At 41.3% G+C, this 144,179-nt stretch overlaps 3 protein-coding genes and 1 long non-coding RNA gene across 9 annotated transcripts in view; 1 reads left to right on the top strand and 3 right to left on the bottom strand.

Annotated features, from left to right (window-relative positions):
- PWP2 (PWP2 small subunit processome component) overlaps positions 1-5,791 on the bottom strand; it is a 15,029-nt gene extending 9,238 nt beyond the window's left edge. Inside the window, exons 1-10 of the mRNA XM_015630285.2 lie at positions 5,698-5,791; positions 5,478-5,590; positions 4,771-4,865; positions 4,317-4,416; positions 3,686-3,829; positions 3,272-3,407; positions 2,606-2,826; positions 1,996-2,139; positions 1,195-1,265; positions 372-508 (exon numbers count right to left, since the gene is read on the bottom strand). Coding sequence (XP_015485771.1) covers positions 372-508; positions 1,195-1,265; positions 1,996-2,139; positions 2,606-2,826; positions 3,272-3,407; positions 3,686-3,829; positions 4,317-4,416; positions 4,771-4,865; positions 5,478-5,590; positions 5,698-5,715 — 1,179 coding nt within the window. The 5' untranslated portion in view covers positions 5,716-5,791. The remainder of the gene's footprint in view (positions 1-371; positions 509-1,194; positions 1,266-1,995; positions 2,140-2,605; positions 2,827-3,271; positions 3,408-3,685; positions 3,830-4,316; positions 4,417-4,770; positions 4,866-5,477; positions 5,591-5,697) is intronic.
- A 1,920-nt stretch (positions 5,792-7,711) lies between these two features.
- Positions 7,712-45,555, bottom strand: TRAPPC10 (trafficking protein particle complex 10). Its single transcript, XM_015630270.3, has 23 exons — positions 45,365-45,555; positions 35,966-36,047; positions 35,140-35,275; positions 33,858-34,054; positions 32,307-32,502; positions 31,092-31,203; positions 29,858-30,105; positions 27,967-28,113; positions 26,021-26,135; positions 25,444-25,520; positions 23,524-23,615; positions 22,238-22,378; positions 21,307-21,419; positions 19,777-20,291; positions 17,233-17,374; positions 15,858-16,016; positions 14,962-15,191; positions 14,085-14,185; positions 13,611-13,737; positions 12,741-12,911; positions 11,194-11,371; positions 10,600-10,794; positions 7,712-9,771 (listed from the first exon to the last, which is right to left on the bottom strand). Exons 1-23 carry the CDS (start codon positions 45,441-45,443, stop codon positions 9,533-9,535), a joined length of 3,792 nt encoding a protein of 1,263 aa, XP_015485756.1. The 5' UTR covers positions 45,444-45,555; the 3' UTR covers positions 7,712-9,532.
- A 47-nt stretch (positions 45,556-45,602) lies between these two features.
- Positions 45,603-46,630, top strand: LOC107206101. Its single transcript, XR_001522270.2, has 2 exons — positions 45,603-46,205; positions 46,316-46,630. It is a non-coding gene; the product is annotated as an uncharacterized LOC107206101 (long non-coding RNA).
- Positions 46,631-60,117: 13,487 nt separating this feature from the next.
- Positions 60,118-129,620, bottom strand: AGPAT3 (1-acylglycerol-3-phosphate O-acyltransferase 3). 6 transcript variants are annotated; one of them, XM_015638838.3, is made up of 10 exons: positions 129,352-129,620; positions 108,812-108,932; positions 78,610-78,836; positions 74,157-74,326; positions 73,807-73,968; positions 72,209-72,362; positions 71,689-71,791; positions 69,237-69,312; positions 66,924-67,122; positions 60,118-66,281 (listed from the first exon to the last, which is right to left on the bottom strand). In XM_015638838.3, exons 3-10 carry the CDS (start codon positions 78,785-78,787, stop codon positions 66,193-66,195), a joined length of 1,131 nt encoding a protein of 376 aa, XP_015494324.1. In that variant the 5' UTR covers positions 78,788-78,836; positions 108,812-108,932; positions 129,352-129,620; the 3' UTR covers positions 60,118-66,192. The 6 variants fall into 6 exon arrangements, with proteins under 6 accessions (XP_015494324.1, XP_015494340.1, XP_015494332.1 ...); XM_015638854.3 differs by having other exon boundaries at positions 129,362-129,620; XM_015638846.3 differs by lacking the exon at positions 129,352-129,620 and adding an exon at positions 116,175-116,275.
- Positions 129,621-144,179: the final 14,559 nt, after the last annotated feature.

Below are 144,179 nucleotides of genomic sequence, written 5' to 3'. Positions count from 1 at the left end.
AAAAACAATTATTAAAAGGGCAAGAAGTTGGGCAGCTGAAGTTCGTTTATCCCAAAATATCATGGAACCATAAATAAATTAACACATAATGAATTAAATATTTTTATATTTATGGTGACTGGACCTATAATAATTTAAATACTATCTGCTTGAAAGAGTAAGAGCAATTTGCAGACACAAGTAATAACAAAGCAAAATATATACACTCTAGAGACAAAAATCAAAACATTTAAGGGAAGGATAAAAATTTGACTTTATAGTAAGAAAAATATGTACCGATTACAGTATTAGAGCTTTCTACATAAAATGGCAAGTCAAGCTACTTATGACATTATTAAAAGCTCATATTCCAGCAATATTGCCTCACTTACTTTGCCATCCTCCCCTCCAGTTACTATGTACTGTCCATCTGGAGAATATGCCAAGGAAACCATGCTGTTGAAATGGCCCTGCTGCTTCAGCACGTAGGACTCACTCTGCCATTCCCACACCAAGAGCTGACCCAGACCTGTAAGCACAGCAGGATTAACCACAATGACCTCCAAATGCAAGCCACAAAACACACAGTGGCAAGCAATATTAAAAAAAACAACAAAGGCTGATGCAGACAGGTTGAATTCTGCATCTTTCATTCCTAATAAGAGATTTTTCCTTTTATAACTTCAAGGCAGTTTCCATAAAAATTTCCTCCATGAGCTGGTACTTGGAATAATGTTTTTAATACTACAACAGCAATGTTTTCAAACAGTTGAGAAATGAGCTGGTAAGAAAAGCAGGGCTGCACATAAGAGCAAAATTTTGGGTTTCATGCAAACAACTATGGACAGGGTGGGAATGCTGGAACATCCAGGTAGGTTTGTAAAATGCCAATGGGCTACACGTGGAAGAGGAAGAGGGAACAGTCCAAAATGAAAGCAAAAATTAACTACAGGGCACCTGGGCTCACCCAAACTCTGGTAGAGCTTTCCTATATAAAAGATGTCTTTTTTACTGTATCAGCAAAATGCTTTCTTGAATCATCAGAATCCTGTGAGATTCTTTAGTGATATTTGCTTTACTATACCGAGACACTACAGACATGAAACTAACAATTATTTAACACTTGGAGTCAAAACTAGCAAGAGGGATTTGGGCCTCATGCCCACCACATTCCCTGCTTTTCCCATGCATACAGACTAAAAAGAACTGACAAACCTGAACATCCAAAAGCAATCCAGTCACCAGTGCAGTTGATAGAAATAGAAGCTATCCTTTGGTCTGAAATACTGAAGTAAGAGAATTAACCAATAAACAAACTTGTGTGATAAAACTTCAAGTCTAATATTTATTAATAAATAAATAGCTGTCAAGCAAGTTGTTGGATTGTTGTACTGAACTTCTGTACCACTGTAACATCAAAACCCACAAAGTTCATTCCTTTGTTCTACTCCAAACCATCAAACATTCCTTATTCAGAATGAAGGCAGAGTATCTGCATCCCAAAGATGTACTTGCCAACAGAGAGTAAAACTCCTCAAGTTTAAGAAAATAAAATTGGGTTTTTTTGTACATGGAAATTGTTTAGCTGCCATCCTACAGCTATGAAAAAGAATCTGATTTGATTTCTCAACTCAGACACAACTTACAGATAATTTTACATATGCATAACTTTCCAGTTAATATTTTCTACAAAGAAACTGAAAATTTTAAAATGGACAGAGTTAAAGAAGTCGAGAGCCAACAATCAGGAACTTGAGTAGTCTCCTTATTCAGACCTCATGTTTCCAAAATAAGGAGTGAAATTATATGGTATTTATTACATAAATTTATGATTCTGCGTTTCCAAAAATTACAGTATTAAATAGATAGTCTTAAGATTTTTGTGCTCTTTTTATTCATCCTTCACTGCTTAACATGATGTGTTCTGAATCAAACAAACATGAAACTGCCACAAAAGAACCTATTCCCTTCCCCCACAAAAACCAAACCAAATATATTGACAACCCCACACCTCACCTCAAGGAGTGGATCAGATTAAAATCTGGAAGCTCGTGGAGGTGAAAGATTCCAGAGGCAAAACCAGTGACTAAAAGGTGTGTTTTCTTGTGATAGGCTGCAGCTGTCACATTATTAAAATCTCCCTCTTTATTGAAAAAATACCTGGCACCCAAGAAACAAGAAAAAAGGTGATTGTTAAAGAACAGCATGTTATGGAGCTGCATCTCCAAGCAGCTCACCGAAGAGCTGATGAGCCGCCTTTATGTCATCTCCTGAAGTCAACCAACCCCTTCCAGCAAGAAATCAAAGCCTCAAGACTTGGGGTACTGTAATAAAGATCCCATTTACACATTCTGAGTTCCAAACAACAGCTCATCACAGGCTATTTTTCTTATATTGTTAAAATTACACTTGTTACTCTGAAGGTGAAAGCTAGTGCCCATCATATAATCAAGGTAAGACAGAGAGGAGTTCTACCAGAACTACTTAAAATGGGATCTGCAGTTAATTTCTAAATCCTGGGTAGTTTTATACTTCTTTGAATAAGTTATAACAGATGAGAAAAAAAAAGCCCAGTACAATAAATCGCCATTACATCTTTGATTTTTGATAACTGGAAACCACTTACTTTGCAACACGTGAATATTTAACTTTATTTCTAGTTTCTTGTTCACTTGGATCAGCTTTCCCATGAATTTCTTCACCCTTTGGCTCTTCAAGTAGTTCCTCATCGTCTTCTGCTGCCTTCTTTTCCTTTGCTGCATCTTTAGGGGGCATGGGCTTCAAACCATCCAGCTCAGTGTCACACTGCCACACACACAGAGCTGCATCCTGGCTAATTGTGTACAGCTAGAACACAAACACACCAATTATTCCTGTCCAATACCCATGCTCTGAGCTCTGCAAAAATATGAATATGGACCTGCAGAAGGGTTAGAAAGTGTGCATTCTGTTCTCAGGATATAATTCAAGATGCTTTAAACTGGGAGTTTTACTTGTCATGAACTGGTGATTTATTTTGCCTGCCCTCAGAAAAATTTTGCAAGGACCAAAAGTAACTTCATTACCAACCAGCAATACAGCTAAGATAAATCATTTTTTCATATTTAAAGCCCTAATGCTTTGGGGAAGCAAATTTAAACACATAATTATGGCAGAGCAATCAAGAGACACTTTTAAATTCTGAGATATTGTCAAAATAGTCACCTAAAGATAAGATTTTGTTTCCACTACTTTAATATTTAATATTAAAATTAAATATTGAAATTCAAGCGTGTTGTGTGATTATACATACATCTAGGCTATTCTCTTCAAAAAAGCAGGCAACTATGACATCCTTATGGCCTCCAAGAGAATAGTAAATCAAGTTTTCCCATCGTTCTGCTCCAAACACCCACGTGGACATGTCCTTGCTCCCCACTGCAAAGCATCTGCAAAAGAAAAGGCAATTCCAACTGAACACTGCACTGCAAAACTCTTCACTGGGTGGTGAATGTTCTGGGCTCAAATCCAGCAGTCACCACTTTATTTTATAAACAACAGAGTTGTAATCTGAGGGTGGCTTTCTGGTCTGACTAATTATATTTTTTTAATTAAAGACAGAATTTTTAAAGCTAATGTAATACTTCAGAGGAAAGAAAATGGGACCACAATGTGCATTCGAATATCTACATTTGCAGCCAGACAGTGCTTCAGTTTAACAACTCACTTGGAATCATCAGTCCAGTCAATACAAGTTGTTTCATCATATGGGCCATAGTAGGTTTTGTCCAGAACAAAGGCATTAAATTCTCTTTTCTTCCCAGGAGCATGGTACAGGTAAGCAAGGTTGTCTTTTGTAACCACAAATTTCCTGGCATAAAGTGGGGAAAAAGACATAATTGCACACAAATCTGATAAAGCAAGCAACTGTTCAGTACAGACTGCAATACAATGAAACAATACAATAATAAAAAGGTTCCTGTGCTACTGAAACAATAAGAATGGATTGCTTTTGAACATTAAGTATTTTCAGACTGATATTATCTCCCATTTCAGCATTATTAAAGAGAAAACCTTCAGTAAAAATCACAGAAGCTGAATAATGAAATTTTTATTCTCCAAGCCTCAAAATAGAAGGAAAAGTTCAAACATTCAAACAAGGATGTTCTGTTTCCAAGGCTTTGCTTTCCTTCTTTTCTTCCCCTCTCAATTTTACAAAGTGACCCTGATCAGCTCAAAATCTCCCCTGACTCATGAATAAGAAACATTCCCAAATTGGTTAGGATGGCTTCACAATCACAACTAGTTTATGGGGCAATTCCTGATGTTTAATTCTAAAGCATGCAGTCTTTACTTACTTGCCATCAGGGGAAAAGCTGACACTGTGAACTGGCTTGTGAAAATAAAACTGATGTATCACACATTTCCCAATCAAACTCACAAGCAAGGCAGCTCCCTCTGTAAGGACAGAAAAAAAGGATCATGAGAATAATTGAGTTCCCAAAGAAATCATAACCCTAGCAAACCTTCTTTTCTTAAAGAGGGGGGGGAATTTTCAAGACAGGGTGCTGAATATTATTAAAGTAAAAAAATACGATTCAAATTATGAGATACTATCCAAATTCTGTAAACAAGTTATTTTAAAGTTATGTAAATAAAGATAACTTCCACAAAAATTCTAAGGTAATTTTTATAGCGGACTACTTCTAATTTTGTGTTAAGGTTGAATACCTAACAATAAAGATTTCCTCCTCTCAAGGCTGCGTTTTTACCCAATTATTTTACAAAATAAATGTCTCTTTGTGCAGGTACCTTCATCAATCAGAATGGCAAGGCTTCCATCTGGAGAGAGCCCCACACACACAATATTGAGCCTTGTAGCCAACGGCAACGTCTCACACTTGTTACTGCAATGAAAACACACAACAGTAAAATGGGAACAGGAATGCAGGAAGAACATCTTCGGTGTCGGTGGAATGTGCTTTGATACCTTTGTTAAGACCACAGACACAATTTGGACTTAAACCCCCCCCAGTTTTGTTTAGCTGCCACAATGCCATGAACACCAGAGCTGGACTCGATGATCCTTCCAGCCCGGGATGATCTGTAATTCCACATAAGAGACAGGCTCCTGACTGGGATACGGGCACAGGGAGCATCAATCACAACTCTGGCACACAGGACAGGCTGATGATGCTCCACGTTTTGTTATACACAAGAACCATACAACTAAATCAAACAAATCCATTTCTTCCCTTTTCCTTTTTTTCCCCCCTCTGAAATACACCTTTACGTAACTCCTCTGCTGTTCTCCACATGACTGTACCCACACAACACCTGACAGCTATTCCACTAGGCAGGCTTCTACCTTTTAATGCTAAAGCAGACGCTTTCCAGGATATTTTGGCAGGCCGAGCATCCCGGAGAGCCCCATGGGTCGGGCTCCAAAACCTCCTCAGAGCTTTATTCCCCCCGAAACCCCCGCGCCGGCAGCGCCAGGCCCTTCCCCGCTCTCTCACTTCTTGAGGTCGAAGAGGGAGATCCTGTTGCCGACGGGGCTGAGCAGGGAGTTGCCATCGCGGGTGAAGCTGAGGTTGCCGCGGCGGTACACGGTGCCCAGCAGGCCGGAGAACTGCGGGGGCAGGAAGGGGCAGGGTTAGAAGGGCTGGGGAGATGGGGAGAGGGGGAGATGATGAGGAGATGATGGGGAGATGGGATCGGGGCTGCCGCCCGGCTCACCCGGTACGCGAAGCGCATGGCGGCCACACGTGGGGAGCGCGGCCGCGGAACTGCGGCGCTGAGGGGCGGGCGCTGGGCCGGGAGCCGCACATGCGCCGGGAACAGGGCAGGAGGGAGGGGAGGAAGAAGGGGAGGAAGGAGGGGAGGAAGGAAGGGAGCGGAGCGGTTCCTGCGGGCTGTCAATCCCGGGCGGTGGCACCGCTCTCTGTCCCCTTCCCCATCCTCGGGCCCGCCGCCGCCGCTCCCGGGCCTCCCCAGCAGCCGCCACCAGCCAGGGGAGCTGTGGTTCTTTTCAGTGAATATATTGCGGTATTTATACTTTTTAGTAAATGCCTTGGGGTGACTGCGGGAGCTGGGCCTGTTTAGTCTGGAGAAGAGAGGGCTGGGAGATCTCATCAATCCATATAAATATGTCGCAGGCAGGTGTCAGAGGATGGTGCCAGACTCTTCAGTGGTGCCCAGCACCAGGATGAGGAGCAATGGCCGTAAAATGAAACACAAGGAGTTTCAACTGAACATGAGGAAGAATGTCTTTAGAGAAAGAGCTCTGGAACATCTGCCCAGGGAGCGTGTGGAGTCTCCCTCTCTGGGGACATTCCAAACCCCCCTGGGTGTGTTCCTGTGTCACTGCTCTGGGTGACCCTGCCTGGGCAGGGGGTTGGACTGGGTGATCTCCAGAGGTCCCTCCAACCCCGAATATCCTGTGATTCTGCAATTAGAGTGGAACAACACCAAATGCCCAGCCTATAGATGTGGGAGGTTTACTTTAAAGCAGTTTAATGGCAGTGGAAAGGATGATGGTAGCCAGTTTGATTCTTTTCAGTAAAAATGTAAAAATATCACGAAGAAAATACATAAGGAAAAGAAAGAAAAGGAAGGAATGGGTAAGAGTAGATAGTGGAAACATAATACCACCTTTGGATCTAGTGGTGACACTTGAGTGTTGTCATTTTGACATTCCTTGCTTAGAGATGGTCACAGTCTCCATGCTTTGGGAATGGGGCCCCACAGAACGAAATTTCCTCAGGTTATGTACATTCAGGTCAGCATTGGAACGCCCAGATCCCTCCCCAGGAAGGGAATTCTTCATGTCTGATGCAAGACTGGGGCATGCACCACCTGCTGAGGGAGACTTCCAAAAGGTGTCACGGCTGCTTTGGGGTCCTTGGTGGTCTCAATCCCCATCTCTTAGTCTTGCCTGCTCCATGACCCCACTTGTGCACCTGCACTGGGGGCTGTGTGACCACCATGGACCTGAAGAGCAAAACTGGCACCAGAAAGATGCTGCCCTACCTTTGTATTCCCATTTGAACAGCTATTAGTGTTTGAGGCTTAGAAATTCATGAAATCCTTACTGTCGATGCTTTTCAGCTGGGTCCTTGGATAATCACTCACAGGTGTTAGTGTTGCAAAATGTGGAATATGTCAAAAATAACTTAAGTCAGGATGTTCTTTGACGGTTCTATCTTTCTATTCTTCCTAATCAGCAAGGAAGGAGAATTAATCAGCAGTACAGAGAGCAGTGTCCTTTAGTTATGGATATCCTGGAACTAGCGAGCTTCAAGGATGCAGTAAATCAAGATATGAATGTATGTCTCATACATAAGTTGCTAACTTGGCAAAAGACTCAGGTTCAGGTATCCTAAAACTGAACTATCTCCATTAGACCCTTCCCTGGAGGATGCACAGAAATCAGCTGGAATTACACAACTTGTGTGGAAATGATTAACCATTCATAATAGAGGGGCTGTACCTGAGAGGTTGCCAACACTGAATTTCTGTGTATAAGTAACAGCAGGAAAAGTCTGGAGGGATGTGCTGGATTTGTGGAATACTGTGGTACCTCCAGGCTTGTGCAGCTCTGAAATAAATAAATAATCAGTGTCTCCCTCGAGTGTGTAATTGCACCCCAGGTAATGAATCTGATTTTTGCAGACAAAAGCAGCTTTGGTTAAAGCAGATGAAACAATCACTCCTCCAGACCAAAGACAACTCACAGCAGTGGAGAAACTGATTTCTTTTTAAAACATGTATATTTAGAACTGTAACGCTTACAATTTCATTAAACAATCTTAGTACAATGTGTTTAATCTAACAGTATATTACAGAACAATGTGAAAAATGATTTAATAGCAAACCATGAAAATGGAATTAATAATACCTGCAGTGTCAAAGTCACTAACTTGTTACCTTTTCCAGTCAAAGAATCCCAGCAGTCATTCACACTAAATGATGCTTTGGGTTTTATCCAGAATCAAATGGTATGATTTCCACAGAGAAAGGGCATTCCTTCACAGAAAGAAGATGCATAATAAGAACATTTTCAGCTAGCAGGTCTACTTTATACATCTATTTAGAATTTTAAAATTAAAAATAAAATTAAAAATGTTTAGACCAGTGCAGGGTGCCTATTAATTTTTCAACTTATTTGTGGTTCTTTTTGGAAAGAGGGTTTGTTTTTTATTTCCCTTTTGTAATTTAGCAGAAGAAAAGAAAATAACAACAATGGATTTGTCTAATGAGCAGCTCCTCACTTTAGTTTTGGTGACAAGTGTTTGATGTGGGACTGTTTCCTCTGTGGAGTCTGTTGACAATGCATCATTATAGATCTGCAAGTAGAAAAGATCATTCTCACATTAAATGCACAAGTTTCAATATCAGAAGCAGGACATCAGAAGAAGTTGTAATTTTTCCAGTCACAGGTGAATTTGCAACATTCACAAAAATTACACTTTTTTTTTTTTTACATTTTTTGTATTTACATTTCAGATATAAATAATGAAATTCTTTAAGTTACATGTTTTAACTTTGCTTCACGATTATTCTACATCTGCAAGCTTTCCTGTATCAAACCAACCTCCTTCTTTCATCATGAATGCACAAGTCTGGCCTCTAATCAGTAATAATTACACTAAGCCTTTATGATGAAAGGTTGACTGTTCAAGTATCACATCATATTGATATTTTTGCCCCAACTTAAAAATTGGGGCAGCAAACCAAGCCACTTGGAAATGGTAATAAAAGAAATTAATCTGGGAACTCAATAAGCCAAATAATTTATTATTAAATTCTATCAATATCTTTCTTTGGTAAGAAATATGCAAGAGGATAACCCAAAGCCCACCCCCAAAAAAAAAAAAAATCATATAATATGTGACATCACAGTGTCTACTCTGTGAAGGAGAAAGCCTCAGAAAATTAAGGAATTTTGTTCAGTTAAGATTGTTTATAGCAGTAGCTCTTCCATGCATCTAAATATGCAAATGATGGAAGTTTAATATAAAATTGCAATGGCAGGAATTAACAATGATCAAACAAACAAACAAAACCAAACCAGAAAAGCAACTGTTACACCAGTGAATGTGTTGTTGTATGCTCTGTTATGTTTCTGGCACATGTGTAGAAAAGCCTGTAAATTATTACATAAAAATTCAAGATTTGGATAATTATATCATCCAACTCTACATTCTAAAATATGTAGGAAGCATGAAACAAATCTCTCAGCTGCCTGACAAAAATAAAGAAGTGGTCCAAAGATTTGGATTTTTTGCTTTTTGTTGCCCTGTGTTGGTTGTTGTGATGCAGGGATGTGACTGCAGGGAGAAAACCCAATAGCTGACACAAAACATACTAAAGTGGCAATATAAACTAGCTGACACAAGCCTCACTGTACATTTAAATTGATACAATTGTCTGGTGCTTCCATGGCCAGTACACGCCGAGTGCCACAGGTCTCCTTGGAGTTAATGTTGCAACAAAGACTGAGCAGGTCATTATCCCATAAAGTGCTTTCATATCCAGTTCCTAACGGGTTCCTGGTCTCCACTCCGAGCTGTCACGTGACATTGACCTCCAGAACGTGGTCATCCTTGCTGGGAATGACAAGGATTTGCATCCCTGTGCTGCTGTTGAAGACCTGGCCCGGGGAGAAAGGCTGGAGCCGGGGCATGGGCAGACCCTTGTGCTCCCCGCTGGCTGTGGAATGCAGGCTCCCCCTGCTCCTGATGCTGCTGCTGTCAGCCTGCTCATCCACATTCTTGTCCACAGACAGGTTATCGTTTTCAATCCAGCTATCTGTTTGCAAACAAAACAAAAAAAATTGTTTTATTCTACCAATTAACTCTAAAAAGTCATTTCAGAGCTCTGACAGTCAGCTTAACTCATGTTCACAGTTATTGATCATCTCTGCTGAGGTAAGCCTGTGCACACTTTTGGCCAGCACCAGAAGTAACAGAGTGTATTATACTGTTTTGAAAGGAAAATTTCAGTAGCATGACCTCACATCTGTCACAAGCTAGAGGGATGCACACTGGCAGTTCCATTGACAAAAGCTATGTTGCTCCTGTGAGTGAATTCTCACTCCAGCTCTGGGACTACTCATCAGTACACATAAACACTGCCTAGCTGTGGTAATTTAAACTCTGCATCTAATCTAATGCCCCAATTTTTTTTATTCTTTTATTTTTATTATTTTTTGTTCTTTTATTTCACATTCAATCCCTTGAAAACTGGGAAAAAATTTCTAAGCTAATGAAGACACACACAATTTAAAGAAAATGGAACTGCAGGATTAGAGGAGTTATCAAACAGTTTTCACTTGATTATTAAATCCAGTGACAATTGATTTGCATATTAATCTTTAAAGGAAATGTAAGAGAACAATGCATTTATTATTCCTCCTCAGAGATTCAGGTGGCAACCCAGATTGAAAGTTCCCATGAGAGCAAGTTTCAATTTAGGACTGTGAGTGAAGGTAGCAGAGGCACCTATGAGTACCTGGTCCATTTATGACCAAGTCCATGTATTGTCAGTGTATTTTTTGCTTTGCTTTTCTCTTTACACAAGAATACAGGAAAAGCAGAGTCATTTCTGTAAGTAGCCACGTGGTCAAAATGGCCTTACCAGCATCAAGCTGCATGGAGTGAGCAGAATGGTGAGGGAGGTATTTAAACAATCTGACATCAGGGAAAGGCAGGTACCCAGCAAACAGCGGCATCACTTCCATGTGGACTTTGTGAGTTGCTCGAGGTGCTACAGGCATAGAAATCACTCCAGAGCTTTTCCCACAGACTGCCCAGTTACTACTGTTGTCAACAACTGCAAGAACAAAGAGAAAACACTATAAAGATCTATTGTGAAAAATGGAGAACCCTCCATTTTTAGTTTTAGCGCACTTTGAAAATCTGCATTTTAGCAACATCAAAAAGCTTTTATGTGTGAAGAGTTGTGGAAGGTAAGAAAACAGCCCTGCACTGAAGGGACCATAGTTGGGCCTCAAGCCTGTATCTATCCAGTCTGAAGAACATTTCTATTCCACTGGAAGGTGGATTAATGAGGAGAAAATAAAATATTCCCAGTCTAGCAAAATGAAAACTGCTTTACTAAGCAGCTGTACCCACAAAAAAGGAATTTATGCCATAGCAAGTCTGGCAGATGTCATCGTCAAGAAAAAATTAGGGGGAAATTTATCAAAATGCTTAGGAAAAGTACTCTTACCTTCATACATAAGTTTTGTTGTGCAATATCCATCTGATTCTGTTAATGCTTCATCTCTGTCAACCTCAGAGAGCTCAACAAGCCGGGTGATGGACACCTCTAAGGAGCAGAGTGAGCCTGTTTTACAGTACTCTGCATCCAAGGGTGGGAAGATTTCAGTTTTCACATGGTACAATGTCTGTCAGGAAGAAAACCGTGCTGTTATCAAGGAAAAGGGGTGTTTTATTTGTGTTTAAACTGAACTGGACAATGGGTACAGTAACAACTTTACACAAAACAGACACAGCCTGTTAAATCTTCGTAATGCAAGAATCAATAAGTAATGTTCACTTCATTATTGTGCTCAGTTTAAGTAAATCAAAGAACATGGGATCCTGGAATGCTGTGCAATACTAGCAACTTTAAAGATCACCAGGTTCCAACCCACCTGCCATGGGCAGGGACACCTTCCACTAGATCAAATCAAATTTGATTCAATCTATTTCTGAAACCAGCAGGGAAAATATATTTTTTTCCTTAACTTCTGGACTTTAATATGGCATTTCAATGCTCCTACTAAATAGAGCAGTGAATCTTACCATTTAAACAGTTTTTATCAGTTTCTAAGCTCTGCCCTTTAGAGACCCATCACTCAGATTCTGAGTAATAAAGAACTACTTCATCCCACTTTCCTGTCATAGTCTCTGGAATAACAGTGACCACATCAAATAACTGATTTTTAATTCCTGCAAAATTCAGTTTCTACCAGAAAACCCCCACTGTTTCACAAAGTCTTTAAAAACTCCAGAAAGATGCTGATAAAGGTGCCAAAAATGCTTGTTGCATGCCAGTAGGCAAACAAACACCTGAAATGTTGATCAATGCCAGTTTGCAACAAGCAGGATGAAAACACTGAAAAGGATTTAAACAAAAGGATTTGAAAAACAAAGAGTATTCTCATGATGCTTTTTACCCAAGTATAACAAAGGGTAACACTGAGTTTAGAGATGAGATTAAATCATGTTGATAAAACTTCCTATTAAAGGAATTCTACCTAGCCTATGAGCTTCCTAGCTGATCAAAGGAATAAAAAGTTTGTCCATAAAGGGCAAGAAGAAACATTTCAGATAATGGCCTAGAAAACCCTAAATATTTCATTAGAGGAGCTCATCTCAAGCATTGCAAAAAACTACTCAATGCTTTCAATAGCAAAGATATTTTGTAAATTGCAATTTGCTTTGGAGAGCACAATCTTAAGCCAGTAGGGAAAAAGCAGCTAGCTCAGTGAGCTGCAGACAATCTCCAGCTGCACCAGGAAGGTGAAAACAGAAAAAAAAGGAACACAATTAAGCACAAGTGTCATGGCCCCCACCACATTTCCGTGGCAAGGATATAATTCCACTGCATCACAATCAGGCTGCAGTTCTGTCACTCACAAACTGACTTTCCAGTGATTCTAAGCAGGTATTAACCTCATGATATAAACAGAATTTTTCTAATATATTTATTTTTTTTAGGAAACCATATTCAGTTACAGTATGCTACCCTATACTTGGAAGAGTACTTACAAAAAAATTTTCCACTTGGAATTCATAAGTGAACGGCTTCAAGGTAAGAGACTGTTCTTCAGAGGTAGCTGGACAAAAGCTGACTGAAAACAGGCACTGCAAGGAGAGAGGAAGCTCTTTTGTCCACTTCAATTCCCATACAAAGAATATTGATTGCTTACTGTACATGACCTGAAAGAGAATGTTTGGAGTGTTAGCTGCTTCCTTCCTCTGAGCAAGAAGGGAAAATGCACACAAGCATGTTTGTCTGTTCTGACATTGGTACAGTTTATTGAAACAAACTCAATAAATCATTAGGAAATATGCAACAAAATGACTAAAAGTGAATCTTTTTCACAATACATATATTTTTAAAAGATTTCCATTTCATTGTTAGAATCAAGTGTTTCAAAAGGAAACATTTCACAATCAGTGAAGTGCAATTCTATATTTGAAAACATTTTAATCAAAAGTCAAATTTAATAAAATTACTAATATGTTCTTATGTACTTTTTCCAGGCACCAAGAATGAGCAATTTATAATGTTCAGACAAGGCTGAAAGAAACTTCAGGGCTCCCCAGAGAACTTGTGGATGCCCTGTCCCTGTTCAAGTGTTCAAGGAAGTGTTCAAGGCCAGGTTGGATGGAGCTCTGAGCATCCTGGTCTAGTGGAAAGTCTCCTGCCAGGAAAGGGGATTGGAACTTGATCATCTTCAAATTCCCTTCCAACCCAAACCATTCTGTGATTCTAAGGTAAAAAACTGTTCTGCAACTGAACTGGTTTACATCTGTATTTAATAGGAAAACTGTCTCTACCTGATTATTTTTCCTAAAACCCAATGAAAAAACTGTAAGATGAAAAAATCTAATAAACCAGCAAGTGAATTTTACCTGTTGAGATGCAGGGTTGAGAGGTACCAGCTGCAAATCTGTACACTCAGCAGAATTTTTTAGGCTGTAATCTGAAAGCTGGAAACAGAGTTCTGACAAATTCTGCACGCAGACTTGCACATATTTCCTGAAAAACAACACAGTTTTTTCAATGAAAACTGAACAGTTACATTGGAAGAGTTCATGTCCATAAAACAAGGCTCTAAAACATCCTCTTTCATATTAAACAAAACCAAAGAACTACACAGAAACAGGATAACTGGGTTAATCCTGTGGTCTTATTTCCAAAACCACAAATTTGTTTTATTGTCATGAAAGAACACAAGAGGAAATGCACAAGCTTCCAGGGGGAAGATAGTAGAAGCCCAACTTATGTATTTTAAAAAAATAGGCTGCTATAAATATGAGTTATGAAACCCCAGCTCCATACTTTGTAAGAAGAAAGAAACAATTAATAAATAATGAGTACATTACCGTTTGCCAGCTGACAACAAGGAATGCTTGGCATTAAAGGGTATGCAGAATGTTAATGCAATAATAGTGGAGTAAATCGACCAAGGACAATCAATGGTCACCTAGAGGAAAAAGGGAACACAGTTCTTATTTGCAATTGTCTTTGGCACAATGATTTTGCTTTTCTTCTCCTTTCTAAGAGAAACTTTTCTTATCAGGTGTCTATATCTTGTGCATCCAGGAGGGGAAGAAATAAAAAATTTTAAAAAATCAGTATGCAAAAACTAATCTGAAAAACTACAGGTTTTTGTTTGCCTGTGAGTGGGATATGAAATCTCCAAGCATCTTTTCCTCTAAGAACTGACATACCCAGTCCTAAAGAGTATAAATGAAGGAAGGGGAATAGAAGTAAGAAAAGATGAAAGGACACCAATGGCATCTTAATACAAAAGCAAAGGCCAGTATCAAATAAACTTCTATAAGATCTATTATTTAAATGCCTTTATAATAATTTAATATGTTAAATACAAGCTAAAAATATTTTTAAATGCATTTAATGTATATTTGTTTTAATTTGAAGCAGTGCATTTGACTTCATCTTTCTCATGAATCAGAAACTGGAATTAAAGACACAGGTATCCTCCATGCTTTATAAACTGTGGTAAAACACTAAAAGTTAGATTATTAGCCAAGGGAACAGCTGACAACTTATTAACCATAGTGTATATTTCTGCTTATATTTACAATTTCTTTACATTTTAACATTCAGTATGATTTTTGCATATATGTCTTTTGAAGAAAAATAAGTTCCAAGCAAGCAAGTTCCCCCTCACCACCACTTCTATTTTGTGATGTGTTCAAATACATTTCATAATAAAAAAGTTAAGCTACATCTTACTTTTTGGTCAACAGTAGCCATGCAGTTGTCCTGTTTCTGCTTCTCTTTGTTTTTTCTGTGATTTTCTTTATTTGTAGTGTTTTCTTTCTCCACTGCAGGTTCTGTGGCTGATGGCAAATACATGACTTCTAGTTCAAATTCAATCACATGATAAGCAGGAGCCACTGGCAAGCTGATGCTTGTGATCTTCTCAGAAGACTGAATCCTTAATGATGACTCTGAGATCTTTTCTACAGATGTGCAGAATGGGGGAAAAAAAAAATCATAGAAAAATATGTGGTGCCATATCCACTTCCCAGCAATGTTTGCAAAAACAGCAGCAAGAATCCATGTTTAAAAACTCCAGAGTAACCTCTTCAAACCAGCTATAATCTGCACATGTTAAATATTTAACTTCCCAGGAGTAATGCTCTATCCTTCTTTAACTGCAGGAAGGTAATCACCACATTCCATGTAATAAAAAGGTTCCTTCTAATGTTCAGGAAAGAACTGAGAGGGCAATTTAACAACAAACTTCAAACCAGCTAAAGAGCTACTTCAGCCCATCACATGACACTTATTCAAGTTTTTATAAAGTGAAAACCTTGTAAAAATTAAGTCTCATAATTTCAATTCAAGCAACCCTGGACACAAACACACGCAGCAGTTTCACATGCCTTCTGGATTTCATCAATGGAAGTAAAATTGTCCAGCTATGTTTGTCCAAATTCATACTACTACTTTGAGGGTGAAAATTTAGGACCTTTCTTGCACTGAAGTACTCAGTTGCAAATTGTTCTTAATAATGACTATTGACAAACAGTGCCAGTGTTCTTAATACCGTAAGTACAGGTTGCTTCAGGATGACTGAACTTGTCAGCCTTTTAAAGAGTATTCATTTTCAGCTCCTGGCTTACCCCTGGTGTTGGAATAGATGACAGCCTTGCTCTCAGGGTGGTACAGGATGGGCATGGCATCCGCGTTGCTGAGCTGCAGAGTGTCCCCACTCTTCATGGTGTAGTGACCAGTGGTCACTGTGAACTTCACCTTCTGGGGAATGCCAGCCAAAAGGCTTTCTGAAGGACAGAGCAGGAATTGTTAACAGATTCCAGCACATGGTTACAATGCAGTAAAGCTTGTTAGCACACAGTTGGTCACACACTGGGGTAACTTACAAGTGTGGGGTTTTTCTGTTATGGGACACATTAAACCCAGCTGAGATACAACTTGTGGGGAAAGCACTTGTTTCAACCTGAGAGCCCAAGCCCACTCCATCTTGGATGGCTTAAATGAGCTTTCTCTCTAGCACAGATTTCAGTGAAATACAATAACCCCAAATAATTTACTAAGCTTTTCAAGTTCTCCAGGTTGCAGACAGCTCTGTATTTTCACACGTGCAATTCCAGTCATACCCATGTGCTGCATTTACACAATCAGCTCAACAAGAATGACAGTGTGCACACAGAATCACAGCTATCAGTTTCACAGGGGTCCCTAATTTGATTTATGCCCAACATGCCTGTCCTTCCTTTGCTACACACTGCAACCTGGAATGCCAGCACAAAATTCATATTAACTCCTCAGCTGCCACACTCAATAGCCTGAAAACAAATCACTATTAACTTCCATTTATACACTCTAATAAGTGTTCAGCTGCCCCTGAAACCAGTGGATGCATTTGATACTCATTTTTAGTAAGTTCTTACAATCCTCTCTAGTAAAGAATCCCATTTCTTACTTATTTATTGTAAATATCAAAGGGACTCTAGCATTAAGTGAGGAGGAGTTTCTTCACAGCTAGGGGGAATACACATTGTAATGGGCTGCCCAGGGGGATGATCACTGTCCCTGGAGGTGTTTGAAGGGAAGACTGGATGTGGCACTCAGTGCCATGGTGTGGGTGACAAGGTGGTGTTTGGTCATAGGTTGGACTCAATCCCAGACGTCTTTTCCAGCCTAATTGACCCTGTGATCACAACCAATAAGGAGCTTGCTCAATTACAAATGTAAATATTCACTTCCAATCAGTGTGGCAGCTCAAATCACACCTGGTATTTCAGTGACACTACATGTTCAAATCAAAGTTCAAAAGTGACACTATGTGTCCAGAGCCAAGCACTGGACTCAGTTGTTCATCACTGGCAGGACATTATGATGGATAATTTGAAAAGCAAGGCAGTATTTCAGACTCACAATGCAGAGTAAGGCAAACTGAGTAATACTGAAGCCATGAAACACACAGGAGCACAAGAGGAATCATCAAAGCAGCTTCAGCACAGCCACTGCACCTACCAGTCATGGGCTCCACTTTGAGCTGGGGCTCCTGGGAGTACACATCGTACTGCACGATGGGGTAGATGTGAAGAAGGACAAACTGCACCTTTCCCACTGAAGTGCACAGCTGCCTGAGAGTGTATGTCCCAGGTTCTTTGGCCTGGGAAGAAAAACATTTGAATGGTTGTTTTTTAAGAAAATACTTCTAGAACAAGCCCTCTACTAAAGAACAGCATGTTTCCATCTCATTCTTATCATGTACTTTGGGTTTGTAAATTAAAACTGCTGATTTCAGAAAACTCCGTTTTCTGAGTAAATGACACGATTTGCACAAAGGAGCACCTTTTGCCCCATTAAGATAGAAGCTCTAGAGTGCTGTCTGATTCAAGAGAAAACCTTATAATTAACAAGTACTAATAATCAAGATAACTAAAGTAGTAGCTATACTGTCAGTTTGTTATTCTGGGGTGTGTTTAGCCTTGTTTGTTGTTTGATTTCCCCCTAAAGTGCAACATCTATGAAAAAACATTATTAACTACCTAAACAATACCTGTGCTTATTTGGCTAATTCATAAAAACAGCTATAAAATCCTGCAGCATTTATACAAGGCACAGCTTTCAGCTCCAGCTATTGATTTCACACACTCCCCACCACACATCCTGAGTCAATGTTTACAAGAAAGTAACACATACATATTTAATTTCCAACTCTTCCCATACCCTGAGTAATGTGATTCTGGATGTTTCTCGATAAGATTAAAAACAAAAGCAAATCTGTAACACCTTCTAATATATTTACTCTTGATTCTATTTGGTCTTAGGGACTGCTATGTAATGGGAAGTGTTTTCTTTTCTTCATGTGCTATTTTCCAAGTGTAATACATAAATACCAATGCTGGGTATAATTAAGTAAGTCTCCAACTTCTGGAGAAAAGCTGTACCAACTCAACAGTCAACCATCATGTAGTTCTTTACATGGCAAATCCAGACTGAAATTCAGTATTATTCATTCTGACATTAAAGTCACTACATTTTAGCCCTAAAAAACAGAAAAGGATGAGTCAAGTAATATGTAATATACACATACTTTAAATCTTAACCAGGGATGGGAATATTGCTCTAAAGAATTTAGACAATGCTTTCTGATCTCTTTTAAAGCCTGGAAAAAATTGGAAGATTGCTGTCAGCATAAATAATGCTAATCATCAGTGTAAGGTCTACAGAAAGGATCATACTCCCTCTGGGTCACAGAAGCACAGTCATTCCTCTTCCTGCACAAGTGGTGCAATTAAGCATTACTTTAAGGAAATTCAGAAAATGAGCTGTCAGCAGATTCTATCCTCTGGCCAGCTGTATAATCCAGTAAAGTGACACCATGTATTACTACAATGCTAATGGATTTTTAATAAATATTTTGTAAAACTGCAGCTCAAATCTAGAGCTTTCATTGTTTTATCTAATAATACAGTGCTAAAATTATAAGATGCTCAGATTTTCCATTTAAGGACAGGTAAATCATGCCTTGAACAACTATATTGTGGGATTCACACTGAGAAGTCTTCCCATGCTAAGTTCTTTTCTTGAAAGCAAGGTTGGAAAAGCAGCAGAGTTATAGAAGTAAGGCTGTTTATCCTCCAGTGGCCACCAGATTCACAGCAGAACCAGGGAAATGCAAAGCAGAGCTATATCTAGCTTTCCATCCAACTCTTCTCCTGGAGTGTCCAATTGCATCCTGATCCCACTCACCCCAAACACCAGCTCAGTGCAGTCCCTAACAGCTTTCTTCTAGTAATGCTCCTTCATCTGAAACCCAGTTTTACATACATGTGAATTCATTTTACATAACAGGGCATTTCCAGCCACCTAGGCCTCTGGTCCAAGTCTCATTAACCTGTCCCAATCCTTTGAAAGGATGAGAAACCTCAGAAATTAGGTCAGTAGGTAGTTCAAATGACTGTATTGCCATTACACAGACGAAAAGAACTAGTAACTAATATCTAAGTAAGTTAGATGATGACTAATGGGGACAATTTTAATTCTAACATCTTCTAAATTCAAATACTGTGGCTGATTTCAACTGCTTCCAGGGAGGTTTACTACATCCCTCAAGTGAAAAATTATTCTACCACCCTCTGCAGAGAAGAAAAGGCTGTCAACCAAATTTAACCACACAATCACTTACTGAAGGGCTAGAAGAAGAATTCAAAGCTTTTAGACGTTATTCTGAATGACCTCAACAGCACAGGCAGACTTCATGAGCAGTACATTATATTGCATATGAATTTAGCAGTTTAATTTTTGGCAGCAATAGTCAAGATGTTTAAAATAAGTTTAGGAAGGCTGACTCAAATGATTTTAAGTAGGAGAGTTATGTTTTAGCATAAACACAACAGCATCCTTTCAAGGCAGATGATGGTGTAGAACAAGAAAAAGCTGCCAGGGGAATGGATGATCCAAGTGTAACAGGAAGCAATACAGGCACCACTCACCAGCACAATACTCAGCCACTATTTCTAATTTTTCTGTCACAAGTGCTACAGTCACCCAGCTACAAAAACATACCTGAATATTGAACGTTATTTTATTGTCCCCTGGTTCCAGAGTCAAGTTGTTGCACTTCAACACGTGAGCCCCATCTTCCAAAGTGACCCCTGAGGGCACATCCAGGGAGCTGCTGCTCTCCTGCCTCCGCAGCAGCATGTGTGCGTTTTTGCAGATGATTCCTGCCGTGTTCAGGGAGTTGTCCGAGGGGCTCCTCTCGTACATTTCACACAGCTCCAGTGCTGGCAGGTTGTTTCTCGACAAAGGCAAGCCTGTAATTTCACTGGGGAAGCTGATGACACCGTTAGAAGTTTTGTGCTTGGTGAGCCACTCGGCTGTTTTCCTGTAGCTGTTCTTCTCAATGTTGAAGTGAACGTGGATGGCAACCTGGTCCACCTGGACAGGGATGGGCATTTGGCTTAGCAAAGTCAACTCGATGGACAACTTTCCACCCACGTGGACAACAGCATTTGGAGGGTCAAAATGCAGAGTTTTCAGCTGGGCAAAGGAGTGCATAGGCAATATAACCTTTTGACCTGGAAAGATAAAAACAGGGATTATATTATTTTCCAGTGCTGCTGAAGATGAGCAAAATTTTTCTCTTAAAAATTCAATCCCTAGAATTAAATGGATCAACAACTCTTCAATAAAGCATCATTTCACAACGAATCAATGCTTTCCAATTTTTTATCTTGCATGAGAGTTAGAAGATGCTGAGATGTTCTCCAACAGTTACTTATACTACAATTTCCATTTTCAGGCTATTAGAAACAACTGAATTAAGAGAGATTGTCCAAGCAGAAGCTGAACATTTCATTACTACAGAACTCAGTAGCATTAACTGATCAACTTCCCAGAGCTTGTACTAGTTTAAGAAACCAATAATCAGGCTGGTGCCTTGAGCCAGCAGCTCTGCTATGCAAGGGGTTTTCATTCTCTTTCTGCATTCCAAAAACAACCCTAAGGCAGTACCTAAAATTAATTAAGAATCAAGTCTGAAATAACATATTACTTATGGTACATCTAATCATTAATAAAAAAATTCTGAATAAAAATAAGTATTCTTCAGATCTACAGGAAATATTCCATATGAATTTGAATTATGATGAATATCTGACAAGAAGATGTTACTGAAGCAGCATGAAGAATAAAGAGAGGAAATGGGATGGACAAAATAATAAGCTGCAAGTGGATGGACACAGATCTAACATCAAAATCCAGGATGTACTATCACAGAGCTGCCACTTGCATGCCAGCACTGAGAGATAAAGATAGGTTAGGAACTGAAAAAACCCAACACACAATAAATTATGGCCTGTTAAAGCAAATAAACATAACTGAAAGAGAACACTTTGCACTATTCAGAATGAAAATGTTAATTACCCCCTCATCTTTGACTATTCTTAATTAGTATAGATTTATAAATGTTTTAGAAAACAAAAGTTCAGAAATTATATACAAAATAATAAACCCAACCAGAAAATGGCTCCCCACCTAGCTTTAGGGAACAACCAGATTTAGAGTACCTTAAGTTTTAAGACCCAGACATACCTTGGTTCTCTGCATGCTGATTGGTAAAATCCAGTATTTCTTGGCAAAATCTTTTGCGTTCCTCTTCTGTTAAGTGATTATCACCAGCTAAAAGGCTGCTCGTTTGGAGATAACTAATGAAGTTAAGGAAACAGGAAGTAGAAGGCCACAACAATTAGAAATTTGAAAAAAAAACATTCAAATATTGCTTTTCTGATCATTAGAGACAAGACCTGCTGTTATCATCACTGCACTTTTCTAGAAAAGAAAAGATGGAAGATTCACCATCATCTGAGATTATTGCAGAATCTCAATACTTCTGTAGCAGACCAACTGAAACTATGATCCATTGTTAACCAGTGCAATCCTGACTCATCTAAAAAGATGCATGAGCACAAAAAAATCATTATTTGTGTATTTGTGTGCAAGACACAGTATCTTGCATCACACTGGCCAACATTTTGCATTAAATAATCTTCAGTATTCTATTTTATTCCAATTTACTTGGCTGAGAATCTGCCAGCTGTTACAGCATCACTTACCATAACTAAGTTGTAAGACTTTCTTTAAATTTTTAAGTGCTGGGAATATAAATGATCACTTGAATATTTAGCTAAGAATGCAATATTTCTGGCTCAGATTCCTTATGAGCACTTGCACTGAAGCAGAAAAATTTAAGAATCTTTAAAAGTGATGTGGGAATTTGCAAAGGAGGATGACATTTAGAATGTGTGTCTTGTTCTAAAAGCACATGAACCAACAAAAAATCAGCACAACAGAACAACCCCCAAAATACAGTCTATGGTATCAAATAACTCAGGTGTCTCAGCTTAGACTCAGCATGTCTGACAGTCTCTACTGTTAAATAAAAGTTAGAGATATGTCAGAAAAATAATCCCAAGCATCATTTCCTCCTGTCTTAATTGTTCTGGCTCTGCCTGTTAGAGGATACTTTTCAATCTGCCCAAGCTGCTTCTGACACTCAGCCAGCTGCTTCCTCGTGTGTGTGACCAGCAGTGCCCAGCCCTCAGCAAGGTAGGTTTTCAGTGCTCCTTGAAGATACACCTCTGCCTTCTGGGGACCTTTCTTCCTCCTTGGAAAATGAAAAAATGAGCACAGAACAATGTAAGAACCTTTGCAGCCATGAAAACTCTTTACATCTTTTCTCAAGGTGCTGGTGGGGGAGGAACACTGCAAGGAAACAGAGGACAAACTGCAGTGAACCATTTTAACTTTCTGGTCACATATCAATATATGTGCTTTCCTTTACTGCAATTCACTTAAGCAAGTAGAACTGCAGTTAATGTCATTATTCCATGTCAATGAAAGGCTCCATATGCAGATCTGTCCCAAGTCAGAGCAAATGAGGTGAAGGAACCTCCCACAAATGAAACAAAAGCCACCTAAAGCTTCTGACAGTTAGCTAAAAATTTGCTTACTCAAAAATTTTGAAGCAGAAGAATACTTCAGTGAAAATTTTATCACCACACAGCAGTTCCATGGCAGTCTTTAAACATAACATTACTCCCTCTGGTGAAAATTTAAGTTAATTTAGGAGAATCTGTTGCAATGTGGAGATCAGACTGCTTAAGTGAGTATTGGTGGGAAGCATGCCCCAATATATTTTCCAAAATAAACCACTTATGACTCCCAAATTTTTCTAAATAAGAAAAAATGACACAGAAAAATGCAGGAGGTTTTCTCAGAGGATTTGAACAGCAGAGATAAAACAAAAAAATATATTTGGAAATCAGGAATAAAATCACTGTTTCACAGGAGGTGAAACAACCACTTTGCAATGATAACCTCAAATATGAAATGGATTACTCTCCAAAAACGTGTTTTCTGGCTTTTTTTAGATAGATGCAGTCTATTATTTGTAGCTCAGGTAACAAATGCATTCACTATAGCCTGCTTCCTAAGGAGGCTTCTGACTTATTTCAAAGTTTACTGTTATCTTTCAGATCCTTTTCTCCCTAGAAGAAAGCATCAAGCTAAAGAACATAGGACAGTTAAAGGTAAGAGTACAAAATCATGAGGTGAGAATTAATATTTGATAAAAGAGATTGCTAGTTTTCTTTTTTTTTTTTTTCCTGAAATACAGCCTGAAACAGGGTTTATTTAAGTTTTCAAAAATACTTTTTAAAATTCCAGTTTAATGACAGCATATCTTCCTCAGGGATAATATTCAAACTTTTCAAAGGCAATGCATTTAAGACATTTTAAAGAGTCATTTACATATAAAACTCTGCCAAGTCCTTTCCCACAAGCTTGGCTGAGCGAATTCTTCCAATATTTGTGTACATTTCAATGGTGGCATGGGACAGATCCTGTTTAAAAGAAAAGAAAAGAAACCATTATAAGCTTTATGTATTTTTGGCAGCTGTATGGTTATTTCACACAAACTCATAGCCAGTGATTAAGTTACTGTAATAAAATGCCCAGAATGAGTCACATTTGCCCTGAGCACAAAATACACAGCAGTTTGTAACAGGTCACCTTCACTCCTCCTGCAGCTGGTCATATCCCATATCTGTGAATGCTAAGTTATAATCAGAATAATTATTTTCACAAGAGTGCCTTAAAAGAATTTTGCTTGCATTCCCAAATTAAAGTTTATCCCTCATCTTTAAGCTTAATCTCCAGTGCAGCCACAGTGTCCAAGTGTCACCTTCTTCCCCTTGCTCACCTTCCTCCCCTTGCCCTAAGTTTTAATAACAGCAGCAAACATAAATTAGCAGTTACAACACACACACTGTGTTCAACCACCCAATTTCTTTCCAAAGTCCATAATAATCTCTGGCCAGATGTGTAAATGTATAAAAAACACATCACATCGTGACAGGATAAAGGAGAATGGCTTCAAACTGAGAAGATTTTATTTTTTATAAATGCAAATAAATTATCTTAGGTGTGTCTGTAAGTTTAAACTAATTCTATGTTCTTGTCCACTGAATACAAGAATTAATATGAGTATACATAAAATGTATATATTTACATGACAGCTACACAGAAAACCATCTTTTAGAGTGTATCTGATACTGAATTTCCACTGCATAAAAGTGCAGTCATAAATAAAAAGAGAAATGGAAATTCCTCTGGCAAACACTACAGATCCCACTTAGTTTCTTAAATTTAGGAAGTCACTGCTAAGCTTAGCAGAGATCTTCAGGTGCAATTTGGAACTGAATAGTAGGAGAAGGTGGCAACTCTGAAGATTTTAATTCTGATCCAGTTACACAGCTAGTCCTATAAATAAATGAAGAACAAAAGTGAAACCCAGTATCTTCAGACAAAATGTTTAGAGTTTTTTTCCTTTTGATAAAACTCTGTAAAATTGAATATCACTGTTGTCATGTTTCAAGAAAAGTATTCAATTTTTCTTCAGGTTTTTTCCAGAAAATCATATTGGCCATATGTAAATATGAGAAATTTTAAAGGAAAACTATTTAAGGGAAAAAAGTTTTAAAAAAACTAACAAAAACTGTCAAACCAAGCCCTCAAAAAATCTTGCGACAGTCAAGAGTTTTTTGTTTTATTTAACAATTTTCTATTTGAAAAACTAAACCAGCAAAACAAAAAAACCTGAAATCATTACAATGGCTCCTCAGCAGGGGAGCTGTCAGGAAATAAACATGCACAATATTAGAATCCTCACTGTGTATCAATCTATGCCAAATACAAACCTGCTATCCACAGATGTCCCACAGTTTATATATTAAAAAAAATCAACAGTATAACTTTAATCATGCAATACCCATTGCAAAATTCAAGCCCAAGCCATTTAAAGGGAAGCTGAATTCACACATCAATATTCTTCTGGGAAAGAATCAGTTAATTCTGAATTTGGGATAGCAGAAGGTGACAGCCATGACATTGGCTTTTTTAATATCTAAGTATACATACCCACAGATAATAACCTCCAGCTCATAACTGTAAATATTAAAGTTAACACAAATGTTTGAAACTTGGGGCCCCTACAGCCTGTTAAACAAATCAGCCTTGCACTCAGTGTGCAAGAAATAACCTTTGAGACCAAAATATGGAAATACAGATTTATGTTCTCAATGTATCTTCTCAGGTTTGAAAACTTTGGCCCTATGTAATCCACAGTATAAACACACAAAACTATTATAAATAAGCAAAAGTCATACTTACTAAGTAGTGTTTTTCAAAAGCTTCTACAGATGATAAGGCCTCTTTGAGTTTCTTGTAAGGGCTCTGTGATGCATTGGCTTTGGAAAAAAGCAGGACAAGAGGTGTCACTTACAAACACATTCCGAGAACAGCATCCCTCCATGCCCCATCCCTGCTTTTTCTCCAGTAGAAAGTGGAGAGAAAACTAGAAACTAATATCACTTTGTAGTTCCTGGTGCAGGTTATCCATTTGCACACAATCAGGTATCCTCCATTTGTTTTTCCAGTAATTTTATTTTAAATACTTGTCTGAAAGCATTAAGACCTTAATTCAAATCCAGTGTTGTTCAAGACCATTCATCTAAATGCTGGGAAGTGGAGTACCAATGGAAAAACTTACACTTGCAGCAGTAAGGAGATGCATTAATAATTAGAAAAACTAAACTGGCATTAAAAGAACTTTTAAGAGATAAAGTTCTATCAATGTGTTTGTGTATATGTAGGGATACTTGAAAATTCTTCTTACTGATGTACTTCTGTGCTCTGCATTTCAGACAATGTCAGCTATTGGGAGGAACTGCACTGTTCCTGGAAATACCTGTTTCAGGGCGCTCTGCTCCCAGCCCTGCTAACAGATCCACAGTCCTGTTAAGGTCTTCTGAATTGGGTCCCTTCTCTGACACAAGTCCACACAGGTAACCCAGAGATTTCAACTACAAGAGAAGCCAGATGCTTGCTTTTAATAGGCTATAAAATCAATATAAAACTCCTCTTGCTCTATTACATCATTCCATTTTCATTGCTTTCATATTATGCTGCTTACAGGATCCTAAAATTAACTGTTATTCTCCCAATATAAAGTAATTTGTTAAGGAACTAAATTGCATATAAGTTACTGACTTGAATATTGGAACATGCCTACACACACAGATCCTTACATGCACAACACCTAATCTGAGTAAATCCTTCTGGTTTTCATCACAAACACCAACAAAGCTTGAGATGTTCAGCAGTTATGACCAAAGATTATTTCTAATAGCTGTGTCTGTATTTTTGAAAACTGCATAATCAAGAAAAGCAGGCAAGTCTGCAGTACAGGGATTAGGTAGCTTGCAAATTCACCTGAAGTATTGTACTTAGGAGAAAACCTTCCTGAAAGAGATTAGCACAGCTAACAGCATTAATACAGTTAACTACCATAAAACCCCTTCTAGACAGCAGTTGGTGGCTCAAGATGCAGAATTCTGTCTTAAAGAAGCTCTTATCTATTGGCCATTTGGCTCATTTACTTAGAAAACTCAATCAACTACTGATTAAGCCTGCAATGGAATACAGGTCTCAGCTTGTCACATATGAAATGGGGATGAATATTAACCTTTTTTTTTTAATTTATTTTAAACCCCTCTTAATTTTGTCACTAGTTGCTAAATTTCTTCATTCAGTCAGTTCCACCTTACTGTCACTCATTATCCTGAAATTCTTCCCTTTACCCATTGTGTTAGAAAAATGATGGAAGGGAAGAACATTACCATCTTACATTGTAACTTATCTTCCATAGAAACTTCTAAGGAGCATAGGAAGAATCTGATGCACCAATTGCCATTTTAAACAATTCTTTGCTTCCTTTATTCTGATCTCCACCTCCCTCTTTTTCATCTTAGCAATAACTCTTCAAGGTGAAATTTCATTTCCCTGCTTTTGTAATAAAACAAGGACCTCAAAGGCTCAATTACAGGATTATTAAGTCTACTGAAAAATGAGCAAACTATGATTAAAATAAATAGCAAATATTCTACAGGCTATGCAAACAAAAAGGTGAGTCTTCAAAAGATGTTGGTCTTCAAAAACATCCACACACACCACAGGAGACTATTTCAGTAGTTTCTGGAGTTTACCTTCTTTCTAAAATGTTTTTCAACTGTGGAAAGCAGTAACAACCTCAAACATCACATCTTTCATAGGAAAAGAGTAAGAACTTGAAAGTTAGGGAAGCAGTTTAACCAAACTGAAAAGTTCACTTTAGAACATTTATGGTAAAGGCTGGTAACTGACAAATTGGAAATTATTTGTCTTTTTCACAGGACACCAAGGGTAATGCCCTCAGTGAAGGCAGGGGCCCAGTACTGCTGCACCAACATGCTGGAGAAATAGTGAGCTGTGTAAACAGACTGCTGTAATCTCCATTTTTAATGGTAAATGCATCCAAATCTGGGCATTTTTTCTGCTGTATCTGAAATTCACATGCTCTCCTGCTCAGCCAATGTGGACTGAGCTCATTCTAGAGTTTAATCAAACTAGTGATTAATTATCAAATGATGAGGAATGGAGGGAACAGAAAAAGAGAACAAACCCTTGTAATTCCCAGACTTCAAATGACAAAGGAAAAAATGAATATAAACATGGATGTCTCATCTAGACTAGATTCAGGAGAATGTACAGAATCCAGTATTATATTCTACAATAAAAAAGACAAAATCTGTTCCAGGGAAACAAATATTCTATTTCAACATTGTAATACCACCACCCCACACATCATTCACTCACCTTCTCCGTGGCATAACTCCACAGGCCAACTGTGTGGGAAATATTTGCATCTATTTGAGCCCTATCACAGCAGCCCTCTATTCTCTGCAAGACTTCCAAGCAACTCAAAAACACCCAGCAATCCAAAGCTCCAGGAGGAACTGAGACCTGGAGATGAACAGGTAAAATTAACTGGGAAATAAAACATTTTCAGATGAGAAAATACTTCAGCAAATGTACTGTATACAGCAAAACCTCTTAGAAGAGTTTACTCGCAGAATACACAAAGCACAGCCCAACTCTTGCTGCCTACTGAATAATTTATATATATTAGTTCACAAAACATATTAACTAGATTTGATACATTCATCAAGATGCAAGAGAAGGAAAGGAAGACTAATAGGTCTTGGAAAAATTCCAAAAATCTGAAAACTCAGCTTAAGGAAAACAGAGTTAGGAAAAAATTTCTGTAAATAGACTGCTACTTTCCTAAGGAGACATCAGTTCTAATTGAGACTGAAATGGAAGTATAGTGAAGTGTTAAAAACCTGGAAGAAACAAATTAGTCTCAAAGATTCCTTCACAAAAATAAGCTTATTCATCAAAGGATAAAACATCTGTCATGGACAATTAATTAAAAAATGGAGATGGAAACAAACAAAAAAATACAAAAAGAGAAGGACAGAGAAAGACAAGAGAGTCTGATACTAGAATCTTTTCAAGAATTAAGATAAAGATGAGCATAACTAAATACACGGAATATAGACACAATAATGGTGTTTCAAAATCCTGTTCATAACCCATGCAAAAATGTTCCTTTTAGAAAGACCATAAAAGTCCTGAAACCTATAAAAAACTAGATAACTAATGGGATAGAAAAGTCCAAAGTATGAGCACAATGAACTTGGAGAAATAATAAAGATCTGAATTCTGAAAGAATTTTCAGGAATACAAGGATCCTAAGAACAGAGTAGTTTAGATTTCTGCTGTGTGTTCAGTGGCCATGTTAAGAGGTTTGCCTGCATTAAGAAAAAGGATCACAACAGGGGGAAGTACAGGCTATGCACAATTAAGTGTCACTGTCTCACAGTCAGGACACTGCATTCAGTTTGGACCACCACAGCAAGAGAGGAGCAGCAGAAATGAGACAGTGCAGAGGAAAACTCCAAATAGTGGGTGCAGCAAAAGGGGAACTGAAGGAAAGGCCTTCAGAGATCTAGAAGACTGCATTTTGGAAATTAAAAACAAAACAAAAGAAAAAACACCACAAAATGCACACACAAATCATACTATCTGTGGGAATTACACATTAGTTTGAGAACACATGAAGGTGTTCAGCAAAGCATCTGAAGCAGATTTGCAGTTTTTAAATGCAGATGAACAGATGGAACTTACTACCACGATGTCAGACAGACAAAAGTTAGCAGCTGCTGTTATAATGGCACAGATAAAACTAACAGAGCACCCATGGGATGAGGACATGGGTAAGACACAAAGTGATATTCAGAAATAATCTCTTCTTTTTGTTACAGAGGATTAACCTGCATAACAGCATAATAACCACTTATTTCCTTCAATACAACACTGCTATAGATTTAAATTAGGGGAACTACAGTTCAACAGATTGGTAATAAATCCATGAAAAAGCCAGGCAAATAACTACCAGTTTAGAGAATAACCTTCTAGGTGAAAACTAAAACAATTTAACTAAACAGATTTGGTTCCCAGATGTGATGTCTCCAAATTTCTTGCCAAAGACATCCTCATGATGACACAATCATGTGCAGCACAATTGTTATTAAAGCATCATTTTGGTAACTCCCAGCCAGTGCTTATTGAATGCTGGTCAGCAACAGCTAAATTTGAAACATCTCATTAGATTTACATAGTGGAATAGATGACACTGACTCACTTCCAGCAGCTTGAGTTCCTGCACACAGTTGTGAAGAAGCTCCAGTGCTCGCTGGGAAACCTCCCATGGCCTCTGCAGGAAGATTAACAACGTGCACTGCCGAGAGAACAGGTAACTGCGCAGGTCCAGCAGCGTCGCCTCTTGGTTCTGAATCAGCTCTCTCTTCTCCATGTCTATTGGTTTCCGCAGAATTAAGCCATTCCAACTTCTCACTGGCTGGCAAAAAAACGTCAGCCAGTTTGCACCATCTAAATAAACAAAGTTAATATCCAAGAATCAACCACTGCTTTCTAGGAAAGCCTCTTCATCCTCCCTCCAGAGATCTGAGCTGCCTTAGTCCTTCCCAAGTTTATCACATGGATAAATGACTTAACTTCAAAAAGCAAACCACAAAACCACCAGAATTTCCCCAGCAAGCTAAGATAACTGAATTTCACATTCAATTTCCACAGGCATTTTGTCTTAATTCTATGTTTGTTATCAGTATAGTGACAACCTGTCTGTAGTTTATTTATTAGCAATTAAGCCTACCTGAAGTTCAAAACAAACAAGCTTTATCTGCTTAAGTATTTCTTACTCAGCAATCAAGGATGTGCCCCCACTTCCAGGTATTTCACTGGGTTCAGCACAAATCTGTTTCACTGCAATTACTCCTGCACTGTATTTTCACCAGATTCATAAAACATAGCTCATTAAAGCTGTTATATAACAGCATGTGCTTTAGCTCATAAAAACAGTTTAAAGCTATTTGATACTTCTTGCACAGTAATTTTTCTTGAAAATGAAGTTAAATCTTCTGTAGTGCAGATTAAGCACCTATTTCTACTAAGTTTTGGAGTGATTACCAAACATCTTGTGTAATTTGAGGCAACACTGAATGCACTTTTCCAGAAAGCTCTTTAGTGAAAAACCTAGCAGTCAGCTATAAAAACAGCAGCTGTATCTCAGCCAGATCAATACTTGTGTCATTTCACAGCTCAGGGTTCTGGTTGTAACAATCATCCCATTAGAGCAAAACACAGGTTTTCATTAAAAATTGCTTCTAAGACTCAGAGACAAGAAACAAAATTTTGATAATACTGTAACTGATGGACAATTGTGTTTGCACACAACATAAAACAAGAGCACAAACTGCCTGGTGCAGCCTCCCTGTGACTGCCCAAAGCACAGGACTGCTCAGCACAGTGCAGGGATCCCTGCACTCAACATTTAGTTCACATTTTCAGACACTTACCACCAGCCCCAAAGTTGACAACATATTGAGAGAACAAGGCATCCAGCTCATCATACTGCACCAGGGCATCCTCAAACTGCTGCAGCATCTCAAAGACAAAGGCCAGCTCTTCCTTTTGGCACACAAGCAATACAGGAAACATTATTTGTTATTATTTTGTAATTATTGACATTATTCATGTCTGGTATTACAGCCTATTACAGTATTATCCCCATCCATCCACAGAGCTATTTTTTTTTTTAATTTTAATTTCACACATAAATAAAAACCTGCCATTGGAGCAGATTTCTTCCCAACCCAGGGAGGTTCACAAAAAGAAATTTTGTACAGCTCTGCCAGTAAATTTTGATGTGTGTCCAGATCCTGATTCACTACAAGATATTGGTCATAAATCTATTAAAAGTTTGAATTTAAATAAATAAAATAATAAATGCTGAAGACTCATCTCCCATAATAGTATTCATGATTTCCTCTCAGTTTACACCATGAAGGCATCAGTTGCAGCACATCATAAAAGGGTTTTTTGTACACAAAACCAAACTGCTAAGTAGAAAAGGCCTCAAAATTAGATATATCCTATGCAAAAGACAGCACATGCAGTCAAAGGAGACATGAGGATGTGGTAGAGATCAGCACTGTACAGGGACAAGAAAATTCCAAAGGAATTGAGACTTTGATTTTATCAAACAAGGGGTTCTTGCTTTTCTTTAAATCAGCTAAAACAGAATTGTATTTATAACTACATAAAAAATAGAATTCATGGCACTCTCTATATGGATTACTTCAAAAGAGACACTTTTCTAAACATCACTTCCACAAATACTAAGAACAATCTGAACAAAGAAAACAGCCACATTCATATTAAATACCAATTGTGAGTTAGAGTGTGTATGCACAGTAATGGGACATTTACCCCAAATCCAAGATCAACTACTAAAACACTTTTTAGATGCAATTTGTTTGCTCCAATTGAGCTTCATAAAACTTTGACAAGCCTGAAGAGATTCTGCTTTTTTAACACTGGGAAACTGTATTACTGCATTAACTTATTAAAAGGTAACTCAAACCTGCTTTTAAACCAGTCTCCATAATTCCTGCCTCAACCCTCAAAGAATGATCAAAACATTAAAAGTACCAGAAATCCAACTACAACAAAAAAGCATCATTTTTAAAACTAGGACTCAAGTATTTTCTTCAATATCAAGAGACTCTTACCTGGACCATGAAGTACTCGCAGAAGCTCCATCCTGGCTCAGTCCTTTTCTCTCTCAGAGTTCTCATGTCATCTTCAAACTTGCCTAAGTTTTTGGTAAAGGACATGAGAAGCAATGTCCTGAGTTTGGTCAGGAAGGCATTCCAAGATTCCTGAGAACGGGAAGAGTCTTTCAAAGGGTCAGAAAGTACCACACATCTGTAAAGAGATTGATAAAACTGAATTTGAGGAGGAAAACATATAATTCACATATAAATGCCCAGTTGAATACTGTGCATTCCTGACAAATCCAGAGTGAACAATATTTAGTTTTTCTTCCACATTAATCAGAGGAAAAAAAAACCAAGGTTGAGGGTTATGTTTGTTTGTTTGGAGGCAGCTATGTTGGGGTTTTGGGTTGGTGGTTTTTTTTTGGCTGGGGCTTGGTAGCTTTTAAAAAACTTTTTCACATGATATAGTTTATGAGAAGAGTTAAGTGTTTTAGCCAGAATGAGTACTCTAAATCTTTTTTTTTTTTTTTTTTTGGAAGAAAATAATGGATACATTATTCTAACTACTTAAATATAAGTAATGCTGTAGAAAATCCTAGAAATTAGCCTAGAAAAAGAAAGTCTGCCTAGCAATACAAATCAGCAGAACAGCAAATATAGCTACTCCTGGTAAAGATTATAAAAAATACAAATCAGGATCTACTAGATCCTGATTAGATATCTGTATCAATATATCTATCTATATAGAAACATATATTTATCTCACTTGAAATAATCATCCATAATATATTCTTGAAATATCTCAATCTGGTTTTACACATCCTATTTGCTAAAACTCCCCCTGCTTTTCTCAGAAAATAAACAGATCCCACTGATTCACAAATAAATCGACTTTTTCAGAGCATCTTCCTTACACAGTTTTTCTATCACAATTTATTAACATCCAGAAAATTAATGATATCTCCAAAGACAGGAAGGTCTCTCATCCACATAAAACACTATTTCTGGTTAGAAACCCCTGTTTTGTTGGCTTTAATGAAAGTGAAAACAGTTTCATACATTCATTACTATTTCCTTAGAATAAAAACATCTGAAGAAACTAGACTCATGTCAATTGTTTCAGAGTGGAAAGGTGATTAAGTGACCAGCAAAGAGTACAATGGCAAAAAATCAGCCCTACTTCATATTCCCTACTAACATCACTCCCAATACCTGTAACTCTGGTAAGATTTTTCATGCTTCTAAGCAAACAAAAAACCCTGAAGGTCTAAAAGCTGATTATCATCACACTGTTCCCCTTAAACCTCTCTTAGCCAGGAGGAGATATTCAAAAACTATTTGAAACACATTTCAAAGCTGCCACAAAACCCAGGAAGAACTGAAAATAAAATTTCTCCCTTTATTCTTTGTACCAGCCTCCTTCTAAGCACAGATCTTACTGAGCCACCAGTCTGAATGCTGGATATCAAGGGAAGTCTTTAAATGTCTTGCATATGGAGATGAATTTATAAATCAGCACACCAGTCAAAAGATGAAAATGTTTGCAAGCCCAGGAATGCTCACCTGTCACTTTGCTTGTTACAGAAGTCATTCCTTATTTTATCTACGATAGAGGTTCGGGGAAGGATATTGGTTTTGTTCTTTTTCTTGGCATCACTCTCAACCACCACAATCAGCCAGTCCACTGAGCTGTGAGCTTTGAGAACGTTCTGCCACTTGGTGATGTCATCCTTGACTGTGGTTTTGTACACTTCCGTGTCCTGGGATGAGAAGTGTGAATCATCAAATCAAACAAACATTCTGAACAATTTCAAAAGGCAAGTTTTGTTCCAAAAGAAGGCAAACAGAAAGACATATCAAATGGAATTAGTGACAGTAAGTTCACTTACTGAAAAAAATTAAATGAGGTAAAGCATAGTGAAACTCTAATCTTTTAATTTAATTGATTTCCAGTATTTTGGTTAACAGCAAATATAGTATTTGGTACATTATCATTCTTTAGATGACTGAAATTAAAATTTTTAAACATCATTTAAGATCTTTATTTTACACCTTCTAGAGCTTTACAATAAAAACATGTTTGAAATTACAAAGCCAAACTCTTTTATTTTCACATAGTAACAGAAGTGTGATATTTGCACCTTCTGTACTGCTCAAATCTCAACCTGTTTAAAAGCTTTTTCATAAATATATATTTTTTTAAAAAACCAGAAGCATTGTTTGGAATTATTTTGCTTCTGGGTTGATGTTACACAAATATATTCAGATAATTCTTAAGGCTGTTCTTTTTGACTGGTCACAGATCAGATGTCGCCTGTGTCCTTCAAGTGGATAATTAATTCACAACAGAGGCAAACCAAAAGGCAGTGAACTGGAGATAAACAGGATTAAGACATTCCAAATCTTGCCCAGTTAAACTGCTGACATCCACCAGTACCTGACATACAGAGAAGATGGAACTAAAGGGAAAAGAGCATAACTTTAGATTTGAGTGCAACAACAGATCATAACTGAACTAGCCTGGCCACATTTCTGTGTTACGAAGAAAGTGCCTTGTGCCACTCCAGTATCACTGTAAGATCCTGAGCCTTTTTGTGACAAAGTACTGGAAACAGGTTATTCAAATGCCTGTCCTCTTAGTGTCAAGTAACATTACAAAGATACTACTTTTGGAATGAAGTGCTCAAGGTAAGTTTTGTTTCCAGCAACATATCAGGTATGCATGCTTATGCAACACAGACTTAATTGCTTTGACTTTCTGTTTGTGCTGTCTGTTATTTTCACTTGCTTTCCATGCTTATGTGAACAATTTATTTTTAAAATTTGAGTTTTTCTGAGTACTTACACAACATTCTGTCCAATAAATATGAAGGAAGGGAAAAGTCAAAAGGGCTTTATTCCCCTCTTTGGGTAGTAGCTCCTCTTTAAACTGCACAAAGTTGGATTCCAGGTGAATCATCTTCGGAGCACGGCCATAAGACCTACAGAGTTTAAAAACTGAAATTAGTGGACAGAACAGAAAAATGAACATGTGTTGTGGGGAAGAGAAATAAATTGAAATACTCTGGCACTGGAAACCCATAAACTACACTCACTGCAGTTTGTATAAAGTCAACTAAATTTTGGTATTGCTTGAAATAAGATAAAAGCTCCTTTTTGAAGAACAGAAGCTAGAAGCTCTTCCGCTTTCTTCCAGTAAAAGATTTTCTGTATCTCTAGGACAAGTAGAAAACACCAAATAGGAGAATTCCCCAAATATTTTTTTCAAAAAAAAATCACAAAACAGTGCCATACCAAGATTTCTGAAGGGAAGTACATCTAACTCCATGTGAGGTCTACCTATATTCTCACTGAGAAGAAAACATATCACTTTCTGAACACAGCTGCCAAAGTACATCAAAGCACACCAAGACAAATCTGCAAACCACAAAATCAAGAGGAGGAACACAGCATTACTATAATTTTTCTTCAGGCAAAGTTGAAGGGTTGAAAAGATCATCCTGAAGTGCACAACATTCACTTTGATTATCTAGTTTCTCCAATTTCTTCAAATCAGTTCCTCTGTTCGACTCAATTTACGGTAAAAGCTCCTCAGAACACAACAAATACATATTTACTCAAGTCAAAAAATGGACATTGAGACAGTATCACAGAATATAATGTAAGTTTACCTCCTCCATTCCATGGGTTCTCTAGGAAGCTGCTGAGAAAGTGTAGGATACAAGGAAGTAAATAAATTCTGATCTCCAGCACCTAAAAATGAAAGGCATTCATATATTAGCATGTGCAAATTATAGAATATATGTTAATATGCTATTCTACTAATGGTCTGCTTTTATTAAGAACATTTAATTTTGTCTACTATGTGGAAACTGGAGTCCAGCATAGAACTAGATTTTTTTAAATCACTCACAAGACTTAATACAACACTTTTAAGCAGGCACATAATACATACACTGTTACAAACTTCCTATTGTGATTTTCCACACAGCAACATAATCCATATACCAAAAAGAGTATTATAAAGCTGGTCCAACTCCAAAAACAAGACAAGCAGCTCCTTAGCTGGAGTCTTTGGTTAAAAAAATGAAATAAAATAAAATTTAAAAATACTCCAGAATTTAGACTTCCCAAACCAGAAGACTGGGTAGAGAGTGGTTCCTATCCTTCTGTAGCTGGTCCTACCCCAAGAAAATTTGGTTTAGCACGTTTTGTGCTTTACTGGACATCATTCCTCTCTCCTCTTTATCTGGGGCTGTTAATACAAAAACACAAGAATACAACCCTGCTCTTGAAGTCTTCAGAAATATGAGGTCTTTTAACACAATGCAGGTCCCAAACACCTACATTAAATACAACACCATTGCCAGAGCTCCTTCTACACAAGTTGGGGCAAAATGGAGTGTTTAGCACATGAAAAAAATATATTACCAGTAACCCTTCAACAACAATTCTTAAATTCTCTTAGGTACAAGGAGCCTATGACAAGGACAAAACATTAACTAAGATTTTAACAGCCTTGTACACAATTCTGCTATTTCCTGGTGGTTTTCCTTTTCACAATCATTCTGCACACCAGAAAGGGAAGCTCTTCTCACCTTCCTGTGGAACTGGAAGCTGCAGCTGAAGAAGTATCTGACATTCTTTCTTCTCCCTCCCACCCCCCAATCTCACAGCTAGACACAAAACCAGGCATTGCCTCCTGCTTCCTTTATCCTTCTTTAGTTCATCTTAGAAATCCTTTTCTAGTTCACTCTCTTTTCCCCAATTTTATCATATATATTATTATTTGCACATACAGTATTTTGATGACCAGCACTAGCACAATACTGTCACCACACAATAAAGTATATTAAAAAATTAAAGTTTACAAGTCTGATTAAGTGCAAGAACAAGCAAAAACAGCTCTTTTGATGCCTGACCACATTAGCTATTATTCAACAATGCAATTTCATAAAACAGCTAAAAGCCAAAACAAAAACAATTAATACTTTAGCCCTATTTCTCCATAAAAGTACTTTATGCTTGATCCTTCACCTTCATCCCATCTGAATTAAGTGTACCATACCAAATGCTATTTAAGACCACAAACAAATGCCCTGAATAAATACTGAAACAAGTGTTAGTCATATTGTTAATGCTGTTTTATACCAAGTTACACCTCTGTGAGCCAAACCAAGAAGAGTCTATTGATTTGCAACTCATTACTGCCCACAGAGAGTGAAACATGGCTTAGTAACTTAGCATCAGCACAATGACCATATCAAAATGAGAGTCTGTGAGCTCAAAGTCTGCTGGAAAGAACAAGCCACATATTTTATCTCTGTAGCATAGCAATGTATTTTTCCTGCACCTCAAAATTCAATGATTGCCACAAAAATATTCCAGGATTCAACATTTTAAGTAAAAAGGACTGCTACTGAATACAGAGGAACTAAAGGATAATGTGTAAGCACCCTGCTATTCCAGACAGACACATCACATTATCAGCTTAAAACGGGTATATTCATTTTAAAACCAGTCAGCTTTTCCTCCTGCATTGGTTTTGAGGGCATATCAAATACACATAAGAATGTGTTTTATGATCAAGGCAACACAGCCCCCTAGGATTAGAAGAAAAGTGATAACAGACCTTCAATGTGAAATACATTGGCTGTCTTTGAACGCAGACCAAAGCTGCTACCATGTATTTCCAACACCCAAAGGGCTGCAACATTTCATGTTCTGCTCAACTGGACCCTGTATCTACTGTAATCAGCATGTTTGAGCTGATCAAGCCAAGAACACTAAAAGTGAAGTTATCAGCAGGCAACACCAGCACAGCACTGACACAGGACCAACCCTGAGACCAGTAAGTACATCAAGGAATTGTAAGGGTTGTCAGCCTGGAAATATGCACAATAAATTGTGAACTGGGTGCTGCTAGGCTGCAGGGAGGGAGGGGAGCACCTCACAGCAAGCAGACGAGCACGACCTGTACAAATAAGAGAACATAAAGTCCCAAAAGATCACTATTTCTGGAGTGGTGTTGAGCAAGTTTCCTACGACACAGCAGACCTCAAGCATGGCAGAAGTCTCATTCTCTATATATATGATGCCTCAGTAGTTGGTGTACCTATGATCTACTTTCCAAAATATTAAAAAAAAAAAAAAGGAAAAAAATAAGATGGAGAATAAAAAATAAATAAAGGAGAAAAAACAAACAACACCACTACAGGAATTTTTGCTTGTATCTGACCAAATTCTATGAATTTGAAATGAAACATTCCAAAACCCCAAGTAACCCTGGAATTCAAACTTAGGAGTAAACCCAAAACATCTGCACAAAAGTCTGAGAATTGCTTCAAAGATTTTGTTGTAGGAGTTTTTGTATTTTTTTGAGCGTTGGTGAGGAGATTGTTTTGTTTGAGGTGTTTTGGAAAAACAAAAACAAACACAATAAAAAAGGAAAAAAAAAAAAGAAAGATGACGACTCAACCGTATCACAGCAAATTCAATTCAGTGGATTGGTCTCAACACTAACACCCAACCCAAACTATTCTGTGGCTGTCAGTAATGAGGCCAGAGAGTAAATGATTATCAGCCGCAACTTGAAAAGGACAAGAAAGGATGTGGATATAGGAAGGAAAAGTAATTCTGGAATGCTATCATAATTAAAATCAAGAAGCCATCTAGAGAAGGGTTTTCATCTTTCAGAACCAAAAGCAAATAAGACCTAAACATCCCATAAAGATGATAACTAGGGAGTAACAGTAGAGTCTGATAAGCTCTAGGAGCACCTACCTCAGCCTTTAAACCATGTATGTCTGAATTAATCTGCTCCCCATCCAGATGTCAACAGACAGCCCACAAATACAGAAAGAACTCAATAGCTACCCCATGACACTCAGTGATACCACACCAAGTACAGAGTGCTTCTGCACATGAAGTACTAACACACAACAACTGAAAGCAGTAATGTTCAAGTGATACACGTTAAAAAGAAATACCCCAGGAGAAAGACAAGATCAAAGCACTTGTTTCCTTTCTTTCCACATGACAAAGTTCAAAGGGTAGGGCCTTTGGTACTTATCTAAACACTTCACGTGCTGTGGGTGGAGAATGGAAGGAGAGCAGCCCTGAGGAGAAGGAATTGGGGGTGCTGGTGGAAGAAAAGCTCAACATGGCCAGGCCATGTGCCCTCACAGCTCCTAAAGCCAAACATGTCCCAGGCTGCATGCAAGGCACCAAGGGCAGCAGGAGAGGGGGGGATTCTGCCCCTCTGCCCTGCCCAGGTGAGACCCCACCTCCAGCCCTGGGGTCCTCAACATGAGAACAACATCAACCAGTTGGAATGGGACCAGAAGAGGGACACAAAGATGCTCAGAGTGCTGGGCACCTCTGCTATGGAGAGGAGCTGAGAGCTGGGGTTGTTCAGCCTGGAGAAGAGACCTTAGAGCCCCTTCCAGTGCCTGCAGTTGCTCCGAGAGAGCTGGAGATGGACTTTGTACAAGGGTCTGGAGAGACAGAACAAGGGACAATGTCTTTAAGCTGAAAAAGGGTAGATTTAAACATCAGGAAGAAATTCTTCCCTGTGAGTGTGCTGAGGCCCTGTCACAGGGTGCCCAGGGAAGCTGTGGCTGCCCCATCCCTGGAAGTGGTCAAGGTCAGGTTGGATGTGGAGGGTGTCCCTGCCTGTGTCAGGGGTTTGGAACTGGACAATCTCTAAAGTCTTTTCCAATGCAAAGAGTTCTGTGATTCTTTCCTCCTTGTCCTTCTTACTGACATTCTGGTAGATCAAATCAGTGCAGTCTTCCTCCCTTCCCTCTTTCCCTATCTAGGACACTTGTTCTACTCTAAATTTGTACAGGAACAATGAAAACCAGAATGACCATCTAACCAGGACTTCCAAGGGGAACATGTACTCTTTGTAGCAGCTATCTAATACCAAAGAACCATAAAACATTGACATTTTTTAGGTTCATGCCTGTCTAAAACCACTAAAATCCCCAATAATCTATTTTTTCCTAACAATTTCCAAACTTATTAGATGCTTAGAGGCTTTGTCACCGTAGCATCTAAATATACCACAGTGATTTTTTTTTCCTCTAGAGGAAATTATCCTAACCCACTAACTACACAGGCAGTTTAAAACAAAAACTCCTCAGGTCAGATGACTAAAGAAGACAAATATTTTCCTTTGATACCAGTGACAAGCCCAGTCAACTGAGATAAAAGGCTTTGAATACCTTTAAAAGAAGGCAGGGCCAAGACTACAATTCAGTGTAGTTTTGTTTGGGTTTTATCCTGAAGTATCACTCACAGCTAACCTTTCTGACACCACTTATTTTTCTACTAGTAAGAAGTTCTACTGTGAATATTTTTTTCTTAAATCACCAGCCTGTAAGAAGTGGATCTACCTGAAGTTTTGGTGAGGTTTTTATATTTACATCTTTTAAAAGTCCTCCTCTCACCCAACTCGAATTCATATTCAAAAGAGGCCGAAAAACCAAAACACAACACAGCTAAATTGCTATGTAAAAACTGTAACTGATTCACTAGAAGTCCTTTTAGCAAAACTTTAATGCTGCACTTCTAAATCTGTAAAACAGCTTAACACTAACGAGTATATGCCACTTCTTCTCTTGACATATGTAATCGAATATTTAAACACAGAATAATGTATCAAGTACACAACAGTGATGACTTACAATGCAGGGAGCACTTCTGGTTGAGAACAGGGAAAATGCATTTATAGGATATAGTTGTTAAATGGTCTCACTAGCAGCAAATCATTCTAATCACTTGGGCTACATCCCGCTTCTTGCTGGCACATTTTTTTATTACATCTATCTACTAGTAACAGAAGAACTTTTGAATCAAACTCCTCTAGTCCCAGAATAATATTCTTAAGCCCCTCTAGTCTCAGAACAATATTCTTAACTGCAAGTATTTGTTTTCACCAGAAAAAGATGCAAAATTCCTCCCCACCCCTTACTTTTATTAACCTTTCTGTTCCTGCTGTAGATAATTGGAAACATTTTCTATTCTTGGGCCCACAAAGCTTTTGCTGATGGTTTTTCTGTTGCTGTATCACGGAACATTCTGAACATGGACCAGATAAAAATGATGCATGCCATTCTCTCCAAAGATTATATAAAGTCCATTGTGATAAAACAGATTATTGACAGTGAGAGCAAACATGCAAACACACATTATAAACAGACAGTAGACAATATAAACAGATACTACGAGCCGATAATGGAATATTCCACAACTGCATGAAGATAATTACAAAAGAACAGCTTGTTAGGAAAGCTCTGAAAAAACTATTAATTACTTCATTTAGCAGAATTGCCTTTTGTCTTCAACCTCCTCTTCATATGGATAGAACTAATAATTTGAGTGTAAATCAGCTACATAGGGATAACTTCTTTGGCTGATCTATATGCCCAACAACAATACATTTAAGCTCCAAAGACTTTCTCAAAGTTTCAAACAGAATTCCTGAGAAGGAAACATTGTTTGGATTTCCTAGGAAATCAATCTGCACTGGTTTAGAGATTTTGTAAAGTCAACATCGTACAGAAACTACCCGAGTTCAAGATGTTCAATGCAAACACTCAATTTGCCTCTGCAAAAAAAAAAACCAAAAATTAATGATGCTAAAAATAACCCTTTTACAGCAGTGAGAAAGCTGTAAGATGACTCAAAACACTTTGTAAGCTTACCAGGTCTGGTAGCAATGCAAGTAAATTGCTACAAACTTGAAGTGAGAGTTCACAAAGTAAGGTGCCAAAGAGAGCAGAACCACAGCTGGGCAGGGAAACTCCCCAGTGACTTCGCAATCTAGTAAGTCTGACAGTGTAAAAAATATGGCTCAAATTAATTAGGAATTGAGTCATCATGGCACTCAGTCCTACATGACAAGAGTGATTTAACACTCGGGGGTGCTGCCATACTGAAAAAAGGGGAAACACAAAAAGGAACGGCAACTTTTTGTGAATATACTACTTTTGCCACATTTGGAAAATATGGTTGTCTGTATGCCTAGAGAAAGGGTCTCCAGAAAGTTTCATGCCTTGCTGAATTCTCTGAACTAAAAACTCTCTGTTAAAACTACAGGTGTTTCCAGTGATGCAAGCACAATAAAAACACGGCTAATTCACCTATGCACAGCTTCTGAGGGCAAAATAATCAAGTTACAGCACAAACATGAAAAAAGAACTGACAAAAAATGCAAATGCAACTGGCATGTCTAAGACATGTGGAACCTGCCATTTTTTTCCACAGGCCAAAGCCTGTACATAGAGTGCTGAATTCAGGGTTGTGCCAACACAGCAAATAACTACGGTTACAATACAGACTAACTTGTAGATTTAAAAGCATAACTCTCTTTACCAAAGCATTCCTTCCAGAGCACTGACAAATTTATTTCAAGTAGGTAAAAACATTTGTTTACAAAACAACTCAGGTATGCACAATGTTGAAAAGAAGTTTCACTATGAACAAAACTCCCTCTTCAGTTCTCTTTTATTAAGAACAAACCCTATAAGTTAACAGGAGTTATTTCATGATGCAAAAGTTTACCTGACAGAGATTAATCTAAATCTTGTAGCAAAAGGAAATACTAATGTTCTGAAAAGCACCCTCACTTAACCTTCACTCTTGCTTGGTGTAATCAGAATTCAGCCATCCCTTCAGAGGTCTGCTTTTCCCCCACGTGCACCTCCTGGGTGGGACACTTATCCCAGACAGTTCCAACTGCCTGAAACTGGAACCACAGACAAGATAAACTGTGTTTGTTGAGCAGCTTCTAATACCATGGCTTTTAATGTGTTTTGCAGCAAACCAACACCAAGTCCATCCTTTCCCTAGAAGGCCAAGCCTCACCTCTCCATAAATCTCTGGAATATAATGCTTAGAGGAGCTTTCCTTCAAGAAAGTCATTATTGGTGAATGCCCTTATTTGAAATATTGCAGTCTCTAAGTACTCCACATCTCTGAACAGAGAAGAAAGGAAACTAAAGCAATTACAGTAAAATGTATTCCCCATTGAAATCAAACATTTTGATTTAAAGTGTAGCAAGTCACCCTTACTACATTCACCAGAGAGGTAATCTCTGAGCACTTTTGCTGAGTTAATTTTAACTCTTGAATTAGGCTGTCTCAGACCAAGCCACTCTAGTCCATACCAGTAAAGATACTACTGCTGTGCTTGTCCAGAGCACTAGAAATGATTCCCTCAGTCCAGGAGTGAGGCATACAACTGACACGTAATGCTCACCTCTTATCTCATCTTTAAGTCTGCTGCTACCATACTGGATGGGGATAAAAACAAAACATTTTACAATCATAATGTATGCTCACTCACTATGCAAAATTAATACTGTTTTCAGTATCAGACAACTGGGCTTGATTGAAATCTGGTTAAATTTTGTCTTAGGAATTTTGAAAATTCCCCTGTACAGAGACCACAGTTATTTTCAGCATCTACTAATAAAAAGTCCAAGGATTTACCCTGAGGTAAAACTTTGTGTACTTCAACGGACTAAAATGTTACTTATTCAAATCACACAGGAACTGAGAAGACTGGCCTGCACCACCAAGTCCCCCTGCTGCACACATGGAGACTCTCCAATTCTGAATACACATAAAGCCAGAAAATCTAAAAAACCAGCCCCCACAGCCTGAACAGTAGCATTAACACCATAAACTATATCCTCCAGATATTTCTGATATGCATATTTTTTTAAAATGTGCATTTTTCACACATTTCTTTAAATCTAAAGTGAAATGGATTTCAAAATTCTTTAAATAAGTGAGAAGATTCAGTACAGATCCTGCTCACTTCAGCTTATGAACTGCATTCAAAAAAAGGAAAAAAAGTTTGAGACAGAAAAAAGGACATTTATAAAACAGCTGAGAAAATATATACACGCAGAGCTCAACAATTATACAGCTACAAGGTAACAGTTGGATACTTTCTCTTAGTAAGGTCTAAGACCTTAATCACCAATAAATGCTGACTCCATAAGACGACACAGAACTGTGAAACAAGTTTCTATTTCACAGGCACATAAAGCATTCCCAGTGTTCTGGTGATAAAGTGCAAATATGTATTTTGTAACATCATCAGTAGAGATACTTCTGGTGGAGATACTACTGGCCTGACTCAGACCAGCCACTGGCTGCCTTTTGTTAAAAAGAAAAAGCAGAATTCTGTACGCTGATCTCATTCACTTTACCTTTTTATTGACAGCATTATGGATTAGTTAGAATAAAAAAGACTATTCCAGTTGGAAGGAACCTACCAGGATCATCTGGTCCAGCTACATGACCACTTCAGGGCTGACAAAGAGTTACAGCATGTTAAGGGCACTGTCCAAGTATCTTTTAAGACACGGCCAGACTTGGGACAGACAGACACCTCTCTAAGGAGCCTCTTCCATTCTCCCGTTAAAGAAATGCTTCCTAATGCCCAGCCTAGTCCACGTGCTTGTTTTAAGCGAACTTTGAGTGCATCCCTCTATACCTGTAAGAGCAGGGGGGCTCACGTTTTACATCAGGACCACCTGCCTGTCTCTGATACCTGAAAGGACTAATTCATCGCTGGAAGCACGAGATCCCGTTTTGGTTAACTAAACTGTCTCAGGGATGGAACCAAAGCACAGCAGTTAAAGATTAAATGATAATGTCAGTGGGAATGCATCAGTGGGATCGCCGCAGAGGATGCCTCCTCGCAACTTCTCTTAGCACCAGCAGAGCCACACAAAGCTCGCTGGCAGGAAGTTTGGGATTCACGATTTATTCTCGTATTTTATCCTCTTCCCCTAAACACCTCTGAGCACGACATTCGGCTTGTTATTTACTACAGAAACACCCCCAAGTTTGCCCACTGCCATTAGAAAGGGGGGGGGGAGCAGTGAAGAGGCAAATCCCGCCATCAGATCCCCTTTGCAGACGCCCTGTCCCCACCCGGAGCTGCGGGAGCCCCCCAGAACCAGCCACCCCCTCCTGCCTCGCCCCGGGCCCGCAGGGGCACCGGCCGGACCCCCAGCCCGAAGAGCAGCGGCGGCGAGGACACTCACAGGTCACGATGGGCTTGTTCTCCATGGTGTAAATCACGGGGGGCTTCTCCCTGCCCTCCTCCTCCTCGGCGGGGTCCATGAGCGGGCGGGGTCGTCAGCCCCGGCTCCCCCGCCCGCCCGGCGCCATGGGAACACCGCCGGGGGCTGGGACGGGACAGGCCGGGCCGGGCCGGGCCGGGCCGGGGGTGGTGCTGCCGCTGCCGCCCCCCCCCCCACCTCCCCCCACCCCCTTCCCCGCGTCCCCGCAGCGCCGCTCCGGAGGGGAAGGCGGGCGGGAGAGGCTCATCCGCTTCCTGGATCACCGGGCAGGCATTACCGCTTCCGGGGAGCGCCGCCGCCGGGCCACCCGGAAAAGGGGGAATGCGGCGGGCGATGAAGGGAAGCGCGGCCCGGCACCGGAGGGAGCTCCCGGCATGCGGGGACCCGGGGCGGGGCTGCCCCTGAGGGAGGGCCCGAGGCGCCCGAGGGTCGGAGCACCCCGGGCCGCCCTGGTCGGTGACGGCCGGCGTGAACGGGGTCAGTCACGGAATGGTCGGGGTTGGAGTGACCGGAGGAGATCACTCGGTCCATCCCCCTGCCCACACAAGGTCACCCAGAGCAGGTGACACGAGGATGCGTCCAGGTAGCTCTGAAATGTCTCCAGAGAGGGAGACTCCACACCCTCCCTGTGCAGCTCTTCCAGAGCTCTGCCACCCTCAATGGAAAGAATTCCTCCTTGTGTAGGGGTGAAACTTCTCGTGTTTTAGTTTATGCCCTTTGCTCCTTGTCCTGTCGCTGTACACCACCGAAGAGGCTGGCACCATCCTCTTGACACCCTCCTGGGAGATGTTTATTTGTATGGGTGAGATCCTTTCTCAGCCTTCTCTAGACTAAACAGGCCCTGCTCCCGCAGGCTCTTCTCATAAAAGAGATGCTCTTTATTAAAATGAATCTTATTTAAATTCATTGCAGGAGTTCTGTGAGGCATTGGTGGACTTCATGGGTAGCTGCCCGATGTGTCATTCCCATGGCTGTTCCTGGCTAGTTCAGTGGGAGTCAGAGCATTAGGGATCTATTTTCCACTGACTACAAATATATAAGTAAATATAACCCTTGAAGTTTAATGATTTATAATGTAGGGTTTTAAATGGATAGAGATAATAACACCCCATTACACTTCTGTTGAGTCTAATTAGTGGTATTAGATCCATAAAATTGACCCTTGTTTTACTTTGCACTGAGATGCTATTCCTTTCTTTTAAATAAATCTCCTGTTCACCTTGGTCATCTGCAGTTTATTCAGAATCAATGCCAAACTTAGAGGGTTTGCATTTACTGTCTCAAATAAAAGTGAGTAAGATCTAGAAGGGCATATTGAAAGTAGCCTGCCATAAGGGGTAAAAATTGGAAAACACTGCATACATGTGTAAAGCCAAATGTAACCTCAGGTAGGACTATAAGTAATCTGTGAATTAATCCCAACTCTATTGCAGAGTGGCATTGTGCTCAGGTGGTTTGGGTGTGCAGATATTTACAGAAGTCAATTTGTTTAGAATTTTCTTTCAGTAAAACCTTAACCCTATTTTCTGGACTTAAAATGTTGATTCAAAAATACTTACAGCCTCCTTGTAGCATATTTCATTCCTTAATACTGCTGAATACTCCCAGTTTTATCTCTACCATTTTACTGTGGGGGTTATTGGTTGTTTCCTATTTGAATAATTTCACCAACACATGCACAGAAATTTGCTTTCACCTTGGTTGTAACAAAGCTTGTTTCCTTGGCAGTCAGACTTTAAGAATTTTATATAGCACAATAAATTGCTTTACCTGATTTTCAGGTTTAGGTGAGCAGCTGGACATGAACATTTTTTAATGCTGTGAGAGTCAAGATATATCATGGTACAATTTTATTTTAAAAATGTCAGCACTTAAACCTGTTTTACAGTGTAAGTGTTAAGTGTATGGCAAAAATTATTTACTGAAACAGAAAATAAAAAACCCTCTTTATGCACTTATAAAAAATTAGAAATTCCTCGCAGTAACCTCCAAAGTAACTAATTTTGTGCATCTGTCAAATGGTCCTGAACAGCACAGGTAGGGAAACAGGTACACCCAAGTCAAATGTATTTATCCTCTTTTCTCAGAGATTAGAGCTAAGGCAAATAAATTCACTGGGATTAACATTTTAATCACTATAGAATTTGATAAACAATTCAATTTCCTTTAGTTTTTATGTTGCAGTGTACCTGTTTCTATTAAAAACAAACATAAAAAACATTTCCAAAAACAACCAACAAAAAGATAACCCCTGTCCTAGCCCCGCTTGCTGTTTTTGATAGCAAGTGAAGCAAATACATCTCCATTTCTGGCTTTTTCCTAAACCATCTTCTCCCTCCCAAAAAACAAGACAGACTTATTATTATAGACAAGAAGACTAAAGAAAACAACTTTTCATTGTGTCTCAGGTGTTTAATTGCCAAAAATATTTGAAAGTCATTTTGATAGGGAAGTGAGATTGACTGGTCTCTGATGGGAAAAGTAGATCTTTTATAGCACACTGCACAGAGAAAAAAATCAAGCATTTGGAAACTGAGACTTTGACAGTGTTGTGCTTTTACCTTGCATTTTGAAATTAATAGATGAAATGTTCCTTCTGGGGAAAATGTCGTAAAGGGAAAAAGGGACCACTTGAAGGACAACTGGAATTTTGCTTTTCCTCTTTTACACCAACTAAAAAAAATCTCTGTCTCTACTAGAAATCATTACATATCTTAAATGAATATTAATTTTGTATCCACAAAACATAATCATTACAGACACCAGGGCACTGTGGTGCTACAGTTCACTCCAATTTTTCAACCTCACATGCATGGCAAGATGGAATTTAATTCTTGCCTATCAGTCTGTCTCTTTAGCCAAACAATTACTCTTCACCATTTCAGATTGCTGGGTGTCAGGTACCTAAAACTTTTCTGTTGCCACATTTGCATGGCAGAATTGTGCCTGCACTTTGATTGAGGAGTCAGTAAGAGAGAAGGAGCTGAATTTGAGGTAGTTCATGGCCAGGCAGAGTGCTTACATGTATCAGCATTATCATTTCTATTCCAGCCACAGGCTTAGTGCCCAAGTAGGTCACCTCTGGGATGGATCTTGACTTTGAGGCACAGTATAAAGGAGCAGATTAATCTAGGAGGCGTCTGTATGACTGGATGGAAAGACTGCATGTATATTACTAAACCAGAAAGAGTTTCCTGGTTTCCAAGTCTGTGCATCTCATTTTCCTGTGCATTTCAGGTCAGTGTGGACAGAAGGGCACAGCAGCCTTTCTTTCCATCCCTATTTCACAGCCTGGCTTCTGCACAGAGCAGAGGTGTGCTGATGGAGCAGGGCCATAGCACACACCATCAACACTCGGGTGGGTGTTCACAGGAACAGGGCTCTAGCAGGAAAAACAACCTCAGAAAAATAGACTCTCTCCCAAAATAAGGCACATAAACTCATTATATTTCCACCCAGACCCTGCACATCACATTTGGTTTAACTACACTTCATTAACTGTTTCATTAGCAGTAGCTGGTGTCTCTTCCAACTTTCACTTTGTGCACGCTGACTGTGCAGCCTCACCACTTCTCCCTCAGTTCATAGCTTCTCTCTGCAATAGGATTTGTAAGTTATCATACAGAATTCAAAATTTTCTCCTGTCAAAATTTTGCACAGGATGTGCAAATTTTTCTTGTCAAAATTTGCACTATGATGTTTCTTCTTACTGATGAGTTAGAGATTTGTACACCCAACTGCCAGCAGGCAGTCCCATCAGTACTACCTGGCTGGGTTTGGGTTAGGCCAGCTTCATGGGCAGTTTCTGTGGCTTTTGGGAACTCTCCATCCTAGAGGAGGAATGAAGTCTGACTTGAAAGGTGAGAGTTGTTTCAGAGAAAGAAACTGGTTTCAGAGGTGCTGTTTGTGTATATTGTGTGGTGGTTAATGTAAAACAAGGGTTAAATTTCTCATTGTCCTGTTCTATCATATTTTGTGTGCACAAACCCAGTGGCACAGGTGTCAGGCAAACAGAGAAAGTCAGCATATCCCATATCCCTTTTTCTGCTCCTGAATTTCCATTTCCTTTTTTTTCCCCTTGTTCCTCTTCTGTTACGGGTTTGTTTAAATGATGTGCTCTGCAAGGCAGGACAAGGTATTTCATTGTAAAATATTTGGCACTCTTAACTTGATCAAAATAAAACATTGCTGTACCCTTAAGAACCATATCACAGAGATTAATGAGCTCAGTAACTGCAAGAGAAGCAGCAGTTTTCTGAGGTTTTCTGAGGAACTCAATCCCATGTCTCAGGTCTCCCAAAGAGCAAGAAGGTTAATTAAATCCTGGCTCTTCGTTGTAACATTAAATCCTAAAATATCATGTCAGCCTTCAGGTCTCTACTGGGAGAACTCTTGGTGAATTTCTTTCAAATATTTAAGCAGCAGGAAAATGAAAGGAAAGCACTTAAAGTGAATCCCTAATTGCCTTATGTTTTGATGCAGTGTCCATTACAGGGGAAAACCCACATTTGAAAATATTCCTGCTGAGTTTGAAAATTATGACAACCATCCTATTTTGGGGAAGCAGAGAGAGAAAAGATAAACAGAAAGAATGGTGTTGATGAAAGGAAATGATTACCAGCAGGCAAGGTTTTGATAGGAGGAAAGTAAAATTCTTATGCCAGGTTTCTGTCAGGATGAAGACAAAACCAGCAGTGTCTACAGGACAATTTGATTCCCCCTCTCCACTGTTATCTAAGATAACCAGGGCCCAGGGGTATCATGGTAGATCCTAGGATCCCAGGATTTGCTAGCAATAACTGTCATGAATTTCTTGTATCCTCTCAATCATGTAAAATCCAAGTAAAGATTTACCATGAAAAATCTTATCTTTATATTCTCCATATCTGACCACACTCTAACATTTCTGCTGGATGTAGTGGGTTGAGCCTGGCCTGCAGCCACACAAACACTCACTCTCCCATCCCCAGCAAGACAGGGGGAGAAAAGAAGAAAAACAGAAGTGGGAATGTGTTGTCCTGAAAATTCAGCTTCTGAGCTTGCTGACATGGTTTTCTAAAGACTTTCCCAGGACAGTAACTGTAAATATAGATATGTGTACATTCTTTCTGTTACACATCTTGTGATGGGCATTTCTCATGGCCAGTGCAGTGAGAAAGTGTTATCCTGACCATCCAATCCCTGGCCATGGTCACAAGCCTATAAATCCTGGGAGGAAAAATAAACTCTGCTCTTTCTTGCACCACACCTCAACCTGTGTCCGTGTGATCTATTCATCTTCAGTGGCAACAGGAATGCACATGGGTTGAGATAAAAACAGTTTATTAGGTGAAGGAAAGAGAGAGAAATGAAGCAAAGGAAATCATTCAGCCCATTCCACATGCAGAACAGCCATTCTCCAAACAGAAACCACCATGGAAGCCAGAAATGTCCCTTTCTCTGTCCCAGTTTTTACTGGTGACCGTGAGCTTTTGGCATTGTATTGTACATAAGGAAAAGCCCTTTGGCCAGGGGGCCAGCCCTTTGGGGTCAGCTGGCCCAGCAAAGTCCCCTCACAATCTCTTGCCTATCCCAGCCTACTTGCTAGAGGAGAAGAGTGTCCAGTTCTACTTGTTTTTACAATAACCTCATTTAACAGATTGGGTTGGTTTCCCTGCAATGACTTAGTGTAGGATCATGCCAGAGATATTAATGAAATAACATCCAGACTTTGACATATTGTTACCCACTACTTAAAACTGAGCCTGTAGATGGACAATCCTGGGTGAAATGGTAGGAGAGAGCTTATACATGTGCTTTTTTACCAAAGTTTTAGGTTCTGTCTGACCTGAAATGATTACAGAAGAGAATGATTACAGAAGAGAAATTTTATGGGGAAGATGAATGTTTGAATGTTCAACAGAAGCAAGTTTTGGAATGAAAAACTGAAGGAATTTCTAGAGAAAGAGTCCCTTTTCAGGCTTTCACCTGTGGAGAAAGTTCAAACAAACTTTTCCAATAAGGTTGAAGGATAAATCCTTACTTGTAGGGATTTTTCTTTGATACTTTTGGTAATTAATATTTATGGAGAAATGGATATTGGAGTCCATGGGCTTCCACTGAGTTGACCATCACTCCATACAGTGTTTGGGATTAAAAATAAAACAACATAATAACTATAACTAAGTTTTACAGAATTGGTGAAGGAAACTTTATCCCAAAGGAAGAATTATTGACGGAGTCAGGGGAGAAGCAAAAGCCTAGTTTTATGTTTTCACTTTGATTTGTGGCAGCAGTCAGAAAACTGTCACCAAAAAGCACAGAAAGTTTAACTGAGGGAATTCTGTTTTTAATTAACTAATTTCATGAAATCACAGCCACCTGCAGAAACAGAAAAAAAAAAGCTAGATTTTTATATTTGGGAAAATAATTTTATAAGATTGTAAATTCCTTTTTTTTTAAATGAGTACTTTAAAAGCCACCTTGTCTTTTTTGAATTAGTATGTCAGCCACAAATCATTAGTGGTACATAATAACCAGAATGTTGGCTTTTTATTTCATATTGTTGGGAATGAATCATTGACAGAAATACATTTAGTAGCAACAAAACCAGAATGGGAAACCTATTTCCATAGAAGCTCTATTCCAGAGCATTTTCCTTCCATTCATAGATTTCTGGAGCAGAATCTGCTGTGTTTTGTGAACTGTTCCCCATCACCGGAGTTAGAAAAATATGAGAATGTAGAGAAGGTGACAGTAACTGTGGTAGGGCTGCTGCATGTCTCTGTTCTGAATCCCCTAAAAGACCACAGGACAAACCAGAGGGACAAAGTTGAAATGTGGGACCAAAGAACTTCTAGAAGGGTCAGGAAAAACAAACAGCCTGAAGAAAGGGAGAGAAAAAGAGAGAAATCATAGAAATGCTTATTTTGAATCCTCTTTATAGCACAGAAAATATTTAATAAAACAGTCTACAGAAATACAGGTCAGCATGTGAGGGCAGAGCAGCTGGAGCAAGGAGGAGATGCTCCCTGGCCTGGAAGGGAGAATCAGTACCTTGCTATTTGTCCAGCATAATCTCCACAATCTTTTCAACATCAGTCTCTGCCATCTGGGACTCCTTTCCTGGTGCTGCCTCTCTTCTAGCACCCCTTGAGACAGACTTTCCTCCTCCTCCAAACAGTTTGCTTTGACTAGTTCTCTAAAATCCTACTCATCCAGGGAGGATGCCACAAAAAGGCAGTGTGTTTGAGTTATCAGAGGCAGCTCCAACTTGCAGACATGAGAAAGGCATTTGGACTCAGATCTAGTGCTGAGTGTGTTACAAGCATGCCAACCCACCTCAGCAAAGAGGAATGAGTTCAGAGTGTGAGATTTTGAGTAGGAAAGTATAAACATCATTACCAGGATGTTAATGTTACACATCTAATGATGCCAGCAACTGCTCTTGCTCCCCCTGTACCACATGAACCACATTAAAGAAAGAAGAGGGAAAAGCAGACATGACAGCCCTTATTCCAAGCTAATTCTGAAGACCAGAGGAATTCAATCTGAAGCTGAGCTACCACTGCCCTTGCTTCCTTTTCTTCTCTCCCTACACATCATTTAGATCCATTTCCCAAGTCACTCAAACATATTTAGTAACTTACTATCAATAGTGCAGTGATCTTGGAGCCTTTCACAGCTCCCTGAAATCCAAACAACTTTTCAACCAGTATGGGCAGAAATAAGGTCAGGTGCCAGCAGGCAGAGAAGGCCCTCAAGCCCCAGGAGTTCCTGCAGCTCTGGGCTATGTTCAGGATAGACCCAAGCTGCAAAACAGAAACATTTCAGCTGCCAGCAGGGAGACACAGGGCTAATTAGCAGGTCTTGAACAGCAAGATTCAAACTGAGAGCATCCAGCACTCCCCCTGGTTTTTCATGGATGCTACTTCTCTGTATCACCTGTCTCTGTTCCCTAAGCACTCACCTTTTCCCTGCTATCCAGCCCTGCTGAGCAAGGAGCTGTAGCAGTGTCATGAGAACATCAGCTCAAACTGTGTGAAAATGGAAATCAATTCTCCTGACTCATGAAAGAGGTTTGTGTCAGGAGTTTCATTCTCATTTATGCCACAAGTATGAGTGGCAGACAGCCCAAGGCAGAGTCCCAGGACAGTCACACCTCCACATAATTCTGAACTTCCTCTTTAGACTGGAGACCTTAGAAGAAAAGGCTTGTTTGTCTGGAAAATTACCCTATCCTGAGAGGAGCTAGAGGCACAGAAAGATACACATTTGAACACTGGCTGTTCTTTGGAAAAGGGGGAGGTAAAGGGACCACCCCCATGGGATGTTTCAATGCACAATTCAAGTGCAGAGGCTTTGGTACCACCACCAGCAACGTGATTTCATCACCAGACACAGGAAACCTGTCATGGCCTGCCATGAGGGCCTGCAGAGAGCACAATGTTTAATTTAATCTGTGTAGAGCCAGAGAGCTCCCTGCTTCCAGTTTACAAGGTAATTCACTGTTCTTTTATCAGCTATACTCTGCAGTCTGTACCTGGACTCTCTCAGCTGTGGACTGACAACCCTTTCCTCCAGAATATATTAATTTCTATTTATTTTTATTTACTACACGATTAGAAACATAGATGTGTGGTCACTTTAAAAACCACATTACAGAAAATATTATTAAAATACACCTTTACTAACTAATTATGCTTTTGTGCAAACACATAATAGTACTTCTGGGTTGTTACTTCATTTATCACCTTTGTTAGGAGTAGCTTCTGAAGAGTAAGAGTTCTGAAGAGTTGGTAAGAATGAGACCATAAAATTTCTAATTCAATTTTCTAGACAATAAGGATCTATTCTAAGGATCTTCTAAGGATGATTGTTTAATCTCTGCCTATCACACCAGCCTGAGAAAGAGCTCACACATGTCCAAGGGATAATGTAAAACTGTTGGGAATAAGAAAGAAGGGAATCTTAGAGTTACAGCATTATTTAAATACTCCTCTCTGCATTTATCAAGGGAAAGCTCAATTCCAAATTAGAATGTGAAATTATTAGTTGTTAAATTAAAATGCATTATTAATTAGAAATTAGATTCCCTTGCAAGCTTATCTTGAGCTGGTCCTCCCTGGGTGGCAAAAGTGAAGTACTACAATAATGAAATCTAAAGAAGAGGCCCAGGAAGCCATTCATAATAAGCATAGAAGTAAATATTCTGTTAAGAAGTCTCACCTTCAGAATCCTTTTTTTAATTTTTGTATCCTGCCATGACAGCAGCACCCTCTCAGAAGGTTAAATTGATGGGGTATGTGTGATTTCATGGAGAGGGAGGAGGGCTAAACAACCAGAGACTCAGCAGTAGAGTAAGTTTTGAGATCATAAAGACATCCAGGCCACAAAGGCTATTTCCACCACAGGTTTCTATTCCAGGCTTTGATCCTATTAGACTCCAGTGCTCTTAGTAATAAAGCTACTGAGACAGCTGTAAAACAAAATATATCACTGATGGGAGAGAAAGGACAATGAAATCTCTCATCAGTTCTTGCTTTGACCACCACTGCCCCCCAGATAATACAGCAGCAAATATTTCAAACAGATGATGCTGCTTAGATCCAGGTCCTGTAGCAGCACTGCAAACAACCCTTCACTCCTGTTAGTCCTTTTCAGCTGTGCCTGAAGACACAAAGGTACTGAGAGCCTTGCCCTGAGCACCAAACTGAAGAGAAGTAAAACTGAGCTTGAACCCTCCTCCATGAGCGGTTGAGAAATGAGGTTTCCTCTTGCAAGTGGAACAACAAAAATCTGATATTTAATTTTTGTAAAGGTGCTATATAGTTATGATGTTTTGTTTTGTATCTTGAGTGGGACTGAGTACTGTTTTGTCACAGGCTGCACAGCAGGTGCAAGGCCCTTTATCCTTCTGCTGGGTGGAATAGCAAATCTCCTTGTCTGAGGGAGACAGAAGGGAAAATCTGTGTGTACTGGTGGTTTGGGTGACACTTCTGAACCTGTGCTGAAATCTCTGAGAAGCCCAAGGGAATTAAACACTGACTTCCATCAGACTGAAAAGGAAGTCATGTGCCTAATCCTATTAGTGCCTGTAAAATTCCCAGACCTAACATTAGCTCCAGAGGTTACTCCACCGAGAGATCCCTTTGAGATTAGGCAAAAACCCTCATATTGCTTCCATGCAATTTGTTCTCTTTAACCATGTTATTGCTTTGGAGTTAACAGCAATAATTTATGTTCCATTATGTGCAGTACTTAATTTAGATAGGCCAGCTGCCTTCCTGCATTGCTGCCAGCAAAAGAGTACACACTCTCAGGAAATAACAAATTTGCAGGTTTCCCTTGCCTGCCCTTTTTAATCTGACTGGAGTTCTGGGCCAGGGGTGCTGGGGGGATGTGGTTTCTTTGTTCCCATCTAGCAGGGAACTAGTTTTCCTCCCCAAAAGCGCAGAGTTCCAGTCTGCAGCACAGGGTTGTGTCTTGTCCACAGCTCACAGCTGAAGAATATTCAAAAGCCTTTTCATAAAAACATGTATTGCAGTTTGAGGTCTTTTTCATCCTTTAAATTAATCTGGAAAGAAATATGGGGTTTGCCAGGTAAACTCTTTTATGGTGTTCTGTTAGAGAGTCTTGCTCTGAACCTACCTGCTGGCAGGAAGAGGAAACAGTGCATCCTTCTGGCAGATTATGCCATTATAATCCAAATAAATGCTCTATACTGAAAACTTTAAAATCCTTAATAAATTAAATTTTTAAAAATCAGAATTTTGCCATAAAACTTAAAAAACAAATCTAAATGATGGGAATCACACAATCGTGTGCTGAGCGGATCATGAGAAGAAGAAAGTAGCAAAACAGGAAAGAGTTTTGCTTGCTCATTCAGCATTGATTGTATTTTCCCTATACCTCAGTTTTGTGCAATTGCTTAAAGTAAAGCCTTTCACAGCTGGGAGAAAGCCCAGTTGTGCCTAAAAAGAAGTCATCCCTGTTTGGTCAAACATGACACTTGCAGCAATTGTGTGAAGAGAGGAGTAACCTCAGGGAGAAGGATTTTCCCCCAGTGAGCCTCAGGGGATTAGCTCAGCTCTGTGGCAGAGTGGACCCTACTTTTATCACCTACAAAGCAGCTTTGCTACACAGAGGCAAAGGACAGCAGTCTCCTACCTATGACAAGGTGCTCTGAGCTGATAGGAAGCAAACAGGAATTAGCATTTTCCTGAAAATACCTGTGGAATTCATATTTCACTGCAGCAAAGGTGGAAGGATATTTGTATGTGTTCCTAAACTATTGGTTTCCCTCTTCTAATGATCTTCCTTATAAATGGAGAAACCACTAGCACTTAACTACTTTTAACTTCATTGGATAAGTGGAAAAATAAGAGATGTCACAACTAGGCCAGCGCTGAATTTGGCTTTTTCAAGTGTTGCCCGACATCAGCAAGATGAAAAACAAAGGCAGTTCACACCACAAGGCACAACAAAGTAAAAACAGCAGTGCTCAGTGTATCCCACGTGCTGGCTCTGCATTGAGGCAGTGACCGCAGATGGCACAGGGGCACCTGCTTTTGGCACCCTGCTTTTGGCACTCTGACTTCTAGCAAATGCCTTGGTAAACTATGTGCTTTGTCTTTCCTGCAGAGAGCAGAAATGCCTGCTCCAGGCTTGTCAGCTCAGGTGTCACAGTTCCAGTTCTAGCCCCAGCACCTCATCATAGCAGTGCTGTCCTTTTGGAACAAACCTTTATCACAGCAGAGCATAATGATGTTGGCAGTACAGGGGACTTCTATATGTGCATGTATCTCATGTAATGTATTGATATCATAAATATTTTTGTGGGTGACCCATAACCCCTAGCAGGAGAAAAGGCTCAGTGAAGATCAGTGAGGGTGATGCGTATGGGGAATGAATAATGGAATCATAGAATTTTAAGAAGTTGGAATGGACCTTAAAGTTCATCACCTGATGATGAACCTCCCATTAGACCAGGTTCTTCAAGACCTTATCCAACCTTGCTTTGAACATTGCCAGGATGGGGTGTCTACAACCTTCCTGTGCAACCTGTGCCAGGGCCTCACCACCTTCATAGTAAAGAATTCCTTCCTGTCTAACCTAAATTTCCCCTCTTTCAGTTTGTACCCATCACTCCTTGTCCTGTCACTACAGCTCCTGACAGAGCCCTTCTCCAGCTTCCCTGTAGCCTCCTCAGACTCTGGAAGGGGCTCTGAGGTCACCACAGAACCTTCTCTTCTTCAGGCTGAACAGCCACAACTTTCCCAACCTGTCCTTGTGGAGGTGCTCCAGTCCTCCCTGTCAACTTTGTGTCACTTCTCTGGACTTCACCCAACAATTCCACATCTTTATGTTTGTGACAGGAGAACCGGACACAGCACTGCAGGTGGGGTCTCACCAGAGCAGAACAGAGGTGGGAGGATCTCCTCCTTGGACCTGCCAGCCATGTTCCTTTTGATGGAGGCCAGGACAGGGTTGGTTTCTGGGCTGTGAGGGCTCACTGCCAGTTCAGGTTGAGTTTTTCATCAGCTATCACCCCCAAGTCTTTCTCTGCAGGGCTGCTCCCAATCCCTTCCCTGCCCAACCCCTAGGTGTGTCTGGGATTGCCCCAAGGGAGATGCAGGACCTTGGACTTCGCTTTGTTGAACTCCATTATGTTCACACCAGCCCCACCTCTCAGGCCTGCCAAGGTCCCTTGCTGTGGGGCGTGACAGACCACAGCTGTGGCACTGCCAGCTGACTTCAGCTCTGCACAGCAGGGACCAGGGGTGGCCTTTGGTTCACATCAACAGCTGAGTGCATCAACTGGTGGTCTAAATATGACCCCAAGGGGAATTAAATATTATCCCTTCCATGTGTGGGATGGCTAAAAGAACCTGGGCAGAGAGCACTGGACTCTGACTTATAATATAGGATGTGATGAAATCCGGGAGAGCCTTTCATTAACCCATACCACAGCTAGGAACCTTGTATCCACCTACAAAATCCTGTTACACAAAGTTCAGTTTCACAGAGGCACTCTGTCAAGCCTCTCAGGAACAGATTCCAGTTTTAGAAGCATGTAGAAAGTGTATCAGCCTATTCCTCACCCCAAAAGCCTCTGCCCAACACAGCAGCACTCAGAGGGTGGCACATCTGAGCCATGAACTTGCTCCCAGTGCGGCAGCTGATTGTATCTGGTGTTGAGAACACAGCATTGCTTTCATGGAATTCCAGGCTGTTTTCCCAAACATGTTAATGCAGTGTTGGAAGAAAAAGAGTGGAATTAGTAAGATGAAAGTACATACAGAAAATGCCACCACCACAAGCAGCCTCCAACGGTGTTTGCAACTTAAAGAGAGGTTGTGTAAGAAGCTCCCACAGCCTAAAGGTCACTGTGATGTGGACTGCTTAGCACAGAAACAAACCACCTAACAACATTCCCTTTGCCTTCATCCATGCAGCAAATGTGTTCTTCCATTTCCACAGCTCTCTTACACAGTCCTGGCTGTCAAACACTGCAGTGACACACTGCCCCATTGACCTCCCCTTGCCCATAAACCCCACTCCTGACTGCTTCTTACAGGTGTAGTTGTGATATCTGACACTGGTTGGTTCCACATCAAAATCATCGTCCTCTAAAAATGAATTATGGATCTAAGGAGATCCAGCAGAGGCACTGAGGTAAGAAAAGCTGTTATTTGTGAGGACTCAAATGTAACACAAAGTTTTTGCTTGCATACTCTTAAAATGGAAGCCCATCCTCTCCACAAAAAATAGGTCCAGGTCCTCCCACACAGTGACACATGACACCACTCACCTGTCATTTGAAGGCAGCTCAGCCCAACCTAGACTATTCAAAGGGGAACAGATCAAGGAAGAGAAAACCTGCAGGAGAAGCCAAGAACCCAGAGCTTGTAGGGTAGCAAAAAGATGACCCAGGAATGTGATATTATGACACAAATATCATTTGCTAATGGATCACATAGGCAAAAGAAGAGCTGATGGCCCAGAGGACAGACCATGTGTAAAGGTACAGCATATGATGTTGGTGTACACAGGAGGAAGTGCTTTGTTTTCTAGTGAAAAATAAAAACTTAAAAGATATCAGATTTGACAAATCTGTTTAATCTACAGTATCTCTGTGTACAGCCACTCTACCCTGCTGCAGTCTCAACTTATTATACAGCTTTGGGGTTACTTTGGAGAATTCTTCAGGAAAGGAAGATACCTCCCTCCCCATTCTGATCTTTCAGAGGAGCCATGCAAAAACTTTATATATTGCTGCTATAAGTACCTCAGTAGTGAACCATCCCTCTGCAGTTCTCAAGGACTGGCTTTGCTGCAGGGAATGCCCATAGGGTTAATTTTGTTCTTGCCTCCCATCCCCACAAAACAATCCATTCATGTTATTGCTGCAGACATGTGGCCCTCACATCAGTCAGTTTGCAGGACTGAGACCAAAAAGCGTAAATGGAAATAAAACCAACCAAAGCAAAATGAAAATAGCCCTTAGTGCATGTTTAGTTACAAACACCAGAGTGGCAAGTAGGAGAAGGATGCAGATCTTGCAGTTCCATTATGGCCTGCTCAATAAACACTGGAAAAAAATCAGATGTTGGGCAGTCACCCTTTTTCATTCAAGCACAATTAAACCCCCTCTATTCCATCACAATATGTACAAAATCACATACAGTTAAATAAACAACTGAAAGCGTGAATGAGATTCTAATATACAGTACTTTCACACAGCCAAAGCTATTTTATTTTACAAGACAAGGCTTTTGCGTTCATCTTTGTTTCTGAAAGCTCAGTAAAAACAGCGTAGACTACTTAAGCAAAATTTAAGAGACAACTTACAAAGTAAAATTTGCATAGCACTGTAAATCTGCGTATTTGTTTGGGCACAGTTCTCTGTAAAAACTACAGTAGGTGACAGGGTTAGGTTTTCTTAATAGCTTCTTATTTTTCACCAGATCCAGACACACTTCTTCTGAACATCATAAAATCAAGTGTACGAAATAACTGTAAAAACGTACAAAAATATATACACATGCACAGTAAATGCATACCCTGTATACAGTTTTATTACTCGTTAGATTTGGCTAATAATGATCATCTGGTGACTTACACTTCCCTCCGAATGGCAGGTTTGCAACACAACAATCAGCTTAAGGAGGGCGAGTTTCCTCGGAGAGAAGGTTTTGATTAAAGCTACAGTACTTGCTGGTGATGTGAGGAGTGAGCGAGGCGCCGGCGGCTGCCGGGCGTTCAGGCGAGTTCAGCGTTCAGATGTCACAAGGGACAGCCCAGACACAGCTGAAGCGAAGGGACACGAAGGGACACAGCCTGGTTCTCTGCACAGATGCACATGCACGGAATAAAGGAGGTACACAGAACCCACTCGTGCCTCGGGGAGTAAAATTTAATTCCTGATTAGGCTCTGCTACCTACTCTTCCTTCCTTTGCAAATTGTATTTTAGTAATTAGTAACTCATTGTGTTTTCCTTAAGAATGCACGCTGGCCAAAATGAAAAAAGTTGTGTAAGACTGAAAATTGGTAGTGGTAGCTCCCACACTAAGGAATACTTCTAATTTAAATTTTAAAAGTATTATTATATTCTGATAGACACTTCAGCAACAAATTTTAAAATACATTTTTCTCCTGGAAAGATAAAATGCTGCTTTTGCTAGTGGTTTTTAGAAATAGACTATCTGCACTCAAGTGGTCTCAACAATGAATGTGCACAAATAATCCTTCTTCCTTACAATCTCAAAAACTGAATGGTGGCTGGTAACTACAGGTGTAACATTTTAAGAAATACAGGCAGCTTTCTAAAAGCCTAGAGAGGCCAAGGATCAGAAAAACATGTTTGTCTTAGATGCCAATCCCATGTCTTCCCAATTCTGAAGTATGAAATATTTTCATGACTTTTTCTGGTGGCTAACACACTTGGCACAGACCCTGTAACGCCGACTTCCAGAATGTTCTCACTCCAAACCACAGCAGGTAAATAACACACAACAGCCTGCAAGCATCTTGCTGCAGAGACAGATAAACCAGCCTTAAAGACAAACATGTCAGAATGAGAGCCCCCACCTGAAACAAGCCCTTAAGAGGAATTCTGACCCAAACTACATGAACATGGCAAGGGTTATTTTGTAAGTTGTCACAGGGGCATCTCACATCCACATTACAGTCAGAGCTTGCCTCTCACATAGTTGTCTCTGCTTTGCAAAGCTCCTGGTGATGACTCAGTTTTCTCAGAGCAACAATTTGGTCAGTGTTCCTGCTCCTCCCAGCGATGCACCTTGCAGTGTTCCTTCTCCCTCACAGCTCCCAGCACGGCTGTCACCTGCTTCAAATCCCAGCTTCAGTCAGCACCAGCAGCTCTGGAGCCACCAGTTATGATCAGAAGGTTCAAGCAGCTGTGATACACTGGGTGGGAGTACAAATTCAGCATTCCCATTGCAGGGATGAGCTTCTTTGTGTGGGCACACAGGAGAACTTGCAGCTTTCATCTGCTGGGGATCAGAACTTTCACACCAGGGGACAGAAGCACTTAGCATCCAGGAGATGCTGTAAGCTATCCTGCTGCATCCCATCTTTAAAGGAGATCAAGGTATGGATTCTTCACTTTGATCTGTGTTGGCCTCCAGCATCTGCATAAAACACTTTAGTGAGGTTTCTTCAAAAGGTACATGAAGCAAAACCAGGTCTTGGGGTAGTCCCAAGACAGAAACAGTACTTTCAGCAAATATCTGATGGACAGTGACTCCCTTGCTTTCTCATTATTCCAGGTCTTAATAAAAATCTTGTCCCAACTCCCTTTCACCAGAGGGACCTGTTGCCAGATAGGGAGGGCCTGTGTGAATAGGCCTGGGAAGGTCTTCTCTTCCCTGCTAGAAGTTTTGCTTTGAAGCAGCAAAGTTGCATTATCATATAGCAGAAACACAACCCTGTCACTTCAGACCTAGAGCTGTCAACCAGCGCCAAAATTCAGGAAGACAAAACCCCAGCCACGAGAGACAACTGCTGTAGGACTGGTTGAACTGGAAAGCTCCGAGTTCCTGCTAAGAGGTTGCAACCAAACCATCTGCAGAAGATACAGGTGAGCAGATATACAGACATGGGTGATGGAGACAAGAGGTACCACGTGGAAGTGAGCAGACACACTCACTTTTCCTGTGAATACCAGGCAATTAGGACACAGGCAGCAGTCAGATTCATTGGTCAGCAATTAAGTGTAGAGCCCTTCGAGATAAGTTAAAGCAGAACAAAGGAACATTGCCCATGCTCTTTGTGCCAGAGACACATTTTGCTCAGTGATGCAAAGTCAATTGCAAGAGCACATTCAGCCCACAATGAGCAAGAGAGAACTGTAATCCTACTGAGCCAAGCCCTTGATACCACATCCTTCTTTAGCATCAGCTCTTTGTGCCTTCCTAACTCAGAGGTGCCACATGGCCAGCAGTCCCCGAGCTATCTCACCAGGTTATCAGATGTAGGTCAATGTGATGCTACTTTGGAACTGCAAATCCCACTTGGAGAGCAGCAACATTGCTGTTGGTGACAATGACAAGTGCTGCCAAGGCCAAGAGCACACATCTGTATCTGTCCATGCTAGTCTGAGAACCATTCCTCTTCAGAGTCAATGCTGAACTCCATGGCAGTCAGCTTGCAAGTCCATACTGGAAAACTCTATGTACTCCAAACAAATAAGCAATAAATGAAAATTCTGAAAGGTGGAGGGAAGAAACACTCCCATAGCTTTAAGTTTATTAAACCTAGCATGGTTGAAAGCAAAAGACGAAAAACATGATATATTTTTGTTTATTATTGCTCTTAAAGGGCTCGGTAGTCAAATATACAAGCTATGCTCTATTAAACCAGAAGAAAATAAGATATAAAATCTATGCTCACTTTTCCAATCCAATCCACTTGCTAATCTTCATTAGTGACATTAACTTCAGCTATTTCCAGTCATTTTAATTTATACATACTCGGTGTACGTGTGCGCGCGTGTGTATAAAAACCCCTATTTGAGAGATAAAATTCAAAATTAAGAGATTTGTGTTGGTTTTGTACTGTTTTGTGCACTGCTGTAGGTTTCAGTTTTTCAAGTGGTTACTGATATGTCTGTTCAGAAGAGCGAAATTTTAAGTATCTGATGATGTATTTATTATATTTTCAAAAAGAAAGCATGACCAATAAGTTATGATAAGAAAATATGAAAAGTTGATTATTCTCCCCTTGATGTACATGCACTAATCCCATGATCCTGAATAGGGAGTTACATGCACTAAGAGGAGAAAAGGATCCTGTAAAGAGAAAGGCTATTAATTCCTTTCTTCTCTAAGCAGCTCCCCTCTTCTCAGCTTTAAGAAGGGATTTATTTTGTGAAATTCTTGTCATGCCCATTAATATACTGCTCAAAATGTAAGTATAAAACATAGTCAATGGTCAGCCTGCTCTGCAAGCCTCTTCTGCTAAGCCAGTACAACTTATATATACTCATTATCATCTTCAGGAAGCAAGTATACAGCATTTGTAACATCTCTCTAGGAAGCAAGAATTATACCCATTACTGAATTACTTAATTAAAAAAAAAGAACAACAAAAAAAAATAACCCCCCCACCACTGTTCTCAGTCCTCTGATTAAAAACAGGGAAAAGCCAGAGTTAATTTTATCAGCATTTGGATGTCTGACTGTATTTGAAGACAAAGTATAAAAACACCCAGCAAGGAAAACAGAGTTATGGCTAGGCTCTGCTCTCCTCAGTTCCCAAAGCATATTTCAAATTCCACTAACATTTGCAACAGATTTGCAGCCCCTCTCTTAGGGAAGTTTTATTGAGGGGACAAAGATGACACACTAACGTTGGGGGTCTGGGTACAAGGATTCAGCGAGGTGGAGTCTAACAGGAGACAGACAGAACTCAGGTCATCCTTCAAATGCTCTTGTTGAAAAGACCACAAATAAAAATCAAGTGCATGACAGAACAAGTGATTAATGACCCCAAGTAAAATATTTTTCTAAGTTACAAAATTGCTCTTCCAGTGTTTGAAAACAGAAAAACCTGTGGGAGAAGAGGTTACATTCCAACAGTCAAGAGCAAATTTGGAAAGAAGGTAAATTATTACTCTCTTATCTTGGTTACTGGAGCAAAGATGAAAACAACAACCAGTGCTTTGATAAAATCTGCTCTTTACAAAAGTGAGATAAATATTCTAGTGGCAGCTGGGTTAAAGATACCGACCCTGAGGGTTAGCTTCTGCCCTCAGCTCAGATCTGCAACTCATTTCACCCACTTCTGCGAGCAGCAAAATGCAGATTGTGACCTTCAGACTTGAACACACAGGTATAGTTACCATCCATTTGCAAATAATTCTCCAGCTATGCATACAGCAGCAACCTACAGAAATCTCTGAATCTCTGAATGTGCGTTCGTAAAAAAAGGAGAGAAAAGGAAGAAAAAGAAAGGAAAAAAAAGAGGCAGGTACAGACATGATTCTGAGCTCTAATTTTCAGTGAAAAAGACCAAAATGTCAACAAGCAAAACTAAAGATACTTAAAATCCCTGAAGAGACCTTATACTCTTTCTAATGCTTTAACAGCACAGTTCACCTTGCAAATAAACTTCACATGAACATCTAAAGCATGTCAAGTCAAAAGAGCAGCACACCCTGTCCTGACACACACAGGGTAAGGTCCTGGCCCCATCTGAATCCATGCTGAAACTCTCATTAGAAGTTCAAGAGATGCCAGCATTCAAAATCTGACTGCTAAAGACCTCTCTTTTTCACATTATTTTGCAAAAGAAGACATTTTGAAAACTATTGTGCTGATTTCTAGTGCTGCCTCCCAGTTTACTGAGAGAGGTTGGCTGAACTGGACTTTGGTAATGAGAGATGCAAACAGAAATAAAAGGAGAATTGAAAAAATTTCCTTCTTTGCAAAACTCTAAATCCCACAGTCAGTGAGAATTAGTGAGTCACTAATTCAAAAAAACCCAAACAGATCCAAAATTATGGAACATGTTTGATGTGAAACAGGGCAAACAGCACTCAAGACTGAAGTAATATTTTGAAATTAAACAGCCTTAAGCAATTAGCAGGAGATAGGATGAGAATTTTATCCTATTGGATCTGCTCTATGGGATGTGCTGATGGATAACATGCTGCTTCCGAACTCCACTATTCCCTCTCCTGCATTACAGAAGTCTTAAGATGTTGCCTGAAAATAAAAAGTGTCAGTGTAACATACAAACAGGATTTCATCTGTAGCCATGACAACACAGCCAAAAACACTCTAACCCAATGAACACCTGTCAATTCATTTAAGGAGGGTGTTTTTTCCTGGCTCATTAGTAAGAGAAGCTGGAAATCAATAAATGTTACATTGGCTTTAGCAAGAGGAAACATTCAATGGCTCCTGTTGTAAAAGTGAGTGTAGTGCTCTTGACAGAAACCAGTGTTTTCAGTCATCTGAAGATACATGTGGCCATGGCCAATGCCCTCTTTTCTCCCCCACCCCAAGTCCCCCAACAAAGCAAGAAAAATTAGTTTCTTCTTCCACCCCACCCCAGATTTTTTCCCACAGCTTGACTACAGGAATCCTTGATCAGGCAGAAGGTTGGTGCATTCTCTTCAGCCGATGCCTCCAACTTCTTCATTCTTGGCTCAAGTTTTATTCATTAATATTAGTCATCAGTTATTAAGAAAAAGATAGTTTCTAAGTGTTTGTTGTTGTTTTTTAACTGAAGTTAATCGGATACCATAGTCTGGTTATATGTGCTGAACTGCAGCCATCAGTTATTCCTTTTTCTTGAATTCCTGGTTGCCATAGCTGGAGCCTTTTTCTATTTCAGTTACTCCTATCAGTCTACGAACTCCAAAGGAAGCTTTAAAATACAACAGAGAAATGAGAGGCACATTAAAACCAGCCCAAACACTTAGGAAGTTACATGTAAACACACAACATGTGAGTTAACCCAATCCCCAAGTCAGCAGTGACCAACAGTGCTCTGTACGAGGCTGCACAGGGATCACAGGTCAAATGACACTCAAAGAGAGGGACAATCTAGATTTTAAAATATAATTACTGCTTCTCTTGGTTAACAGGACATGTAGCATGAACACTGAAGCATATCCTCTCCCTCTACTTCCCCTTCCTTTATTGTTAGGGTTTCCTTGTTGCAGAGGTAGGGGGGTAAATTTGGTGGTATTTATGAATTTTTTGTTTGTGGTGGTGGTTTTGTTTGTGGTTTTTTTTAATTCACAAACAAATTATCCAGTACAAGTATTTTTTCTTCAGGCATCATAACAATGGGCTACAAGACTCACCTGCTACTACTACAGCTTTTGTTTAAGATATGAAGGCAAAATTGCCCAGATTAAAGCTTTTGAAACAATAAAAATGCTGTACAATAGAAAGACTAATGAGTGAGCTCCAAACATTTTCCTGCAAGCCCCATTCTCATTAATTAATACACAGAACTTATTGGAGGTAAAGGCTGGGCTTAGATCTTCTCTGCTTTTATTACCTGCTCCTACAAGTCCCAGGAATGCAAGGATAAGGAGAGGTGATCCACTTGCAAAAACTCCAAAGCCAAATGTGAAGAGAGGAGAGAGGAGAACTGTGGCCCAAAAAAGAAAGTTTAGGAGAGTCCATGGTCTCCTAGGAGGTTTAAACTGCTTGCCAGGAAATACACCTTCCTGATTATACATCTCTTGCAAAGCATCCTGGGGGAAAGAGAAAAGAAAACAGGTTCAGAATGTTTGCACCAAGCAGCCCAAGATTAGTCAGCTCCAGGACAACACCAGGGGCAGTATCTGTGCTACAAACTCATCAAGAGTGCACAGCATCCAATTCCATCTACTGTCACTTATTTGTGCATTTCTGTTGACCATCCAAGTGACCTTTAAGCCTTTTGAAGGCAATTTTAGCACCCTCAAAACAAGAAACCTTATTGTCCTCTCCACTACCAAATACCTTCCTCTTGCCTGTTAATTGCTTAGGAGTTCAGGGCAGCTTCAGGTCAGACACCACTTCAGACACTACCAGCCCTCTAAGCTTTTCCTTCCAGAAAGGTCAGCATGATTCAGCACAGCACAAAAATGCTGTATGGAGAGCCAGGAGGGGAGGTCAAGGCATGAGCTGAGAGCAGAGACAGCACCACACCAGCCTTAATCCCCCCACTGCAACTGAGCCACTGCACCCCAAGCTGAGCCTGCAGAGGTGCAATGCTGGAACACACCACTCAAAGGAACAATGTGTGCCCACCACCTTCCCTCAGTCTGCAAGATGGTTCTTTAAGGTTTCCAAGCCTTTACCAAGGATGGGTCAAATCTCTGGTGCTTCTTGTTTCTATTTCTTATTTTTTTCATTTCCTTTACAAATGGCTGAGAAGTGCAAGGCATTCCTTGGCAGTAACAGCCCTTTGAGAACACATCCTTTGTGCAGGAAGAGGATTCCAGTTACAAAGTCATTGCAATAAATGGAATGAGAGAATTCCAGTTACAAAGTATTGCTAACACTGTATGATCAATATGTATAACACCCATGTCCATAAGCAATACCTCCTTGTCAACATCTCAAAATTAAGTTGAACAGAGGTACAGCCAACATCAGGAGAGATGATAGGAAACGGTGTCACATTGCATCAGGAGAGGGTTAGATTGGACATTAGGGAAAAAAAAGACAACCTTTCATTGCTTTGGAATGAAAGCAATAAGACTGTCCAGGGAACTGGTGAAGTCATCATCCCTGGAAGTGTTCAAAAAATGGATCTGGCACTTGAGGACATGGTTTAGTGGTGAAATGGTGGTGGTGCTGAGCTGATAGTTGGTCCCTACATTCTTAGAAACCTTTTTCAACAGCAAAGATTCTTTGGTTCTATAGACCTGCTAAGGGAAGGCAGGGGTAGGAGATGATGAGCTACTGTTCTTTGTAAGATAACCCCTCTCCTTAACTGAATCAGAGCTCAGATAGTAAAATAAATTAGGTTGAAATAAATATAGTGAAACTCAGAACAATTTGCTGTATCTAGGGGCTGAGCATAAGCCTGGCAATGCTGCAGCACAGGTCATCATAGCTGGGGAAAGCCCAGGATACTTAAACTTTCTGTGCTCTGCTGTCTCCCCACAAAGATAAGCAGCATAGAAATCAAAATACACTTTTCAAGTTCAATAATCCATTACTTAGGGCTGGACAACAATTACAGCTCTCTGCTACTCCCCACAGAAGTGTTAAATCTGTGGTTGAGAAAACAATCATCTAAGGTTAGAAAAAGAAATGACACAAGGGAAAGCTGGGAGCCATCTGAAAGCATGCTGGGCATGTGCTTTATCAGTCCCTGGCAGCAGATCCCAGGGACTGTCTGTCCCATGTCACACACCACTGCAGAAGTATTACCAGGAGGCAGAAGGAAAGTGACAGTGGAAGAAAAATGAAAGCAAAGAACAATTGCAGCTGAAAGCTGGGACCAGCTCTCTCTGACAGACAGTTATCACTCTTCTCGAGTGCCTAAAAACACCCACAGGGAAAATGGAGCTTTTAGAAATGCATGACAGAGATCCAAGTGCTGAAAAATGTAAAAAGACAGTGGATTGCTATTAGTCTTCCACAGCTCAGGCATATCTCTAAATTCCACTGTGCTTCCCGGTAATTTGAGACCTCACTACCCAGCCCTCTGCTGCCAAGGGGCTCCTCTGTCCTGCTCCTTCAAGCATTTTGAGGGATGGCTGCTTAGTTATACATAACATCCTCTCCATTCAGTGCAGGAGTGTGTATTACTCACTGCCTTAATACACTCCCCTGTGCAAGAAAAGACAGGCAAGAAAGCAGAGCTATTTACCTTTTCCTGGTAAAGCTTATGAAGCCAATTTGCAGCTTCCTTTTCATCTTGAGGGATATCTTCCAGAGGAAATCTCCTAGTTTAATAAAGAGATTAAAAAATGGAAAGAAGAAAAACAGAACAAAAAAATAATTAAAGGAAAATCCAGGTATTTTATTTTATCCCTCTGCTAGGGAATATCTTCCACTCACTGAAGGGTGTAAATCACAGACAACACTGTCACTGATGGTAGAGGTCTTCAACACAGAGAACTGGGACTTAAGAATCTGAGGTTTTAGGTTGGGAATTGGGTGCTATTTAAGACAGAAGAAACTGTACAAGCTCCTGTCAGTTTCAGAGCACATCAGTAAAAGATACATTTCCCATTGAAACACTATTCCTCCTTCACCAGATCCACCACTGGCTGATTCCCAGTGAGCTCAGACTGAGGCATTTGGAGCAGGGAAAAGACAAGCAAGCAGAAAACCCAAGGATAATTGTTTGTTACATTTTGGTAGTGAAAACCCTATTTTGGAAGTAATGAGAGAGGCAACTAAACATTTGATTTAGAACCATCTCTAAGGAAAACACCTGCAGTGACTGCACTTGTCCCTCTTTGCAGCCCCTCAGACTGAGGCACACAGTTCTGGAGGTGTGTGACAATTGTGCCCAGTACCAACCCATGACCTGACCTCACTGAAAACAGGTCCCTTGTCAGAGCCACTCTGTAGTGGTGAAGAGCCAAACATCCTCCTGCATTCTTTTATTTTCTGAGACCTTTCCAACCCAGACCCCTCTATGATTCTGTGAATATGTTCTAACACATTTCCAATGATTTTGGCAGCCCGTAAGCCAACTGAACACCAGGTCTGGCAGGTTTACTTACATGAGCTCTAACAAGAGACACTGCTCAATTCATGTAAATAATGCTCAGCAGAAGCTCAGTGAGAAGTCATTTGCTGGAAGCTTTCTGGTGAAGTTGCCATGGCGCTGCTGTCACCACTAGAGGGGACTCACAGCAATAACATTTGGTGATTTCCTGATTATTTCCTCTGAAGTCAGGGGGGATAAAGACTGGATCTACTGCAGAGCTAAGCTGCTTACCTCTGCACAGGTAACTACATCTGCACATACCAAGAACAAGAGCTTATGTGCTTCCCTTCTCTGAGCTACATTAAGTCTGTTGGCACAATAAGGACATGCTCCATTTTCAGCAAAAATATCTGTAAAAATAGTCTCCTTACTCTCACAGCTTCTTCCCCAAAACAGAGAAAAAATGTAGAAAAGCACCTTGAGAATATTCATTCCATCCACAAGCATATTTTAAATCAAAACTATCTAAACACAGCCATTTGTAGGGTACAATAAATAATTTTACCTGGCAACATCATCCTCAACAGAATTTTTTGAACCTGGACCTCTTCTAACACTATTGAAAACTACATTTCTTTCTTCCCATTACCCCTCCAAGAAGTGAAATAAAATTGCATCTCCATGAGCAAAAAAGGATATTTAACTGAAGGCTGCCACAGTTCAGTGTATAATTAATAATTATACAGACGTGCATCCATGCATGTGCCCCTCGGATCCAGCTACATATCCCACGTGCATGTGCCATCAGTGTGGAATTACAGGTGGAACTGCCTGGCCAGCTGTTTTGCTGGCTGCCAAATTGTCTGCTCACTTTCCTCATCAAGAATGTTTGGCAAGTGTAAACAGTGAAAATGAAACCCCTTGCAGGTGAGCAAGTCCACCTCTCCATGGACAGCTCCACAGTAATCTTTTCAGCTGAGAGACTAAAACATTGTAGATATTGCAGCAACACACAGACCCAAAGCCAGGTGGGAAGGGTGTGGGGAGGGAAGGAGAAAGGCTCTATTTTTTTTTTTTAATTTTTAAAAACCAAGCATCAACCTCATCATCAGAATACAACAATGTTTTCCAAAGAGTGGGTGAAGCCCTCAGAGAAATAGAAGCAAACTGTCCAAAGAACTGTGGAAAGAATAACCAGGTCATGTATCAGGTCAAAACATAAAAGGGAAAAGAAGAAATTCAACAGGATTGACCATTTTTATGATCACAAGGAAGCCTTTGAAGCAGGAGGCAGCAAGGAGAAAGCAAGGAAGAGAAGGAGCAGGTGTGCATGCAAATGTGTACGTGCTGCATGGGGTGAGGTGTTAGCAGCTACTCCTTGAGGCAAAGGAACAGTGAGGAATGTGAGCAATGTCCCACCTCATTCATACAATGTCAGAACTTGAGCATTTTTTAATTTTTAATCTGCTGATCAAACCATGTGAGTGAGGGAGAGAAACTGGCATGTAAAAGAGCTGTTTACTCCAAGCGACCACTGGAGCTGAAGGATAAGGAGAAGTTGAGTGGACTACAGGAAAGGAAATTACGCTCTAAAATCTGAATACACTCCAATGTGCCAAAGTATGCTTCATATGGCTCACCTCTATCAGTATATGCTCACCTTACACACATATCTGCTTCATATTTCTTCCCATAAAGAATTCCTAATAAAGATGGGTTCTTGTTTCCTCTGAAATTTAGTGTTACATCATACACTGCTGAAACTGTTAAGAAAAAAAAAAAAAGAAAAAAGAAAACAGGGCTGTTACAGTAGCAGTTCCAACAAGCACCTTCTGGCATCCTTTCTTGAGACAGCAACAGAGCCTTGTGCAAGTCCTGCATTAATGATGTCAGAGTCCCTCACTATTTTGTGTTTACACATCACAGCTATCTGTACCAGCCCCCCCGACACTTGCAGCTCTAAAACACCAGATGACTTGATCAACTAAGCAACATAAAAAGGTTTTTAGTATTTTATAAGATTGGGATCTGACAGTTCTGTGGTAATTTACAAATTACCAGCTGGACACTCTGGATCCTCATTACTGCCAGCTCACTAATTGTAATGAACAGAACAGACTATTCTGTGCTACACAGTGTGCTGAGTAACACATTACAAGTGCTGCAAGGCTTGGCAGTACCTGTTCCCCTGAGACACTGGACAGCAGTGGTGAAACCTTTGGTTCTGGGCAACAGGTGGTATTTCAGTTTAGGCAACCCCTTGGATTCAGCTACTTCCATACTGATGCGGTGCTTGGTCTCTGTGAAACGAGTTCCTTCACAGTACAGCAGAAACTGTGCAAGACAAAAGCAAAAAAAAAAACCCCAAGGATATCTTGAGATATCAAAAGAAAGCCAGCAGTATACTGAAAATTTTTCCAAGAAAAACATACATGTGCACACACTTCAATTGTCTCATCTCTTCACCAAGTATTAGGCATAAGCACTAATCCCCAACTCATTTACCATTACCTTTACATTTAACAACACTCATCCCAAATTTAAGGTGACAAAAAGACAGCCCCAATTGTGGCATTTAGAATGCACAGAAATTAGGAAATTGATTTGCTCAAGTCAATTTTAATCATGATTTCAATTACCAAGCAGGAAGTCTTGATTTAAATAATCAATGCTAACTACATTTTGCACTTATATTTTCTAGTTGTTTTCCCTAGAGACTAGTCCTTGGTTCTCAGTTGTAGAATCATTAAAATGTATAGATCTGAAGCTCAAGTTCAGTCTTGAGATTTTCTAATTGGTAGGATTTTTCTGTTTTTTCTTTTCTTCCCCACACTAATCAGGAAGATGTATTCAATACAATTCATATCTATATAGTCAAGCAATTAAGTAGCTTAAAATACATTCTCCAGATTCTTACTTTTTCTATCTTTGTAATGGTAGAAAATTACAATGCATTCACAATGTTCTGGTTAAGGCTTAATGTTTCACTATTCATTTTAACAAGCTGTACCAGATAATACTGAAAACTCACTTAAAATGCATAAAAAGCCTCTTAATGTTTTATAAGCCAAATAACTGTACATTACATGTGCTGCTATAAAAGCAAAACTGAGAATTTATCAAAACCTTTGCATTCAAAGCTCTAGGAAGTTTAAGGGGTTGATTGCACCACTATGCTGCTGCAGTGAAGTCTAATAGTGTTGCACACAATGAAACAGAGATGTTTTACCCTTGATTTTAAATAATGTTAAAATAGAAAGGAAAAAATGTAACTGCAGAAGCAGATATAAGCTTGCCCATTTGTTCTCAGAGACTTCCTGGGAAACCTGCAATTTCATGGATCAATGGACACAGTAACAGGAACTTTCTATCAAAATCCATGCTCTGTGCTGTCAAATTCACTCGTCCAAAAAAGATTTTTTGTTGATGTGTCTTTTCAGCCTACCTCATAAAATGTTATACAGATGTAGTAATCAAATGTAAGCTTTCTTTTTAAATGGGTAAAAATAAGTTTGGACAGAATCATTAGTGTCACACAGGCCTGATTTTTAAATTATTCTCAAGCTTCTGAACTGTTTCCCAAATGACTTCCCTTACCAAGAGGCAAACAGCAGCTTTCTGCAGCATATCCCAAAAGAGCCCCTGAAACAGAGCATGGCTTTTCCCTGACAACTCTTGGAAGCGAGCACACCTTCTCCTGACACTTAAAGCCACAGGCAGCAGTCTGTCACCATTTCACTTCTAGCAGCCAGTACCAGAGGAGGGACTCAACACTTACCCACATATATTCAGGATAATCAGACAAACGTTTCAATCCCTCAATAACTGTATCTCTGTCCTCTTCCCATTTCCTTTTGCAGAAAACAATCTCGAGGAAGTACCACGTCCAGCCAATTAGGGGCACATATAGCAGCTCTCTCTTAGCAAGAACTTTGGAACTCTTGGAGAAAAAACAAAAGTGACAATCCAAAAATGTCATTTGCTGATTTGTGCAAAGAGGTTAAACACCTTAAATCTAAGATGATGGGAGTTGTATCTGGGATCTTAAATGCAAAGGAACTGTTGATAGATGGGTTTTGAACAGACCTATCAAGCTGCAGAGGAAGGGAAAGCTCACAGCCCACGTACCCCCAGCACTCCAAAGCGCTCCGTCATCGTCCAGCCGCACAGGAAGTCAATCTCAAAGTTGTGGTTCAGGATGATGATGACATGTTCCTTCCCAAAGGTTTTCACCGTGGCCTCGTCTGAGAACAGCGTGCATTCTGTGCCTGACCACCATTCCAGCAGCATTACCAACTCTAGCAAACATGATCAAGTTGGAGAGAGGAGTTAGGGGGACCCCTTACAGAAAGCATTTAGAGTTTCATCCTCAGCCCCATTCACTGCCCAGCCTCTCCTGACTCCCAACACCATCACCTTCCCAAGCAGAAATGAAACAAAAGCTTGGAAGGGTACAAACCAAACCACAAAACCATCCCTAAGCAGTATTTAAGGCACCAGACATATGCATTATAGATAATTCAGAAAGTTTTTAACAGCAACAAGTTTGGGCATTGCATTACAAATGCAAAATTTCACGACCACTGGAAAAAAAGCCCAAAGACTTTTATGCCTGAAAAAAAAAGACAGTGGAGCTGTTGATTGTTCCACTAAATGAGCACAGTTCCTCCCAGGTGGAATACAAATTATGCATAGATGCAGCCTAATGTTTTCACTCCACATGAAACAAGCCTTATGGAGGTAAACAGACCAATAAAGGTCTTTCAAAGGGATGCAGTGACATAGATCTTCTGTGATAGATTTTAATATTACAACACAGTGCTCTAATTGTTCTGCATTATGATCATCAACACAGAGTTAAAAACAGCAGAGAATTGAGCTAATTTATCAAAATACCTGGGCAAATACAGGAATGGTAAATTGTGTCTTTCTTTTACTGCAAAAGAATGATCCCTTTTTCCTCCATTTACTCCAACTTTAAAGTTGGAGTATTTATTCAGCCCTGAACATTTGTTACCCTTTCTTATTTTCCACCTCCCCTTTTTTCATCATAAAACCCCCTTCCACTTAAATTCAGCATGCACTGACTGTAGTTGCTATGGTTAGCTTATTTCCCTCATTTCAGAACATCGAGGCAGATGGAAGGCATTGCTTGCATCATGGGACAACTATAAAAAGTATGAGGATAGTTCATCCTCCCAGTAGGAAGATTTGCTTCCCTGCAAACTGTAGTCATTGGTATTTTCTCATTTCAACGAGATATGGATGAAATAAAAATGTGACTGCACAAATACAGCAGTTAAAAAGAGTCCAACCCTTCCCTCATGACTACACCTGCAGGGTTGCCCCTCTGTTCCCTCTATCAGGCTCTGCCAGGAGGTTTTTCAGGAAGATTCTGTTTTTTTCCAAATACAGCAGCACCTTCCTGCACAAGGGTTTCTGACCAGTGGGATCAGACAAGGTCAGCTATCTGTACTGCTAAACAAGAATTTGGGATCCAGTCTTGCACCATGCTAGAGAGAAGGCAAACACAGTATTTAGGTGAATAATGGGGAAAACCAGTCCTGGTCTGCTGAGGGTACAGAGCTCACCTAGCACTGCTTTTTTCACTCATGACCACTTACCCACAAGGGTTATTCCCCTGTATCACTTCCAGCACTTGCTCATTTGGAAGCAGGACAAATTTGTGCACCTTGCTGGCCAAGAGAGCTTAACCCCAGTCAACTGGAAATACGGCAGAGGAAAGACAGAATTGTTCCTTTACACCAGGCACACGTTTCTATCAGTGCTTCCCAGCTTTGCATGCTTTGTGATCACTTCCTTTTGCTGGTTACCTGGCTCAGTAAAAGGGGAAAGAGGACAGCAAGAGTGTCCTCAGAGCACCTTCCAAGCAGGTGGCCAGGAGAATGGAGCAGTGTACCAAACACATCGTGGTACTCCGCGCAATTTTCCCTTTCCATTGTTCACTGTACCAAGGAGGAACATCTCCAGGACCTGCTACATTTTCTTATAAAAATTATAATAATGTGGTTGTGCTTCCTCTTCAAAATCAGGAAAAAAAAACCTGCAGAGGCCAGTGTGGATGACTTTCTGCAGAACATTTCTTTCACCTTTCTCCCTAAAACAGCGGAGGATTTGCCAGAGTTCATACTGAGAGAGGAGGGCTGACAAGCCAAAGGATTAACACGAGGAAACAGATTGTCCTTTACAAGTGTGCTGACAAATGATGTAATTATAACCAGGAGTGGGCTCATTTCCTTTTTTCTCTGTGTGGGTTACAGCTCCTTTGCGTGGCACTGATCCTGCCAATGCTACAGCAAGAACATCCTTCTGAATAAAGGAATGGGAACACTTGCACTGCCCAGGAGAGTTCCTACAGGGAATAAGCAACAAGCTGGGCTTCCCACACACCAAAGCAGCTGCATTTACAGCCTCACAAGCCCTCCTGAAACAAAGCAAACAAGGGGCACAGCACAGCACATCCCTCAGCTGAAAGTACCAACATTTGAGAGGTTATTTTTGCAACTGGACTAACCCAAACACGCCACACTCTCCAAGGGTGTGATTCATCTGAAAGGAGCTGACGTGGGAGAGCTGCAAGTACAGACTACCTGTCACGAATTTATGGGTTTATGTTGAGGCCAGAGCCTGAGAGACTTCCTTCCCCAAATGCCTGTCAGGAACATTGAATAGAGTCTCTCTCTGTCCCTTTTGGAAGCTGAGCTTTAGGTATTTGAGACGAGATACAGTAAGAACAGAGCCTGGTTTTCAGTACAGAGCCACGTGCAGGATTAGCTGTGTATCCCTCCCTGCACACTGATCCTCTGCCAGCTTCTCTTACAGACCCCCAACCTAAAACCACAAATAGCTTGGAGAGCAAAACGTAGCATCCAGAGCAGAACACCAACTTACAGGTTCCCTGCCAAAAGGCTTCTCCATACTGAAATACATTTCATTATGAATGGCAACACTAGAGCTAGTGCATTTACCCAACTTACCTAAAATGCTATAAATCACAATTGAAGAGCATATTCTCTCAGCTCTTCCATGACAGGCCATCAGCTCTCTGCAATCCCACATAGCATTTACATTAATTTTCAGAGTTTAATTTCCCAATGTGTTAATTTATAACAGGTTATACACTAGGGGTTATCCTACATACAACCCGATTATCTACTCAGATTCTCCAGACCTCTTTGAATAATGGTGTGGGTTATTTCCAGTGTTTAGAGGATATAAGACAGCAGCATTTTTAAAGTGTGATTTTTTTCATGCACAATGCTAACTAGGGGCTGAGCCTAAAGCTTTACAGGAGTAAGCAGATCATATCCTCAGAAAAGTCTAACTATTAATGCAGCAATAGTTTTCAGCATGAGATGATATTCTAGATTACAAAAAGCACAAAGAAATTCTTACAAGCAAATTAAAAAGAAAAACTCCTATGTGTCCCCACTCTTATCCAACCAAAATAATTTTGAAGTTTGTACTAAGCTCTTCTATTATCTTCTATTTTTCCTGACAATTTGCCTGCTAGTCTATTTAATTTTCTCTCTCCTGTGCTTCTCAGTGGGCAGGACAAAAAGGACAGCAAAGGCAGGGACAACAAGCTTAAAAAGAGACTGAAGCAGACACCTCAGAAAGCTTTTGTTGGTGATACTTCACATCGATGATTTACAAAATGTGGGTGCCTGTCAGTGGACTGCTGAACTGAAATTTCAGTGCTCATTCTGGTGACTCATTTACCCAAAGTGGGAGTTGGATGCTGAGCTGAGCACTAAGGTAAATGGCCATGCATGCTGGGAGGGGATAGAGAATGGAAATCGATTAGATGATTCACTGCTGAAACAGGAGGTGACATTTGGGCTAAGGAGCCTTCTAAACACACTAAATATTGTCAGAAATCCAGCCCTCTGTTATGCTCTCTGAGGAAAAGAAGGCAACCAACAGGGAGGAAGTTTTGCAAAGGTCTGAAAGAGGAGAACAAAGAAGCTGCACTCAGTGCAGAGCTGACCCATGGGCAGAAGAACCAAATACTGACAAATTGCTCAAAGAAGACACCCTGGCTTCAGAGATGGGCACTGAAGGGTGCAAGGGGATTCTGAAGTTTGTCACACAGCTCAGCTGCAGAGACATCTACACAAGATACTTGAAGATAGACCTCTCCCTCTGCAGCCCACACAACAAACCTGGGCTCCTACATGACCAGTATTACTCATATGCTCAGTACCTGAGCCAGTGTCCCTCAGCACAGGTGCTGATACTGGCTGAGGATGGCATTGAGATAGAAATACCTCCTATCAGTCCAGAGAAGGCTGAAGGTGCAGAGGAGCTTTACTTCCCACTTTTTTGAATGACAACACACACCAGACCCTTGACTTCTGTATAATTTCCCAGCACTCCAGAAAAAAATAAAGGCTGTTTCGACGTGCTCTGAAAGAATCTGACTTACCATTTCTCTCATCTCTGTGTGCAAACAGATACATGCACATATACATATTTTTTTGGTTAACAAAAGCAACAAGAAGAAAAACCCCTCCCCAGCCCCAGCCCTACCCATCCCCTCCCATCCCAGCATACTCACGGCTCCAAAGGGAATAGGCAAGGCGACAGTTTACTCGGCGATAAAGCTGCTTGTTGATGGGCCAGAGGACCAGCGTGCATAGTTGAATGAAGTTAATGATCAGTCCACTGACAACAAAGACGAACCCAATGAGGAGGTGAACTATGAACTGGGTCTTCAGGAAGGCAATGAAGCCCATGATAACCACTCAGAAGCGTGTGCAAGGGCCGTCACTCAGAATAACTGTCCTGGAAGAGGGAAAAAAGGGAAACCAACAAAGGAAAGAATCAGATGGAGAGTGGAGTTACAAGTTCTGAGATAGGACAAATCAAAAGCTCTGAAACAGTCCAGGCTCATTCATCAAAAGGGACCCAACACAATAAATACTGTGCTCTCCAAGCCTGCCTCATGCAGGTCTTCACACAATAAACTGGTGATGGTTCAAATCCCTGACCAAAATAGGAAGAAATCATTATTTACAATTTACAGCCCACCAGAAAGATTATTGTTTGCTGAAGAGACTCATCTCACACCTCTCTTCAAACAAATACCATGTAATTGGGAGTTAATGGTGTGAGGAAGAGCCCTGTGCACTCACAGTGAGCAGCTGGGCCCTTGTGGGCAAACAGGAGCTGTATCTTTAGGGGTGCTGTCCTGAACTGGAACAGGAGCCTCACCCTGCTCAGAGCAGGGCTGGTCACACACAGCATCAGTCTGGCAAACACCAAGGCATGGAAATGGAAATCAGGTATTCCCACATCCAAAACCCATGCTGGAGCAGGTTTAATAACTTCTCACTTTGTCAAGCCACAGTTCTGTGATCAAATATACCAGTTAGTGTGGGGGAAAATTGTAAAATGCTAAAAAAGCCCTAGGCTATGTAGCAGTACAAACTTGATCTGGAATGGGCATTGGTGTAGAATCTTGATTCCAATGAATTAGCCAGAGCACTTAGCTCTGAGAATGTGCTGTGTTTATACCAGGTGCAGAAAGACTGGCAATGTGTGAACCAGCAGAGCGCCACAGGAGCTTAGACAGCCCTGATCCACCACAAATCCTGTCAGCACAAAGTTAACCCAGCAAACTGTATTTACCAAGCCACCAAACTGAGTTTATTGCAAACCCCACACTATCCAGCACTGGCCTGTTTTACCTGTTGGGTACTGGAAGCCCTGCAAGGCCAGCCAGGGTATTATATATAAAACCACAGCCTTGAGGTCTCATCCCAAAAATAAAAGCTTGACCCTGATTTTCTGCCACAGATTTCTTGCTGATGGTTTTCATGCTCAGCTTCTACAAGTGTGGCAAATGACCAGATCAAGCAGTAGATGGTAACAAATACTTTCGACAAATCAGGCATCCCAAAGTGATGTGGACCTGCTGTCTGAAAATAAAGCCCCTGCCAGCTGTGGGGAACCAAACAATTTTCACTTGCTATCTGCTTACAGTGTGCTGCTATTTATAAAACTCTATAGCAATTTTATTGTGAAAGCTTTTTTTCTTTGTCTCTTCTACCAATCAGGTACAGCCTTTCAAGGCACAGAGTCTCTAGTTTTTGCACAATTAACATCCATTTGCATCATTAGTAACCTACCCACTTCAGAAGCACATTAGAGAGGCAAAAAAAAAAGCCTGGTTGAACACAGCCAGTATTGTGCCTGCCACAGAAAGCAAAGCAAAGCAAGATGAATAGTATTGGAGCTCATGATAAATAATCTAAATTCTCCCAGTGTTTTTCTGTAAGGATGAAAGAAACATTTCTTCCACTAATAAATTACTTTAAGAACAGCTGTTAGGAAGCAGAGACTTCTGTTTGAAAAGGAACAAGTGGAGCCCTCCTTCCTCTTCCCTCCCCAAGAGGCTGCAGTTGTCTCACACAGCCAAAACACCACACCAGTGTTCACACATTGCTGTGTGGGAGGCAGCCGTGGCATCCAGGGACTCCCCAGCACTGGGCTTGTTTGTCTTTTCCACTGGCACACTCTAATAAATACTGCCAGACATCAAGCACCAAGCTCCTCACTCCCAAGACCAGAGGCAGTCTCTTCATCTGGTGTATCTCAAAAGCCAGTTCAAACAAACAAGAAAAGAACAATTCTCTCCACCCCCACAAGCTATTTCTGAAGTTCTTGCTTGCCCTCTGCAGAGCCATGTGCAAGCAGCTTGGCTGATGACTGTGTCCTGTCAAACCATTCAAAGATTGGACTTGAGGATCTTGGAAGCTCTTCCAACATGACTCTACCTGTGACAATCATTAGAGCAGCACTTACAGCCTTTTGCTGCACAGCTTGGCCCCTCTAAGACAGGGGCACAAAGCACACACAAACAGCACAAGGACAAATAGGGATCTCCTCAAATAAAATGGTTTGGCTCCACTTCCACAGGCTCCTGGCTTTGACAGAGTCCGTGGCACTCTGGTATTTGTCCCTTACATTAAGGACATTGATGTTTTACAGACCCCAAAGGACACATCCCTCCTCACATTGCAACAAGATGGTTTCTCATCCAGCTTTGTTAGACATGGAATACAGGATTTATCACTCTTGCACCAGCATCCTGCCCCACATGCTCAGCTTCACAGAATCATTATGGTTGGAAAAGCCCTCCAAGATTAAAATCCAGTCTTTGACCAACCACAACCCTAAATTCACATCCAGTCACTCCTTGAACACCTCCAGGAATGGTAACTCCACCATTTGCCCAGGCAGTTTCAATGCTCAACAACACCTTCCATTAACAAATTCCTCCTGATGTCCAACCAGAGCCTTCCTGGCACAGCTTGAGCCCACTTCCTCTCGTCCTGTTGCTGCTGTCTGATCCTCCCAGTTTCACTGCTGGATACAGAACCTGCCAGTCTCTGCTTTGACAATCCCTCCCTTAAATGTATTTAACTTTTAAGAGAATTAGAAATTAACATTAATCCAGGAATTCTGTAACTTTCTGCATCCCTGCCCAAGTAGGCCAGCCAGGCAACTTAGGGACAGGGCAACAGGAAAAAGGTGGTCAGCAGCTGTTCTGTTGTATCCCATGGTCAGGGTGGAGGGAGGATGTGGAAATCAGTATTTGCTGAAATGAGGAAAAGTACACTTCTTCATCTGACATATGTATTAAAATCAGATTAGTGAAATATCTAGGAAGTAAACATCTGCCCCAGTCTAAGACATCAAGTCTTAGCACTATTAATTTTTTCTTTCTTAAAAAACCTACCCATATCATCTGCATTTTTAAAGACCTGCTGGTAAAATCTTATTTTTGCCCTTGTTTTCCTAAAACACTAACTTCCCAGCATTGACCTTTCACCACAAAACCTTAATTTCCTCCTCTACAACCACACCGAGAACTGTGGGGAATTTCAGCACTTTCCCTGCTTTCACAGGATCAGAGAATGGCTTGGGTTGGAAGAAGCATTAAATGTCACCTACTTCCAACCCCTACACCATGGGCAGGGACACCTACACCAGACCAGGCTGCTCAGAGCCCCATCCAGCCTGGTCTTGATCTTTTATCTGCCATGATGTAAAAGTTCTTAAATCCTTGGCATCCTTCAGGGCTCTCTCCCTCACTTCTTTGTCTCTCAAGAAAAGGACAAGGAGACAAATGCCTTGGTGTGGTGGGCTGACCCTGGCTGGAGGGCTGGTGCCCACCAAGGCTGCTCACCTCCTCACCTGGACAGAGAAAACACAACAAAAGGCTTGTGGGTGAAGGTAAGGACAGGGAGAGATCAGTCACCAATTAATGTCATGGGCAGAACAGACTCAACATGGGGAAATCAGCTCAATTTATTACCAGTCAAAGCAGAGTGTGGTAATGAGGAATAAAACCAGATCTTAAAAAACACTGTCTCCCAACCCCTCCCTTTTTTGTTGGGCTCAACTTCCTGATTTTCTGTATTTCCTCCCACCCAGCAGTGCCTGGGGACAGGGCTGTGGTCAGTCCATTAAGCATCTCTGCTCCTTCTTCGCCAGAGCAAGAACTTGTCACACACTTCCCCTGTTCCAGTCCAGAGTGGAGCCCCTCCCACAGGAGACAGTCCTCCATGAACTTCTCCAATCTGAGTTCTTCACCAGCTGCTCCAACCTGGCTCCTTTCCATGGGGTGAAATCCTTCAGGAACAGGCTGCTCCAGAGTGGGTTCCTTACAGGGTCACAAGTCCTGCCAGCAAACCTGCTCCAGCCTGGCCTTCCCACAGGGTCACAGCCTTCTTCAGGCTCTCAGGTGAGCCCTTCCAGGGGCTGCAGATGGATCTCTGCATCCCCATGGATCTCCATGGGCTGCAGGGGCACAGCTGCCTTGACAGGGTCTGTAGGGGAACCTCCACTCCAGTGCCTGGAGCACCTCCTGCCCTTCCTTCTGCGCTGACCTTGGAATCTCCTGGGCTTCTCCCAGGATTCACACTCCTCTCTCTGGCTACAGCTGCTGCTGTGGAGTTATTTCCCACCTTCCTTCTTCAGTACACTATCCCAGAGGTGGTACCACCATCTCTGATGTGGCCAGTGGGTCTGTCCTGGACTCAAGGACTGAGCTGTGTCTTGAAGCCTCACGTGGATTCTCTGGTTTCCAAAAGATATAATGTGCTTCTCAGTAGAAGTCAGAATATAACCATTCTCCTTTACCCAGCTTTCTACAGTCATGGAAGTCCTAATGATTAAACTTCCTGGAGACTTCTACCTCTGCCAAATGTCATTGGAATGTGTCACCAAGCTCAAAGCCATTAGAAGGGAGAATGACAGAGAAGTGCGGCTTTCATTAGGAAATCAGGTTAAAAAAACCACAAATGCACAACATGCACATTACAGCATTTCATGATGTGCAGCTATTTATGAACAAAATTAAAAATTAAACCATTATTTATTCTATAAGAGAGTGTATTCAGTGTGAGCACCAGATTTTAATTAATTTCTTGCTGCCGTGTGTGTGCAATCCCTCTGAAGTTCATGATGTTTGCATGAATATGAGCATGAAATTAGAAACTGGCCCATTGATCCTAATATTCCAGCCCAGTGAGAATTAATGTGCTTGACAACAACAAAAACTGTGGCAGGCAGTATGTACATCTCTAGACCTTTGCCTTCAGTTTTTCTGAACATGTTTTGCCATCTTCTGCCCTGAACACCTTGTCCCCACCTTGAAATCTGGTATTTTTCCTACTTTTGCTATTTGAGAAATGAGTGGAACTTTTAGATAACTGAATTTTACTTTCCACCACCACATTTTAAAAGAATGCATTTTTCAGATGAAGTTTTCTAAGCCTCTTTGATGTCTATATAATCATGGCAAGCCCTGCCTGTGAGGAAGGGTTAATGGATGTTGCATGTCAGAAGCAGTACATAAAAGACATTTTGTTGCCCATCAAGAGTTTCCTGATGATTTTCCAGAATTCTACAAACACACAAGGAAAATAAAACCTAGTTTTTATTCATAGTGAGATCTACCTGTTTCACAAGCTGCTTCATCAGTATGGGGACAGAAAAAAGCAGCAGAAACCAGGAGCTCAAGAAAATGGCTTTTTCTCAGTATACTTTCTACCCTTACAACCTTTCTGATGACCCAACTCAGACTTCTCTTTCAAGAGCATGAAAATCATCATCTTAAGTGTCTGTTCCTTCACCTCTCCTCTGAGATCAGAAAACTCAAGAATACTCAGCAGCTACCCAAGAGCCAGGGCAGAGGTAGGAAAGGAATGAAAGGTAGGAAAAAAGCTATGAAGGAAAGCTTCCAATGAAGAAGGTATAGGCCCTGCCTACACTTCTTTGTCACATAAATAAAAGTACAGATCCCAATCTGGTTATTTTAGACACCTTCAGAAATACCACAATGCCACAGGGGTAACAGGTTATTTTCCTGGCGATTTCTGGGACATTCCACACAAAAATATGTTGGTCACCTTATGATCAATGCTCAGAAATAATCAGTTACCACTAAGAAATAATTTTTTCTTGCAGAATACACAATACTCTTCTAGCTGAAAGACAGAAGTGCAGTGGCTATCCAGCATTTAAAAGCAAAATGATACATTCATAGCAAACAACCCTGATAACAAGAAAATGTTCAGAAAGACAACAGGTCATTGGACTCCCACTTCCTGCACTGTACCACATCTCTTTCTGGGATGAGGAATTTGGAAAGCTGACCCCCATGATGCAGAAGCCCCACAAAACCAGTGGAGAGAGTATTTACCCAAGGCTTTGCCCCAGACTTTGAAAAAGCATCCCGAGATTCCTGCCCACTCTGCCAATGGCACCACTAAAGCAATCCCCACTCAGGCCTCCTTTATTTTACAGCCACCACTGGCAACCACAGGTGTCTAGGTAGGATGGAAAACAGAGCTTAGATCAACAGCAGTGAGTCAGAGAGAATAAGCAAATAAGGTATAACAACAGTTTTGGTACCCATTTGAACAGTCTGTACCAGGGATTCTCCAGATAAGCTGTAAAAATAGACAGCTACTCAACTGCATCCCACACAGCATTACAAACTGTCTACTACAGACCCAGCCTTTTAAACCTAAGCATGACAGAAAGATTGTCTTAGTTTCTCACACAATAAAGGTCTAATTTCCCTGAACATGCCTCAGTGAGATGCAAGGCTGATTCAGAGTCCGTTAAAAATCCTGCTTGTCATGAATTCTTAAAATTGAAGGGTATGGAAAAGAACATTAAGCTAAACTGAGATCACAGAGTTGTAAGTTTGTTTTTGAGTTGTAAGAACTAGGAATAAGATCTTGAAAAAGAAAAAAATAGTACCATCATGAAATCAGATGAAAACATGAAGTGTTGTCCATCTTGGCCTTGAAACAGCACCACAGACAATTTCCAGAAAAGGTCAAGAATGTAAGATTATCACCACTATCTGAAATATATTCCTTACTTTGGGCTTGATCTAAAGGCATTAAAGCCACAGAAACTTCGACTCAGGTCAATAGGTTTTTAGAGTATCTGTAGAGATTTTTGATAAGACTACCTCCATCAAATAAAAAGCCTTTGGTTTGACTCATCATCCTAATGAGATGCCAGTACTTCAAGGTTAAAGAGAAAACAAAAAGAAAGAAAAAAAGCTGTGCACATGGCTCTGACATTCATGATCCCTTTACAGACATATAGAATTAGACTTACTGAGAAGTTTTTACATTTCCTTCTTATCTTCAGCATACAGGTTGCTCTAAGAAAAAAATACCAAGATAACCAGTTGATTGTTTAACTTGCATTTTGTAGTCAGAAGACTACAGAACATAATAACAAAGCAAAGAAGAGCATTCAAACAACTCAGTGCAACCAGAAAGGAAAAAAACAGCTCTAAATACTACACATCACTGCACAGAGGGGCAGATTTCCCTCTTCCCTGCCCTAAATGCAAATTTACTGACATGACTGAGCCTCCTCAGCAGCTGCAAAGAGCATTGTGCTTATGCCACCACTAGGGATGAAATTGTATTTTCTCTAACTTATTGCTACAATATTACAGCTGAAAACACCAGCAATATTAAAATGGCTGTTTTCCAAATTTAATTTAAACCATTTCCTTGTATCACACTTGGCACAAAGAAAGAGAGAGCAAGTGTGCACAAATTCAATTTCTCCTCAGCATACACCCTCAGTTAACATTGCCTCTATTTGAACAAATGGATTGGATAATCAAAATGAACCCTGGCTTGCTTAGAAATCTGCTGGCTGCAAGACAACCCCCACAAGGAAGCAGAACGCCTTGTCTTTATTGACAAAGAAAATAATGCTATTTTCATAGGGATTTTCTGTTCACAACAGGGAAACTAGAGAGATTCTGTCATGAGTTCCCTGGGTAAAACCAGCTCAGACAACTTCAATGTCATGGCTGAGTCTCACCAAACCAGGCTGACATCACTTTTCCCACAAAACAGCCTCCCAAACTCACAAGACATCACAGGGTTCTGCACTGAGCCTTCCAGGGAAGGCCCCCCACAACTTCAACACTTGGTTGTGCACCCAACTTGTTTTTGTTTCAGGAAAACAATCACTGTCTTATGTTTTAACAAATTTACAATAGCTTCTATTAGAGTATGTCACTTACAACTGCTTGTAGGTGTTTGTGTGCTGCTTCTCCCCTGGATACACACATTTGTCATCCCTCAGTCTGCAGTCTCACGCTTTTGTTTCAGTGTGAGCAACGCAAAAAATAATTTTACTTAGAACCATAATTACAAAACCCTAATTGCATATTAAATTTAGATTAGATAATAATTGTGAATTTGGCAAGTTTGCATCATTTCTCACAGGTTCAGATGGGTTTTGTGGGTATATGCACATTTACACAGACTTGTGAGAGCTCTTGTAGAACTCAGCCTTAACAAACCTTGTCCCAAACTTGAATATTACTGATCACCACTATTTACCCAACTGCATTTGAGCTTGAGTTTTCTTTTATCTGCTTGCTATCAGGGGGAAAAATTAACACCATGGAAGTTTTCTTGTTCTACAAAGCATACAATCACATAATTAGCCCGATTTTGAAAACCAGCGTCAGGCAGACACAGATTACTCCTGGTTTCATCCTTAGTGGAAGGCACAGAGACATGAGCCATCCACCCAGAGCAAGGGGACACAGCAGGCTGGAGCAGCAGAAGATATGCAGGACTGCAATTTCAAAGAAAAAAGAATTAAAACCAAGGGAAAATACCAGCCCACTGCAAGACATTTACACTGAAATGCACGAGCTAGAGCACTGTCATATTCTGTGTATTTTAAGAAATAAATAGGAACAATTATTCAGCTTTGCAAATTCCTCCTGGCTCCAGACAGACAGCTAAGAGTGACTCACTCAGAAATGGTTGTCAAACACCTTCTGCCAGTCTTGTTCCTTCTCTTGGCAACTTTTAACTTCTCCCTGGCCTTTTTTGTTTGCTTGGTGGCAGCTACTCTCCCCACTTTGCCACTCCAGATAAAACTTCCCCAAGGAAGAAGCAGGATGCTAATCCTTGCTAGCTCCTCAGTTCTCTAGTCCTTCCCTCAATGTCATCCTCTCCTTTTTTACACACACCAGCAGCTTCCAGGCCTGTGCAAGAGCCCTGCCTTGTGCCACGGTGGATTTAAGCCCATCCCATCACTGTGCACAGCGCTGCAGGCACTGCCTGCCCACCTGGTGTTCAGTTTGTGTCTCAACCCCAAGTTCTGAAAAAATGTCGAGTTTCCAGCCTGCTTTGAGAGCAAAAGCAGGCCTGGAGAAGCTCTTGGAGAGCTCAGCACACTCCAGCAGGTCCACTGCAGTTCTTTAAAGGACAGGCAAATATTTTCAGTCCTGGTAACTGCTCCTTGGAATCTCCCCCCAAGTGCAATGGCCGAGTGTCCTGCCTGAGTTAAAACTGGGGAGATTATGGGCAGTACTGGGATGCAGTATCTGCCAAGCAGCACTGGGATGCTCCTGCTGTTGGATTCTCCCTTTCTTTCCCCAGCCAGGTTCACTCACCAGTGATAAACAAGAAAAGACATCACAGAATCACAGGATGGTTTGGGTTGGAAGGGACTTTGAAGCTCATCTCATTCCACCCCCTGCCATGGGCAGGGACACTTTCCACCATCCCAGGCTGCTTCAAGCCCCATCCAACCTGGCCTTGGACATTTCCAAGGATGGGGCAGCCACAGCTTCTCTGGGCCACCTGTGCCAGGGCCTCAGCACCCTCACAGGGATGAATTTATTCCTAACATCTCATCTAACCCCACTCTCTTCCAGTTTCAAGTCATTCCCCCATGTTCTGTCACTCCAGTTCCTCTCTGGCTTCTGTGAAGGCCTCTTCAGATCCTGGAGGCCTTTCTGAAGTCTCCACACAACCTTCTCTCCTCTAGGTTGAACAGCCCCAACTCTCTCATCCTGGCTCCATAAGGGAGGTGCTCCAGTCCTATGAACTTTGTGGCCTCCTCTGGACTCACCCCAACTGCTCCACATCCTCCTCATGCCAGGGGCACAGGAGCTCTACACGATATTCCAGCTGAAAATCTTGGCTGGAGAAGCAAGCAGAGCACCTTTGGCAAAGACAGTGTACCCCTTTAACCCTGTACAGGCAGGGAGGGATACCTGGGAGATCCAGGAGCCGGCTGGAGCTCCCTGCACAGCCCAGCAGCTCCTCACACATCATTTAAAGCTGCACTTGCAGTGAACAAAATCACCACCAGCACCACAAATCATTTAAGCAGTTTTGACTGCTCCTTGTGAAAAATAAGCCAACAAATCTCCAATAAGCACAGAGTTTTGCATGCTTCCTACTCTCAAAGTTATACCCAAGGCATGGGAAATCCTTTCCTTAACGCCAACACAGCTTTAGGATGTTACAGATGTAAAACACACCCCCAGAGAAACCTGCTGATTGTCCACTTGCTTGTGCTCTCTGCAGCTAAGCCATGACTGACCAGTTTGTGTTCAGCACCACACTGATGTGGCTTTGAGGTTTATGGAGGGAGCAGGAGGCAATTTATCTCCCTGGAAGGAGCAGGATGCAGGGGATGACCAATTTTAGCCATGTTTAGTGCTCACAGTATGGGTACTCTGGAGGCCTTGCAGATAGAACCAGAGAATGCCCCTCAGCCAAAGGCAGGGCCCACTACTAGGGCAGAAATCCCTGGATTTGAAAAATCACTTTGTTTATATATCAGTATGCACATAGATACAACAACATGCTGAGGGGCCCAGCAATTTCCAGGACAGGAACTGTAGGCCTGAAGGAACTTCATTTTAACCAAGTAGTTATACTGGTATTTGGGAAAAAATGATCTGTAGAAAATCAGCACTGTAATCAGGAAAGGGTGGGAAGTGGAAACCAGGAGAGCACGGATCTGATGATTGAAGAGTAATGAAACAAGGCTGGACTGACCATAATCAATGCTCTTCAGGAATCAGTTCATTATTTATTCCATCCTGCTGCAGTCTGAACACCTATGTAAATGCTACACTGCATCAGCAACCCCACAGATCTCTGATAGTCTGCATTTGGACAGAAGCATTAATGTGTTTGGTTTTTTTACAGGCAATGTGGCAAGAGCATCAAATCTCTTCCCTCCCCACAAAAGTGATTGCTGCCAGTTGAATTTTCTCCTGTTAAGTCAATGTGTAGGCTAACCAATACAGAGTTGTAAGAAAGTTAAAGTGAACATTTTAGACACAATCTTGCAAAAAGGACAGACAGAAGGAAGCAATTCTTCCCAGTTCTCAACTGGAACAGACTCCTGCCCTGAGCTTAACTTCTCCAATGCTAAAAAATGTGACATATATTTGGTTTCTCCACTTTTGTCCCCCATGCAGGTCACTGTAATTTCTGCACCAACACCTTGAATGTTGTGAAACCCTGATCAGGCTGGGTCCTGACACAATTCCCGTGGCTGTGACAGGCCAGGAAGAGCTACAGCCTCCCCCCTCCACTTGACATGAAAGTGGGCAAAACCAACAATAAACTACATACTTGTGAGTCAAAAATACAACCCAGGATTTTAGTTTGATTAAAAACCAAAACAACACAACATACCAGGCACTAAAAAAAACAAAACAAATACTATCTGCTTAAAATGATGAAAGAGGACTGAGACTAAAACTTACAAAGATGCTATTTCAAAGAAACAGTTGGAGCTGTAAGTTACCTCTGCAAGTTCTTCTCATATAGCTGAAAAATGGGCACATTTTTAATTTGGAGAACTCAGGACTTTTGCACCACCTGACTGCAAACCATGTCAATATTTCGCCACCAGGAAATCACATTCTGCATCTAGCAGCTCTATTATTTTCAGCCTTTCCCGTGGAGCAAATGCTGATACTGACATTTTCCCCCTCAAATGTATGCATTTTCCATTTCTCTTGCAAAGAAAGACTTTTTGCCTTAATTACTTCGGCTTCTGATAGAGCTAGCAGGTGTAGTGAGTATTTCCTTCATTTCAACTAGTTCATTCAAAGTTGAAAACCCAACTGGGAGTTGGAAAAAAAAAAGTCTCTTGCAATCTCTGAATAAAAAGCAGGTGGGAGAAAATGAGGTCTCTGAATTTTAAAGCAGCCAGACTTTCCTTGGCACTTAGGCCTTGTTTTCTCCCTTATATTCTGGCTGTGGCTGCTCTTTAGTGAGAAGAATACTATCCAGAGTGGATTTTCACAGTAATTCAATATATTTCCAAAGCCTTTCCTTCTTCCTGAAGTTATTAAGACAGAAAGCTTGACTGCATGGGTGAAAATGCATTTTTATGAATCCAAAAATCTGAAGCTACCACAATTACAACTGGCACCATAAAACAGGATTTAGTCAGATTTATGTCTAGACTCTGATAGTGTCACTTTTTAAGCATTAATTGAACACTGTGGGGAAAACACTAACAAATAGTTCAAGAGTAACATGCTTAGATAATATGCCATCCCTTTGACTCCTCATTTCTAATTTGAGATTAACATCTGCCTTCTATCTGGTAATTGAACCTCTCATGCTCAAAATTCTGAAGTTTAATCTGGTAAAAAAAAGTTTTCTTTGTTAAAAAAGACAAACTCAAAAAAAGACCAATCAAACCAGGCTGAAAAACAACTATTTCAGGGAGAAACCTCAGCATTTCTGTATTTCTTATGCAGGGATTCTCAATTTGACAGCAGATTTGCTGAAGTGCCCTTTCCTGAATCACCTGCTCTGCTTTGTACAAGTCCCAGGTTGCAAAAATTTCAGAGTTTCTCCACCCTCATTGAAGACAGAGTTTCACTGACAGAAAGTGGCCAGAGCAGAGCTATGGAGCAACCAGATGAACTGGAATGTAATAATTTAATTAGACACAGTAAATGAAACTGGAATTTTTCTTTCCCAGGTTGCCCCAATAAACTTTGCAACACCACAAAGCCAATATAAAGAAGTTAAATATTATATAGAAAGGAATCTTTTAGAAAATGTTGCCTGTTTCTAGATGAGTGTATGGTTTCCCCCAAAGACCAGAGTGCACAGCCCCAGGTGTGCCCTGGAGTCACTCCCCTGGATGGAGGAACAATTCCCAAAGTGAGCCTCACAACTGCTGAACAGAAAACCTGACCTGTGGGGCTGCCACTTCCAATATCAGCAGTAAATTAAATCCAAGGAGTGCACAGGCACAGCCAAACCTGCAAAACAGCAGCTTCCCCACACCCCTGTAGAGCAAGGGGCCCAAACCTGATTCACAATTGCTCAGGTGGAAGAGAAAGGGGAAGATAAATGAACTTAGCTTAAGAGCTGAGAAACTGAGGAGTACAGACCATGCTCCCCCCTGAATCCACAACATGAATAATCCATCACTCCACCTTCCACCCAGCACTCTCCACACCTCCATGCCAGAATATTTAGCGTGTTATTTCCTTCCCCTCACTGCATGCAACTACAGGAGTTATTTATACGTCAGAAGAAACCTCCCTGACTTCACTTTTTCCTCTACTTGCTGAATCCACAGAGTAAAATGACAATCTGATGTCCTGACATCAATCTGATGCTAGTTACTATCATGCCACAGAGACATGGCATTGTATTAATAACCATAACCACTATAAGACTTGGATTTAGTCAGACAAGATTACTAATTGCCAGAAAAAAGCTGCATCCATCCACACACAGCTCTGCCCTGTTCCAGTGCAGCTCTGCCCTGTTCATCAGCTTCCTTCCACCAGACCTGATCCCACCAGAGGAACAAAGCAATCTCCAGCTAATCCAAAAATTTCCCAGACATATCAAGAGGGTAGTAAACCTAAAATATCTTTGCTTCATCTCCTTCTCCACGTAAACATCTATTTTCAGAATATTCTATTGTTGATCTCTGGAGAACAAATGATTTGTTTTTAATTCTCCCCTCACCATGGCAATACATGCACCAAGCAGAAAGGTCTCTTTAGTAAAATGCATTTGATGCTATTTCTGAACTCCAGCTACAAAACAGTATCTTAATGGTTTACAAGTTTTATTTCTACAGTAATTTCACGAGAACTCAAGTACCCATAATTTTTTCTGATATTACAAGCCACTTCTCCACTCGTGTTTTCTGCTGAAGAAGTTTTGAACAAGGCTATTATATTTTAAGAGTTATTTCTTTTTTTTCCTGACATTGCATACCATCATTTCTAGATAGTTTTCTCTGCAAAGTTTCTCACTCTCCTCTGTGTTAATGTATTCATTTTTGTCATCCTTTGCTCCCATGTACACAGTTGGTCTCCTCAATCCTTCCCTGGATGACAGTTCCTATGAGAACTTTATGATCTCTGCTACATGTGTCAAAGTTTTGCTTTCACCTTCTGGTTTTATAAATGTATTGGACTGTGTAAAAGCAAAAAGAACACATGTATGACAGAGATCTGAGGGAAGGCATCTTCAAACAACTACAGATAAATATGTATTTCAAACTATAGGACAAACAGGAGAAAGGGAGTGACTCCAGCTGCTGACAGCGTGTTTCCCTGGCACACTCCTAGTGCAGGATGAAAAATCAGCACTTCACACAGACAAGGACAAACCATGGACACCTTCATTGGTTTGAGTCTCTCCAGGCAAAAAAGGGCCATCAAAAGAGAAAACCCACAGGCTTCTTCCAGGTTTATTTCAAAGTCTACCAAACTTCAGATGTTTGCATTTTCAAATGGCCTGTCCCAAGCAGCCACCTCTGGAAAAAGTGACCCATCACTCACTTTTGGACATAAACTAATAAGTTTAAGTCTTTAAAAGAAGACACCAATTTATATTAGTGCCAGTTGTGTTAACAACACAACAACAGTGGTTCAGCACTGCAACAAGCTGAGTGCAACAAGGCCAAGGGACATTTGGACATTTTCACCCTTGGACATTTTCAAAACCCAACTGGACAAAGCCCTGAGCAAACCAACCTGTTTCTGAAATAAGTTTGGCTGAAAGCTGCCTCATACTCAAATCACACCCATGCAACTATTTTCTATGTTGTTTGTTTAGGTTTTTTTTAATGACAAGCCCACAATGACAATCTCCACAGAAAAAGAGATGCTGAAATCTCTCATTTGACCATGTGAAGCCATTCTGAGACCTCTCTCCTTGAAATGTCAGCAGTGGGCTCTACAGGACAGCAGGCATTGCACATGGAGCAATAATAATTTAATCCAAACTGCCCAAGTTTTCACTCCAGTTCCCAGGTGTTTTTTGCAGCCTGCAATGAGCTTTACCTTGTCATGGCTACACTTACAAGCATTTCACCCCTCCTTTAAAACTAACCACATCCCAGCTGCAGTACAGTAACTCAGCCACAGATTCATTTCTAACTCTAACAGCTAAATTTATGATGTGATTTGAAACACATTTGTCCATCTTAAGACAGACCTAAATTTAAGTATTACTTACAACATTTGTTTCACTCCTCTTAATCTCTTTGCTAGCATTAAAATGATGGGTCTCTCTCATGGTGTCTCCCAGATTTCAGAGTACTGAATCACATCTCTCTCACATCACAGTCTGACAACATTTGTTTGCAAAGGGCAGCCAAATCAGCCACGGGGGACCAAGTGCCAGGGGAACTGTGCTGCTGCACATCCTCAGGGGAATGGGAACTCCGGACCAGAGGTCTGTGGCACAGCAACCACTGCATGGAGCTGGATCAGCCAAGTCCCTGAGGCCAGCCTGGTTCGTGTTCAAAAGGAAAAAACAGCCTGTGCAGTGTGGACAGCTGCTCCTCCAGCCTTTATTATCTCATGTTTTATCTAACCTCCAACTCAGACCCATATATAGGAATCTCTGTTTAGTTCTCGGATAACAATTGCTCTGGTTGTAGAGCAGAGCTTAAGTAGCTTAGAGAGCTGTCTGCCAGAGAAAGGAATTTAGAATGTAGTTCCAAAAGCCTGGCTCCTTATGAACTTGGATTTTAGTGCTGACAGTGCTCACATGCATGTAGAGACATGGATAGCAAAGAACACCCAACTTTGTCATAACAGGTTCTTAGCATCCCCCTTCTCCTCTCCCTGGCTGCTTCCATGAAACTTGTAGAATTCCAGTTATTTTGGAGACACTCTCACAGACACTTGCCAGCCAGCCAAGTGTGTCTGGAAACTCCTCCATGAGTTCAAAACATATCACTGAAGAGAGAGACAGATGAATGTATTTGAACAGGACAACACTAAGTTTTATTTCCATAGCAAAGCAGGCTGAAAAATCTGCCAAGCTCAACCTCTTCAGCTCATCACACTTGAACACAGCAATGCTATGTTAGCCCTGATAAATTCATGGTTTAGGCATGTGGACACATGGTCACAAAATTCTTTGGGTAACAAGCTTTTAGATAGTTGAGGTTTCCATATTTTCCACAAGCAGCAGCCACAGCACAGAAACAACCCCCCTGAAACCCACATTGAGAACGCTGCTCAAAGCTCCAACTTCTCTGCAAACTCCTGATTTAGATGAATATACTCTACACTCCTCAAACTGCGTGGTTTGGTGCTACGGGTGTGCTGGGAAGACAGAGGCTGTTTTAATCTCCAGGCACTTATCTCAGAGACAACTACTCAGTCAATGTAGGACACCTATCATCATCTCAGTGCTTCACTTTAAGCTGCCTAAATAAAGCAGCAGAGCACACAGTGCCTTTTACACAAACACGGTGACACTTCAAGCACGGGCTGCTAGATCATGGGCACATTATCCACAGATGACAGAAAACACAAACCCAGCCCTGATGTGACAGGAACAGGACTCAGTGCTCACATTTCACCAGTTTAGTATTTACACTGTGCTTCCCAGAGTGTCAAACCATTCCCATGGCCAGGGGCTTCCCATGGAAACAACCTGTCCCCACTGTCTGTGAATCACCCCAGCACACAGAGACTGGGAACCTCCAGCTTATTGTGGCTGAAATAACAGATAATGCATTCAATCCAAAAACACCATTATGGGAATTGCTAATAAAATCCAAGTGAAGATAGAATTAGAGATCACCTGTTAAACTACTGTTTAAACACTAGAAACAGACAGAGCAAAGCACCATTACAGCCAATAAGCAACAAAAAAAAAATAAATAACTAAGTAAATACATGAGGCTGTGAAGTCATATAGTTCATTAAAACTATACATCTAGCATAGGTCTCCCTTCTCAAAAAAACATTAATTTATTGCAGCCCAAAATGCAACAGTAGCCAAAGTGCTGTGCTCGGAATTATTTTGCTCTTAAACTGCATTAATAAAAATCAAAGCATTCATGGCAAGTTCAGGCATTTGGGCACATCACTCAAGCAACAAGGTTGCTCTAGGAATGAGGTAGAATCACTGTGTCAAATTACCTTCACTTCTAATACAATGTATCCCAATTAATCACACTAAATACATGTTAGTGTTCCAGCTCCTTTGGTGGCCAGAAGCTGAAACAGAAGGCAGTTTTGGCAGTAGGGGAAAAAGAAAGGAAAAGCATTTATTTCAAGTATTTTGTAGCTTGGAAATGGTCAATTAAAACACACACAAAAAAGTACAGAGGATTCTTAAGAGTTTACCCTATATATTAAGTAATGACAAACCTACATAGAGGGATAAATCCATTATTTATGGACTAGGAGATATCTTGACTGGTAAAAAAGGACAATTCTTTTAGGGTCTCATGTTGTGGAGAGAATTTAACCAAACACACACTCTCTGAAGCAGCAACAAGTGAGCAAAGACAAAGAAGAAAATGTGATGTTGATGCTCTTATAATTCCTGTGTATGTTGGTTCTGCACTGTCAGATTGCTGAGTGTATCCTGTGAGGATTCCCACCTGGAATCAGAATGAGCCTGCATCAGGAGATGAGGCTGGGAAATGGGGGAACCCTCTGGATTATTCCCATTACAGCTGCCTGTAACTCTGAGACTGTGGTGGTCCCTCACCCTTTCACCACTGCCCAAGCACCATGTCCAAGAAATACAAATTTATATTGAACAAACTATATTTAGACCAGAAAATGACCAAAATACATCTAGTCCAGCAAGTTAATAAGGGTGCTCCAACCCAGGAAAAGCAAAAGATCTGATGGAATTACAGGGAAAAAAAACAACCCCGAGTTAATCTCTCAATATGCAAAGTTGATTCCCTGCTGAACTGGTGATCTCTGATCTTAATCACCCCAGCTCTGTCTGAGGATATTCTAAGGGAATTGCAGCGGCCAAACTAACATATTTAAGAAGAAAAAGGAAATAATTAGTCTTTCTAGTTACTTCCTACAGGGCAGACTTATGTTAAAAATTAATGAACTAAAATATTTATCAAAGCCAGCTTTCTTCAAGCAACAACAAACTAAGAGTTAAAAATACCCAAACCAACAAAGGCAAAATATACTCTGAGGTACTAGCATTAAGTCTCATCTATATCTAATCAAGAGGTTTGAATGAGCTCTCTTTTCACAAACAAGCAGGTGATGTAATTAATTTTCTCCTGAACCCCGAGGTTGTCAAAGAAGAGGATCTGACCTAATACCAGCTAATTCCTGCTGTGTGCAGAATTGTAATCTCTTCTGCAAACCAGATTTGACCTGGATTCAAGTCAAGAATTTTAAGAGGGAACAAAATAAGGGGAAAAAAAGAATTATAAGAGATGTGTGCATGTTATGCTGCATGCATAATGCACACGAATTTGCATTTGCATCAGTACAAAATGTACCTGCTATCAGATGCACACACCACACCCCAATATTGAGTTAAGACATGAAGAATTAATTAAAAACAACACTGGGTTCATGTACATACTTATCACATGAACTTTCTTTTGTTAAAAACAACATTTAGCAGGACAGCTACAGATGTCCCTAAGCTCTAGAATTCCTGATTTTAACATTAAAACTGTAAAGTCACTTACACATGCCTGTTTTCTTGCACATATTGAGGACTACAGAGACTAGTAATCACATACATTTTAATTTGAGCTGCCACACTGTATAGCTGAGAGTTTACATATCTGTAGAGAATCACTGTCAAGCTTAAATGTAAATAAACTCATTAATATTACAAGTGTGTGCATACAAACACAGAGGATTGTAGGCTTGTAAATAGTGCAGGCATAACTGCCTGGAGGAAATACTTGGCAAAATAAAACCAAGATGATCCTACATAGGTTTTAATTTATTTTCTTTTTAACCACCTTAAAGAACAAACAAACAAACTCATGTGTCATGCTGGAAACTTGTTCTCAGCAATGTCACACCCCTTGGAAAGTTCTCCAGGTACAGCCATATTAATTCTAACTCCAGCAAGCTTTTCCTTTTACAGCTGATGTGTATTTTTCACTAAAACCAGTCAACAGATTGGGTTTCTAAAAGTTGTGGTTTGCTCCAGACAAGGTTCTAAAAAGTTTCAAGGTTTCTTTTGGCTGAAAGCCTTGGACACATGTGGAGACACAGAGAAACAAGGCCAGCCCAGAAATGTAGGGCAGCCCTGTCCTGCTCCTACCCTTCCCAAACCCAGTCTAAACACCCAGGCACATGTGGGCTCCTGGCTTTACTGCTCCCAGCCACCATCCTCCCAGGCCCAGCCCACCCTCAAGGGGTAGAATCTTAATTTTCACCTGCCTGAAGGATCCCTTTTCCATGCTGAAGACATACGTGTCCCATAAACACCCTAATACACAGTGAGTCCGTCAGCCTAATTTCCATGCTGGGACACAGCTGTGAGAACACTAAGAGCACAAAATAGGAGTAAAAGAGCTTTACAAGGGCTTGCAGAAAAAAATGGAAATACACAGTCACCATCTTGCCCAAGTGGCATCCTCAGCCACTGTGCTCTCAACTGAATAAAACACAAAAACTCAAACAGCAACAAAACCGAGTCCTGTAACAAATAACATGGGCACCAGAGCAAATCAGGGAAGACATCTACCCCAGCCATACATTAGTAAGTAGACATCAGCCTTCCAGAGCACTTCAGGAAGGACCACCACTCTCCAGCTCACCCCAAGGAAGCGCTTTAAAGGACAAGCCACCACCAGCACAGTCACGGTACAAAAATCCAACTTACCAATACAAGTAATAGGCTAAAGCCAGGACAATCAGCGTGGCGCAGACTCCAGCTAATAAGCAAAAACCTGACTGGTTTACCAACATCTTCCTAATTTGTTATTGATTAATAAACAAACAAACAAACAAAAAAGGGGGAGAAGAAATGGAACGGCAAAAACGCACGGTGTGAGTCTTGGCTAGGAAAGCGAATCAGTCTTGACATGGAGGAGGGATTATGGTGACAAAAGCACATTGAGGTAAATCTGGAAGTGCTTCAGCTACTAAAACTGCCTGCTCAGCAGCCCGAAAAAACAGCTGGGTGTCCTCTCCACTTTGTGGCTTCGTAAGCCACTGGACTAAAAAAGCCCCTCTTCCCTCAAGAATGAAGGCATGAACGGGGCAGAAGTGGGCTAATATTTCAATCAGGTAATACTGCTCAATAAATATTACAGTCAGGTGGTGTTGCTGACAAACCAAGCTCTAATCCAGTAAGCTCCTTACAGGAAATTACCAGGCTACAATCGACCTCTCGTGGTCCTGCGTGCACTCAGCACGGCCACTTGACACTTTTTGTTTCTGCAGGACCTGACCAAAGATTTTAACAAAATCTAGATTTAAGCACAAAGGAGCCTCCCATCACAGGACCCAACAGATGACAATGGTGTTACCTCTCCCTGCTCCAAAATCAGGGCTTTCAGAAGGCCTGAGCAAGAACAGTGCCATTAGTTTGGTTAACAAAAAGGAGAAACTGGAGCCTGGAAAGGGAAGAAATGAGGTGGCAGCAGCTACACCCTGTGCAGGAACATGGTGCTGATGGGGTGGGTAAAGCTCAGAGCCCCATCCAGATGCTCTGCACCCCAATCTGGACAGTCCAAGTAAAGAGAGACTTGAGGGCACATCCACACAGCTGGACTGAAGAGTGATTCCCATTTATCAACACAGCCATCTATGAAGATGCAGCATAACTCACCTGGTCAGAGTTAGGCCTCTAAAGAAACAAAATCCAAACAACATCTAGCTTAAATACCAAAAATAAAATTTAAGTGGTAGTCACAGGCCCCTGACACTCCCATTTTTTGACTAAACTTTAGCAACAACACTAAAGACAGCAAAGCCCCTCTTAAAACCCTGGGTGTCCTGAAGGTAGAGTCGCATCAAAAGATTTCAATAAAGTTGAAAGAAGCAGCACAAAACCACTTAAGATGCAACAAAATTTTTACATTCAAAGAAACAGACAATCCTTAGAATTATTTAGCCAAAAAGGAAAAAAAAAAAAGGAGGCTGTGAATTTAAAAGTTACAGACAAATAGGAACTTTATCTGATTTAGCAGAGCTGGGTGAAATAAGAATATAAAAAGCTGTCCCAGAGTGTAAAAGCACACACAGGTTAAATATCACATACTCCAGAAAGTTCAGTGAGTAAAGGTGCAGTGGGAAAGCAGGACAGAAGCACCACAGCATTCATAAAATGTAAAGGAAAATTTCAGGTGCTCTCCATGCACCAAGTCAATACATCCTCCTGCCCTCTCATACCCTGCACAAAGTCCAGGTCTGTTGTAAAACCTTTTGCAACCTCACCTGTAGCTCAACCACATTTCTCAAGCAACTCCAAGGTAAAAGTCTTACAACTATCTACATCTTTGTCAGTGCAGGAGACAGCTTGCAACTAAATTCTTTCCTTAGGAATATTCAGTTTCTGTGGGCTCCATACTGATTGTGTTCCCCAATCTCATTTTGAGACTGCTCACACTGCTTCTGTTCTCAGTTGCAGAAATAAGGTTATATTTAATAACATCAAAATAAACCCCAAAGCCCAAGAGACAAACACACACACAGTTCAAAGATGACAGGAGGGTTTCAGACATGCAGAGTCACTAAACTGGCACTTGCAATGTTTTCATAGGTAAAGCTCAATCACCAGTTTCCAGGACTGCTGATCAATACTTCTCCAATGCACAACATTCATTACAGAAAATGCACATAATGGATTATGACTGGGCACAGGACAGCATTGTCATTTTTTAAATGAAAACAAAACCCAAAGTAGCAATTATCAAGAGACCTCATTTGGAAAAAAAAAAAAAATCACAATATTGGAATAACTGCCTATATTTGGAACAAGGTTTACTTGGTATTTCTATCATAAAAGCTATTCTAAAATTATAGTGCTGGTATTCAAACTGCAATTCTATAATACCAGCCCTTACATAACAAACAGAAAAGGAGTTATCTAACAGAAGCCCTATTAGTACAAAATTATTTCAGTAATAGGCCTCTTGCAATGTATAAAATAGATCAATGTTACGTAATTACAAAATGCTGCCAATTTTAGTCTCTGATTATTAAGAAAAAACATCAGTAATGTCTACTCATCTCTAAGACTACATAAAATGCTCCTCTTCACTCCCAGTGGTTGAATTTTCAAGACAAATGGGAATTCATCCTTTGTATTCAGATAAAAATAAACTACAAAAGAAACTTCAGGAGTGTTAAATGCATTTACACACCAAGCTGTGAAACCTAGGGAGCCACCAGCTAGACAGAGTGGGTGAATCTGGAAAATGCTTTGTGGCACAGGCTCATCACTTGTTAAAACAGGGATGCAAAATAAAGGACAAACAAAAGAGTCTCACCTGAGAGATGTTATAGGGAGAATAAAATACTTTGCTTTCTAGATGGAAAAATATGAAGGAAAAAAAAAATAAGCCTCAAACATATGACAGAGAGAGAGCCAGCCAGGAGACATCTGTCTGCATGCAAATGTGCTGTGGCTGAACACGAAGTCTCTGACTGCTGCCACACACCGCATTCGTGCCCGCAAGCCCTGCCCAGGTTCAAAGCTTTCCTTTGAAGTACTGAGCACTAATTGGGAAGAAATGGAAACTCTGTCTTCCAAGAAGTGCTGAGCTGCTTTAAATTTCAGGTATAAAACACAACCTTCTGCAGAAGAGAAGCAGTGTGATTTGCTCTCTGATCCATGCTAATGCAGGATCCCTGGTGCAAGGAACAGGCAGGGGCAGGAAAGCTCCTGGGGCTGTCTGGTGGCAAAGCCAGCACCTCCTGAGAGTCAGGGTGGCCAGGGGCAAAGCCAGCACCTCCTGAGAGCCAGGGTGGCCAGGGGCAAAGCCAGCACCTCCTGAGAGCCAGGGTGGCCAGGGGCAAAGCCAGAACCTCCTGAGAGCCAGGGTGTCCAGGGGCAAAGCCAGCACCTCCTGAGAGCCAGGGTGTCCAGGGGCAAAGCCAGCACCTCCTGAGAGCCAGGGTAGCCAGAGACAAAGCCAGCACCTCCTGAGAGCCAGCTCAGAGACACATGCAGGGCTTGGCACATCCCCTTTGTTCATTTATGCCTCTGCTCCAGAGTTTGCTACCACGAGCTGTACTGCCAGGATGGAAAAGATTAAATAGGATTATTTATTATTTTTATTATTAATCAATAAGTATGATAAACAGGGTAAGGGTAAGCTCTGGTGACACCAGAGCTATCCACATGCTGTGGGAATCACAGCTGCAAGACCAAAGAGAGACAGAAGGAAAGTTTCCCCCTGCCAGTGCCCTGCTATATTAAACCTAAAAAATCCCCAGAAAAGCATTTGCATGATCTCACCTACAAATGTACCTCCAAACCAGGAACTGCTCACAGCTTACCAATGAAGAAAGGCAGCTCTAAAACTGAGAAGCAGAATACATGCCATGCAATTTTGACTTTACAGTCCCCAGTCTTCCTAACAGATCTGTGACAGGTGATAAAGACCAGCCAGCCTCCTGTCACCAGGCTGACACACGGACAAAGACACCTTGTCTATACATTTCTATATAGGAAGACTGCTTTCACCATGAAATTCTCCATGGCTTGAGCCTGAAAGGAGACAGAGGCCACGTGGAGAGTAAGGGAAGACAAAAGTCACCATTCTTCCAAACCCAGATGTTTCAGATCTTCGTCACAGGGGAGACAGAGAAGCAAAAATACTAACACCAAAGGTGGGCATTCTGCTGAGTGACTGTCACTGAGGCACCTTCAGATAAAACCCACTGTTCTGCAGTCAAGAACAAATAATAGGTGAAAAATAGGACCTGAAAATGCAGCAGGTACACAAGCAAACAGTTTCTCAGAAAGTTGAGTGAGCTGACTTGGCAGCCTCAATTACAGTGGGTGGGAGCTGGATCCTGCATGGACACTGCTCATACAGAGCTGGGCATCTGCTGTTCACAGCCCAGAGGGGCAAAAAGGAAGAAAGGAAAAGCTGTACAGCAGGGCAGGGACCCACATGATCCCCTCCCTCCTTTTATGGGACCCAACTTCTGCTCTCTTGGATGTCACCCTGACTGCCATCAGCAGCGTGTTCACTCCTGAATAAGACATTTATTCTTCTTTTGGATTATTTCACTGACAAATATTGCACAAGGCTGTTATCAGCCTGCATCTGTCATCACCCCTGTGGTCAGATCTCTATTTTGCATACACACAAAAGCAGGTATCTTCCTAAAAAGATAGACCAGACTTATCAAGCAGGATGATAACAAAACAAATATATGCTGAACAAAGTTTTGTTGTTCTGTGTTTTCTGTCAAGATCACACCAGCCCCTTCTGGTCTCTGTACCAATACTGGCAGCAGCCACGCACCACACAACCTTTACACCCCCTCACCCAACAATAAAAGCCCCTCAAACCCCCAAAAAAGCCACCATAGAAAGAAAAAAACCCTTCTCCAGTGAAAATTTGAAGATCACATTTTAAACTCAAAGCTGAACTGCATGAGTTTAAGTGTGCACTGTGGTGAAATCTTTATGAATTACAACCAGAATTCTTGACAAATGCAGTAGCCCACAATTAAAAAAAAATAACTTATAAGTGGGAAGGCTGTACATTGTGAAAATTCAGGCTTTTGTTGGCCATTCTGGGTCAGCTGGTCAGCTGGGAAACTAAACAGCAGCCATTCTGTAAACATCCCATCTGTCTTGAAAATCCACATCAGACAAAAACCTGAAAAGAAACATCTACAGCTCTCACCTTTTCTTAAGATCTCCCATCTCCTGGGTGGCTTTGGAATTCTACTGCTAAATAGGCCAGCATATTTAGTTAATTTAGACCATTCTGCATTCTGCAGAGCAGGAGACCCTTCTGTGGTAACACACAGACTCTTTGAAAGATGCTGCCAACAAAGATCCCAAATCCAGGACTGGTCAGCCCTGTCACAATTCAGTTTCCCTTGTTCAGCTTCTTCTGAACAGAGGCCTTTTAATGCAATGTTTGAGAGAGACATGACCTAAATACCATTTTACTGAGGGCTGCAGGAATCCCAGGAATGACTGGCCCACTAGAAATCCACGCTTGCCTTCAGGCAGCAATGTTGCACAAGGGATGCTCCACAGCTGATAGTGAAACTTTGGGAGTTCTCACAGATGCTCTCTTTATCATGGGCTCATGCAAACTGGCTCTGACAGACCCAGACAAAAGGACATTCAAATATTCTGCCAATGTAGGACTTTTTTCAGTCCTACAAGTGCCACAAATCCCGACACTAATCTGACCACAGGAGATCTCTCAGTGATCACAGCCCCAGCCAGGTGGGCAGATGCCTGAGTGGAACCTTCTACATCTCCCTACATTCCTCTGCATTGCTTCCACTTCTGTCAGAGACACAAAAAAACACCAAAGCAGAGGTTGTTTCCTGCTGGAACAGTTACAAAGTCCTAGAAGAAATGCAGAATGTGAAATTTCTGGTATAAAAGTAAAAAGTAGAAAGAGCACCCACTTCTCTTGGAGCTTGCAGCTTCAGAACAGTTTGCAAGTCAAAAACTGCTCCCCATCACTTGAAACATTAAGAAGCTAATTAGAAAAGAGAGGTGTTCACTGTACCAAAGCTTCATATTCAAAAGACCCTATATGCCAAACTGGAATTATGGGTGTCACCACTGCTAGCTTGACACTGCTTTTCAAAAGCTCCTCAGTCAGGCTGAGTAGCAGTTTGAGAAGCAGCATTTATGCTCTTATGATTCATTTCTATCTGCCAGAATAACCCTCAGCTCATCTGCAATTATATGCCAAAAAATTCAGATATTCAAGGGTATTACAAACTGCCTGCAGTTCAGTGCAATGTGTTAATATAGGACACATTTACAAACTATGAGTCTAGCAAACCAGACTAGCTTCATTTAAAACAAACAAGCAGCCTGGTTAATTACCAGAACTAATCTAGAAGAATCAATATTTCTCCAATCAAGACATATAACAAGAACCTTCATGCTATTTACTCAGCAATATATAATTGCTTCTAGAATCTGCAGATTTTGTTCACTTTTAAGCCCATTAAGCACTAGCTACTTTTTATTAGGTCTACTTAAATTCTTTTTTATCTTTACTGTAATAAACCAGATTTTGAAATAACTGGAATAATTTAAACTTCACTGCATTAATCAGAAGTACTTTACTGTAAGTAAGTTCATTACTTCCAGGCAACTGGGAGCTTTTCCTATGCCTGGTTTGACTGACTGACTCCCCTCCCAGGCACTACTACAGGCTCTAAACTCAGGCTTAAGGTCAGCATGTCCTCAAGGTTTGCTTGTATAACTGCTTTTACAGTTATTACTCATCCCACATCTGTACCAACAAGATACATCTTGAGCTAAACTGTTTGGTTTGGGGTTTTTTTGTTTAGGTTTGGTTTTGAGGTATTTTGGGGTTTTTTTTTTCAATTTTATGAAGTAGATCACTTTAGTAGACATTAGGGAACAGTTAACCCAGGGCACACAGGACAGTAGTAAGGGCCATTTTTATATCTTCAGCACAGGGAAAAGAACTGCACAAGGTGATGTTTGGGCCTTTTGTTCCCATCTTGCAACACAGATCCAAAGTACCCAGATGACTTGGTACTGAACAAGTTGAAAGCTCTCAAAGCCAAGGCAAAGAGCATCCAGAAGTGACCTGCAAAATGCCCACAAGGGCCCAGCAGCCCCATCACCAGCTCACACACTGCACTGAGCCTCTTCCTCTCTGTCCTTTTCATACATCCCACAGGAAGGGGCTTGCTCAGCTTTTAGAGGGTGTTCTTTATCAGCCATTTGCAACCACAGGTTGGTTGTCTTCAACTCCTCAGTCTGATTCACTCTTGGGCACCACTTATCCCATTAAACCTGAACACCACAACAAGGAGGAAAGGGAGGCTCTCTCCAGAGGGAGACGCAGGTGCAGAGATTGGGAAAATGAACCCTTGAATCAAAAGTGGCCTTGCTGCTAAAGTACAGTAATATTGTCCTGAAACACATCCTGTGACAGTATTTGTATTTAAATCTGTGGTTTCTGCTGTTTTAGAAAGCACTGCCAAAGGTCCTGAACGTGTGGCCTTCACAACTTACACATGTGAAAACAATCGCTCCCACAGCAACATTGACATTTTCAAAACAATTATGAAAGAGTAAATGCCATTATGGCTTCTAAGAAAGCACTTTCCGTTTGGATTACTTTTTTCTTCTCAAAATAAACATCCCCAGGGGATCAAGTTTGGTCCTTAAAGTTTCACCAGCAGATATTCCCAGCTGGAAGTGGATCCTGTGCTGGCCCAGAGCAGTGACCACCCTGGCAGGGCTGAACAGTGCTGGGTTCCAGCCATAAATGTACCCAGCACTGTTCAGCAAGGCTGCTCTTTCCCTGGGAAAGAGGCACAAGGTTTAATGGTTTAAAAAGTTTCTGAAGAGCAGGAGAACTGAGTGCTACAGAAAAAAAGACATTGTCATGCTGCCTTCCGGCAAATACAAGGTGCAACAACTCAGTGCCCCACCTATTAAAAACAGAAAGGAGAGAACATCACTTCTGAAAGTTGGGCAAAACTGATTCTGCCTGAAAACCAGACCACAGCAACAACAGCAGGGATCACACCTCTGGAGCAGCTTGTCAGAACATCACTCTGCCAGTGGAGGGGCCTCTATCCTACTGGCTTTGAAACCACAGCCTCCACACTGGTAAATTAAACATGAAAACAGTGGCTATGACTGGTCTTCCAATATATTTTACATTTTGCCTTGCTTGAACTGTAGAAACTCTTGAAACTGTGACTGCCATGACTGCCTTTGTGAGCTGCTTTCTGGTCTAGCCTGATGAATCCAATTATTTTGTTTTCCTCTTTCTGGCTCCAATTAAGTTTTTTATCAAAATTGACTTTTCCAGCAATTTCTACAAATTAGAACACTGACAAGCCGGAGAGACAAATCCCCCCAGAAAGAGACACAATAAGGACAACAGCAGCCAATGTCAGATCACAGAATCACGGTTTGGGCTGGGAGTGACCTTGAAGATCATCCAGTCCCAACCCCCTGCCATGGGCAGGGACACCTGCCTCTATCCCAGGTTGCTCAGAGCCCCCCACCCAACCTGGCCTTAAACCCTTCCAGGGATGGGACATTCACAACTTCTCTGGGCAACCTGTGCCAGAGCCTCACCACCTTCACAGGGAGGAGTTTACTCCCAATATCTCCCAATATCTCACTCCCTCTTTCAGTTTGAAGCCTTTCCCCCTTGTCCTATCACTCCAGGCCCTTGTAAATAGTCTCTCTCCATCTGCCTTTCAGGCTGTCTTTAGGCACTGGAAGGCCACAGTAAGATCACCTTTTCCAGACTGAACAATCCCAATCCTCTCAACCCTTCCTGGCAGTGGAGGTGTTCCAGCCCTCTCATCATCTGTGTGGCCTCCACTGGACAATCAAGAAAAGTGAGGAATTATACAGGGGTTTAGTAAACCCATGCAGCCTGCAGCATGGCCATTCACTTCACTCAGAACATTTCATTTCCAATTTATTCCTCGTTGCAGGTTCTAGTGACCCAAGACACGACACCCAGGCCACACCACACAAGGGCACAGGTAACAGGGCCTGGCAGCCTGCAGGGCTGGGTATGAGAAACTCAGATTTTCTCTTTGAACAGAAGCACAGCTTGAGAACTCAAGAGCTGTTACAATTCAAAATCTTGCTCTCCCCTGCCCCAGCATATTTTAGCTTCTCAGTAACTCATCAATGGCCTTTTCAAGCCTTACACACAAAGAAGAAATGCAAACATTGCAGCCGTGCGAGTTAAAAAGTATCCTACAAAACAGCAAATGCATAAAAAAGGGCTTTCTTGTGCTTCTGGGGCATTTCTCCTACACCAGTGTCAACCAGAGCAGGCAAAAATATTTTACACAACCAGTTTTGAAAGCAGCTGGTCACCATGACACTGGGACAAGGCTACCTTAAAAAATCAACCTACTGGGTGTCCCTCCACACACACCAAAGCTGCAGGCACTCAGCCAGCTATAGCTGCAATAGCTAGTTTTTGGGGGTCAAATTTTTGACCCAAGAATATTTTGAGCTTGCAGGGAGCATCTATTTGCCCACCTAATGAGCTGGGATCACTGCTTTCACTTCCTCTACAGCAGGAAAATGTACATCTTAAAGGGATGTAACTTTGCACAGGGTCAGTACATGCCCTGAACACAGATTGTGGCTGATCCAGTATGTGCTGCTTTATGAATCACAGCTTTGAGAAATATCTCACAGAAAATAACATTTTTGTCCTACAATAAACCTTGAAAAGAGATAGAATGCCAAAGCAATAATTTAGGTCTTTGTAAAATCACCAAGATCAAATTATTTTTCTTACCAAAAAAATCTACTAATAGCCCCTGAAGGGTCAGGGTATCAGAGATCATCATTAAAATGTCAACATCTGGCAGTAACCACAGGTTTTAAGATCTTGCCTTGAAAAAAACTGCTCCACTGCTGTGTCAGTGGGGTCTCAGCAGCTTTCCACTTTCCCTGTCACTGTTTGTAGGACAGACTACCAAAAAAGGCAAAAAGCAGGAAGCTTGCTGATATACTTAGAGATTTTCACACCTGGTTATTAGATAAAATTTCAAGATGCTCAGATTAAAGGCAGCCTAAGATGACCCCAGTCAGCAGAGATGAGATTTCTATGAAGCCCATAAAGGAGGTCCTCCAGGCACTGTAGGGCATAGCTGCCCTTCTTGTAGATTTAAGGAAGGAGGAGCCAGATAAGCACTTCTAGAGTCCCAGGGAGGTTTATTTGTGGTTAAATCTCTGCTACAATGATTACCAGCAGGTACAGCACACACCAGACAGCAGAAGCAACAAGCTCAAGTGCTGATTTCATTCCTCAACTAAAATTCTCTGAGTGGGAGATTTCTGACGCCTCTCCCAGCAGTTCATGCAGCTCTATGAAAAGAACAGGATTTGCACACCCTTTTTTTCAGTTTGTTTTTTTTTTCCTCTTCCCAAAAGCATATTGCTACAGACAAAACGCAAATACAGAAACATGGGGGAAGATTTCTTTCTTACCACCACCTCTGGGGACCACTTCTGGAAACTGGCAACACTCAGAGCAACAGGAGAATCCCCATCTCCTCCCTCCAGGGAAGTACCACTGCTTATGTCTCAAGAGATTTGTTTTCTCATTTGCCTATAAGCAAAAAAGACATTCTCCAGTGAATGAAGGTAAAAATATTTTGTTTAGAAGCAAAATGCAATGCAAACAAGCAGCTGCCAACCCAGGTAATGAATAACTCAGACACTTCTTTCTACAGTTATGAGTCTTTTTCCTTTCTCTGAATGAAAAAAACCCTACTTGATCCTTCTTCACATATATATTTCTACATTCAGCTCCACAGGTACCAACTACTATTGCTTTCAAGGGGCCTAACTGGCACATGTCTATGAAATTAAAAGCAAGTGCTCTAAATTTACCACTAATAGTGAAATTGCAGCTTCTATTCAGACAGAAGAAAAGGCTTGCATAAACAAGAACTAGCCTACTTTTCCTGGCTTTACTAATCAGCATAATAAAAGGTTATTTTATTTCTCTTACCTCCAAACCCTGTCTTGAGAGAAGTTACTGAAAACGAAGCAGAAGCAATTATCTGCTCTCAGAACACACACTTAATCCCTGTATTTTATTAAGAGTGTTTTTTATGATCCTGAAGCAATTAAGCTAATCATTATTTAATTTTAGATTACTGATCTGGAGATTTACTTCAGACACAAGCTCACTTTCCACATAATTTAGTCTCAGTAATTAGAGATGTACTTTACCCAGAGGTGGCTTGTTTAAAGCATGTTATCTAATTTCACAAGCCTCACACCATGAAAGTTTCATGCAGTAACCTACACCCCAAACTTCAAAAATGAGAAAAGCCCTGAAGACACTCAGATTTACCAGACTGCAAACCTATTTTTCCTTAAAAAAATAAAAAATATTCTCCAAACATGTGCCCAGCAAGTTAATGTATCCCAGAAGCTAACACAAAGCATTTCTATAACCCACCACTCCTTCAGCAAGTTGTTAGAACAAAGAGTGCTCCTCTCACACGGATCACTTCATTTATAACTTCTTTTAACCAGGATGCAAAGTGTGCAGACAAATAGAAATGTTTGATTAGGATGTTCAGCAGGTACCTGCCACAGGATGTAATCAGTGAGGAAACATTCAGACACTTGAAGAGTTCTGTGACAGTGTTATGAGAGGAACAGAAATAGGGACCAGGCAGGTAGGTTCTTAGTGTACATGCTGACCCTGCACATGATGCCACTGGAAAACTGCTCAATTCCAAACTACTTCAGATAAAACTGTGCTGTAGAAACCAAACTGTACTTGGAAACACCAGGTACCCTGGACACTCCTACCCACCCTGCTCAGCTTTAGCTCTGCAGACAGTTAATGCCAGACCATCCAGGCTGGGACATCAGCCAAGGCCAGTTTTATGTCAAAACACACTTCCTGGCTTTTGGAACAAAGGGCATCATCTTCCACCACTGCCACTAAAGAGAAGGAAAACATGACCAGGCAAACATTTGAAAAACACACACTGCTTTTTGCAATTTTTGCCTTCTAAATCCTCCAACAAAACCAAAATGTGCATCTGCTCAACACTCAATTAAAAGCCAACTGTATTCCAACCTCTAAAAGTGCAGAAGATGCAGATTCATTTCAAGACTTTAGTGCCAGTACTTTCATGAACCAGTTTGACTTGTCACATAAGAAAGGTGACAGAACTCACCAAGAGCACGTGAGATTTCAGCAAAGACTGACAAAGAAGAATCAGAACATGAAGCTACAAAGAGCTCAGAACAAAACAGGCTGGTTACTGGGAGTGTGTTCAAAATAAATACAAGTGTCAGCTATCTGGATATTCAACAAACATACTTTTCCATGTGGTATCCCATTAAAAGTGTGAACTTGGAGACAGAGGAATTGTGACAGCAGCAAAGATTCTGCCCAAAAGAGATGGTGCTTGACAGCACAGAAAGAAAAATCTGCAGGCTTTTTGGAAGTAACTGATGAAAAGACAAACCCCAACAATCAGTCTTCTTGTTAATTAATGGCTTGCATACAAAAAAAAAGAGTAATTATGGCAGCTGGTGACAAAGCTGGGAAGCAATCTGAACATGAAGGAGCATGGAGGTGTTAACAACACAGGCACCATGGCCATGACTGGAGCCACAGGACTGGGATGCATTTGCTCCTCATAAGACAGTAAAGAAAACAATTAGGAGGAAAAATAAACCACTTCAGTTAAAAAAGGCTGCTGAAACAGGTATCAGCTGGTCAAGAGTAAGTTCAGGCTTGAACCCTTGAGAACAGCAAAGTTCTGGGAGAAGTTTTTGGTGACAATAAACCTATATGCTTAAGGAAGCTCCATTATGACATATTACCAGCTTTCTTTAGCTCCAACTATTTTTGTAGCTGTTCCAACTAAATATTCACCAAAGGGTCTATGAAAGAATCACCAAAAGCAGGTGATTCAGTTGTCAGTGCTGGTGGGGGAAGATGATACTGTGAATTACAGAGCTGGGGAGAAGTTGGCTTATAGGATAACATATAAAAAACTGCCATAACATTCCTGCACACCTGCATGACAAACAAACACTGTTAAATTTAAAATAACAACATCAGCCATGTTGTTTTCATTAGAATCCACACATGCAACTATGGCAATAAGAAGTGTTCATTAAAAAAGCTCAGCAAGTCACGAGCAGTATCTCATCCTGCTTCCCATTATCCCACAACAAAGGGATCCTTAAAACCAATCCAACACAAGTTGAGCTGCTCCTTGGTACAAGCACATTCTCTGGTCTTGAAGCAGTTCTTGAAAACATGGGCTACCAGAAGGATCTTTGCTTTTTTCATTGCCTGTGTACAGCAACTCCCATGCAGACATTTTACTAAAGCTGATAAAACTGAGGTCAAAGTTCCCAGAATGAAAGAGTGAAACTGGTAAGAGAATAATTTCTGGTTCAAGACTGAAGCACAGCAGCGTTATGCAAGAGAATAGAATCTGAAAGCAAGCTTTGATCTGGAAATGTTTATTTTACTGGTGCCTGCTAAGAGGTACCTGAGCCCCAAAGAATGAGAGAGAAACTCTTCCCATTTGAGATCTTCATCTTTCTCACTTGGAAAAAAAAGGTATTGAGATATAAATATATAGATATATAAATAAAACACTATGTACTGGACACTGGCAGCTGTATCAAATTGCTTTTCTGATGTCTTCTAAAATGGAACAAACAGATTTAGGCAGTCCATTGAGGATGAGAGACACAGTTAAGCATACACACACAAGTATTTTTCCATTTCAAAACAGTCCTGCAATTAATTTTAAATGTGCCTGCACTTAAACACACAGTTTCTTTCTTGCACAGTACTTGCACTGAATTCAATATAACCTTCAAACCCATGTTTCCATTAGCTCTTTTGTGATACCACAGCTTTGAAAATATTCTCAGTGCTCTGACATTCAAGGCACACAAGATTCAAAAGTGGCCACTCACAACTCTATATTCAGCATCATCTCACAAGGAGAACATTACATTCCTTTTTATTTCCTCCACCCCATCTTTCTTTTTTCTTAAATAATTTATTAAAACTACTGAAAGTATTTTCTGGTCAGCTTTCTTCCTCACTATAGGAAGCATAAATATCTTTTAATCCCTGGTTCCACAGCTTGGTTCGCTCTCTAAAGGCCATCTTCTATATAATAACCTGATGTTGATGGACTAATGTCAGGAGAAAAAGTGGGTGAAATGATAATGTATTTTTAATCACAAGTTGAATTACTCCCCAGACAGCAAAGCTGATTTCATGGCATGCCCCTCTCAGTGTCTTATGGAATCATCCATCACTGACAGAATGACTTTGAGAAATTCCTTCCTGCTACCATCCTACAACTGTGACCATCACCTCTCAGAAAGAGAGCCTTTAAAAACAAAACTAAAGATAACTGGAAATTAGCAGCAGGAAAACCAGAGAGGATGTCAGTAAGTTATGATGGGTGTACAACAATCAGAAGTGGTTTCCCCCCTCATAATCCACACCTGACCTATGAACCTTCTTGCCACAGCTGTCAGAGGTGGTGTAAGTAGAGGGAAAACAGAACTGGAATCCTGAATTACACAGAAATGACAGAGCAAATACCAGTCACTGTGTTGACTGTAAATCCTTCAGTAGGGAAATCCATTATAAACCAGACTACAGATCTAGATGGACCAATGACAGACAAATTCTCTCCTTTGCAAGATGGAAATTAGACTTCTTCAGCAAACAAAGCTATTCCTTTTCCATTCCAACTTGCAACCAAACCCTTCAGTTCTGAGCTTCTCTCTAAGACAAGAGAGGCAAGAATGAAATGGGTGAATGTATCTGTGGCCTCATAATTCCACAAAGTTCCATGTTCACTCAGCAGGAGAACGTGAGCACCAGCAGCCCATCAGTTTCATCCAACTCTGTCCCTAACCATGTAGAGCCAGGGCTCTGATGGATAAACATCCTGGAGCAGGTTCAGCTGTGGCAGCCTAAAACATTACTGCCCCCTCTTGTCCATCCCAGCCTTCTGCCAGGCATCACTGCTCCATTCATCCACCTCAGCTGCTCCAAGCCACAGCACAGTGTCACTTCAACCTCCTGATGAAGGTGGGTTCTTATCATGGCTCTTATTTTTTATAGGCAAACTGCACCTGTAATTTTCCAGCTGTGAACTGCTGGGGCTGAAGCAGCTGCACATGGTCCCTTCTGCAGTGATTGGCAACACCTGGAGGAGGAGGAGGAGGTGATGTCAGAGGTCATTGCAGCAGGTTTGAGACAACTCTGGTCCAAGCTGAAGAAGCTGAATTATTCTTGCTGAAAGAGGCTGCAATTCTCCTGTTGCTAGAGCCCAGAGCCAGGGTAAGTTCTCAGCAAGTTAACTCAGTACAGCACTACAGTGCTGGAAAACTTTCACTCCGAGTTTCAGAGGGGACAGAATTCCAAATACTGGACAGGAAACCATGGCCATGTGAAAATGAAGCTGGGAGACAGCTGCCCTAAGCAAGCAGGGCAGAGCATCTTTGAAGCAAGTGAAGTGTGCCCTGTCCTGGGAAATCTAATCCCAGTTACAGTCCAGACAGAGCACTGTACTCCCAGGAGTAAATTCTTACAGCCTGGTTGCCTCTGAGGTTTTCCCATGCCTTATCCCTGATTAAAGGCCTACATGAAAAGCAGCGTAAGAGAGTAAGTGTAAGAGGGGAATTTGAGCAGGCTTAGTCAAGGTTTCTGCATTTCCTTGTGTTTTGGAATGCTTGGGGTTTATTAACAAAATTTAAATTGTAAATAAATCTTGAATGTTGATGCAAGCTCATCCATACTTTCTAAAAGTGTTGCCTAAACTGGCTTCTGGGAAGAAGTAGGTTCTGAAAAAAAAGGACCTAAATTATTATTTTTTAATGACCATTAAGTGCACACTTTTTTTTTTTCTTACTGCAATATATAATCTGTCACATTCAGAGTGATTCTAAGAATTTCTTTTTTCTTTTAAACACTTTTACTTAGAATAAGCCCATTACAGACAATGTTTATGGCAACAGCAGAACACAGAGCTATGTAAAGCACAGAAACAAGGAGAGGTGCTGTAATCAGCACTGAAATACTACAGAGACAGACCTGAGCAGAGTGAGTGTGGGACACATACACAGGAACAATGTTCAGAGTAAGGGATAAGCTTAACTTACTGATTTCTCCTCTTCTTTCACTTTTTCTTCAATAACAAACAAACAAAAAAAATAAGTTGCAAACATCCTTCCTCTGGCTTCCATTCTTCCTCATTGTTTCCTCTGGCTGATCTTTGTAGCAGCACATCTCTGTCAGTACAGTGGTCCTCTGCCACCTTCATTTTGTGCCCTGCCTCAAACCCTGGGGCTGAGGGCCCCTGAATTGTCCCCAGGTGCTGCATCAGCTTTTCTCTCCTATTGCTGTGATGTTTTCTTTGGTGTGCAATAGATTTATAGGTAGCTTTTAGAGCTTTCAGTGGACTTTAGTCAGGAAAAAAAAAATAAAAAAATCCTAAAGACAATCTTCATAATTACCCAATAACAAGAAGCAATTGATCATTAACTTTCATGCTCTGATCTTCCACAAGCAGACTTTGCAGTTACTGCAAATTAATAATTTCCTTAGGTACTCTTAGGCAAAGGTAACAGGAAGGAGCTATCTCATGGGATTTGAGAATTGCAGCAAGTCTTTGGCAGAAATACCTTTCCTTTACCAGCTTTGAGTCTGTAAGGTTCCAAAATGAAAACCTGGAGGTGAAGTGTCATCAGGATTAAAACTCTCAGCCACCTGGACATCCCAGTAGGCCAGACTCACATCGCCTTGAGCTCACCCACACCCTTTCTCAGCCTACTTTAAGCCCCCTTTAGCAAGGGACTCTCACCAGGGTCACAAGTCAAGCAGGCTTGGCTAAAAATATTCCCTGACACTGTCCCTGGTCTGCCTCACTGTCACATCCACCTCACCCTGGCCATCATCCAAGGGACAGCCATGTCCCAGCACTGGGCACAAACCTGTTTGTAGCTCAGGGATCCTCCAGGAGTTCTTTTACTCCCCCTGGTTAGATTAAACTACCTACCAATGTTTCTGTTTATTCACCATTCGTAATTCAAATTTGAGTGAAATTAAAAGGCTCTAGAATGGCAATCTAGTTAAGAACTTTAATGAAGAGCACTTTAGAAATAAAATCTATTATAAAGCACTTAAACTAATGAAGGTTGCTCCCTGTCCAAAATCCTAAGCATTCTGCACTAAGAAGGTAAAAGTATTTTAAAGAAACCTTTAAAATTCTGAACTGCTGCAGGTAAGATCTGAAGAGACAACAGTGAAACAAGCTACATTTGCTATCATATCTCATTCCAGGACAAAACAAGGAAAAAATGGTTTAATACCCCTTTAACCTGAGAAAAATACTATTATTCTTTTTTATAGGTGAAGCCATTTCATAGTGAATGAGATGATAATCTTGAATGCATCACCTCTTCAGGCTCTCAGAAAAACTATACATCTGCATACTCGTACTATAGATATTCATACTCATACCAGGGAACAGTGTCTAACAATAGAATAACGATAAAAAATTCAAAATACAATCTTCACTAGAGCTAACAGTGGAGGTAGAGAAGGCTTAGCTCATCTTATGTAGCAGGACTTGTACACTGGAGTTTTGAACTGTCTTTTTTCCCCTTGTTTACACAAGGAAAGGTTTTTAATACCATCTTAATAGCATTTTTAATTAACCAGAAATATACATAAATAATAGATTTCCAGAAGCCTGATGGGGCTTGCATTATAAAATAACAATGTAATTAATTCCTATGAGGAAGCATTATCTTTACACTGTCCTACCTTGGTCAAACACAGCGAGACAGTAAATTTGGTTAAAAGCTGAGAAGGGGGGGCGGAAAAGGAACCAAGTCAAACAGAAGAGCAGCGGCTGAGGAGACAAAAATACTTGTGATCAAAGGCTGGCACAGCATGGGTGTTTTATTAATCTTGCAGAGCCCAGGGAGCAGCCCTGCCATGGGTCTGTCCACGCTCCTCCCCACGGCCACACCTGTGACAGGCAGAGAAAAGCTCCCCAGACCACTCTCCCTGGCCAGCCAGGGCTGGCACAGGGCCCTGCTCACCCCAGCCCAGCGGGACTGGAGCAGGTGCCAGCTATTTTTATGTCTCAGCTGCAGTTTACATCTGACCTGCTCTCAAGTTCAAAGAGAGAAGCAGCCTCAGCAAGCCCTCGGGGAGGGCAGAGCCATGTGCTCCCGGCTCATCCGTGGAGGAAGGGTGGCTACGGATGAGCTGGTGGTGGCCATGGAACCGTCTGCAGGAATGGTCTGCTGCAACCATCAGAAACCAGCACCTGTCTGATGCTGCACAACCTGAGAGATGCCCAAAAGGCCCGAGCCCTCATCCCCCATCACCACAGCAGCCACCCCTGACAGCAGCAGGCCGTGGGGACGAGCTCGGGCCTATCTCAGTGTCTCTGGACACTGGAATGTCTGCACAGCTCGTAAATACAGGAGCACGGCACTGAATTCATCCGTGTCAAAAGGCACTGAAGTAATAATCTAATCTCAAACTGATTCACCAGTTCACTCTCACACTGCAGATCTCAAAGGACTATTTGGAACAGAATCAAGTGGCCGAATACCTGCAAGGAATCATGTCCACAGCAGTTCATCTGCAAACTGAGAATTACTTGAAAATCCACTTCAAGTAAGTCATTCTCCTGCTACGAAAATCTCAGCTTCCAGGATTAGAAACCTTTTGGAAGATTATTCACTCCCTCATCTGACAGTTAAAAGGATGCCAGAATTACTATATCCTGGACTGCAACTGAGGCCATTCAGTGAAAGCAGCATTCCTATCAAGGGACCATCTTTTCAGTGAGATCCATTACATATCTCAGGGTCTGACTTAAGTATTCAGTATCCTTCTTTTTCCCCATAAACACACGGGCCGAGCAGTCTTCTAATCTTCAAGATCATAAATGCCCAGCTTCTACAGCTGCAGTAATTAAACCAACTTCTCATTCCATTACCCACATCAAGTCTCTTCCTCGGCATCTGCTCTATTCCCACACTGCACTTTCAATCAAACCAAGATAAGCTATTTTCTAAGATCAGCTGATTTGTCTGTCCCTCAAGACATCACCAGAGCCAAAAGGATTCTGAGCAGATATGATGCATCTTGCTAAATATCCAAAAGGTCTCTTAAAGGAAAAAAAAGCAGACGTCAATGCAAGTGGTTATTTTTAGCATCTGAGTTGTTCTATATTTATTCCTTTATGTCCTTCTAAAAAAAGCACAATCTGATGAAGCATTACCATAAAATACACTCTACTGGGAAGTCTGCTTTATGACTCCTGGCTACTGAGCACTGCAACAAGTACATCACAGCACCCATTGAACCACACGAGGTGGTTTAAGGGTGCACACAGAACAATGCTTCCTCAGTTCCAAAGAAATGTTTAAAACAACCCAAACCCAAAAACCAAACCAACCCGTCCACACAGAAAGCAAACTCCTCAATATAATATGTCATTCTGATTAGATGCCACTCTTCAGACTCAAGCTTAAAAACTGCCACTTCTAAGTATTTTTAATTGTCTAAACCCCCAAAAAACCCTCAAGACACCTTGTGAGTTACCTGTTAAAAACAACACAAACCAAACTCCAGGACACACCATACTGCAACAAACCCTTAAGTTAGCAGGAACAGCAGCAGCTCAGCTCATACAAATACTCAGACTATAAAAGACTACTTAATCTCTTCCTTATTGTCTTCCCTCTGAGCTTTTACCTTCTTGCCCTGAAGATTCCTGGCCCTCTACCTCCAATAGATTTACCCCAATATCCCTGTGCCTCTGATCTTACGCAAATTAGCTGAAGATACATTTTCAAGGACAAGATACAGTTAATCAAAGGTGTGGTGTGGTTTATTTGTGTAGGCAGAGTTATGTCAAATGAACAGGAAAAGAAAAACTGTGTCAAGGAAACTTCTGCTAGTTGCAGTAAACTTTCATAAGAAAAAGAAAATAGTTTAAGACAGGGTCTAACATTTACAAAACTGGGAAGAAAACTCGTGTTTTGGAGCTAATAGTATTTTAATTTGCTGATCTAGAAAGACAGCTGTTATCTAGCCACAGTTATTTTAGAGTTTTGCATTATGCTAGATCTCTCAACGTGCCCAATGAAAGAGCAGGAGTTGGGATGGGGTGGGGGAAGACAATACATGTATTGTCTCTGTGCATTAACTTGAAACCTCTCCCTCCTCTGACCTTGAACTCTGTCTTACTTCCAGGTATTCCCTACCTACAAGACAGACATGTCCCATCACTCAGCCGTGCCCTTCAAGTATTTTACCAACTGGCATTGCCTACACATCGACAGCTCTCTGATCCCAGGGTAAACAACAGATGGTGGAGGGACTCCAGAGTATGAAGCCATGCTCAGCACACACACTGATATCAGATGAATAGGGTTGGTCAGTGGCAGGTTATTGCTGCCTTCATGCAGTGCAAATCAGCCAAGTCAGAGATTTTCCACTGGGTAAAAGTATGGATCTTCAAAAAATTATACACTTTTGAAGTTAAAAACATACATGCCTTAATTACCTCAGTCTCAGACTGACCTTTGTATATTTGTCTACAGAGACCTTGCACTACATAACTGCTGTACTATGGAAGCCAGAATGACTCCAGGTTAATTTTAAAACAAGCTGTTCTGAAAGCTTTCAACTGAGCAAACCCACCTAACTTCTCCTATCTTGTTGTGAAATATTTTTCCTTACTGATTAAAATGTTTCCCATGCAGCTGTGATTTCATTTTAGTCTTCTGCAGAAAACTGAAGAAAATATCTAGTTTGAATTCAAGGATCCTCTTCTCATAGCAACATAAAATTCACCAAAAAAGGGAATTCTCTCACTGTTGTGCATCCTCTACTAACAAAAAAAATCAGTTTCTTTATCACTGTAAAGTACCACAAAGCAAGACAGCAAAAGCATGAAAAACCTTAGGGAGAAATTAGATGCTTTTTATCCTCTGTGATTATTAAAAACAAACAACAAAACACATACACCAAGCAAAATTAAGTTATTTTTGCTTAAGCAAAGTTCATCTGTGGCAGAAGGAGCACATCTGATTTATTCTCATTTCCTAGGTAAAAAGCTATTTAGTTCAGATGAAAATTCTGAGGCAGTTTGTCTCTTCTGTGAATTGGATAACCCCTTATTCAAAATGGATTAAATTCCAGAATAAGCATGTCAAGAGAAGTTTGCTCAGAAACCTGCACTGTGAATGAAATGGGGTTTGCCTCTTGGCAATCTTCTCTTTTCCTCTATTACTTAATGCCCAAACTTAGCTGTTTTATAGATCTTGTCAGTATTTGGGTGTCAAACTGACCAATACAACCTGTGCACTGGAGAAGGCCAACACACAGCCAGGTGTAACCCACTTGTTTAGAGCTGCTCACACGTCCTCCCCAGCTCCCTGGTGTGCTCCTCTGAGCAGACACCCTGCAGACCTGAGCTGGTTCCACAAGCACAAAGCTCCCAAGGACACAAACCACCAAGGGGGTCACTCCCTGGACCAGCCATGCTGTAATCAAGAGCACACAAGTGACAAAAATAGCTTCTTTCAGGGGAATTAAGACTGCAACATGACCTCTGGCACCTGCTATGAGAAGGTGGAAAAAGCAAGAAGGGAAGTCCAGGCAGAACACATCCAAGTCCCAGCCATAGCCAGCATCAAAGGTAGTAGCTAAAGAGGGCTAAGTTGCTCCCTTTGCACTTTTATAAGTAATGCATTTTTATATTTGATGTTAACCACCATTTCTGCAGCTCTCAATCATTTGTGCTGCTTTGCCTTCTGCTGAGGCCCCTCCAGCCTCTTGTGCCACTTTTCTTTCCTCAATATTTGCCCTTCCTTCTGTCATCTTCCCTATCACTGCTGAGCACCACCCCTATTTTCATCTTTATTTTGTATCATCCACTCCAAAAATATCCTTTCCCAAGACAAAGATCAATCCCCTCTATGAGCACAGAAGCATAATCTATTGGTTTATACTGCCTTCCAAATAAGCCAGGCCTAAATCCCCCCTAGGCACACTTGGGATCTGGGACACCTGGGTGGTTTGTTACACTCACTGGTTACCCTCATCCTAAAAACTCTAGGCACCATTACCTTCCCTCAGCAGCTTCTTCCCTTGAGATGGCAACAGCTAACAGGGCTTTTGGTAAATTTTCCTTCCCTTCCCCAGCCCAGCAAAGCAGACAGCACTCCAAGTTCAGGGTCTCAATGCCCTGAAGCCCACTCCCCTCGAGGTCTCCTCAAGGAAGGTGACAGGAGTCAGAGGCACAAACCTGGAAACGAGGAAGATCCAAAGGGTTGGAGGCCCAGCAAAATTGCTGTAGAGGATAATCAAAAGGGACAAAAGGCTGGTTGATTTGAGTGCACACACAGGCACAAAAACATGGGGAGGGCAGGTAAAGCAGATTCAGGATCCATCTGCACCACCTCAGGATCCATCTCTTGCTTTTTACTCATCAGTGCTCACTCACTAAGAAGTCACAGCACAAAGTTTTGTCCCCCTGTGTCTGTTCCAAGACACTGATCACAACAGTTTTTCCTCTGTGACAAGTGTCTTAGACGAGACCCATGCTGGGTACTCCAACTTTTTCAAGCAGACATGTGAGGCTGAAATGAGACCCTCAGTGTCCACAGCAGCCCCCTGTGACTCTCAGGGCCCTGCAGGTATCTGTGTCCAGCCTTTCCTGCAGGCAGAACCGGGCAGCACGTGCCACCTCCGTCAGGCAAGATACGAGGTGCTGGCCTGGAAATACCTTTCCATGGCCTGCAGGCAGCAGGACGAGCAAAGAACTGCCCCCAATGTTTATTTAACAGCAGTCCTGGTCAAGGCACCAGGCTGGAATCAATACTGCTCCCGCTGCCTGGGCATCCACGGAGAGCAAAGGCCCAGGTTATCTTGCTGCTAACTCCCTCTACATGAAGGTAAAAGGTCTGGAAGACACATCCTTGGAAACCTTGACCATAACTACACCCAGACCAGACTCTCTCACCCCACATCAGCTCACAACTTGTAGGGACAGAGGTTCATGAGACTTTACAGGTGACAGTTGCTGTTTTGAGCAAGGCTGAGCTGTTAAAATTCCATTCAAGGACAGCAGAGATGTTGTACCACAGGGTGGAAGAAGGGTTTGGCTTGGCCTCTTCTCACAGCAAAGCTCTGTGCCTGCTCCTTATCATTTCACATATTGAGAGGAATGGATCCAACTGGATCAAGCTTCTTCACTGGGCCAGAGGAAAACAGCTGTAAAACTTGAGAGAAATCTCCTTTTCTGTCTCCCCCAAACAACAAGATGTGCAGAAAAGTGAGACCCTGGTCTGGATGTGCTTCTGGAGAGCTGATGGAGAAAAACATCCACCCCCTGACAGCACCCTAATCTCAGAAATCAAGCAGGATTCAGGCAGCAGGTTCCATAGGTCACCCAAGTGAGCAGGAAGAGAAATAACATTTGTTCCCACAGGAGGCTTACACAGACACCACTGTCAGGGAAATGACACTCTGTGAAATGGGGAAGAGGATAATTTGACACTTCCTGGAGCAGCAGTTCAAGGACCAGAGATCCAGGGGACAGGTTTCCTCCAGAGAGCTCTGCAGCACATGCACAGGAAGGACGGCCAGTCGAGGGAGTAGGGTACCTCAAATGTAAAGAACATGAAGAGGACAAAGCAAGTAAAACTGAAATCTGCTCTCTTGGCCTGCTCCTACTACACTGCACATGGGGCTCAGCTCCCCTGGCAAAGGGATCCTCTCCTGTGTGGAGAAAAATCCACAGAGAACAGCTCCAAAATCCCAGCCAAAGCCCAGCACTGGCACTGAGGGGAAGAGAGGAGTTCTGCTAACAAGTTTTATGAGAATTACATGCTATACTGCAGTATGGTTCTGTTGCTTGGGGGTTTGTTTGTCTTTATAAACTTTTGCTTCAGGCATCTGATGGACAGGTAAATTTTCAATCTTCCTTACAATATGTGCCTTTGTCACTGTGGTTATAATCCCCACAGCTACTAGAAAGAACGGGGATTAGCATGTCTGTTTGAACTACTGATAAAGACAGAAAAGCATACCACATGGTCCTTTGATTTCCAGTTTGAGCAATATCCTGAGCCTGAACATTCAACATGGGTGTATTTTCCCCCCTTCCTCCTCCAAACACGACATTCAAACACCCAGAGGTTATCAAACACAGAGCTAGTACTAACCAGCCTCTCAGGATATGAATCCCATGGGCTCAGGGCAAATTGCTGTAGAAGCCTGTTTCTTCTTCAGTGGACTCTGTGCTGATTCACAAGCCTCATGAAGGGCTCAAGGCAAGGACAGGATTCCACTGTGGCACGCACCCTGCCAGGCAATGCAGCCACTGCTACTTCAAGTTCTACTCTTAAGCTTGACCAGTGCTGCTACAAGACCGGCCAGAAGGCCAGATTTGGTCAAAAACAAGTCAGGGGGTAACCTAACAGGGTCTAAGCAGAGTGGATGACAAGGGGCCAGTCCTTACAATCATGTTTCTGACTTTTTCTTATTTTTTTCCCTCAGAATTGTCTTCTTGTGTCCCAGAGCACTGCAGCAAGTAACACCACCAAGTGCTTCATTGAGCCTCTGCTTCCCAAACATCTCCCTTTTACAGCTTGCCATGAAGCATCACCAACTCCCACACAAGGGCTCTGCTTCAGACATGCACTGAAGATGTCTCCTACCCTGACCCTCCCTGTCTTCACTTGATGAGTACCCAGAACCTAGAGAAAGCAGCTATCAAAGGAGAGAGGGAAGGTTTCCTTCCATCCAGGCTCACCCTGACAAGAGCGACGTGTGGAGCAATATTTTAAGTGTGTGGGGGAAATCCCAAATATTTATGAATATATTAGAGACTGAATTTTTTTTTTTTTCAGTAATTTCTTGTTCTGTTTCTTTGCTTTCTCTGCTCCTGCTCTGTATATCATACATTCTGGCTTATTCTCCAGCCATAAGCACTGAGCCACTGAAATCTGAGAGAAAGCAGATCTCTCATGCATTCACATTATCACCACCTAGATGTAAAACCTCACTATTGGCTCCCCAATAAAGAACCAGTTGCAGAATAAAAGGAATATATCTCTTTATATATATATAATATATCTCGTTATCAGGCAGTTCACTTCTCTTACAGGGGCTGGACAACAGGGAACAGCCAAACTGAGGGGACAGGGATAAAAGGAATAAAAAAGGTCAATGTAGGGAACAGACAAAGCAGATCTGGCAGCTGCCTGCAAAAGGAGACAGAAACAGTTCTACTTCCAAATGAGGTAACAAGACCCTCAGAAACACGCAGGAAAAATCCTTACCAGAGCTGTACACTCATACCTAGCACCATCCATTCCTGTTCATGTCTGGACAATACTCTGAAGCCTGGGGAAAGGACTAATTTGAGCACAGCTCTTCATTGGGCTGATGAATCAGCTCTCCAGTGTGCATTCTCCTTAGGGAGAAAAGGGAGAATTGGCAGAGGACAGCACTGCAGAAGACAGCAATACGAGGAAACAGCTGCTGAATTTGATGCAGAAGCAGCCCATCATGTGGGGAATATTTTGGTGCAGTGTTCTTGGCCAAAATCCTCACACCCAGCCGAGCACATCCTCCAGCATGAAAGGAGCAAGCACATTCCCTTAGGAAATTCACAGGCGTTCCAACTCCAAAGCGCTGGCACAGCAAAACCAAGGCTCTGGGTTCAGCACATGCAAGTAACAGCAAGACAGAAAATACTCTGTAACACACGGCAAATACCAAGGGAAACACATTATCCTGGTACTATCCTTGAGAGGACTGCAGCAGTGTGCACCCAGGAGTGATGAGCTTGTCACATGCCCACATCTGTATTTTCATGAAACCTGCACAAGTCTGAGGATAGTTTTTACAGCACCTTGAGGTCCACTGGCCTTAAGTCTGTACTGTTAACTTCACTCACTAACCTTTCATAAGATTATACGCAAAATGAACTTCAAGTCTTCTCTATAAAATTATTTTACAAAACCCTTAAAAATACTCAGGATAAAACAAGGGTACAAAGCAGGTAGGGCCTCTATACCCTATACATGCTCACTTCCACAGGCAAAAACATCTCCAGGAGAGGCTCCTGCAGGTAAGGGATGCAGAATCAGCACTTCAATTTCCTCCTCTCCATGCAGAGGCAAAAAAACCATCCCTGCAAGTGTCCTAAGGCCAGGTTGGATGGGGTCCTGAGCAACCTGGTCTAGTGGAAGGGGTGTAGAAATGAGATGATCTTCAGAATCCCCTTCCATCCCACCCCATTCCATAATGCTATTGATGACTCTACGAAACATGTAACAAAAAATTACAACTGCAAATGTACATGTGCTCCAAGGACTCCTCACACAATTCAATCTGTTCCACCAAGCAATTTTTATACTTGGAGGAACATAAGTGGGTTTATATTTCTGTGCCAGACTGACTGGTCTTCTCCTTTTCCTTGGAAGTAAAAAAAACCACCTTCTCTCAATCCTGTCAGCACAGAGATAAGGATCAAACTTCAGAGAACTTCAAGTAACCCAACCTTTTAATTTTTCCTAATGCTTCACATGTGTCCCGTCAGTAGCAGACTAACATTTTCCTTATTTGTTCTTTTCCTGCACAGAAGAAAAGAGCTTTCAGTCTGTGTGAAAGACGATGCCTTGGGCACTCCCCACGGGCCTCTTATTGTTCACTGTAACTTATTTCTCCTGCTGGCAACTGGAGACTCATTCAGCAGATTTCTCTGGTGACAGGTATAATAAGAGACAAGCAGATAACTTCTATTGCATCTCTGGACACCTGCTCTGAAAGGGGTTTCTGTTCTTGCACGCTGTTATTTGAACACATATTTGACCTTTCCAAAGAAAGCGCCAGTTTTCCACAGAAAAGCCTTGGTCTGACTGTCAAACTGAAGGGTGGTAAAAAAAAACACTTATTCTCCTCAAATCTCTTCCAGTACTCCCTTCATGAATTGAAAAACCAACAGCCTCAAGGACTTATTTCCAGTCCTGCAAAAATACAAGGCTTAAAGCAAATAGGCCTTACTGTTGTAATACAAGTAAAACTGACACTCTGCCTATCTACCAGAACTGTAAAAATACAGAGTCCTGTGAAGGAGTCCTGTTGTTTTTCCCACGAGTTTTTTTCCATGTGACCAAAAGGTCTACTTTCCCCCACAAAAGCCTTGACAGGAACCTGGAAAAGCAAAGCAGCAGATTTTTTTTTTTTTTTTTTAAATTCTGAATGCTGAGGCACTGAAAACTAAGGGAAGGCTCTACATACACAGCAAATTCCTGAGCCTGGTGAGACTCAGGAGTTGAGATCATTGCTTCCTCCAAAGTCAGCCTGAAGAGTAGAACCAGTCTTCTAGAATTCACTCAATGGCTTTCAAACCAGTCAGTAACTCTACCCAAATGGCATAAAAATTAAGTCCTGAAGAAATGTGAAGAGGAAAACATGCACATCAGATTTTGGGACAGTTCTTGAGTGAAGGGAAGAAGAACAGATAAAGAAAACTCCATTGGAGAGGCAGGAGAAGCCACATGAGTGAACAAAGATGCTGGATGAAACTAAAAAACAAAGAGATCACGAGCCACATACTTCAGCAAAAACCAGCATCCCCTGGAGCAACTTCCCAAGGGCCAGGATAGTCTTTGTAACTAATAATTTTTTATATCAAGTTTGGAAGCTTTTCTTGGAGGGAAATTACAGTTTGCACCCAGATTTATGAGACATGGATTTATCCCTGGGATAATTCCTACACCCTCTAATTTTGGCTTGTGTCTTGAGAAGCCAAGGGGTGGCTCTGCAAAGGGATCAGGGAATGAAAAAGGGGAAGGGAAGGAAAAGAAAACAAGAGAAAGCACAGAAAAAGATACAGGGGGAAACAAAGAAACCATACTGATAATGAAGAAGGATGAGTAAAAGCAGACTAAAAAGATAAAGTAAAAGTATGTATACAGTAAGTGGATTTCTTTTAGTAGAAAATGCGTGGGAGAAAATAAACGGATTAAGAGAAAACAATTCTGTGCAGGAAACAATTCTGGGGCTGGAGCAGGACAAGCAGGGGCCATGAGGGGAAAGATGACAACTTTATTTGCTTTTTCTCTCAGATCACTGAGTATTTCAAGGGTGACTTTTCCAAGCACAAAATTTCCTGTAGCAGAGGCAGGGAGCCTGGGTCCAGCTGGCCATGCAGACACACTGACCAGTGCTGAGCTCAGCAGTCAGTACACAACACCACATGACAATAAGCCAGAAAAATGCTACACATTCACCCAGACTCTTCCAGGTGACAAATCCTTAGTGATCCCCTGTTCCAAGCAAAATGTGGGAGCAGCTGCTCTTTTAAACTCACTTTACTCTTTTCCATGCTGTCCTGATCAATACAGCTGTTGTTCATTTACTTGTTTTGAACTCCATGACAAGGGAGAGCAGCGAAACTTTACCTGGACACCAGCTCTGGGGGGGATCAGATGTGTGCAGGCTTTGTGATCTATGCAGAAAGAAAGGGGACACCAGGAACAGGGACACAAAAGAAAGGGACTGCCCAGCCAGGCTCTTTCTGCTGCCTTCTTTAAGCAACAGCTACAGGATCAAGTAACAGCAACCAAATTTAAAGGGTTTGCCACATAATGGTGTAAGTTCAGGTCTTTATAGTCAAGAGTAGCTCAGGTGGAAAACTGTATAGGACAGATGAAAACATCCTGACTGATTCATTAGGCACAGAGGTTTTAAAGCAGGCTGGTTTGTCTCATTTACAGCTCTATCAATGAAACCAATCAGCCTCTCTGAACACAGCAAGAAAGTTTATTTAGGGCAGCACAGAGGCTTCTCTCACCTCTTCAAGGCATGGGATGGCAGCTTCCAAGGGGTGCTGGACAGAGGGATCAATTCCCTCACCAGATCCAGGTTTACTCCTATCTTTGCTCTAAAAATCACATCCAGCAAAACACACAGACAGAAACTTCCAAGTGGATAAACACTGTATAAAAGCTTACAGCAGCTGGGCCCTAACTTAGGCAGAAAAGGGCAGAAAACACACACAGCATCATATGTACACAAAAAGCCATAGACAAAAACTAACTTAGGGAAAATAAGTCTGCTAAAAGTCTTAGAGAATTAAAACCAGGCAGCTTTACTGCATCCCATTTTGCTTCCACCTATATGGTTCATCCACACAATTTCTACCTGAAACTGAGAAAAACAAAACACAAAAAAACCCACCAAACCCAAAAGCCAAAACCCCCTGCAATAGACAGAGATATGAAAAAACATGTTTCCCCTCCCATCAATCCTACAGAGTTTCTTTACAACTCATGCAATACTACTCTGGATCAGCTCAGTGAGCCTCACACTGAGTGGTATCAGAAGAAACAGAAAAAGCCCTGCTCATGTACAGACAGACTTGAACGACTCCAGAATGACTCAAGGAGAAGGGAATAATTATTCCTAAGCACTAAAGACAGCTGGCAATTTACTCACACCACATGCAGAAAGACTTTTGAGCATTCAGCAGCACAGTCAAAGAGATTTATTCCTTCTTACGTGTGCCTCTCTCCCTGTGCTTCCAGTCTCTTTGCTCCTGGGAGCTCCATTAGTTGTGTTAAAGTGTATTCCTTTTTAATCTACCTACTGCTTCCCAGATTCATTTCACAGCATGGTTTTTAAAATTTTAAAATCAAAGGGGAAAAAAAAAAGAAATCACAACATTTGACCATAGGAAACAAACACTGCCCAAATAAGCAAGCTGAGTTTGTTTTTTTTTCCCTTTCTCTGTATAAAATTTTTAAACACAAAGAAAGGCAATGGAAAAAAATATAAATGAACAGTCAACTACCAAATAAACCAGATATCTCCATGTCATTTAAATTTGACATATCTGGGTCCTGCAGTAAGACTGACTGCCTTCAAGCTCCACCAAAAAGACTCATTTGCATCCACATGTCAGTAGTCTGTTTTCACACCTCCCTGTCAGCCTGAGTTCAGGTTCAGGCTTTCCCTGATTCTTATTTTCCAGGTGCCACAAGAGGCTAAAATGGAACAGTAGAGCTGCTTCCTACACAAAGAAATTAAAAAGAAGTGAGATGCCTCTTCACATCCATCACATTCATTTATTTCCATACAGAAAGCAAAAGACGTCTACTTATTATCCTCAGAGGAAACAGAAATACTTGAGTAAAGGTAACTTTTCCTAGGTAGATGAGAAATTTAAAAAGTATTTGCTATTTCTGAATTATGGAACCCATAAAACAGTATTAGTAAAGGTTAAAATATTTACTGGCACATGGAAAATAGAATTCCATGCTGACAGAGCATCCCAAGTATAGCACATTCAGTGGTAAATGCATTAGGAACTCATACACACTCCAGAGGTGACATGTAAGGGAATTGTGGTGCAGGACAAGGAGTAACCAGTACAAACTGAAAGAGGAGAAACTTAGGTTAGATATTAGACAGAAGTTCATTACTGTAAGGATGGTCAGACACTGGAACAGGCTGCCCAGGAAGGTTGTGGATGCCCTGGGAGCGTTCAAAGCCATGTTGGATGAGGCTTGGAGCAACCTGGTCTAGTGGCAGGCGTCCCTGCCCATGGCAAGATCATCTTTAAGGTCCCTTCCAACCCCTTGACATTCTGTGATTACAGCTTTTCTGTAACGAGTTCCCAACCTTCACCTTGCCCCCCAGCACAATCATCACCTCGAAATACCAAATCCCAAACCACTTCTAGCAAACTGGGAAATGAGGTTGTCCCGTTCCTCCCACCCAGCACCAAGGACCTGCCGTGGCAGAGCTCCCCAGGAAGCAGCCCTGGCTCACCCACTGCAGGGAGAGCTGCTCCAGGACAGGGGAACCACAAGCTGTCCACACCAGCAATTCAGGCACAGCCAGAGGAGCAGCTTCCCTGACTTCCCCAGCACCTTCTGCCCTCACAGCTCACCAGGGTTCACCTCAGGTTCAGTGCCCCAAAGGGATGGCCAGCTCCACGTTCATGCCCCCTCCTTAATCCAGGGATCCTTCGGCAGAGAAGCGCCCCGCGGTATCCCCGGCACAAAGCACGGCTGGCCAGACGCCCTGCTGCCTCCAGATGTGTCCAGCTGCACGTCAGAAGATCAGGGAGGCACTGCTGGAATGGCCTGTGCTGCTCAGAGCAGGCTCAGAGAGGAAGAGCCAGCACGTTCTGACCACCCTGTGCACCTCATGTCCTTCACGGGTCCAGCTGCAATCTCATGTTGCTTAAAATATAAATACCCCTTGGAAAAGGCACACAACCAGGGTAAAGTGCACAGGTAAAGCAAACACACAGCTGCCCTCTGGACCTCTGGTGGTTTTTTTTTACGATCACAAGGAAGGGTTTTGATTCCTCACCAGTGCATTTTGCCAAGAGCCAGAATTGGCTTTTCAACCCCGTGTCCTGCCCCACTGCCCAGCCCTGATCACAGCACTGCAGGCACTGCTGTCACCTCCTTCCCAAGCTAAATCCTGCAAACTTCACCAGCCCCCCTGCCAGTGGTTTGTCACACCACAAAGCAGCATTTCATTACAACCCTCAAACGTAATTTGAAATATTTAGAAAGCACAAACTAGAGTATTACTTATCCATTACAATTCTATGATACACTGCTGTGAGACTCTTTTTTCAATGTACATACTGGCAAACAGAATATATTTTGACCCATATTCGAAGTTGTGGCTGAATTTTAGACCAAGAAAAATAGGTAAAACTAAGCAGAATGCCTTCTGAAATCAGGCACATTAACCACTACTGCAACAAGCATTTGATGCACTTCAAAGGAAAGAATGTTTACTTTCAGCAGTGTAATAACTTGGATGAAGCATCATTCTAAATGCTTGTCACTAGAGATGGGGACAAGATACTCATCTGCAGGGAAGGTTTCTAGTTATTAATTTCTAGGTATAAGGTTCTGCTTATCACTTGATTCTTAAAATCTGCTCCTTTCTCTTGGACTTAGAAAAAAAACCTAAGAGAAAAGGAATATATATGTAAACTCCCCCCATGCAACTTTCCCCCTTCCATTCTATGCCTTGACTCCCAGAAGGGTATTCAAAACCAGGAAATACTTACTCAAAATACTAAACAACTGAATCTATACAGACCTCTGTAAAAGGAGCCATAACAAAATCAGAGTCTTAGTGACCAACTAACCTGCACCACCTTAATATCTGAGAGATATTCAGACAACAAGAACAGCACCATTCAGAGACTCCTTGAACCTTAGCCCAGTTTGCACTGCTGATGTGGCTGCTTTCCAGACTGGATTTTCTCCTAGTATCTACACTCATCCCTCTTTCCACAACTCAGGATGGTTGTCATATTTTTTGTTCTAAGGCAATTTGCAACAACAGCCCCTTTTGTAAGTCCAAATCACTCTTCAGGAATGATGACAGAATTAAAAATAATGAAGCAACTTCACTCAGAACACACGGGAATCTTGAAATCAAAAGGATTTAAACATTTATCAGTGTTATCCTCTGGATAACAGAGAATTGGAAAGCACAGAGGTGCAAGTAATTTTTGCTAGGGAATGACTTCTGTCTTCACAGGACAAATATTTTTCCAAAGCTGATAATCGCTGGAGTTTATTTTATTATATATTTTTATATTTTATTATTACTTTATTATATTATTATATTTTATTATTTATTCATATTTATTATTTTTTTATATTTTATTATATATTTTATTTTGTTTCTTTAGACCATCAGAGCCACCACAAAGCTACCACACAGTGTTTAGTTCGCAAGTACTGTGTTAAAAGACAATGGCAAAGCAGTGGGAGGAAAAAAAAAAATCTCACCATACCAATCACTGCCTTACTCCTTCTGCCTTGATCAGAGGAACTGTATTTCACTGAAATGGGGATAATGCTGGGGGCCAGAAACAGGGAAGACAGCAAGCAAGCAGACACTACATTGCTCAGCTGCCTATAAACTGTTTAATGCATAATAAAAAACTTGATCGCAACAATAATGAAAATATTAAGGCTTACAGCACTTGCAGGTCCGTAAGTATCTGTTTTTCAAGGCAAATTATTCCTACTCTGATGCACCTGCATTTTTACAATGTTCCTTTATTACAGATTAAAATGACTTTGAAATTAAAGTCTCTGAGTAAAGTCATATAGCCATGAAATCACATCTTCAAAAGAGTCAGATAATCTCAAACTGAATTCATGCACTGACCTGTGGGTGCATTTGCATATTGGCACTTAAAGCTTTTGGCTCTGAACACACTGACACTAAGCAAGGAGATGAAAAGGTGACTGAGGTTTGGGGAAAAGGCTTCCAGGTAAACAGGCAGAGAAAAGCTGCTCCTTGAACTTCTAACCAACACTTATGGAAAAGAGCTGGGTTTCTAAACATAGCGCCAAGAGATGTTTTTAGATGTTTCCAAGGCACATCCACAACATCCACACAGGACTGGCAGATGCCACATTAGACCATTGGGAAACCAGTGCCCTTTGAGAGTGGTGGCTCCAGGCCAGGAGAAACACCCTAAATTACCTAAAGAGACATTAGATGTTCAGCTAGACAAGCTGCCCCACAAGTCTCTACAACATTTAATTAAAGCAGAGGTAACAATTTAGAACCAGCCTGGTCCCTACATCCTGTCCCCTTCCAGACAGTTCATTTGGTGGACATGTGATTTCAGTGTGCAGAAAAAATGCTGCTGTCTCAGTGTAAATATTTTTAGTATTTTGCATGGTACCAGTCTGTCTGAAGAAATTTTTGAGAATAGTGACTATGAGAGAAAGAGCACATCATAAAAAAAACTGAGCTGCACAGGAGGAAAATAGAAGGTAGCAACAGGAAAGGTCTGGGCTTTCACAACATATAAATGGATTTATAATACTGGTTCCCTCTATTACTTTGTGAGAGATCATGGCAGTTTTTCCCACTCTTAAAAAAAATAAAAAAATAAAAAAAATAATTCAAGCTTAAATATGAATAAGCATACATTATCAACTCAAAAACCTCCAGAGTTTTAGATCTCAGACATTATAGATATTAGCTACCTGATATGCAGTTTTTGAGAAGTGTTTTCTAACTTCATAGAGCCATCCTGTTCTCCAAAGCCACAATGACTGCTAATAGGAACCACCACAATGTGGTGAACAAAGGTGACATCTTTTAGACTCCAAATACTCTGCCTTAATCTGCTTGAGTGCTTTCTAAGTTTACTCTGCTGCGTGGCAAGAACTTTAAATTTCAAGTTCATACTAGCAATGAAACAGGTCAAAACAAAATACATCCGTGTTTGATCTACAGAAAAAACACTATGTCAAGAGGAAAAGGTTTTGTTACCCTTTGGGCTTTATTACTTTGCCCAACACATTTCTGTTAGTCAAAAGTACATTTAATACAAAACAGAAATTAGTGCTCCAAAGTCTGAAATGAAACCATGTCAGGAAAGCCAATCATTGCCAGTGGGAAAGACCTAGTAAAAATTAGTTTGAACACTCCAATTCTTCCAACTTCTATTGTGAGCAATGCCCAGCAACCAAAACATGCCCATACAAAATGAATCAGCCCTGACTGAAATTTGATTTTTGACCCGATTACATTCTTCCTCCCAAAATAACCTCTCATTAAAGAACTAAAAAGGCTGCAGTGAAGAACTGGCCAACACAACCAGAATCTTTAGTGAGTTAGCACAGCCCCCTCCACATGCAGAAACTCTCACTTCCATCACAAGAACTGCAAAGCTGTTGTGGTAAGTTAACAGCTGAACAAGTTTTAAGACAGGATTTCTACATAAATTAGGACTGCGTCCAGACCCGAGGCAGAAAACTAGGACTCCTCAAAAGGAAGAGATAATGCATCCTAAAATATGGCCAGCAGCTCTTAAATGGCTGTAAAAGGCATCCAGAGACTAGTCTGAGCCTCTTGGCCTCTGAAAAAAACAGCACAAAGTGCCTTGGTGGGACACAGGGGGGAAGAAGCAGCAGGAACAACTCCACAAGTTCCTAGTGGAGAAAATAAAGAATCTGACAAGCAGCACATTCAAGATGTGACAGAGCCCAAGGAGCAGAAAAGCAAGGCCAGAAGAGAAGTGCCACAGGAATTTAGAACAGGCAACAGGAGTCCCAGAAAGCAACAGGTTGAACAGATGATGCTGCACAGGCCCCACAGCATCTCCCTGACACATTCCTCTCCTCCAAGCCAGACCAGCCTCTAGACATGCTGGCTTGCTTCACAGCTTAAAAAACAGCAGTAGGTGCCCAAATGTGGACCTGTTACATTCAGGTCTGCTGGTTGCCTACAGATGGACTTGGCAGAGAGCAGCAGCACCCACCCCATGGCAACATAAATATTAAACCCAAGAAAAAACAGGAATAAAGTTCATTTTCACTCCCTTCACGCTGCTCCTCTTTCCCCCCACTTGTACCAAAAAATAGAGGTACAGGAAAGAAAACCTGATCTGAGTATATTGGAAGCACAAAAATGCAACCCACAAAGATGAAGCATTGCTAGTACAATTACTGCATCTATCACGCTGTGCAGTGCTCAGCTTACCTGCTTGTTATTGTAATTTGGCAACTGATTCTAAATGCCAAAAAAAAGGGCCCTGACAAAACCCACAATAAGTGGGATGAAACAAGGAAGAGAAGGAGGAGGAGGTGAACAAGAGAAAATTATACCAAGATAAGTATACCAAGATAAGTTGGAGATGCACAATTTCACCTGTCTGAGAAGATCCACCTCCTTCTAGAGAAGACACGCAAGTTAAAATTTCAAGAAAAAAAAGCTCAATGCAGGAAAAAAAATCCCTTTGTAATCAAGTTGTATCTTTCTGCTGCTGCTATAACTTCTCCAACACTACTGCTGTCAGCCAGGTACCCCTGCACAGAGGACTTGTATCAGTGCAGTGGGGATTTTGATTTGTGTAACAATTATTTACAGCTAATGAGGACTCACTGGCTATCCTGAGCAAATATGGACTGTGGAGTACAGGTAACTGGCTTTTTGCTGCTCATTCCCTCTCTCACACGTGTAATTCCACCAGATTTGTGAACTGCAAACACTGTATTATCTGCAAAAGACAGTCTTCCACGATGGAATGTCCGTTTACCTCACAGTAACGTCCAAAATGCTTCCAGTGGACAGAACCCCACCTCAATGTTGTCCTGGAATCAAGGCAGAAACACAGCAGGGCTCCCCTCCCAGAAGCCCATCTGGTATTTTGAAAACCAGTAAGTTAGGATTCCCCCAACAGGTACTGAGTTATTAAATGCAAGCTCAGTTTATCTCAGTTCTGTCTGCCCTGTGTAGACATGGGTCCCGTGGTGAGACTGAATTTCCTTGTGGTCAGGAGGCAAGTTGTGCCTCATTTACATTAGAGATACACACATTTTTGATGCTTTTTAAAACACAGCTGATGAGAGCTCAGCACTGCCAAGGTCACATGTTGGTCACTGCTGGGAAGAGAACTCCAAGAACAAGATGCTCCACTTGCACTTCCTTGCATGGAGCATCCCAGATCGCCTGTGTTTCACCAACACACAAAGACCATATGTCCTGCCAAACAATTTTAGGCTCACCACACACCAAAGAAATCAATTCAGGAAGCTGGATGGTATTTCTTTTCTGCTCTCACAGAGTGACAGACCATCACAGTCCATAAATTTTCTGGTACTTCGTCTCAGATGCTTGCTAGCAAAGCCTTCGCTGGTACAGGGAGCCAGGAACTTGACTCAGATTTTAATTCAGTGCTTATGGTTCTGCAAAACTACTTCAGCACCCACCAGCTCTCTGCAATGGCTGCAATACCAAAAAGGCAAGCAGGACTGTGCTGTAGAGAGAACCAGCACTTGAATTTAAATTCTGCCTGCACTTACCCTGCCTTTCAGCTTTTGTTTAGTGTCCTCCATGCATTCCTGGTAGTTACGACTCTGCTTTGGCTGGTCTTCAGGAATTAACTGTGCCACAGAAACTCACTGAGAGCCCAAAGGCTGAAAAAATTAGCAAACTGGAGGCACCATGGTTTTTCTGGTGGCTGGGCTCAAGCACCTGTTTTGAGGCTGATATCTAAGGTCACCACCTTCAAGGCTTTGCTCCACTTTCTCCATGGAACACACATGAATTTTAAGTGAATTGCTTCACGTTCTGAAAGAGGAAGATAAGAAGCAGCCCCTATCTGAAAGGACCACCTGACAGAAATACCACAAAAATACTAATATCGTTCCCAGGGTCATTTGATCTGACACTCAGATAGGTCAGTGTTGCCCTGTGCTGGAATTCACAGCACGTGAGGCTCCAAGAGCAGAGCAGGGTTGGAACACAAGTCTCTCCCAAATTAAAATTGCAGAGTGTGCAGCTAAAGGAGATTTCTGTAAGCCACCTAACCCAGCTGTCCCCAACCTGTGACAGCAAAGCTTCTTCATCACCTTTTACTTCTCTTCATCATGACTAATAATTTCTTGTCCCCCACCCCCTCCTAGCCTTTTTTTTTTTTTTTTTTGCATCAACATAAGGGATGAGCAAGGAAGGCCAGATCTTACATTCTTTGGATCTCCCCTGCCTTTAAAACATCTTCTAAGGGCTCATTTCCCACCAGGGACCAGGCACTCCACTCTCCAGTGCAGAAACACCAAACCCCAAGTCTTCTCCAGCATTTGCCAGCATCTTTTCTTTTTGAGTTTCTTCCAGCAACATCAATTTTACAACTCCTGCTTGGCAACAGAAAGCTTTTTCCAAAGTTTTGCTGCTCTCCATTCTGCATCTTAAATCCTTAAGCTGTCCTCTCCACAGCAGGCACAGACAGCAGTTCACTCCCTCCTGCTCCTGCAGCAGGCTTTCAGGTGTTCTCTACACAGAACCATCTTGATTATTTAAACCTTCCCTTTATTACTGTTTTCTAGACATCTCTGTGATTTCTTTTTCCCTCCCTCAGTTTTTCTTACAGCTTTCTTACCTGGTCCACAGGAAAAGGTGCCTTCAGCTGCATGCCACAGTCCAGCTCATGCCAAGGAGAACCATTTTGCAGGGGTGTGTGTGTGCACCCTCATCCAGGGTGCCTGGTTTTCCTTTTGGAGGCAGAAAGAAAGGAAGGGTTTGCTCTTCTTGGTGTTTTTTTGCAGTCAACTGACTGACCTGCATTCAAGTTTCCAAGTGCTAAGTGGAAGCAGTGCAGTTTTGGTTATTATCAGACAGGTATTTGGTAGGAATACAAGAAAGCCTAGAGCTTTTTTCCCCTTCAGATGTTTTGCCAACCTTGCTGTGTTAATAAACAGCATTGAAGAAAAGCCTCCAGAGTAAACACAGAGGCACAAATTAATGTAGGCAATGGCATCACCAAAAATTGAGGCTGTTGTGATTAATCTTATTCAAAGGGAGGGTTCAGGAGTACCAGCAGACTCCTCTGTCCCAGATTAAACTGCAATATCTCTATATATGATTGTGCCAACCTTTTTTTTCCAGTGTTGGTATTCCTACTGCACTGGGGAAGAGCAAGGAGCCAGCTAGAGAGGAGGTGGCCAGTTTTTATGCTCAGTGACAAAATCCTGCTGCCCAGGAATACTCCACCATTCCACACACTGGATTTTGAGGCAGAAACCTCAAAAGAAGGGAACATGGCTCTGTTTTCTCTTTAGGGATCCAGGACAGTTAATGCTGGCCAACAAGAAAGGACAGGCCTGTGAGAGGAATAGGGGGTGAAAAAAGGGAGGAAAACCATAAGTTGGTTATTTTAGGTCACCCAGGAAAACCAAGACATCTGTGCAATGCTGCAAGGCTCATATTTAGAACTAAATTCATGAGGTTCAGAAAGGCAGCTTTACAAACACCACAGTATGCTTCAGACCATTCTTAATGCTTTTTGGCCTGAACCCATCACTTTAAAAGTCAGCAATTTTTTTTTTCACCAAGCCTACCCCTCCCACATACCTCCCTGCCACAGGGCAGTGATACAACAGACATTTCTCTCCAAATTAAATCCACTTCTTCTTGAATGAAGAGGGTCATGGGGATGAGGGCACTACACTTTAAAAAAGGGCATTAAAAAATAATTATGCTAAACCACGTATCAGCACAAATTAAAGAGAGACAGTAAAATGCCTGCTTTCAGCTTGCTTAAATATTCAATTAAAAAAGCCATCTAGGCAAAATTTTATTAAAATAAATCAACGGAGGAAATGCCTGTTAAACCAATGTGAAACCACATTCTTTTGGATGTTCTTTCACTGAGAAGGAAGTCTTCACTGTCATTATCAACCTGATCATGTTCTCAAAGGCTGTGCCTTCCTTCACAGCAGCAGTGGTGTGAAGAGCAACCAGTGCTAGTTTCAAATGCAACACCAAGTGCAGTAAAGCTTTTGCTGGCCTCCCTCGTACAAAACCACATCCTCCTCCTCTCTCAGGCCCAGCAAGCCACGTTACCCACAGATAAACCTTCACAACAGTTCATAGCTTCCTTTGGGAGCCATCAGAACAGGTACAGAATTGCTGCTGGAAGAGTTAGTGTAGATGGATGCAAAGTACAGCCTTTGCACCCTTCAGTGCCTTGAAGGAAAACCAAAGGTTCAACCTGCAGACCAGATCTACTGACAAACATGGTCACTGCAGATACAGAACATGTCAGAAAATGTTTAAGGTTTAGGACACTAAAAAATTGATGAAACACAAACAGCATGAGGAAAAAGAAAGGATTATAGCACTTTTTTTTGCTGTAGAGAAAGGTAGACACTCATTACCTGAATGAAGCAAGGCTCATAGTGGGTTGCATACAGCAGGTCCTGTTATTTCAAAGATGAACAGTGTCTACCTGGTTTTTACTGTGAAGTATAACTGAGGTGATGCTGTGAGTGCCCCAGGACTCACCACCACCATTTGGGTCAGCTCTTGTTCTCCAGCATCATACTGCTTCTGAAAAGCCAACACACTGCTCCAGCAGTGCGCTGGAATACACCAGAAAAAAACTATAGCATCCAGACAAAAATTAAACTTCTTATTGGAAAGTTGTTGGCAAAAGCTTCAAAGTCAAAAAAGACAAACAGAGAAGTACCATCAAGAGGGCTTTGGTATAGGCAGAGCTGCACCCAGGAGAGCTTGCCAGCAGCAGCATTCATCTAACAACATAAACATACATATTTAATGGACATGTCTTCATTCTTAGACTCTATGCTCCAAAAACCTTTACCATAAGTCATGGTCCCCAGTTCACAGCCACAGCTCCAGCTGCAACAAACGAGCTGAAACAATGGCATTTTAAACCAAAGCTTTCAAAGGCGAGGTTAAATGCCTTTTCTGGGGGCTGAGCAGGACCCTGGCAGCAAACACATCTGTACCAGGTCAGAGCCAAGGTCCAGCCCATCTCACAACACATCCCTGGCAGCAGACAGCAACTGATGGCCAGGGAAGAGCAGAGGACCAGGGCAAGCACCCTGTGACCCTGCTGCCCAACATCCCAGTGATCTGCAGCCAAGGCACTTCTCTGCTGCTGCCTTCTAAGTTCAGTCTAAGGCATCACTGCTGTTAAGCAATGAATGCAAACTCAGTCTTTTCAGAGCAGGCAGAGGGAAAGGGCTGAGTGTTTTCTAATGAATATTTGGGCAGGAAAGCTTGAAAGGAATCAGCAGTGTTTGGCAGCAATAGGTCTTGTACCATCACAGAAGACGCTGGGGGAAAATGCAGCTGGAGTGTTAGGCCAGCCAGTTCAGCTTCCACTGAGAGAAATAACTCAAAACAATAGAAAGCAAACTGAGTTACTTAAAGTACATCCTACCTCATCTCAATTCCTAAAAGATTTCACAAACAACATCCTTGCTACAGTGCTAGCTAAATATGATATACTTCTTTTTCCAAGTAGTTGTCCTCTCCACATGTAAGAGCAACACCACAGACTAATTCAACGTGAAAACCTTTTACAAGTTTCAGAATAGTTGTGAGCAGACACTGCAAAAAAGCATGGCCCTGTCCCCTTGCCATGAGTGGCCAGGAAAGCAAAAGACAATATAAAAACCATAAAACACAAAAGCCACCTCAATCCCATGATCCCAGCAATGATACTCCACTGGAAACAGGGATCAGTAACAACAATCTGCAATCTGCTCCAAACTCCCATTGCTACTTATACATTTAGCCAAATGTACTTTACAAACAAAGCAAGCTTTAAAAATTAAAAAAAAAATAAGTAAAAAAATCCCTGAAATAGAAAGGGGCTCAACCCTCTGTACCGAAAATAATTACAGAAAGTTGTCTGAGGAACCAGAGGCACCACCTCTCCTGTGACCACCACCAGGAGAAAACATTGCTGAGGGGGTGATTTGGGTCACAGCCTCTTCACTGGCCTCAGGAAACAAAAACCTTTCTTTCCCTTTGGCTTCAGCCCTCTCATAATTCAAACCTGGCTAGCTATATGGTTAATAACCCAAGGGCCATCAGCATCAGAGAGATGCAAGAGGAGAAAATTCAGCTCAGACACACTGGTAAGGAGAACAAGACTTCAGAAAGGTATTTGGAGCAAGGAGCCCACAGAAGACACTGCAGCATAACCTCGGGTCAATCAATCACAGCTGCAACTGGGAGATGAGCTCTTGCATTAGGCGTTAGAGATGTGTCAAACCTAGAGCTGCACATCCCTGCTCAGATGGGAGAACATTTACACTGAGACCTGCTGGAAGGTTACCTACCTTTGTCAAATACACTGATTATGACTGTGTTATTTAGCAGTATGTCAGCTGTTACCATGACTTGTGTCCATGAGCAGTCCAGCCCACATCACTACCAGGAACATGAAAGCTGACCCAGCAAGAGAAGACTGAAAACTGGTAACACTAAATCATGATATGAATTATGTCAAGAGGAAAGACAGGCTGCTTTTGAACCAGCACATAAATCACACGTTTCCTCCATCGTGTTCCCCTGAAAAGACCAAATCTGCATTTGAAGTACCAACAACTTTGAATCTCCAGGGGGAAAAAAAAAGCGTTCTTTGTGCAGAGTCAAGCTTCGGCAAATCTTGCAGCAGTAATTACAGACACTGCCTCCCCAAGCCATCTGCTGTGGCATTTATGACTCCTGGAAGGGCAGCAGGCAGAGCTGGTGGAGGAGAAGAGGAGTATCTCAAGTATCTCAGCAGCTCCAGCCAGGCTGCACAGGAAAGCTGTGACACTGCTCTGACCCAAACAGGAACTCATGTCCTGGTTATCCAGAGCTCCTTCAGCTGCCAGATACAGCTGGTGTTCACACAGCAGAGGGAACAGTGGGATCTGCACCCTCTTCAGATCAAAGGAAATTAGGAGACCACCCTCAAGCCAAACTAAGCCAACCCAAGCTGGCCAGAATCTCACCCCACAAATGAGGAAACTTGTGCTTGGATTCAGTCAGAGCAATTTTCCCATTCAGATGGACACTCCAGCTCACAGCACAGACAACAGCCCCACAGCCCTCTCCTCCAAGAAGCAATGCCAGTGGCACAGTCAGAATAACTTGGAACAAGTTAAATCCATCCTTTATCAGGACATGCAGGCTCCACCCTGACCTACACACCTTCATGCTGATGACTGCAGCACCTGCAGGTTGTTTTTATCAGCACAGGTCCAGACAGAAGAGGCAGCAGGACAGGCTCACCCACCCCTTGCTCACACAAGCAGGAGCTCCAGCAGCAGGCCAAGCCTGCAAATCCCACCTTCCCACTACAGCTGGAGACAATGCCCATTAATTGTTTTGCCATCCATACAAAATTACTACAATACTCACTTCACAGGGTTGTCACAAGGATTATTTAACATCTCTGAAGAGCTTTGACGAAGAAACAGCGGCTATTGTTCTCAGTACCATGGAACTGGGAACTATCTCACATGAATTTTGCATGACTGTGCATGTGTGACAGTTGCAGCACCAATAGATAATTTTTCTTCACAAAAAAAAAAAAGCACCTCACAGAAGCTCATTTTCTCTGGGCAACATGTTAGTCAGAAATGTATTTTGTTTTGCTTGTTAATATATCCTAAATAGAAATCAACTTTGACTATTTAATTAATAGATTCAGGTGCTGTTTCCAGTCTCTCTTAATTAAGGGAAACACCACGTTTTTTACAAAGAACTCAGTTTAGGCTGTCAGGGCTTCTAGAGAGCACAACTATAATTACCTAAGCAATGCTAACACACAAGAACAACAAGAGGAGAAAAAAAAGGAACTAAAAATGTCACTGGAATCTCATTTAATTTGCAGCAAATGAGAAAGTCTGCATGGAGAAGAGCTGCTACACACACAGAGTCCAATGTCATACCACTTAGGCCTGACCATTGAACAGCTCTTAGCATTGATGCAGAATATTGTAGCAGTTTAAATAGCTGGGTTTTTTCCCCTGAATCCACAGGAGCTGTTGGATTCTAAATGTTCTGCAATACACTTGGATCCACCTCATTGCTATGGAAAACTTCTGCCATTTCAGCCCAAATGTATAAGGAACCTATATGCCTTTTCTTTCTCATAAAATACAGGGAAATCAACATCTACTTCACTGATAAGCATTTTCTTTTTTTTTTTTTTTTCTGAGCAGTCTGAAACTCCAGCAGTAATCACACAATTAAGCAACAAGGTTGCAACCCAGGGCACAGCCGGTTTGGCAGAGAAAACTACCATTTCCACTTCTCCAGGCTTCAAATGATCTTCAAACTCTTTGGGACACAAACCCACATCTTTTGTTTGGAAAGCAAACACCACTTTATTGATACTGCTGCAAGATAAATGACAGTATTAAGACTAGTCAGCACACCAGCTTTCATTCCCCATCCAAGTAGGAACAGAAAGCTCGTTCTCTTTATTTCGTGCTGGCTCTCTACAGAGGAACTGGCACCTATGGGTACACAAAAAATTCAGCATTGCAGCAGCTAACCTCACAGAGCCTAGGTCCCAAGTTCCCCAATTCCCAGGGGATGCACAAGCCCAGAATTACATTTGCTTGTTAAATGTAAAGTTTAATGTTGCATGCCTCACAATAGCCACAAGGGCTGGGGGTGGGGAAAAATAAATTTAAAAAGATAAAACAAAAAAAAAACCAGGAGACAAAAAAGCAACAGGAGCAACTGGGCTGTTTTACCAACAGCAAGGAGATGTACTACCAATTCCTGCTTTCTCCAGGGTTGTCTCATAGAGATCAACAACTTGGGAAAGTTCAAGGTGCAAGAAAACACTGACACAGAACAGGCACGAAACAGAAAGGCCACTCTGGTGTCTCCTCTGCCCATCAGTCCAGTGTAAGGTGTCCTCATGTACCCTGAGCTGTGCATTATTTCAATACCTTCCAGAGAAAAGGCCAGGAAAGCTTTATCAAAATTGCCACCCAGCACTTCCTCAGTCAATGCACTGTCCTCCTCCTAAAACTGTTTGGGCTTTACCTACTGCAAACAAGACCCCCATAGGCTCTCAGTTCTTTCTTGCAACACTGAATACTCATCTGGACAAGTACAAAAGCCCAAGTCTCCTGCTTCCCAAGACAAATGTCCCATCCAGCACAGTTATGCTGCTTAGACAGCTTCAAATACACTCACAGCAGAAGGAGGAACTGCTACAAAGGGCTGGATCCAAAGGCAGCACTTACAGATTGGTCTTTACAAAATAGACAAATATTTCTTTTATCTTTGCTATGACTTGTGTGTAACACGTCTAAGTGCTCATCTTCTCATCACTGTCACATCTTGCAAGCTCCTAAATGTGTCCAGACTCACAGGCACAAGGAAATGTTACAGATAAATCATAAATATATACTGACTTCGGAGGCATTGACAAAAAAATACATAAGCAAGGGTTTGCTTCCTTTTTAACCATTTGAAATTTAGACCTCTGCAATTAATGAACCAAGTTTGGTACACCAGCAAATTAAACACTTCCTAGATTATGTTGATTTTGCCCACAGGTGCCCATGTCATAGTGATAATCAGTCCCTAACTTAGGTGCTGACTCACGCCTGGAATCCTACCAGGATCCTGCATCAGATGGCAAACTGATTTTCATGCAACACATTGAAGAGTTTCTTCATCAAGCACACAGCAGAGGCCTAGGGATTAGTGTTCTTTTTTCTTATTTTATCTTGGCTAATATCATGGGTAAAGAAGAACTTTGGATAACACCTTCAAATATCTCTCTATTCCCTTCCTTTTCATTTTGGTAAAAAAAAAAATTATCAATTACTTGTTAAGAGTTAGCAAGAGTAGACAGAGAGTACTTATTACTGATGTCTCTGCACCAGAAGGGAGTAGAACAGTCTGAGAAACAATGAAACCCCAGGTTCTCTTTGGGTTTTGTCATTTCTTTTGTTCTTTATCTCCCAGCAATCTGGGATTGCCAAGACACCTGGTCTTTGTTCAGGCACTGACTATAACCAGGCTATGCATGCACTAACCAAGTATGAGCACTAAAAAAACCCAGTGAAAGAACAGGACATTTTTAGACACTGCAGATGATAATTAAGTTTCTTCATCAGTACCCTGCCCATTCTTATCAAGAATTATGTTCTCATAATCCAAAGCAGCAAGACTGAATGCAACCTTTCTTGGGTTTTTTTGTTTTTTTAAATTTGCATAGAGTGCAGAAGCAGCCTCCCCAAATTTATGGCTATCATAAATTTAGAATAGGTGAACCCATTACAGTTTACAGCAATACCTTATTCACACTGATACCCCAAAAAAATGTAAGCCTCAAATTAATCATTCTGTAATAGTTTTGTGAGTAAACAAAACACCATTTAGGATTTGAAAACAATGCATCTTTCTGCTAACAGAGGCAGAAAGGAGAAAGAAGAA

This window comes from Parus major, chromosome 1 (genome assembly GCF_001522545.3).
Source record: "Parus major isolate Abel chromosome 1, Parus_major1.1, whole genome shotgun sequence".
Taxonomy (NCBI): Eukaryota; Metazoa; Chordata; class Aves; order Passeriformes; family Paridae; genus Parus; species Parus major.
Note: the sequence above shows the minus strand (reverse complement) of the source record. Positions and strands in the feature narration are given on the sequence as shown.

What these genes read in the sequence shown, in the direction of transcription:
- TRAPPC10 (XM_015630270.3), bottom strand. Translation starts at nt 45,443, where the DNA reads ATGGACCCCGCCGAGGAGGAGGAGGGCAGGGAGAAGCCCCCCGTGATT. An exon ending in TGTAACAAGCAAAGTGACAG is followed by an intron (nt 32,503 to 33,857) that starts GTGAGCATTCCT and finishes ATCTCTTTACAG; the next exon opens with ATGTGTGGTACTTTCTGACC. An exon ending in GCGAGTACTTCATGGTCCAG is followed by an intron (nt 31,204 to 32,306) that starts GTAAGAGTCTCT and finishes GTGTGCCAAAAG; the next exon opens with GAAGAGCTGGCCTTTGTCTT.
- AGPAT3 (XM_015638838.3), bottom strand. Translation starts at nt 78,787, where the DNA reads ATGGGCTTCATTGCCTTCCTGAAGACCCAGTTCATAGTTCACCTCCTC. An exon ending in TGCCTATTCCCTTTGGAGCC is followed by an intron (nt 74,327 to 78,609) that starts GTGAGTATGCTG and finishes CATGTTTGCTAG; the next exon opens with AGTTGGTAATGCTGCTGGAA. An exon ending in GAAGCAGATATGTGTGTAAG is followed by an intron (nt 69,313 to 71,688) that starts GTGAGCATATAC and finishes TTATTAAACTAG; the next exon opens with GAGATTTCCTCTGGAAGATA.